The sequence below is a fragment of the Ochotona princeps genome, chromosome 26, assembly GCF_030435755.1.
Source record: "Ochotona princeps isolate mOchPri1 chromosome 26, mOchPri1.hap1, whole genome shotgun sequence".
In the NCBI taxonomy this organism is placed as follows: domain Eukaryota; kingdom Metazoa; phylum Chordata; class Mammalia; order Lagomorpha; family Ochotonidae; genus Ochotona; species Ochotona princeps.
In genome coordinates this window covers 2950305-3079167 of record NC_080857.1, presented here as the reverse complement: position 1 = coordinate 3079167, position 128863 = coordinate 2950305, and the positions used below count along the sequence as shown (strand labels likewise).

Below are 128863 nucleotides of genomic sequence, written 5' to 3'. Positions count from 1 at the left end.
CCTTAAGGCAGCCGTTGTGACAGGGAAGAACTGCCAATGTGGCTTTCTTCCAAGGGGCGTGAGGATGACCTCAGTCCTCAGCGGTCATAGAGCAGCAAGTCCTCCTGCACACAGGAGGAGGTGGGGCAGGCAGATGGGACGGGAGGCGTTTTTAAAAAACCTATTTATTTATTTTAAAATTAGGATGAGAGAGTGAGCGAGAAAGAGAGAGAGCTTTCTTCCACTGGCTCACCCTCCAAGCGGCAGCAATGAGCAGCCCTGGGCCAGGAAACCAGGAGTTTTTTCTGGGTCTCCCAAGTGGATGGCAGAATTGCAAACATCTGAGCTATCCTCTGCTGTTTTTCCAGGTCACAAGCAAGGAGCCAGGATGGAAGCAGAGCAGCCAGGAACCAATGCCCCTATGGGATGCTGGTGTCACAGCCGCACCTTTACCTGCAACGTCACCTCACTGGTCCCAAGTAGCTGACATTTTTGAGGGACACTCCAAAAGCGAGAGAGCAACAGAAGAAATAACTCACAAACCTCAGTCCGGACTCATGGGCTGATGGCTAGTCTGCCCGGGACAGAGCTCCGGGAGCCCAGGGAGATCTGCAAGCTGGCTACGCTTGTCACTGCAGGCGTTCTGCCATGCACGGCCCTAGGCAGCAGCCACAGGTTGAATCCTTGCTGCCTTCAGCTGTTAGAGGGTGGAGTTCACAGTCAGTGGAGTGGCTAAAATGTAAGAGAGAAAATACAGGTCCAAGGAAGTCAAAGGATGGATAAATGTCAAAAGGTGGTTATAAAAGCTGTCCAGAAGCTTAGCCATAAGCCCTGTCCTAATCCTTGGCCAGCCATTCCAGACTGTTCTGTGGCAGTGCAGACTCCAGGGAACCCAACTGAAAACACAACAGCCCAAAGCTGCAAAAACTGAACTTGGGAAAGAAAATGAGGTAGTTGGAGATGATGCGCTAGAAAATTAGCCAATGAGCCTTAGAAGAACATAACAGAATCCAGAGACACTGCAGTATCTTGTCCACAATGTCTAGTTTTCAACAAAAACCACTAGACACACAAATAAATGGGAAAACACAGTGGATACACAAGGCAGGGGGAGTCAGAGAAAGCAGACCCCAAACGGCACAGAGGCAGAGTTGTCCAACACAGACTTCCAGGAAGCTCCTACACATATTCATGAAAATGTGGTCCTAATGAGAGAGCAAAAAGGACATTTTAACAGAGAAAAGGGAAAGTTGAAATGGAAGGCTGAAGAATACTCTGCTATTGAAAGGTACAAACCATTGCCCGTTTGGAACATAGAATGAAAAGAGGCTGGAGATGGCAGAGAGGGAACTGCCACTGAACTTGAAGACAAATGGAGAGAAATTACCCAGAGAAGTCAGAGAGAAAAGATCAAAGAAAAAAAATGAACAGGAACTGTGGGGAAATATCAAGGATGTAGATGTAGTTGGAATTGAGAAAGAACAGTCAAGAACTGAAAAACACGTAAAATTCTCATTTGTTGTGAAAGTGTTCAGTTACAGGTCAAGAAGCTGGGAGCCTGTAAGCAGGTATAAACACGAAGATGACAGCTAGGCACCCATGGTCAAAGGACTAAAAATAAAGAGACATTCTTGAAAGAAACCAAGAAAATACGAGAACGTAAAGCAAAACCAAGAGCTGACTTCTCATCAGAGTGCACTGAAATCGCACACTCTCAGACATCAGGAAGAGCTTGTCCAGCAGGAAGCCTGCGGGCAGCAACAAGAGTCCTTCTGAAGTGTTGGAATGGAGCTCCTCAAAATGAGAGCACTCGCCCCCACTGCGCTCCTCCCGCATGGAGGACGGCACCGCACTGCGATGTGCACCTGCAGGGACAGAACAGAGAGCATCAGAAACCGCAGCCCAGGGAGCGGCATGAAGCCATGTGACCGTTGAAAGCAAAACCAACAATGCTGTTTGTCGGGTTCATCATCAATGTAAATGGGAAACATTTACAGAAATCGTTAAGGAAAATCACTGTGGCAAAGGTCTTCACTTTTACCTGAAGTTTTTCAAGATAGACATATATACGCTAAATATGGGGCTTTAGGATAAAAGTAGACTTGATGAATACGAGATGTCTTTTATAGTCTCTAGATAACTATTGAAACTAATGCCTATGTCTACAAGGAGAAAACCCAGAGAGGAATCCAAAGAAAAGACCCAGAAACGTCATTAACGCAGAAGAGAATCAGAAGACCAATAAAAAAAGAAAAAAGAGGCAATGTAAACAAAAATAACCAAACAACACACCTAGAGCCTAACAAACCAGGGTCAACAACAAGTGGGCCTGCCCCTGACACCAAGACAGGGTGTCAGAGCAGATAAGAGCGTAAAACACGGTACAGCTGTCCCCACGAGAGACACATCCAATCCGAGCAGATCGTGGGAAAGCAGAGTCAGACAGAAAGCACCAGAAAGGTGGAGCTGCTACTCCAATATTCGTAAAACAGCCTTCGGGAAAGCAGTATGATCCAGAGAAAAGAGAAGTTTCATAATGATGAAAGAATGAAAAAAGTAGGAAGAACATTAAAAATGATAGATTGGTGTGTACTTAACAAAAACTGCTGGAATTAGAGGCAGGAAGAGAGAACTCAACAGTCACAGTTGGGGATTTTAAGATTTGTTTTTTTTTTCGTTTGTTTTGGTTTTTTGTGTGTTTTTTTTTTTTTAAGCATTGACAGTACAAAGAGGGGGAAAATTCCATAAGGGTGTAGAAGCTCTAAGAACTTCCCACGCCTATTCACTATCTGATGGTTACTGCACAATTACCCAAAACCTGCAGGAGCTAAGCTCTGCCAATGGTGTGGACTGTTCTTCCAGGCAGTAAATCTTTTGACCAGATTGAAGCTACTTACGGAACTAAAGCAGTTATCACTAACATGTGAGGACCCTGGGTAATCTGGAGTATGGGGAATTGAACCTACACTTGCAAACCACTCACGGATCTAAGAAAACTGCAACCAAAATAGAAAATGTTTTAAAGTGAATGATTGGGGCCGGCACAGTGGCCTAGCAGCTAAAGGTCCTGACACTGGAATCCCATACGGGCGCCCGTTCTAATCCCGGCAGCTCCACTTCCCATCCAGCTCCCTGCTTGTGGTCTGGGAAGGCAGTCAAGGACGGCCCCCGTGTGGGAGACCTGGAGGAAGTTCCTGGCTCCTGGCTTCAGATCAGCACACCACCAGCCATTGCACTCACTTGGGGAGTGAATCATCGGACGGAAGATCTTCCTCTGTCTCTCCTCCTCTCTGTATATCTGACTTTGTAATAAAAATAGGTAAATCTTAAAAAAATAAAGCCAATGATGAAGAACACATGAAAACGTGAATCATGTGGAACAGTGCTGTTAAGAGGGACAGTTAGGGAAGAGAATCAAGACGGCAGAACAGGATAAAGACATGTTTAAACAGACAGAGAAACATGAGCCAGTGTGAAGCAGAGAGGGCGCATTCCAGGAAACAGGAGAGGACAGAAGGACAGCAGAGGGGCATCTGGAGACTGACAGACCCAGGAAAGCAGCCAACACAGCAGTGTGGTGTTGCGGTGACCGATACCCCAGCAGCACTCAGCAAGGGGAGATCTGCACTGCGGCCTGAACTCCACCAGCAACAAGGAGGGAAGGGGTGTTCACTGGGAGCTCAGGGCGCGAACCCAAAGAACTGCTGGTCTCTCTCCTACCTCACCGGAGAGCCCTCTTCCCATGACTCTGCCCTCGTCACCTCCTCTCAGCCTGGCTGCTTCCTGGTGGAGGTGGAGGAAGGACACAAACTCGGGAGGGCGAAAGCATTCAGTCTGCACGCACAGCACTCCACAAAACCAACCCAGGAATAGGCAGCCAGCAGCCCACCAGCTACCTGGGGAATTGCATTTCTAATTTTAAAACCTTTTACCAAAAAATCACGCACAGATAAAATGACTTCACTGGCGATTTCCATTAAACATTTTTAAAGTTATTCTTCTTGTCTCTCTTCTCTCTTTTTTTAGATTTTGTTTTATTTCTCTTGTAGGCAGAGTAAGTGACAGATAGATATTGGAGGCGGGGAGAGAATTTTTCAGTTTATTTATCGAGTACGCAGAGTGACAAAAAGGTTGAGAGAAACTGGAAGAGAGATCCTTCATCCACTGGTTCACTCCCCAAATAACCACAACAGCCATGGCTGAGCCAGGCCAAAGCCAGGAGCCCAGAACTCCACCCATGACTGCCATGTGGGCCATATTCTGTTGCTTTCCCAGACACATTTGCAGGGAACTGGATTGGAAGTGGATGGGCTGGGACTCTAACTGGCGTTCCTAAGGGATGCTGGCAAAGGCCTCACCCCCTGAACTGCAACGCCGGCCCTTCCCGTCCACACGGAAGCAACAGGCTCCGCCAGTCCTACGTGCTCTTAACCAAACTTCAGAGGTTTGCATGCCAAAGTCAGACAATTCCAATAGAAAAAAATCTAAATGGAGTTCCTAAAGAAACACGAAAAAATTCTGAATAAGTGTTAGCTAATCATAAAAATGAGGACATTTCATAACTGAACAGAAATGAAGCGCTGACTTCAGATTTGGAAAGAAACCAACGCAGTCGATCGTATCAAGAGAAGGCAGGTGACCTATTCGCCTTGATAACAACAGGAAAGGCAGTGGGAACAGATCAGCTCTGATTCCTGACTAAAGATCTGACACACCGGGGACAGAACTTCCCCATCCCTAGAAGACAACACAGTGTACGGGACAGAGACCGGATGCCTTCCCGCACCCCCCCCACCCCGAGAGCAGTGGGACAGGAATGCTGACCACACCCAGCTGCTCCACCCACGACAGAAATGTGTGTTGGAGGGGCACCCAGAAGCACGCTGAAGATGGTGCCCAGCTGGATCACCGCAGCCTGGAAACACCCCAGGAACAACACGGACGCATGAAGAGAGGAGGGGTGCAGCACAACAGATCAATGAGAGGAAACAGGCCATTGCCAAGTGCGGCTCATGACGCAGGTGTACACATACCTGCAGAGTGGACCAAGCTCAGAAACAAGTCCAGCTGGCCACCGCGACGGCAGCCCAGAGTTGACATACAAGAAAGAAAGCAACGACCAATGGAGCTGGGCAGGGTGTCTGCAGTCCCGATAACTTCCTGTTCATCGGCGAGTGAGGCTGCCCGCGAGCGGGTGGCCTTCCAGGAACCCCGTAAGTCACACTGAAAGGGCTGTGTAGTGTGTCTACTTATGCTATACTTCAGTTCTGTATACTGCTTGTAAGAAATGATACAGTTGCATTATAAAGACCGTGTAACTATTTTAATATGATAACTCTCCCCATACATACTAATTTGAAACCACTGGGAGAAAAAATAACCAAAAAATCCAATAATGTGATACTAAAGTTTAAAATAGTCTATTTAGAGCACAGTTAAGAGAGTGATAGCACAGACTTGAGCTAGAGGGATGCACAAATAGAACAATGTTAAGTTAATAGCTTCAAATGAAGCACCAAGATATTACAAGCTTGAAATTCCAAACTGAGCGAGTTTTGAGCAAAGGGAAAATTTTACATATCTAAGCACTAACAGGGGTTCATCATGTTTGCTACAAATTGTCTACAGATAGGGCTTTTTTTTTTTTTAAGATTTATTTATCTGGAAGGCAGAGTGACAGAGGGATCTTCATCAGCTTGACTTACTTCCTAAATGCCCACAAGAGCCGAGCCTGGACCCTTCAAAGCCAGGATCGTGGAACTTCACGCAGGTCTCCCACACAGACGGCAGGGGCCCAAGCACTTGAGCCATCCTGATGCTTAGCCGCACCTCAGCAGGGACCTGGCTCAGAAGCAGTGTCACCAGAACTGAAACTGCTGCTCCGACATGCCCGAGTCCCAGGCAGCGGCTCCACTCACTGTGCTATGGTGCTGGTCCCACACAGGCAGATGACGTTTGAGCAATAATAAAACCAGCTAAAAGTCGATCTGCATTCCATCAGTGCCATGAGTCGGCAGTTGTAAATGATGCCCGGGAGAAAATGCTCTCCCTAGACCAACATCTCTGCGCAAAGTTCCAAATAATTGCTGCTATCATAATTGTACTTTCTCTGGAAAAGATTTATTTGAAAAGCAGAGTTACAGCGAGAGGCGTTTTAATAATATGCATTTAAGCTTCAGATTAGCACATCTTCATTTTTACTTCTTGCTAAATAGCATATCCTACATGGGAGTTAACCCAAAGAATACCCAGTGAAAGGATTTGTAACCAACACACATGAATTCAGATACAGGTGTCCACCTGGAGACAAAGTTCCCAGGATCTGGAAACGACCATAGTGTGAAAACTGAGAAGAGTAGGACAGTTGTCTGGTAAGCAAAAATTATAGCTCTTAATGTATTTTACTGGAAGTTAATTGTTTTAATGCTGTAGTTTATTTTTAGTTAACTTCTAAAGTTCTAAGGTCTAATGACTGTTACTGAAAACTGCATTATATTTTGCTTTATTCAGAAGGGAAAGTCTTAAAAATGATCTTCTCCTATTGCCTAATTCAGAAAGGTATTGTAAGGATGAACCAGGATGATGAAAAGAAAGTTCACAGCATAGTGCCTTTTCCTGGCATGTGCTCAGTGCACGGTACCCTGTCTCACCAGCATCCATAAGCAAGGTGGTGTTTAACCTGGACAGTAAGAGCCGGTATCGAGGCTTGACCTCAGGTCCAGCTCCCAACTCCATTTCCTGTTCCTGCAGAGCCCAGAAGGCAGTGCGCACGGCTCAGATAACTGGATTCCTTCCATCAACATGGAAGCCCTAGGTTCTAATCCCAGCTTTGGCCTCAGCGTAGGCCTAGCTGTTGCAGGCATCTGAGTGAACCAGTGGATGAATCCTCTTTCTCTCTCTGCCCCCCATAGACAAACAAAATATATGTGTGTTTATTCATAAGCAATTGGCTCCCCACCCATCTTCCTTAAAATGCCTTTCCCTCTATTTCTAGAATTTGTCAGGCAAGTTGAGGCCCCAAGTTTCAACTATGTGCCAAGCTCTGTGCTCAAGGACAGAACTGTTACCTAGGATATCTCTCTCAAGACCCCATGAACTCTATTTTCATCCCACTTTGCAAAGTATAAACTACATTCTGAAAGTTTAAATTTTCTCACACTCATTCGGTTATTAAATAAGTCTATTTTTAAAAAATATGTGTTTATTTGAATGTCAGAGTTGCAGGGAAGGGAGAGAGAGAGAGAAAGAGATCTCCCATCTTTTTTCAAAAAATTGTATATTTACTTATTTCGGAAAAGTACATTTACGAAGAGGAGAGACAAAGAGGTCTTTTAGCCACTGGTTCACTTCCCAGATAGCCACAGTGTCTGGAGCTGAGCCACTGCTGGGATCCGGAAACTTCTTCCAGATCTCCTGCATGAGTCCAGGGTCCCAAGGCTTTGGGCCATCCTCTGCTGCTTCTCTCTGGCCACAAGCAGCCAGAACACATACCAGCGTCTATAGGAGATACCAACACTACAAGAAGGATTAGTCCATTGAGCATCACACCGGACCCCACCAGGCCAGGTTTTGTGCTATACCTTCTTACACAGCCTCATGATATTGAAGATCGGTGCTCAGTCTGACCTGGGTCAGTAAATGCCACTCTCCGTCTTCCCTTGTGACCTGGCCTGAGTTCACCTTCCTGGCCCGTCAGCTCATAAGCACTGTGAAGACGATTTCAACCCAAAGATTTGTAGTGACTTCCAGTGAAGTGATTGTCTACTGCTCCACATTGTTGCCTGAAACAGAAAACCCTGGGCTTCCATTTTCCTGTCTTAAAAATGTGCTTTTCTACCCGTTAATGGGTTAATGGGGAGGCAAATGAGCTAACAGTTTTGAAGATAAGCGGTTGTGAGAACCAGGGTTGAAATGCTTCCAAGAAGTAGTGGGACTGCACGCCCGGCTGCGATCCAGGGTTGCAAGTAACTTAGACTCCCAGCCCTGGTGGCCGCTCTTCTCTCACACCATCCACCTGACACTCAGCATTCAGTGTGCCAGGGAGCACAGGCTCCAGGGGCAGGTTAGAAGACGAGGAGTACCACAGGCAGAAGGGGTGCCATGAACAAATGCCACAGCAGGGCGCACTCAGAAGGCAGTGGGTCGCCCTAGGATGGGCCAGCCTGGACAGGAAATGCGGAGTGCTCGGCTGGTGCCTTGGCTGCCAGGCTAAGCAGTCACCTCTCCCTCCTTAGACAGTGCAGAGCTCTTGCAGGTGCGCAAGCATGAGACAGACACCATCGGGCACCGACACCTCACTCACTGGAAGCCCTTAACAAACGTCTGAGGAATGAATGAATGAATGAAGCCTACTGTCCTGGCCCCTTAAAGTGCAGGACTCTCGGACAGTCTGCTTTGAAGGACACATCTGGACAAAACATTGAATCATCATATTATTCTATAGAATCTTGTAATTATATAATTTAATTCTATTCTCTAGGTAATTGCAATCAAAGTGCCCAAGCATGCATTTGGTGATTTCCTGAGTCACTCACGCTGTTGCTGGCCACCTGCTGGCCCCTCCAGGTGTCCTCTCTGTCCTTGATAAGCTTCTCCAGATGCTCTATGCTTTTGCAAAGGCTACCAGCCACCCTGCAGGCCGGTCTTCCTGACACCTCCTGCTCAGCCCCACACAGCTTCCCCAACAGGATTGATGAGCTCATGATTCGCACAGAGTTTTCTGGTCGTAGTGGTTGGCCTACATGTGGCCCCAGGAGCCAAGTCAGCCAACTAGGTCCTTCCCTGCACTGGGTTTGGGCTGGAGCTGGTGACAAGCTATCTTCTCTGTCAAGTCACTGAGCAGCACACTTGGGATTCTGGTACTGTCAATGGCCACCAGTTCTTCCCCAGCCCATGGCACACATGGAAGCAGCATACCAAGAGGAACAGGCATAGAAAGAACAGAGGGAGGGAGGGAGAGAGAGAGAACATGCTGTCCAAGGCCCCAACCCAGGTGTTTTGAGAGCATTTCTGGCCGGCCCTGGAGGATACCTAGGACGTGAGCCGACCGTCAACTCTGTCCCCTTGAAGCCTGGTGCTGGAATTGCATGAGCTACCGCCAAAGGAGTAGTGGCTCCGTCACTGGGGGTGCTGCCCTGCATGTACCTGTTCATCCATTCATTTATTTTTCAAACAATTATAGATGAAACGCAGCACAGAATGTTGGCAGATGTCATTTCCACCTGCCCATTCCCCAGCCACCTGTGCTGCCGGGACCTCCAGGGGAACATGGTGCTGGGGGTTTGGGGGCTCTGGCCACCGAACAACCTGTGACATGGTGGGGGAGGGAAGTCTTGCTCTCCAAGTACCACAGGAGTATGTGAGGGGCTGCTCAGTTTTCCAGGCCGCAGCAACTCCAAGCCTCTCCTTCACAGTCACATGGGCGCACACACACACACACACATACACACCCCTGTATGTGCACACACCGGCATGGCAGAGGCCACTTGCCTCATGGAGATGGCGCTGCATCAGCGGTGAGAGACCAGTCCTCCCTAGGTCCACCTGGAATGAAGCACTGTGGTGACAGTGGGCACATCACCACGCCCCTGCCGACGGCCCTCACCTTGCCGGTGGATGCCAGCATCGGAGTGGCTCCATACATGCTGCAGCCACCTGGAGGGCGGATCCTAGAAGCTGAGTCCTTCCTTCCTGGGATGGCCTCTCCCAGACACCTCTGGCCCTGTCCACTCTGCCGGTTACTAGTGGGGACCACAGGGAACTCCACAACTACCCCACACCCCACTGTTGACCTCCTTGGAGACTGGGACAGTGTTTGATTGGTGCCCGATGCCCGCTCATTGCTGCTATTTGCAGGGGGTGGAGAACTGCTAGAGAAGGTAAGGAGATAGCTGGTGCCGCTGCACAGTGGAGCGCTGGGCAGCTCCTGCAAGCTGAGGGTCCAGCTCTGCTCTCCATGATGCCGGCAGTCCTAGGAGTGTGTGTGGCTGGGGGGGTGTAACAACACACAGAGTCCTGCTGGAGGAAGTGCGCATGCCAAGTGCAGGGCTGGGAGAGGCTCTGTAGCCTAGTGTGGTGCAGTGTACCAGGCACTGTCCTGGTTTCAGTAATGTCCACAGTCGTGCACAATGTCACCGCACGAGGAAGCTACTGGTGGATACACGGGACTTCCCTCTCTCCTTTTTTTTTTTTTGCAAATTCCTGGGAGTCTATAATTCTTTCAACTAAAATCTTTTAGAAAATAAGTATAGTAAATAAAAAGAAAAATTCTCCAACGCACAGGTGGTGCCTGTGACTGGGTTGTTTTCCCTCACGTCTTTGGAAACTCCAGTGGTATTTATTGCATTTACCAAGAAGCATGTGCGTTAGCACCGATTTGTGGCTAAATATTTTGATAACTGTTTCAGTAGAATGTATTTCCTTCATAAGATTCTAGTCTTACTGTGAGCAGTAGGGGCACATGACCCTGGACTCTCAGACACAGACAAGAGGAAGACAGGCCATGCACGAGCACCCCAGCCCAGGAGGCCAACCAAGGCCCGAGGGGTCCACAGCGACCAGCCCTCCAACTCTCTGATTCCCACTCTGTCTCAGCAGAAACGTAGCTCTTTCCAGAGAACAGGAGGGCCCCTCCCCTTTGCACTGGCCACCTCTGGGTGGATATTTACTCTACCAGGTGGAGTCCATCCCGGGTCCACGCTGGGGCCACACTGGTGGCCTTTCAGACAAAGAACAATGCCACATTGTGGCCCTGGCTTCAGATAAGAGGGAAACTTGGCCCAATGGCCCTCGGGCGAGGGCCACTGTCCTCTGAATATTAATGCGAGGAGGGCGCACCCTCACCCACACCCTCGCCACGTTCGCCGTTGTGGCCGTTGGGCAGAATGTGTGATTCCCTCCGTCTTCTAGGGGGTGGGCAAAGGCCAGTGCGCCGGGCACTTTTATTGTCAGCTTCCTCAGTAATCTTTAACCTCCACTGGCCAAAGGGCTGAAGCCCAGAAAGACAGAGCAAACATGGGCTGGGCACCAGACGAGAATGACTCAAGGGAGATGGCCCCCCACCCCGTCTCCACTGCCCCCTGCCGAGCCCTGCTCCCCCACTCCCCGACCAGACCTGGATGGGCCCTCGTAGACACAGACGGCACTCCAGAGGCGGACTTCACTGCGTCCACCATGCAGCCCAGCATGGACAAGTGCACTTGCCCGGCAGAATGCTACGACCCGAAGCCAAGCATGTCCAACTGCAAAGCCTATCCTTGCAGTCAGCGGCGTCCAGAGCCACTTCTGCAGGCGGGTGCTGGTCCTACACACGGTGTGGACATGAGACGGGGGGTCATGGCTCCTTGGGGATGACTAGGACCCTGGGCTCAGCCACCATGTGAGGGAGGCACACCTTGCTTCCCCTCAGGCTGCCGGCCACGTCCGGGGTGACTCTGTGTATCACTAACGCTCCACCTTTGCTAGCAGGCCAAAATGCAGAGGCCGTTTCAAGATGCATACGTTTCCAGTCGTCCCTGAGGATTTGGGCAGCTGCCTCACTCCCTCTGCCACCACTTGGAGTAAGAACAGATAGGAGAAAGCACCAGATACAACCCAACACGACTCCTGTGGGCAGGGGCGTGTGGGCGGGGTTGTAGCTGCAAAGAGAGAAGGATGTCACCAGTCGGACTCCACAAGCCGGGCAGCTCCGGGCATCTGCCGTGGTGGCAGGAGTCCCCACCCCACCCCACCCCCTCTCTGGCCAGCCACCCTGGGGCTGGGACCCCAGCCAAACCCTCACCAGCCCTGCTGATAAAGTTGCCTTCCGCGCCTGGGCAGGTCAGGGAAAGCCGCAGCAGTTGGGAGAAGGCTGCGGTCTCAGGGCTCTGCACCAGGGCGGGGTGTGGGCAGGGAGAGAGATAAGAGTGGACAATAAAAGATAGGCAGGAAGGGGCTGGCAAGGGGAGCACAACCTCTGGTGGTGCCATCTCCTCCGGACCCATAAAGGACACACACGCAGGCAGTGGCGACAGAGCTTATCTTGCCCTCTGCATCGGTAAACGCTCATCCAGAGTCCACCACTACCCACGGAAATGACAGCTGTGCTGGCTGCACAATAGAACCACACCACGGGGCCGTGCAGCCTGGGACAGGCGGGGACAAGGCCTAGGGGCCGGCAGGCTGGAAGGCCGCAGGAGCTGGAGGTTTTCCTGGGAAAGGTAGCTCCTTCCAAGCCAGGGCAGCCTCCGTCCTGGCACGGGGCTAGGAGGAGCACACTGGTGGGCAGTAATGGTCCAGGCCTGTGCAGGCTGCCTGGGGTCATTCTTTTCAACATAAAACATCACAGGGATGGGGAATGACAGGTGCCCTGGACCACTCTTGTAAACAACATGACAGCAGCCCCCGAGACAGTAGGTGTGTTCCATGTGGGAGCTGCTGTGTTTGTGCTTGCAGTCTTTGCAGCAAGCCTGCGAGCTGTGTCATTGCCATCTGAGGTCCCCTGAGAAGGTTTCTTGCAAGCCCCCAGCCTCCAAAGGCCATGTGACCTATGCCCTGCCTCCTGCTGCGCTCAGAGATCCATCATGGCCCTTTTGACAAGGCCAAGGCCCGGCCGTCCCATGGGCTGCTCTCGGCCAGGGGCCAAGCACCACGGGGCCTCCCCTCTGCCTCAGACCCTCTCTCCAGGGGCTTCAGAAAGATGCGGGGATGGCAGAGGCTCTTCCAGAGGCCTTGAAGCCATCTGGGGCATTCTCTGCCACTTCCACCACATGGCACGATACCTCCTCTGTCCTGCCCATGTCCCCGAGGCCAACCACACTCATGGCCTGGACAAGCCGGGCTTTCTGCCTTCTGAGCCCTGGACTGAATAGGAAGCCCAGACTGCAGACAGGCAAGCCAAGGTCAACAGCTGTCCTTTTCGCCCCTTCCTTGTCTTGGGAGGGTGTCAGAGGTGGCTATATTCTCCCATGACCCAAGGCTGCAACCTCCTCCAGCTGGGATTCCAAGCTTCATGCTGCCAGGACCCCTGGCTACAGCAGCACCTATCAGTACCTCTTAGCTGGCCCACACTTCTGGCTAAAGTCCTGAGCTGCACTCCCCGGCTGCATGGGACTGTAATAACGGCAAGACCCTGGTGCACTCCTGAGGACCGGTCCAGAGATGGGAGACAACCAGCTCATTCCAGCCCTCTACTTCCTTCCAGGCAACAGCAGGCATTCCTGGGCTACTGTGCCAGGAGTGGGTACAGTACCGTGCCAGGGTGTTCTGTGGGCAAGGGAACAAGAGAATGGGCAAGCCCTGGCAGAGAGGAAGCCCCAGCAAAAGGCTCCGGGGTCTCCGTGCTCCTGCTGCCTCCCCACCCAGGACAGCTGGCCGGAGGAGAGGGGACGCTGGCCAGCAGCCAGAGGCCACAGCATGAGCTGCCGCCAGAGCCAGCTGCTGGACCGGACGAGGCTGAACAAAGGCGGCTCTCCCCTACCAGGCAGCTGTGCCACAGGGCAGGGCCTGCCCTCACACACACCCCATGGGAGTCACGGACAGCACCTGCCACCCATGGGACATCCAGTCCCTGGTGAGATCTGAGTGTAAGACTGGGACTTCACTGGCTCTGGGTTTGCCAGCAAAACCAGGGGGGAAAGGTGCTGTGAGAGATGGGGGCAGATATGGGGGGAGGCAAAGCTGTTGAGTTAGGGCCCACCCCACCCCTGTTGGGACACCCTGACACTCCACCACTGCTGGGACACCCCACCACTGCTGGGACACCCTGATGCCCCACCACTGCTGGGACACCCCACCACTGCTGGGACCCCCCGACACCCCACCACTGACTGCTGGGACACCCCGATGCCCCACCACTGCTGGGACACCCCATCACTGCTGGGACCCCCCGACACCCCACCACTGACTGCTGGGACCCCCCGACACCCCACCGCTGACTGCTGGGACACCCCAATGCCCCACCACTGCTGGGACACCCCACCACTGATGGGACACCTCGACGCCCCACCACTGCAGCCGCAGAAGATTGGGACCCCAGGTTTAGACAGCCATGCTGAAGGAAGAGTGTCCCACCCTAACACCAGGGCTGGGAAAAAAGGCGGGGCCAACCCTCCACCTGCCTGGCACTGCCTCCCCTGCTGTTGTACATGTTTCTGGTTTCCTGTCTTGTGTTGATTGCAGTTCAGGACTGGAGGAGTCTGCTTTGCCTCTCGGCACCACTGGGACAGGACACACTCACAGCATGGTCAGCCCCACTGCTGACAGCACACTCCCTAGCAAGAGAGGGCGAAAGGGTCCCTGGGCCCAGTACAATGACTCAATTGGCTAATTCTCGCCTTCCAAGCACCAGGATCCCGTATGGGCCTGGGGTTCATGTCCCAGCTGCTCCACTTCCCACCCAGCTCCCTGTTTATGGCCTGGGAAAGCAGTCAGGGATAGCTCAAAGCCTTGGGACCCTGCACCCATGTGGGAGACCTGGAAGAAGCTCCTGGCTCCTGACTTTGGATCAGCTCAGCTCCAGCCATTGCAGTCACTTGGGGAGTGAATCAGCAAATGAAAGATCTTGCTCTCTGTCTCTCCTTCTCTCTGTAAATCTGCTTCTACAATAAAAATAAATCATTTTTTAAAGACTAAGGACCCGGAGTGCACAGTGCTTCTGTGCCTGCCTCCCACTCCTGAACGTGCAGCGTACTCTGACATGTGCCCTCTCAGTCCAGCCTCTCCTAGGCCTCCCCTGGCGTCCATCTGTACCTGCCTCCTCCTACAAGTCATAAACCCCACTCTATCCCAACTGTCCCAGACGAATGCCCAGAGCTAGGGACTCAGCATCTGGGACAATTGGGAAACACAGCACCTGGGACGTGTCTCCCCTCTAAAGGATATGGGTCTCTGGGGCCACTCCAGCTCACACAGGGAGCATTCCGGGGGCCACATGACTCTGCATGTATAAGCCTGTGTAACTGTGGATGACTTGAGGGGTTGCAGTTTGTAAGGAAAACGTCGGCTGCGTTTTGTGGATTCAGGAAGGGGTCAGTTGCATCTGTGCACTCACCACAAGGGGGCACCACGTGGATTGGCACACCCTGAACCCTGGTCTACGTGCGGGGCCTTAGTGCTCCCTGGCACCCAGGGCTGTGTTTGCAGAGAGCAGATGGGCAGTTCAAGGCACAAGGGTGGGTGTGCAGACCTCCGGGGTGTGTGGGGGGGGAGTGCGGCTCAAGCACAGTAGTCCCTCTCAGCTGAGTTGAATGAAGAAGGCAGAGGGTCCAAGAGGGTCAGTCCCAGGAGGGTTCGAGGCTTCCTGGAGCTCACAGCAAGGGTCAAAACCGCTATGGGTGTGGCCTGCTGAGCTGTGCACAGTGGGCCTGGGCAGGAGTGCCCTTCCCCCAGGCCTGGGGGGCCTGATGACCGCAGAGCTCAAGGCCCGCCCAGACGGCCGACCGCACAGGCGGGGCTGCCAAGGGCAGGGCCCTGGGAGAGGAGGTGAGAAAATGACCGTGGGCTGAGCTTTGGCTGGCCTCTCACCTCCACTCACCCATGTGGCTTCTGTGTCCACTTCCTCCTGGCCTTCCTCTGTCGCGATCCCAGGAATGGGCTCCACAGAGGGAGTGGGGACAGGGACAGGCTTGCACTGGCCACACATGTCACATGGTCTAGGGGACATGCTTCCTGTGCGTGGTCCTCCTCCTCGGGTACCCCTCTCAGAGGGCTGGAGGGGTGGGGAGACTAGGGCACTGCTCTGCCCTGGCAGGGTTCACCAGGAGGTCGTGCAACATGGCTCCAGGCACCTACTCTGGGCATGTCTCCTGCCCTGAGTGCTCGGGCCTGCCCCTCTTCTCAGTCACCATGGATGTTAGAATCACCCAGCCCTGCCAACAAATCCTAGGCGTCCACCTGCCAGCCTCGCCCACTCACAGAGTATCAGCAGGGGGCTGGACAAAACCTGCTGCCAAAACCTGGGCATGGGGCTGGCTGCCTGGGAGGAGACCAGCCTGTGCCCATATGCACCTGAGAGCTGTGGATAGACCAGGCCACCATGTTCAGCCCCTGCGGCCTGGGGACCAGGCCAGGAGCTGCAAAGTCCCTACTCCTGCAGGGCTCACTGCAGACAGGGAGACTCAACAGGCTGGACACCCCAGGAGACTACAAATTGAGAGTCACGGGTCCAGAGAACTCCCTCCCACCCCACCACGGCAGGTCCAGGTGTCAGCATCGGCCACTTGAAGGGGCCTGCCACACTGGGTCTCCCAGAAACACCAGACAAACATCTGGTGTCTCGAGGCCCAGCTGAGAGCCGCACCCTGGCACCCTGGGGCTCCAGCATCAGCCACACCGCCCTCCAGCAGCGTTGTCCCCATCTCGCCTGGCTGAGTCGGCAGCACTAACACAACATAGGAATGATGGGTGAGGTCGCCATGCGAGCCGCACACTTCCCGTTGGTTTACCCTTCTCTGAAGCCATCCAAGCTGCCCACCATGGATCCCAGCTGCCTCTCCAGCTCCCCTCAGCTGCAGAGGGATGGACAGCCTACCAGCCTTGCCTCGGTCTCTAAGCAGATCGCCTCCATCAGACTCCGCAGTGAGGGCTGGAGCCTGCAGCTCCTCCCCTGAGCTGCTCTTCCTGTCCGTTCCACCCTCCTGGACCACAAGGGCTTCTTTTGCTTGGTGTCCCTACTAGCCCAGGTCATGTCCCAACATGAGGCTCATGGCTCCTGGCCCCTGACATATGTCCTGGGAGGCTCTGGCTCACTCCTCTCAAGGAGTCTGCGTGACGCCTGAGATCTCTCAAGGCCACGGCTTGGCAGGCTGATCAACCGCCTGCAGTGCAGGCGTCCCATGTGGGTAAGTCGTGTTCTAGCTGTTCTGCTTCTGACCCAGCTAATGGCCTGGGGACGCAGCAGAGGCTTGCCCCTAACCTTGGGCCCTTACACCCACATGGACTGAGCTCCACCAGCCACTCTATACCTTCTGCCAGTCCAATCTCATTCACTCTCCTGCCCACTGCATGCCAGCTGCTGGCCCCAGGGCCTGGAACTGGACATGGCCGAGTGTCTCCCTACCCTCCTATGCTGGGGACCCTGCACCCCCTCCCTCCCTGCGGTCCAGCCTGTCATGTCTCTCATCCCACGCCCCACACTGTGAATACCAGGGGCAGAGGCCAAGGCAAAATGAAATGAACTCAAAGTGATGGGACTACAATGAGCCCCTGAGGAGACCCTGATCCAATATGACCGTGCTCCTAGAAAAGGGAACATTTGCATGAAGCCTACAGGGTGACAGGGTGACGGAGCGACGCCACCACAGGCTCCACCTCACCCACCTGCTACAAGATGCTCTACCCTGCCCACGGGGACATCAGAATCAGGTTCCTACCATGAGCCATACTGCATAGGCTTCTCCCACTAAGAAACCACCCACAGCTCCCACAGCCTGTGGGAAGAGCCACCTCCTAAGTGACCATGCGTGCCCTGGGGCTCACTGCTTCTGCTCACTGGAGTCCCTGGCCTCTCCTGGGTGACCGTCCACAGGCTACCCCACACCCCGGGTCAGAAGGAATGTCTACCACAGAATGGTCAGATGTTGCAGGAGGCTCGGAGCTGCGACCCTCTCCACCCAGCCACCCCACACCTAGGCTCCGCCCAGCTCGTCCGTGGGCACGTGGGAGACCGAGAGGCTTGGATGGCACAAACCACTCACCTTTGGAGTCACACAGAGGACTAAAACAGGACAGGTGCCTGCCTCCCACACGGGGTAGACAGTTTTCACAGTTCCCACAGCATTCTGGCTCCAAGACTGGCTGCTGCTCCAGCACTCAGACGCGACCACGATAGGTGCTCTCCAGCGGGTCCACGGTGCCGCCAGCTGCCCGCAGGATGCCTGCCCTGCTTCTGAGCGGAGCCCACACACATGCACACAGATACAACACACACAACACACGTGCGTGTACTTACAATATACACATAACACATGCACAGTCACACATACACAACACACATACACATACATACACAGATACAACATATACACATCAAATGACGTGCACATATACAACATATGCGTGTAACACAGGGATACAAAATAGACATACAAGACACACAGATACACACATATGCACAGGCTGGTCTTGTCTGCCTCCCGGACATCCCCGCCCCAGCACGCAGTGGGAGCACAGAACGGTTTGACCTCTGCGGCTCAGGAGTGCTAAGCTCTGGAAAGCACTGATTGTTCAAGGACAAATGAGGGGGTGCTTCCCAAAAAACCCTGCACATCACAGCGTCTTCAAAAAGTGTGCGGAAAACGAGGGCTTCACGGGAGGCGAGGGTGAGATTTTCCCAGAGCTACAAGTGGTTGGAGCAGGCTGGGCCCCGGGGCAGGGTGGGGCTGGCGCTTGCCCAAGGCTTGCCTGGGAGCCCAGACGAGGAACCTCCCTCGTTCCTCCAACAGTTTGCTTTCTGGGCAACCTTTAGCAGCTCCGAGTTCCAGGCTCGGAGGAGAGCTCAGGGTGTCGCGCTGACATTTCCACTGCTCCAAGCTGCTCGGCAGCTCCGTGTTTTATTTCTACGCCGCGGGGAAGAGGGTGGGATCTGGCCAGCGCAGAGCCCAGGAACAGGTCTGGCCTTTTCTGAGGGAACATTTGAAAGGTTCTTGGCAGGACCCCGAACGTATACCAGAGGGGGCTGCCGGGCCCACTGGAAAAGCTCCAGGGAGAAGGAAAAGAAATCCAGAAACCCGGAGAACTGTCTGAGCTTCCGAGCTGAGGAAAGCTCCGACTGGCAGATGCCGCTCACCATGGTCTCGGGAAGCAGGGTTATGACCTCGCGCCATCCGTCGCTTCAGACACCGCGGGGTTCAGCCTCAGGACCCCTGACCAAGTCCTGCCCCCTTCCCAGCTAAGTGAGGCTGGTAGGCTGGCAGAGCACATCCGAGCCCCCGTCCTGTCTCTGCCCAGGTGTGAAAATGGCAGCCAGACTCCCCTAGACTCAAGAGGCTGTCGTCATGATCCCTGGCAGAGATGACAGAGGGAGAACCTCAATCCCCCAGGCTCCACCAGGAACAGAACCGCCCACCTCGGGCCCTCAGTGGCCAAGAACAGCCCGGCCACCTTCGTGCAGCCGCTGGATCTGGGGGCGTCCTACAAGTACAGCCCAGCCTGCCCCAAAACTCACTGTGCCCCTTGCAATGCACCCTCATGGCATGTGTCCACAGCCAGGAACTGCCATGCTGGGAGAATCTCAGGGGGACAGGAGGGAGGAAGAAGACGGAGGACGCACCAGAGTGTCACGTGGGGACAAAGGAGAGATTTCACGTTCTTGAGTGTATGTAGGGCTATGGAGAAGGGTGCTTGCTGTGAAGGCTGAGACACCACAGGGGACCTGGAGTTCAAGCCCAGCTTCTCCTCCATCCAGCTTCCTACTACCAAGCACCTGGGAAGAACAGCTCAAGTCCTTGGGTATCTGCCATCCACGTAGGAGACCCAGACGGAGTTGCAGGCACCTGAGTTCAGCTGGACTCAGACAGGGTTCTGGGACTGCAGCCTGGCTCAAGCCCGACGGTGCTGGCATGTGGTTGATCTCTGCCTGTGTTTCTGTGCCTGACTTCCAAACCCTGGTGATCCTCAGAGAAGGGGAGAGGAGGCTCAGGTGCAGGGACGGCCACAGACCAGCAGACCCTGCTTACGCTGTCACAGTGTGTTGTCATCCAAGCCACCTCAAATACTTAGCAGGGTGCCTAGCACGCAGTGAAACCCATGTCCCCTAGTCCCATTTAGGACCAGGATGTGTGTTCACTGTGGCCAAATTGCCATGCCGACATATCTGTGGTGATAACCATGTATGGGCTTTTTCTTTTTCCTTATGTAACCCACTGGTGTGATTTCCTATGCTAACAGATTTCCCTTAACTGGTCTGACATTCCTGGAACAAAGTCCACCAGACTTGGATGAATCATTAATGTGCTATTGAATTTGACTTGCATTTTATTTAGAATTTTTGCATCTGTGTTCCTTAAGTGAAATGAGCCCATCACTTTGCCTTGGGGTTGACTTTCACAGTCTTTTGCTGATAAGCTTGATGGGGGGGGGGGGCGGGGGGGGCTTCTAAGACATCGAGCCAGGGTGTTTATTAGCTGTTATTTTTAGGTGGCAGGCACAAAGTGAGACTGTCTCGCTAGCCCACTCTCCAAACGCCCACCCCGGGTGAGTTGAGCCGAAGTGGGAGCTGTGACCTCGGGCCAGGTCTCCTGAGCTGGGGGTAGAGGGGGGAAGGATCCCAACCCTTTGGGTCCTTGGCGCAGCCAGCAGAGCCGGCAACGTGGGCACGGCGAAGGTCAGGGGTCAGGCACTGACACAGGGAGACCAGTGATGGTGGGACAAGTCTCTCCTCCAGCCCATTACCCCTATATATACTCTTTCCCCCCCAGCCCATTAGGGCGCCACTAAGGCGCCAATGAGTCTGATTAGACCAGGTGCTATAGCCACAGGCCCAATTCCTGAGTGCTCCGCTTAACGAGTGTTAATTAGCTCATTAGCCCACAACAGGTCCTCCCCACCCTGCTTCTTGGAGTCCCCAGCCAGCAGGGACGCTGGTGTCAGGTGCAGAGGTGAACAGTCCCAGGCCCACTCTCACGGCATTCCTACTGCGGGGCAGATTCACATCTCTACTGACACACTCGTCCCGGTAACACTGAAAGTCATTTCTTTCCAAAATCAACGACTTCACAACACCTGTGCTCACCTTCTGCTCCCGACTCCAGCTTCCGGCCAAGCGGATCCTCCCTGGGAGGAAGGGTGGGGGGGTGGGTCCAGGAACTGGGGTCCTGCCACCCACCTCGGAGACCCAGACTGAGCACCAGCCTCCCAGCCCGCCCAGGCCCAGCTGCTGCAGATATTTGAGGAGTGAACCAGCAGATGGATGGGTTAGTTCTCCCTTGGCTTTTCAAGAAAAAAGAACTCACGTGAATACTTCTTCAAACCTGTCTTGCCTGCCATGCTCGTTTGAAAGAATTTTTATCAAAATGTCAACATGTTCTACAATCATGTCTTCTCTGGACATTCGGTGCTTTCCAGGATTCTGGGCTGTCGCTCATTCCCTGGGAGGATAAAGCACCAAGGAATTAGCATATATTACTCGTTCCACAAACCATCTCTCTGTAGCCCCCTCCCCACTGCAGTGATGTTAATATTTAGTTTTTCATCTCATTAGAGTTAGCAGATCAATTCAAGTTTAGTTTTTCACATTTAGGTGTCCACACTGCTTTCTACTGCTTTGGGTTTCACTCTATCCTTTTCGTTGTTGTTTATTGGGGTTGATTTTTTTTCCTTTCTCTCCAATTCATCAGGTTGCATGCTGAAACCATACATGTCCTCGCTTGTTTTTTTATAAATGGTGCATTTAGCACAATGAGCCTGCCTTGGGGATCCCTGCACTCTTGTAAAGTGACTTTATTTCCACTACCTTGCAAGTGTTTTGTAGACCATGGTTCATTCCTTTATGTTCCAACAGCAAGGACTTTTTCGGGGGGAAAAATTGTCACTTATGTTGCACTTTTGTTTTGATCAGAAAATCTGATGTGTAGAACGCATGGCTTTTCAGCAAGAGCAGCATTGGACGGGGCAGCATCCCCTGCAGGGTGCAGGGTGCAGGGGACAGCAGTGCTCACGCATGTGTGCAAGGCCAGGTGCTTGTTGATCACAGGGTGGCAACCCCTCCACTGGCTACGGACTTCTCACTGCTTGCAAATGAGCCCTCTGTCTCTGTCCATCCTTGTGCACCTGAGTGTGTGTGCGCATGTGGGGCACACGTGGGCCCTCCGTGTCTGTCCACATATGCACTTGTGTGTGTGTGTGCGCATGTGGGGCACACGTGGGCCGTCTGTCTCTGTCCACATATGCACCTGTGTGTGTGTGTGTGTGCATGTAGGGCACACGTGGGCCCTCTGTCTCTGTCCACATATGCACCTGTGTGTGTGTGTGCATGTAGGGCACACGTGGGCCCTCTGTCTCTGTCCACATATGCACCTGTGTGTGTGTGCGCATGTGGGGCACACGTGGGCCCTCCGTCTCTGTCCACATATGCACCTGTGTGTGTGTGCGCATGTGGGGCACACGTGGGCCCTCCGTCTCTGTCCACATATGCACCTGTGTGTGTGTGCGCATGTGGGGCACACGTGGGCCCTCCGTCTCTGTCCACATATGCACCTGTGTGTGTGTGCGCATGTGGGGCACACGTGGGCCCTCTGTCTCTGTCCGTGCATGTGCTGTTCCCTCTCCACAGGCTGTCCTTGTCTCCCGACATGGCTCCCTTGCCATCACCCCGTTCCACCACCCGCTCATCAATCAGAGAGAACCAGTCACTCCACCAGCAGTCAACTTTAGGTCCCTGCTTCACCAAAGTTCATCTCCACAAAGCCTCCCACAGCTTGCTACTTCCTCTACACTTCCTGGCACTTTTGCCGTCTTGCTCTGAAATACTTGCTCCTGGGGAAAGAAAATTATATTAAATAGCGTATTCCCAAGGACTGATACATTTTCCAAATTTCAGCTTAATGTGCAGGATCTGCCCAGTGCAAGTTGCTGTGGGAGAAAAAGCACCTTGATGAACACGGAAAAGCCTGGGTACGTGCTTGCTGGGTGGTTGAGGAGAACAAACTAGCGGGGAGCCCTACGCGGCAGGGCCACCGCAGCCCTAGGGTTCAGTTCTGCCTCCCGTGGAGCGAGGAGACCGCGGTGGCCTCCAGACGCCGAACGGGGCTGCGGTGACTGAGCGGGGAGCTAGGTGATGCAGCCCTGTGTGTAGGGATTTATCCAGGGGTGTCCCCACTCGGTGCCCGATGTCCCTGCCACAGGAGATCCCAGCCTGGAATGTTCTACACGACGACGTAACCATCTCCCCTCTTACAGAAAGCAGAAGGCACTCACGCATCATGACTATTGTCTGCTGTTCTTAAGCAAGGTACACGAGGATCTGGGCGTCCCCTCATGGACGAGACACGTACTTGTCTGCAAACACCCTCGGTATCCCTCTCGCCTTCCTGACGCATAGACTAGGACCATGTCCAACCACACATGGCTGAAACTCAGCGACTGGCAGAATGCAACCTAAACGCAAGGTGCTGAAACAGCCCTAGAGAAGGTCAACCGGCAGCAGACGACTCCAGGTGGCTCCTGAAGCGGGAAGGCGTGGCGACAGCTCACCGGGCAGCCTTGGGTTTCTGCAGGGGGACTTGTTTCTGGGGCATCATAGCACCCAAGGGATACGCCCCCAAACTCTGTGGCTGTCCCCGGCATCCACCTGCTGGGTTCCGTGCTTACCCTGGGGCCGCCATAGAGACTGCCGGCCGCCAGGGGGCGGGGCTGGGTCGTACACACTGGGCCCCGGGGCCGACCGAGTTCCCGCACTGGAGAATTGGGGGAGCAGGCTGCAAGGCAAGGCAGGGGCCCCCAGGGCCCCGTGTGCTCGCCGCTGAGAAAGTGGGACCTGCGCTCCTCTCCCGCCGCGAACTCCTCGGCCGAGGACCAGCTGCAGGCCACCAGGAGGTACCCGCTGGTCCCCCGACATGCGAGGACACCTGCTACCACCTCGGACCCACGCAGGGGACTACGAGGCCGTGCGCATGTGCACAGGCGCGCACGTACCTCACCTGTTGCCCACAGGGTGTGAGGCCAGCGGGCCGGGGACCCCAGAGAGTGTGGAGGGGGCCCCAGTCTGCCTGGCCAGAGAGAGAATGGGAGACGAGCCTCGCCATGGAGGGGCCCACCCAGGAATCACAGAAACAAGAACATGCGACCGTGGTCACATCTTTGCTTCCGGCCCGGGTCCCGCCCCTCTCTCTGGGGGCCCAGGTCCAGGGCAGGGCACGCACATGCCTGAGGAGCAAGGAGCCTTCCAGGTTGGATCTAGGTGGAAAATGTGCCTACTCTGCCTCCTGCACCTGGCGCTGGCCAGGTTTTAGTTCATCAGAAGGAGTGTCCAGATAGACTAGCTTCCGTCCCCCTGATGTTGGGGGATCTCAGCGTCTCCTTACCCTGATGGGAAATCGATCCCAGGCGGTGACTCCAAGAAACATCTGGACACTGGTAAGTGCGAGGGGGCTCCTGCGCCAGCCAAGTCCAGTGCCTGCCCTGGACAGGGTGATCCTGCAGCCTGCCACAGCCCAGTGGCACAGCCTGCCCCATGGTCATGCCTACTAAGTTATCGCATGTGTGCTGGGTCCCGCAGGAGGCGGCTTGACTTCGGCTCATTCGTGTACCCACCTTGTGCTGGACTTGTAGATGGGGAGGAAGCGAATCCTGGGCTGTCCATCCTCGGGGTCTGGACCACCCCGTGGAAGCAGGGAGAGCTCTGCTGCGACCACTGTCCTCCAGGGCTTCACAACGCATGTGGAAGATCTTCCTCTCTCTGTCTCTCCTCTCTGAAAATCTGACTTTTCAATTAAAAATGAATAAATAAATAGATAAATCTTTTTTTTTAAGTCAGGCTGGCCAGCTGGCCCCTCACTCCTCGCCAGGATGTGGCACACCTGCAGCATCCCACTCGAGGTGGAGCAGCGAGCAGTCTGCAGGCTGGGCTGGGCAGCACCGACAGCACAGGGAAGGTTCTAGAGAAGCCGCCCAAAGCTCTGAGATGCAGAGAGGGCATTCCTAACCCCTGCCTGGGTGCTCATAGCAAAGCCAGAGGCACGTGGGGAGCGAGTAACCCTCCAGAGCCTGGCAGAACTGGGGAGACTAGCCTGATCCCCGTGGAGCCCCCGCTTCTGTCTACGACAAAGCAAGGGCCCTAGGCAGCATGATGGTTCAGACTGAGCCGGAAACGAGGCTCCTGGTGGTGGCAACTGGGCTGGGGCTGGGAGAGGAACACGACGGAGGCGGAAGACAGCAGGGCACCTCCAGCGGTCTCTCCAAGCAGAGTCCAAATGGTTTCAGGGGATGAATCCACTCATAAGGGAGATCACAAGGACGCGTGCAGGCTGTGTGGCCGCGAAGCCACGTGGCTGGTGGACACCTTCAAGGAGACTAGAAAATTCAGAGCCAGCAGGCTCATGGCGTGGGGCAAGTTGAGAAGGTGGCTGTGAGGAGCCTGCTGGGGAAGCAGTGCTGGTCCAGGAAATGGTTTTGCAGACGGAGCTGGCATCTGCCAACCACAGTTGCACTGGAGCAGGGCCGTGGCAGTGCCACCAGGCGTGTCACCATTTGTACTACACAGAGTTGATTTCCAACACCTGGCAATGCAGGGGCATTAGGACCAACAGGAATGATTCCTTAACATCCATCTATCAGGGGCTGCCAGCCCCAAGACCAGATGATCCTGGGGTACATTTCATTCTTTATCCCACAGACAAGAGGAGCCGGTAAAAGGCCAGGTGAACAGGAACTGTCAGGCAGGGAACACAGCACTGCTCATTGCCCGTTACCGGGGAACGCTGGCAGACACCCACCTGCACAAGTCCGCTAGTAGGACAAGAGCTCCATCAGTGACAACTTGCACCGTTTGCAGCACAAGACCCCAGGCTGGGCCTCAGGAGTCTGCAGACCTGGCCACGTGAGCACTCCACACTTCCTGGGGTCACCGGAGACCCAGAAGTCCACAGTCAAGACAGGCCAGGGGCAGGGCCAGAGCCAGGTCTGCTGGGGCAGCCGCCCCAGCCGGTGTTATCTGCACCATCACCTGGGGCCTGGGTGAGAAGGGATGGGCATGCACACTGCCACGTGGGACCCTTCTCAGCCCTGGCTTCACCCTCAATGCTGCAGCACCTGGGCTCTCCAGGGCCCAGTCAGTTCTCTCAGGCTGGATGCCCATGCATGGCTGTTTTTCCACAAGCAGCACTGTCTGCCTGAGCTGCACAGACACTAGTAGCCAGGGGGCTGCATTTGTCACCAGGGTCTGCCGTGAAGTCCTGTGAAAATGAGACCACCCAGCCTGGCAGGCCTGGCTACACACTAACTTCATCACACCCCCAGGTGGGCACCCGGGAGCACAGACTCCCCCACTCCCTCAGCCCCCTCTTGAAAGCGACCCAGTTCAAGGTCAGAGCCCCCTGCAGCCTCCTCTGCTCCCCACCACGGGGGCTGTAGCAGCCGCGGACACTGTTGTGGGGCAGGTGTGGGTATCCCGCAAGGGATGGACAGCTGTGGACCACACTGCCCACGCGAGATGCAGGCAGCCATGGGGTCACAGCCAGGCAGCCAGAAGCCAGGACGTGCAAAGGATGGCTCTCAAGGCAGGAAGGGCACCTCTGCTCCAGGAAAGGGGCACTGTGGGAAAGCAGGAAGGAACAGGGAAAGGGTGCCTATGGGGAGGGAAACGAGGGGCTCCCGAGACAGGTCGGGTTCCAGAGAGTCCCACCTCAGAGCAAGGCTCCAGGTCGGGCCCAGGGGACCCTTGTGCCCTTTCTGCCCTGCTAGCCAGGCTGGTACTCCATGGGCACAAGGACTGTGCCCCCCCCCCCACCCAGCACAGGGCTGGGCACATGGAGGAACCAGAGAAGGCACACACAGCAGTGGGGAGTGTAATGGGCAGACAGAGGCAGGTGGCGGGGGAGCGGCCAAGCTGCCTGCTCCTCTGAACCCCACGGTCCCCGAGTCCCTAGTGCCCAGGCCCAGTAAGGGAGCCAGCAGCCCAGCAGCAGCCCGACTGCCGGGAGCGGTGACTCAGCGGCCATCTGTTGTTTAACGAGATGATGACAAGCCAACGGCGTGTTCTCCCCCTTCTCTTTAATATGGCCAATCGAAAAATGTGACTTTTCTTGATCCATATTTTAATGATTGAGTCGCTCGCTCTTATCTAATTCTGCAGTAAATAAAGCTGTGATTTGCCCAGGAATCCCTACAGGGGGTTCTTTGGCATTGGTTTTGGGGAGGTTGGGGTCCTTGTTTTGGGGAGAGAGGCACTCTGCTAGGGGAAGGGGTCTGTGGCAGGAACGTCTCTCAAACTGCGAAGAAATGGGGGAGTTCAGCCCACGTCAGAGATCAGGCCACTGGGGACCACTGGCCCTGAGAGGTGGACCCCTATGGGTGCTACAGCTGACCCTGTGTGCTGGACAGGGCCTCTCCCCACCCCTCAAGCCCCCAGCTCTCTGTCTGTAGCAGGCAGCGAGCCTGGGCTGACCCTGATGGGCAGGGCTTCAGGCAACAGCCCCTCAGTCTCCTGGCATTGTATGTAACTGGGCCCTGTGACCCTCCAGGCAGAAAGGGGATGTTCACACACCCTGTGTGACTCACCTCAGGGAAGTCCCTGAAGCCACTGGTGCAGTACCACCTGCCCCTCAGTGCCCTGGGAGCTAACACCCCTACTGGGTGTCCAGCCCACAGCCTGGGAGCAGGAACCAGCAGGTGGAACCTGGCTCTGCTGAGAGATGGAAATGCATACAGTGGCTCCAACTGAGAGAGAGGCCCAGGCTCTGACTTCATTAGACCCCAAACCAGGGGATCGCTGGCAGGAGCCTCAAGCTCTGGAGGCCACGTGGAGACTTGACAAGGACACGGCTCTGGGATTGCACAGAGCAGGGGCTGAGCCTGGCTGTGAGCAGTCTGGGTGCAGGACAGCCACTCTGACACTCGGTTTCCCCATATGCCCCACAGGACTGGTGAGCCCATTGCGGGGGAGATGGGCGGAGCCAGCGTGGAGAGGCTAGGCCTGCAGGTGTCCGCTCACGAGGGAACACCTCCACCCTGGTGCCGAGGGCTGAGTCCCTGCTCCCCCACAGCCCATGTGGACAGAGGGCCCACTTCAGAGGAGGGGAGACAGATCTGGCCACGTGCTCTGCCTCCGTCCAAAAGCCACGCTCACGTGACCATCGACAGCGGATTGATGAAATCAAGCACAGATGGCCGCTTTGTTGTTGTTCTTTGAACTGACAGCTGCTGGTATAAAAATAAATTAAATTAAATTTCACATAAGTCAGATTTTTTTTGTATTTTTTTCTAAATGATCTAAGTTTTTCTGTGTTGTTGTCGTTAAATTGTTTTCTTTCTTTCGAACATACGGAGGCAGAGAAAACGCCAGGGCAGTGGAAACAAGAGCTACGAGGCGGCTGCTCCCAAGCCACCCCAGGATTCAGAGAAACAGCCCTCCCTCCCCAGCAGCCCCCTGCCAGGTTCAGCCCTCAGCCTGGCTGTCTTCCCAGCTCAGGGCCAGACTGTCCTGGGTTCAAGTCCAGACTTAGCCACTGGGCAACCATGTTACCATGGTCAGGCATTTTGATTTTCAAGTGCTGTATACGTTTCCTTCCCTCCTGTCCCAGGCCGCACCTGCTCCTACGCGACCCGCTTGTGGCCGCAATACTCAGATCCGCAGGTGGGCACCTGGCCAGGAGGGCCACACAGAGCCCTTCCCTGGGATCTTCCCAGCCAGGAAGAGGAGAGAGAGGGAGACGGGAAAGGAGCAAGTGAGAGCGAGACAGGGAATGGGAGCTGTGCTTGTGTCTCACCACTGGAAAATGGCTGGCGGGGAGACAGCAGGGCTGGCCACGAGCAGGGGTAGGGGTCCGTGATGGGGAGAGAGCCCTCTAGCCCGTCAGTTCCCACTTCACTGCTTCCCATCTCCCTGCCCCATCGTCTGTCTTCCCACCAGCAGCTCTTCCACTTAGCGACTCCAGGACTGACTGCTGTGGAGACAGGAGGGCACAGAGAGCCGGGGGTTCTGAGCAGGCACAGCCTCAGCCTGAGAGTGGTGGGCTTGGGGCTGGCCTTGTAGCGGAGTGGACAACACCCCTGCCTGCAGCCTCGGTGTCCACTACGAGAGCTGGTTCCTGTCCTGGTGTCCCTGCTAACTCACCTGGGAGAGCAGTGGGACCAGCTCAAATACCTTGGCTTCTTCATGCAGATAGGAGACCCTGATGAGCTGGCGGCTCCCAGCTTTGGCCTGGTCCACCCCCAGTCATCGTGACCACCTAGGCAGTGAGCCAGCTGGTGGAAGCTCTCACTATTTCTATGACTCTCTCAAATAAATTATGAATAAATCTTAAAAATAAAAACCGGTGAGCTCTCCAAAAATGAAGAGACCAGTCCTGAAATGCTGCCTCGAGAAAGTGGTCAGAACCAAGACAGGGTGAGCGGGGTGGTCCTGGACATCCAGGGGAGAGGGGCTTCTGGGCAGAAAGTGGAGGGTGAGGGGGAAAAGGGATGGACAGAGACCTCGAAGCCATGGGGGCATACAGATCCATCTGCAGGGTGTGGCGGGGACAAGAGCCACCCTCATGCCCCTCTTGGCTCCCAAGCCGGGCAGACAACCTAGTAACTGGCCTGAGGACACTTTCCCACCCGAGCTCCAGTGTCCTGTGGCCAGTTAGCACATCCAAGCAGCCAGGCTGATAAGCTGGAGTTGGCACAGGGGATACCATCTGCCTGGAATCCCTGGGGCCCGTGACAGGAAAGCCCGGGATGGGGGGAGCACAGACTTCAATTTCATTTCATCCATTTGTATTTCATTGTATTTACCTTTCAGTGAAACTGTGACAGCAAGCTACCAAAGTGGCATCACTCCTTCAAATTCTGGGCCTCGGTCCTGTCATCTGTAAAATGGGCCTACAAATACCTACCTCACAGGGATGAAATTATACAACTGTAATGAGCAGAAATGATGGAGTTCTGTCAACTGAAAACCACCAAAGGGATGCAAAGGACTCCCTCCCACTCATTTCCTTCAATCTGTCAAGTCCCAGTGAAGTGCAGAACTGGGGGTTCAGCAACAAGAAAGAACCTCCACCATCATGGAGCCTAGGACACAGCAGGAAAAACCATGGCTGAAGACACAGTCACCCAGACACACGTCAGGATAGGTGGGACAGAGAAGGAAAGGGGTCAGTGAGTGGGATGAGGCAACTGCATGTGGCTGTGAGCGTGGGCGTGGTCAGGTGAGTACAGGTGCACAGGTGTAGCTAAGCAGTGGGCGTGGTCCTCTGAGACATCATTATGCAGTCTTAACTAGCTCCATGACATCAGCTCGTCTACAGCTCTGAAATTCAGAGTGGTTAGGTCCCCATTTCGGCGGCTTCTGGCGCTGCCCAGGATGTGGTCACCCTGACAGAAGACCTGGCTCCTATCTGAAGCTAAGTCAGCATTCGGCAGGAGCCGCCCCTCATAGCTTCCCCATGGAGAGCAAGGGAGTGGAGTCCCAGGTGTACTTTCAGTCCGGCAAGCAGAGAATGTGGAAGTTGGGGACACAGGCTGAGAGGGCGGAACTCTAGGCTCTGGTCTCAGCCTTGCTAGGCCGCAGCAGGCCCGATGTTAGCAGCACACTGCCCTTCTCCTGACCCTAGCTACTCAGTCTGTAAACCATGCAAGTTGGCCCAGGTGAACTTTTGGGTCCGTAATAACTGTGGCCTTTGTTTCTAGAAAATTCAAAGATGACAGCAACACAGCTAGCAACTGCCAGTCCAGGGAGGTCATTGTCAGATGGGCTTTTGGCATATGTGTCCATCCCCATCCGGGCCTGAGGTTAAGGGGATGCACTGTGCCCACCACGGATCACTCCAAACCATCCCACTGGCAGGCTGACTACACCATGGGCAGGCTCTCCAGGCTCGCTCACATGGCTGCAGACCCGTGAGGGAGCCCAGAGCCTGGAACCCCTACGTTCAACTTGCAGTATCTCCCAGTCCTGCCCGTCTGTCACGTGCAGGAGATGCTCTTGGGGAGAGAAGGCACCTGCTCAGGTCGCTGTACACAGAATGCACAGGTTTCTGCGGCTCCCAGCAGCTTCCTCAGTGACCTGACAGGCCTGTGGACAAGACAGAAAGGCTTGCCCTAAGTGGGCAGTGGCAGCAGCTGTGATTTCCCATCCTCCGAGCTTATATCCTTGCCTGGAGGTGGGGGGTGATGACTGAGGGGGATGTGGAGGAACAGCTCCGGGTGGGCAACGCGGTTCAGAAGTCCTCTCCAGGAGAGTGTGTGGTCTGCCGTCAAGGCCAGCGTGGAGTCATGCACCCAGGCCTCCCCACACGGGCCCGGCCTCAGCTCTGAGTCCTTGGCCCTGTGTGCCCCGGAGTCTGGTAGTCGCCCGTCCCAGGCGCAGCCAGAGCAGAGGAGCTTCAGCGAATTCAAGGCGAGCATGTGTGTTTGTCTTCTGCCCATCTGTGGCAGTTTCTCGAAGCACCAGCTCTTGGAGCGGGGGCTGGGGGGGACAAGGCAGAAGTAGACTGCTTCTTGGAGAAGCTGGAAAATCGTAATGAGAAAATGAGCCTTAATAAGGCAAACACAAGGCTGCCGCAGCTTTTTTCTTGCTCTCTCGCCACAAACAGGCGGTGACTTCACGTCTGGAAGTCTTTGCTCTCCTGTGGCACAGCCAACTGGGAAAGGGCTGGAGCAAATGTCTCCATGGTCCCTGGACGCTGTCCCTGGCCACTGGGAGGAGATGGTCCTCCATAAGGGGTAGGAATGAGAATGTCACCACGGCTCCTTGTCCTCACCGCCCACACTCGTCACTCATTGGATGGGCTGGGTGATGCTGCAGTAACAAGCTAGGCTGTACATGGCTTTGGGATCCCACACTGTACTTAGCCCGGGCTCCACAGATGTGGCGTAACCAGAGTCCAGGACCACCATCCCAGGGGCAGGACAGGTTGGAGAAGGGGACCCCTTCCTCACTGGCTCTGACCTAGAAGGGAGCTACGTGTCAACTGAGCAGCCGGAAGGTGAGCTACAGGCCCAGGGACCAGGTCAGTGGCTCCACTTGTGTGTGCCCCAACACCAAATGGAGATGGTAGCTGGGAGTGGCACCAACCCACTTTACAGATGGGAAGACTGAATCTCCTACTAGCTAGTTCACTCCTTGGTGGACCCATTCAGCATCAATGGTTTGTACATTTGCTCCACAATAAATATGTCTTCACCTCTTGAATTCCTGAAGTTCATTCAACAATCGGCCAGCCTTCTTGCTTGAGGGCTGGCACTGTGCTAGACCCCAGAACAGTATAGAGAGAACAGAGTTCCTATGCTTACAAAGCTCATGGTCCAGGGAGACAAACAGAAACGCAACAAAGGAGAGCATCATGAAGATGATGGCAGCCAGAAAGGACACTCGTGGCTCTGAGTGAGCACACGCAGCACAGAGGGGCCTTCTCCAGCCTTAGCTCTCAGCACCCAACTCCAAGGCCAGAGCGGCAGCCCAGAGCGGGGGCAAGGGCAGAGCTGTGGGCCAAACAGCAGGTGGACTGCTGGAGGCCCGGGCTGGGCAAGGTGTGGCTCTGTCCCTAGCAGGTTGCCTATTGTTTCCAGGCCCACTTGGATGAGCTACTTCCTGTGTCCTGAGTTGAGTGGGCCAGACAGTTGCTGCTGGACCACCTCATGTCCTCGGCGAGTTGTTTCTGGCTAGTCCCTGCCTCGCTTGTAGGGAAAGGACAGCCTGCCGGCATGGGGCTTCAGGGACACGATGGCCCGGAAGAGCAGGGTGGAGAGGAAGGGCAGCACCGTGGAGGTGGCCAGGCCAAGCTGCACAGAGGCCCGGGCCTGGCTGTGGGCAGCAGGCGGCTCTCTGCCAAGGCGCCACAAGGTCCTGGGAAGTGGACTGCTCCGCAGCCCTGCTGGGGCTAAGCAGGTCCCCTCCAGCTGGGAAGAGGCCAGAGCAGAGAGACAGCTGGGCTGACGGCACAGCCTCCGCTAAGGGGAACTGTAGCTTCTCCAGCCAGCGCCTCCATCGACAAACGGCAGGAATCTGTGTAATTTAGGGGGTCTGAGCCTGCACAGCGAGGCCCTCACCCACTCACAGTTGGGCAGACACAAGCAAATGGAAAAGCACCCTGAGGTGGCCCGCCGGGCTGCTGTGCCATGGGAAGCTGAGCATCGGCCCAGGGCTGCCCCTCCTGGGGCTCCAGGTGAGACACAGGGGTAGGAGGGTTTGTGACTTGTCCCAGAAAGGAGGGACTCTAGAGAGGGGCTGAGGGGTGCCTCTGTTTGGGGAGTGAACCAGCAAATGGAGGCTTTCTCTCTTGCCTTCTACAACTCTTTCAGGCAGCTAAATAAGCAATTAGATCTCTCTCTCTTTTTAAGGAAATGAGAATAACTGGACCATTCCCTAGGGCACCCTGAGGGCCTCCTGGCCTGTTGACATTGGGAAGAGCGCCCAGAGCCCTGTTGGGGAATCAGCTGGCCCAATCGACGCCCATCACAGAGCCTGGTGGGGCACAACGCGAGGAGGCTTGGCCTCCACTGCCCAGGGGCACTTAGTGCAGGCTGCAGACACTGCTGCTGGTCATACTGGAGGGACACTCCTGGCATGCGGCAGGTACACACCCGGGCACAGCGGAGCCTCCAGCCTCAGCATGAACAGGGCTACGGCTGAGAAACGTGGATTTAGAGCAAGGGAGACAATCCAACCCGACTCCCATCTGCAGGGAGGATAGCCAGGAGACTACAGCGCGAGGGAGGAGCCCACTCCGTGAGAGCTGTGCCTGGCCTGGGGGGTGGGCCTCTGTGCTCCTGAGGGGCAGGGCAGGGGACACGTAAGAGGGTGGGGTCTCCGTGTCAATCCGCTCAGGATGGCTGAGTGGCGGTGTCAGTTTGAAGAACTTTGTGGTCTGTGTGTGTGCCTTTAAGGACAATCTTGTACCTTTAATACAAAGTATGGCACCTGCCAATGCTCTGCCAGGTGCTCACTTCCTACATTCTGCTTCTTAGATGAGTTTTGCAGAAGGGTGAAGCCTTCAGGCTTCCGGAAGATTCCAGAACCAGCCCTATGGTTCTACCACTGTCAAACTCAAGGTTCCAGGGGGCGGGGGAAGGAATCTTGACCCAGTGACCCAGGAATCTCAGCTCCTTGACCTTTGCCCTTGAGATTCTTACCCAAGAGTCCAGGAGGGGCACACTCAAGGACAATGGCTCCCCCAGCTATGTCTGATTTAGAGACCCAGTTCACTTAGACTGCATGGAGTCCAAGTGCACCTGTGGAAATGAGGCTTAGTCCTGGGGGTCAGCTCCACACGGGGATGGGGGGAGGGAGTCTCAGCTGAGGGGCCTCTCCGGCCCTGCACACTGAGCCTGCCCCACCTGCAGGGGCTCCTCAACGCTGGGCTCCTGGCGCCCATGGGGGCACAGCTGGGCTGCCGTGTCCAGGAGTCTGGCTGGAAAGCAGCTTGCACTCAATAATGCATCTTCCAGATGAGGACACAGGGCAGGCAGTGCGGGCAGCCCACACACGGCTGCTGGGTCATGCTGGGCTGGCACATCTGCACAGCAAGAGACGCAGGCAGCCTCCCAGGGTCCCGCAGCTGCCTCGACCCTCGGGGGCCCTTTGCAGAACAGCCCAGCCAGCCTGCTCCTCTGCCCGGCAGCTTGACTATTCTATGGGCTTGAATAATGCACACCACCCACACTGCTGCAAACCGACTGGAACTACTGGGGGGCTGCAGGGTTGGGGGGATCCATTTGTCTCCCACCTCCGTGCCCACTCTGAAAGACAGAAGGCTCCCAGGGGCCAGGGAAGAGGCCTGACATGTCTGTCCTTCTCTCTGATCTGCCACAGCTGCCTGTGAGATGTGCAGGTCCCACAACTGGAGAGGGGAACGTGGATGAGCCAGGCAAATTCAGGCTCCGATCCTAGCCTCCGCACAACCCGTTCAGCCCTGCTGAGCCCTGAGCTGGAGTACGACCGGAGAACGGGCAAGGGAAGAAAGGGGACATGTTGGGGATTCTAGCCTCCACTCATCTTCCTCTCCCCTCTCCTCATCCTCACCCTCAGCCATCACACCCCAGGCAGAAGATCAAGAGCCACCCAGTTGGCTGCCTCAGCAAGTCCATAGCTCACCCGCTGTGGGCGCCATGAGCCAGCTGCTGGCTCGGGGAGACAGTGGGAACACCAAGTCTCAGGAGGTCAAAACGCAAACCCAGAGGCCCTGAGCCCTCCCCGCAGCCCCTCTGACAGGCGTTTGTTTTCTGCTTTTTAAATTTATTTTCATCTTATCCGGGAGACAGAGATTTTTCCACCCACAGCTTTACTCCGTAAAACCTGCAGAAGCCAAGGCTGGACCAGGCTGAGGCCAGAAGCTGGAAACTCCCCTGGGTCTTGCGCATGGGTGGCAGGGGTCCAAGGACTTGAGCCATCGCCTGCTGCCCTCCTCCACCTCCAGGGTGCACATTAGCAGGAAGCTGGGATCAACAGCAGAGACGGTACCTAAACCCAAGCACTAACACATGGGGCAACAGCATCCCAAGCAGTGGTTTAACCATGATACTAAATATCCACACAAATCCTGTGGTTTTTAAATCTAAGAGAGAGAAAGAGAGAGAAACAGTAGTACCTGTTCATTGTAACAGCTCAAACAAAAAAGGCAGAGTTGGGAACCCTAGTGTCCTCTCCGAGCCCAGCACCCTCAGGTGAACACACGCAGGAGTTCTCCATCGCCCCGTTTTCTGCACGCCTGTGGCAGTCAGCCGCTGTACTGCCCACTCATCCACAGCTGCTGTCACCAGGAACTGAGGATAGAAGCCTAGCAAAAACTCACCATTCTTCAGACAGAAGTACCAGCTCCTGGCGTGGGCAAGGTCACACCACTCAGCAGGTGTTCGGGATGGGTCTATCCTAGCCTCTCTCTGTGCTCCTAGAAGATGCTCAGCTGTGGGAGCAGAGCTCCAGTCTGCACACAGCATTCTCCGTGTGTGTGTGAGAGAGTGTGCATGTGTTTGTCTGCAAATTGTCATTTTAAAGAGATCACCTGTCACAGTGGACTAGGTGTCCAGCCTACTCCGGGATGTCATGTTAGTTAATTCCATCTGCAGCACCCCTACTTCTGAGTTACAGGGGCAAAGACTTAAACGTATGACTGCAGAGGAGACACAATCAAATCCATGATGCTACAGCTTTCCTTTTTGCACTCCAGCACTGGGCATACGTGTCTCTCCACCTAAACTATTTTTAAAAACAACCAGAATGCTAGACTGTTCTATTGAGATATATAAAGTCCTATGCTATACACTTGGCCCATAGAAAGAATACAGTGTGATGACTTGTGTATGTGTGATGGCTTCTATGTGGTGTGAGTGGCTTGAAGAGCCCACGTGTTAGAAGGGAGGCTTCTGGGGTGAGTGTTGGAAGGAGGCCTGTGGGCAGTCTTAGGGCCGGCATTGTGGCAGACGAAGTTCAGTCACCACCTGGAACACCAACATCCCATATGGGTGCTGGTTTGGGTCCTGGCTGTTCTCTCTCTCTCTCTCTTTAGATTTATTTATTTTTATTTTTATTGAAAAGGCAGATCAGAGAGAAGGACAGACAGAGAGAAAAATCTTCCATCCACTGATTCACCGACTGCAACAGTTGGAGCCGAGCGGATCCAAAGCCAGGAGCCAGGAGCTTCTTCCAGGTCTCCCATGCAGGTGCAGGATCCCAAGGCTTTGGGCCGTCCTTGACTGCTTTCCCAGGCCACAAGCAGGGAGCTGGACAGGAAGTCGCACTGCTGGGATTTGAACAGATGTGAGAAGTTGTCGATCATCATGTATCTTTAGTATTTCTGTGCTACTCCCTATGTCTTCTCTTTCTGTGAGCCCACTGCACACGGGTTGGTACCCTCGCTGACATCCAGCATGTGTCTGAGGTTCTTCCAATGGCATTATTGATGTCAGTTTCTCTTCCTTCAAGACGTTTGTTGCTTTTCTGGAGTTCAAGTCTACTGTTGAGGTCCTCTAGTGAATTTTTAATATAATTGTTCTCACTTTAACATTTATGGCTACTCCGTTTAGAATTTGTGCTTTCTAGATAGCACAAGGTCAGGTGTAACTACTTCCTTCCAGATGAGAGCAGGTGGCACGCCCAAGCCCTTGTACACTGTTCTCCCTTTCCTTCCTCTCTCCCCCTCTGTCACTCAGCTTTTTTTTTTTTTAAGATTTATTCATTTTATTACAGCCAGATATACACAGAGGAGGAGAGACAGAGAGGAAGATCTTCCGTCCGATGATTCACTCCCCAAGTGAGCCGCAACGGGCCGATGATTCACTCCCCAAGTGAGCCGCAACGGGCTGATGCACGCCGATCCGAAGCCGGGAACCAGGAACTTCCTCTGGGTCTCCCACATGGGTGCAGTGTCCCAATGCATTGGGCCGTCCTCGACTGCTTTCCCAGGCCACAAGCAGGGAGCTGGATGGGAAGTGAGCTGCCGGGATTAGAACCAGCGCCCATATGGGATCCCGGGGCCTTCAAGGCGAGGACTTTAGCCGCTAGGCCACGCCGCCGGGCCCCACTCAGCTTTTTTAATGCATTTTTTTAAAGTCATCTTGACCTTTGACTTTTATTAATACCTGCACTATGGATCTCCTAGTGAAATTTTCCTTTCCGTCCAGGAACATCGTTATCTCTTTCCAGCATTCAAAATGTGGCTTAATTTCTCTGGGGAACGTGATGGATTTCCCTTTACTTCCAACATAAGGAAAAGCTAGTTTGTTTTCTTTATTTATCCAGTATCCAGCCACCCTGGCTTTTAGTTACTGTTGAATCACTTGAATTTGTTGGCTACGATTACATCATCCGGGGGAATAAAGACAACTTCTCCCTTTACTCTGCATTCACGTTGTGTTTACGTCTTTTCTGATCCCATTAGGGGGGCACGGTGCCAAACGACGAAGGTGGTGATGGCCATCCCTCTCGTCGTCCTAATTTTGAAGTCCGTTGCTTTGGAATTCCTGTTGGCTGCAAAGCTTGGGTATTTAAGCAGTTATCTGATATTCCAGTCTTAGATGAGGATGGTAAGTGAATCTAAATCATAAGCCCCTTGCTGGATTGCTAGTCTTAAAGATGTTACTCGGACCTCTGATTCCTCATGTGTATAACAAGAAAAGTGACGCTACAGAACACGGGGCCTTATTGCGATGACCAATCACTCCTGTCCTTACGTGCCCAGAGCATGTGACACGCGTGAAGAAATAGCATTGTTGTGTTCTAATCATCAGAGTATCTTCGGATGAACACTAAAGTTGGAACTGGCCTTATGGCACCACAGCTTAATCCACTACCTGTGACATCAACTCCCCACATGAGCGCAAGTTTGAGTCCCAGCTACTCTACTTCCAATCCAGCTTCGGTACCTGGGAGAACAGTGGAAGCTGGCTCAAGTGCATCAGAGATCAAGATGGAATTCTAGGCTTCTGGCTTTGGCCTGGCTTGGCTCCAGACAATGCAGTTATCTGGGGGAGTGAACCAGCAGATTATAGATTTTTCTCTAAATTTTGCTTTGCAAATAAATCATTAAAAAATTGAGCTCTATGTGCGATTAATTTCATTGGTCCTTAAAACAGGCCAACTCAGTTATACCCAGGGGCCAGGGGCTTGTCCTTTCTATATTCTGAATACTGTGTGCCATCCCTGGATGTCCGCTTGCTACACATGTTGTAAACCTGTTCTCGTAGCTGCCCCTTCTCTGCTGGCCTGCGCCTTCCTCATGCAGACTTGCAAGCCCTCAGCTAGCCTCGTGAACTCGTTTCCAGCAGATCTTGCTTGAAGTGCAAGGTCATATATGTGCTTTTCTGTTTTCTTCTGCTCCTCTCGCAGCTTGAAAACAACATTGCTAGCTTTGCTATTAATCCTTGTTAACAGTGTGATGGGGCAAAATGTATTTAATTTTTCCCAGGTAGTAAATTGCTGCAGCATTTACTTTCCCGTGACTGAAATAGCACTGTTATTCACATACAGAATCACAGTGTATGCGTGAGCCTGGGTGTGGGTTTTTTATCTTGTGTATTTTCGTTCCAAGGGTCTATTTATCTATTCATGTGCTAATATCACATTATCTTTGCTAAAATTATTCTCTAATATGTTTGACATCTTGTCGGGCAAAATCCCCTCCTTGTTTTCTTGTTTCAAGCTGTCTTGGCCATTCTTGAACGTCTCCTCGCGCATCCATCCGAGGACCAGAAGCAGCTTGTCACATCCTGTTAGAATCTCCATCAGAGCTGGGTGGGACGCGCAGATCTACGGGAGGTCGGAGACGGAGCAGAGGAGGGACCCTCTGTCTGTGACGTGATGCAGTGACTGCTCGCTGAGTCACAACTCAGCTCACCCAGGAAGGCCACAGCTCACCCGGGAAGGCCACAGCCACACCAGGAAGGACACAGCTCACCCGGGAAGGCCACAGCCACATTAGCCAGGGGGCCACAGCCACACCAGGAAGGTCACAGCTCACCTGGGAAGGCCACAGCCACTCTAGCCAGGGGGCCACAGCTGCCTCTGACCTGGGGACCCAGTGCTGAGGGCATGGGGCAGTATGCCTGTCCCTGTTTGGAGTCTAGGGTCTTGTGTTGCATGTTGGGCCTGTGGGGCCTCAGTCCCACCCACTCCTGGGTGCTGGCTCACCCTGGGCGTACTTTAGCTGTGCTTTAAAGAGAACCAGCACCGTGACACAGCACGTTAAGCTACAAGACACTTCTGATCAGGCTCCCTGCTGATGCTCCTGGGAAGGGAATAAAAGATGCCCCAGGCGCACATGCCCCTGTCACCCACATGGGAGACCCAGATAGGATTCCAAGTGCCTGGCTTCAGCCTAGCCCAGCCCTGGCCATTGCAACAATTTGAAGAGTGAATCAGTGGATGGATGAGCTCTCTCCCCCTGCCTCTACATTTCAAGTAAATCAACAAATCCTTTTTTAAAAGATTTATTTATTATCATCTGAAAGTCAGATACACAGAGAGGAGACAGAGAGGAAGATCTTCCATCCGATGATTCACTCCCCAAGTGGCTGCCATGGCTGGAGCTTAGTTAATCCAAAGTCAGGAGCCAGAAGTTTCTTCCAGGTCTCCCACATGGGTGCAGGATCCCAAGGCTTTGGGCCGTCCTCAACTGCTTTCCCAGGCCACAAGCAGGGAGCTGGATGGGAAGCAGGGCTGCTGGGATTAGAACGGCGCCCATACGGGATCCCAGCACGAGCAAGGAGACAATTTTAGGCACTAGGCTACCAAGCCGGCCCCTTTTCTTTTCTTTCTTCTTTTCTGTTTTTTGTTTTGTTTTGTGTTTTTAGGTACAGAAGAACAAGGGGGAGGCCCAGCGCTGCTGTCACTCATTCACCTCTGTCCCCAGGGGAACTGGTCAGCTCCACGGCATTGCTTCCACTCCAGACTGTTCTGTCTCTTGTTGCTCACCTGAGATACTAATACAAGCATCAAACTCTACTGCAGCAGGTGCACAGATGAGAGCCAAGCCCTACTCCTGTCTCACGGTCTTACCCCTCCACCAGCCCAGACCCCTAACCCACACCACACCCTTGCTACTCCACAGTGCCTGTGCCCAGGGCAGCCTCCTGTCTCCTAGTGCTCTGGGTGGGGGTGGCACCAGAGGACACAGTGGGGTACATACCCAGGAGACCCTCAAGGGAGGAAAGAGAGGCTAACAGCCACCATGGGTTTGTAAAAGCCCCTGACTTCAAGGCAGGAGTCCAACCGTCCATCTGGTGCCCAGCACACACCTGGCACACAGGGGACAGACACCGCCAACAAGCAACTCTAGCCACAGCCAGTTGAGTGTCTGCCCTGGGTAGCCACGATCCCTGGAGCAGCTGCTGGGCCCCATTCTCCAGGTGAAGACATTGAGACACTAACAGCTGAACTCCCTGGCACCGGCAGCCAGGCTGCAGCACGGGCAGTCCTGTTCCTCTGTTGCCTTCCTGAGGACACACCAACAAAAGCTCACCAGCCAGGGGACTCCTTGCTGCAGCGTGCCCTAGGTCCTGTTCTCTTCTGCCGCTGGCACCTGCCGGCCATCAAGGTGCCACACCACAGAGCAGGCTCTGGGTAGTGCCCAGAACCCTGCTTTAGCCAAGACGACTGTCTCCTTGAAACACACACACACGCACACTCAGGAAGTCCCCGGGAACATGTGAAGGCCCTGCCAGGAGTGCAACCGTTTGATGTTAATTAAAGCCAAAGGTGACAGCTCCCAGGAAGAGCCTTAAGTTCCTTCTCTCGGCTGAATGACCTTTCAGCAACACTTGTTCTGCCCTCCACGTGGTCGTGACTGTGAGGATCTGGCACTGCCTGCTCCTTCTGGGCCCTGGCGAGGGAGGGCGGAGCCTCACACCTGGCCACACCCAGAGTGAGTCCCTCTTGTGCCCGCAGCCCTCCCTGGCACCTGGCTGACTCACTCAGCTCCCACTGCTGCTGCCCGGGCAGTGGGGAGAGCAGATAAACTGCAGCCACTGGGTCCCCCACGCTGGGTGATCCCCAGGGCTTCCTAGTGCGCAAACCCTGTGGTCACCACTCCAAGGGGTGGACAGCCAAGAGGTTCTCCTGTTGCCAGCCACGCTTCCTGCTCTTCCCTCTTTTCTGGCTTGGCTACACCCTGCCCAGCACCTCTGGTCCCTCACCCACAGCAGAGATGGCCCTTGAGCCCATACTCCCTTCACCACTGATCCTCATCCTGGCTGGCCTCACGCACCAGTGTGCACCTCCAGGCCCTGGCTATGGACCTGAGGGCTGGACCACACCAGCAGCAGGATGCAGGACCCCAGCCTCCCCCACCTGGAATTACGACTGCTCCAATAGTGCTTTCTAAGGGAGCTAGGTTACCATGAGCCTTCAGGAAGCTCAGAATCCCCCTTCCCACCAACCAGCTGAGGCTAGGACCCTCTGCACTGTCCTGACCCGGGCCCTTGGTCCTGCCACGCCAGTGTAACTGGTCCACAGGCTGGTTCAGACTTCATACAGGCTCCTACCATCAGCTCTAGATTCTGCCCTGCCCTTCACACCTGGCCCTCCAGCTGCACCTGCAAGTGCTCCTACCCATCAGCCCAAACTCTGCTGGGCCTCTTAGTGCCATCTTGAATGGAAGTGGATCAAAAGGAAGCTCTTATCAGCTTCCTGTCCCCACACCCGCCGCGAGATGCAAGGTGAGCCCTCACCTCCCTTGCAGCCACATGGCCACAGGAAGTCACCACAACTAGGAAGCATAGATCGTGCAAGTCGAGCAAGTTAGCATTGGACATCCTTCCACAAGGTGAATAGCTGGTGGGGAAAGCAAAATCAAAAACGCATACTTGGTGGTGAGGGAGGGGATAATGCAGCATGGCGGTGCAAAGTGTGGCGGTGACAAAGTCTCACATGTGCGTTCACAAACACGTATTTATCCCAACACTCACACACATGCACTCTCTTCCATGTATTCACCCACACGCATCTTATCCCCATGTGCACACTCGTGTTCACAATGCACTCACACACATGCACACTTGCAGGTGCACATCCCCACACACCAGCACTGACCTCAGCTCCCTCATGAGCCAACCAGAATCCACAACCGAGTCCTCAAGGAAGGGGGGCTCGGCCCAGGGCTTATCCCTACGCATGCCTGGAAAATGAGTCCCACGTTTCCTCTTGCTGCCTACACTGGCAGCCTTCTCAGAGGGTCTACAGCCAGCATGGATGTGGGGTCAAGCTTGGGGTGCAATGAGAGACCATTCCCCGGGCAGGTGGCAGCACGTGGGGTGGGGGAGAAAAGAGGAGGACAGGTAGGTGTGGGGGGCATAGATAGGGGCAGGGACTGTCTCCTGCAAAGCCCAAGGCACACAGCAGCAGGCTGGCCCGGCCTCTTCTCTCCTGGAGCTGCAATGGCAGCCTGTGTTGCTATTGGCTGGGGTTTACCAGTTGACTGAAACACCCTGTCCCCTTTCTTTTGTGTGGTCTACCAGTTTCTCAGTGTTTCATCTGAAAAACAAAAAAGCAACACTTGGACCCTTATGCGCTGCTCCAGATTGGTCTGCAGTTCTTGCTGTACTCGGAAAAAAGAAACTGAAGGCCCCCTGGCAGCCTCATCCCAGCACACAGATGCTAGTCTGGGGTTCCATTGCCCCAGCTGGGATGTAAACTCTGCCACCCAGCAGGTAGGACCCCAGGGCACAGGGATTCACCCCCAGGCTGGCTTTCATTGGGTGTATGAGCTGAGTTAGGCTTGAGGAAAAGCTATCAGAGAACAACAGCGAGTGTCCACAGTGCTCCTGGGCATGCTGCCATGGCCGTCACACAGCAAGCAAGCTGGGACAGGAATGCCACCAGGTTGCCCCTATGGCTGTCCTTTGTCCCTTCCAGGGTCCCCCAGGGCTTTAGCTGTCAGGTGTTCAAGTTCTCCAAGACATTCCTCCATCTCCGTCTCCCTCTGGGAGAACCCTGGCCTCCATTGCTGGCTAGTATCCCCCATGCCTGGCAGTTAGGGTTTTGGTTGGGACTGGGGCTGTGCATTCTTGGCCAGAGGCAGTGCGGAGCCTTGGGAACCCAGAATAGGCTCTACATCACTGAGGCTCCGGCCCTGGGGTGATGCTGACCGTGGCCGCCTGGTTAGAGGCTTGTCCACTGGCACCGGAGCTAAGCAGGGACTGCCCTGGCGGTGATCCGCACGCAGCCCAGGGAGACACTGAGGCTGTGCACATCCCATCTCTTCTCTTGCTCTGCTGTTTCCGCTCCTCCACCCTCTGTCTTTGGCCTCCATCACTGCATCCTGCCTGCACAAGCCTTGCTGTGCTGCTTCCCTGTGGTGGGTCCATGTCTCCACCACAAGGAAAAGCTGCCACCTCTGCTGGTTCACTGGTGACTGGACCGACTCAGGGGTCGTTAGAATTCCCGGGGCCTCATAACCCACACAATCACTTTGCGGTGTCACCAGGAGTCCCACAGCACTCTGCAGTTTTACTGCTTTGTCTTTAGAAACAACAACATGAGAGAGAGAGAGAGAGAGAGAGAAAGAGAGAGAGAGAGAGAGATTTTCCACCCACTGGCTTACTCCCTTAAATGGCCACAACAGCTGGGGCTGGGCCAGATTAAAGCCAGGAACCTGGAGCTCCTAGGTGGGTGCAGGGACTCGAGTCCTTGGGCCAGCACTGCTGACTTCCCAGCATGAAGCTGCATCTGGAGCAAAGCAGCCAGGACTCGAACAAGTACCCATAGGGAACGCTGCACCACAGCACCAGCGCCCACCAGCTGTGGTGGGGAGACAGTGGTTGCAAACAGCACATGGGTGTGCAGTGAGCTCACTGCCCCAGGCTGTCATGGCTCCAGGCCCACCAGCTCCCAAGCCCCACAGCACTCAACCGCACATCATCAACACCACCGGATGACATTACCCTGCCCATCCCTCACTGCCTTCACTCAGCTCCACCCTGCTTCTAGCTGCACTCATTGGTTTTCCTAACCAGTGGGCAGTGCCTGGAACAGGGTATAGAGGGAGAGGCGGCAGACCCCAGTAGGACCATCCAAGGTCGAGGTCTGCTTCTGCCACATGTTACTCCCCAGCTAGAATGAGTGTGCTAGGACTTGATGTAGGTCTGCAGGCTCCAGGGACTCCTGGGCCTGCAGGTCTTGCTCTGTGCTGTCCACTCTCCCTTTCTGGGTGTTCTCCAAAGTAGGCGGCACTAGGAGCACACACCAGCATGACTAGCTGCTGACGGCCGTTCTGTAAACCATTCTGGCCACCCAACGGCAGGTGGAACTTGAGTGAAGTGATTTGTCCTTCCTACCCTCCAAGTACCCACCCCGGCTGCTTCCATCAGCGCATGTTCTAGTGGACCACAACATTGCTGGAATCATTGGGAATGTGGCTGTATAGTCGCTGTTCTAAAGTGCTATGTTGTAAGGACTGGTTTAGGGGAGGCAGCTCTTGGCTGAGCCCAACAGCTTGCTTAACCTTGGGTCTTTTGCTGGTATCTGGCAGGTAACTACTCCAAGCCGGGGTAGTGAGGACACGTAGCTGGGCTGGACACGACCCTGACGCTAACAGGGCTCAATGCTGAATGGGCCCAGCAAGGCTGCATCCAGGTCAGAGGAACTATGGCTGGGGAAGACCCCTACGCGCAGGGGGCAGAGGGTACGGACAGAAGAGGTGTTTGTTCATGTCTGCTAAGCCCATAGCAGCTAGGGCTGGGCCAAGATTCATGCAGCGAATTCCATCTGGGTCTCCTTGGTGGGTGGCAGGGACACAACGAATTGAATCTGTCACTGGCCACCTCCCAGGGTGCACATGAACAGGAAGGCAGAAGCAGGAGTGGGGCTGGGACTCGAACATAGGCTCTGACGTAGAATGTGGATGCCACTGCCTTGGGGCAGCGTGGCCTGTGGCACGTGTCTGGCACAGCAGCATCACAGCCCGAGGGCACCCAAGACCCCAGAAGCCACCTCTCATCTAAGGCCTCTCGTGAACCCTTGGGGCAGTGGGCTGCAAGGCCTCTTGCTTCAGGTCTCCCTGGGGAGCATCCAAGCTGGCCTGTCATTCCAGCTTGCACAAGCAGGCAGCTGGGTGCAGCCACATGGGAGCTCCCATCATGGTTCCAGGCAAGGAGCACAGGTTGTTTATTTTTACCCAGTGTTGAAAGCGAGGTTTGGTTTTCCTCATTGAGATGAGCGAGACACAAGACCTTCCTTTATCATATCCTGTGTAGGTACCTGATAGTGGGAGCACCTGCAATTACCCAGGCTGGGGGTTGCTTGTGGGTTGGGTGTCTTTCTTTTCCTTCCTTTATTTTGTTGATCTTTACATAGTTCATTAGGGCGCAAAGGGTTAAGGACGAGAGAAAGTGGGTAGACCCTTGCTTTCACATTCTCTTTCCCTTCCTGTATCTGGGGGAAGGGGAGAAATAGGAGGAAAAGCCACATCCAGCCTCCCACCCATCCCAGGTCCCGATTTGGGGCAGGCTCCGAGGGCTCCGCTCAAGAGTTTTGATAGAACAGCAGTTCTGAATTGCTGCTGATCTTGCCACTCCAAGCACAACGAAATCTCTCCAGAACCCACTGGCTGACATAATCCACCTTAGAGTCTCCATTTGCTCAGATTTTCACTGCCAACTCTTCATTGGGGTAATTGATCAATTTGTTCTGCCCTCCATCCTCTGTTATGGTACCAGGTGTCCTTTGCAGGTTCTAATGTACCATTATATCCTCCATGGCCCGCTAGCCATGCTGTCCACTGTTTCGTCTAAGGCACTGTGAGGAGGCCCAGCTCTGAAACAAGCATTCCACGGTTAGACCATGGACTCTGCAATTTTCTCCATGGCTGAAGTCCTGAGTCCAGTGGTTCAGTCGGGGATCCCCATAGAAACCTCATCTGAGGTGATCCCAGACCCGATTCTTGTGTGTGCTTGCTGATACAGGGTCCAGCACAGTCTGTCACCCGAATCAGCTTACATGTACACTGGTGGTTGCAATTGCTGGGTCAGTTCTGTCTCCAGCCCTGTCCTCTACAAAACCAAAGGGTGATGGAGGCCAGCCCAGTCCCACCTACCACACACTTGGCCACGTAAACCAGTGGGAGCTGCAGCCTAGTAGGAGTGACCTACAATAACCACCACCAGGCCAGCCGCCTGCCCTGGTTCCTGTGCTTGCCAATATGTACAGCAGTCTGTCCCACATATCATTTAGCTCTCGTACATGTCAATGGGCACTGAAGCCCAGTTCAACCCAACCAGGCCCACTATCCAGCTCACTAGCCACTCTGTCTAGCCATGTCTGCCCGAGTTCTGGTTCTCATGCTCACCAGTCGGAGTGGCAACCCAAAAAGGAGGTGCCCACTGTTTCCCTAGTGGGCCCACTCCCATATCTTGCACTCTCCAGGTGGTTCTGCAGTTTAACTTGAGAGAATTTGCTCCCTGTGCCAGCATCTGGCAAAGCGGATTGGTGTCTAAAACCACCAATGGAGGAAACGGAGTGTGCAGACCAGCACCAAGGCAAAGGAGATCATTTCACCCTCCAGACTTCATTGTCATGTCCCAGGTTACCCACAGTTGGTCTACCCAGATCCCCTCTCGGAAACTGCAAACCACTCGTTTGGAAGATGCTTGAATATTAGCAAACCATGCAGTGTTTCGGAAGGCCCCCCGCCTCCAGTCACAGTGCCAGAGCCGCATAGGCTGTTCTGTCTGCCCAGCTTTGCATTCTCCTGCATACTGGCAGGTGGGGAAACATTTTGGCTCATAACCCACGTGTGCTTTGTTACCAGTTTGCAGAAGTGACTTATTTTTGAAATGTGCAGATTCACTGGTTGAAGCCAGGAGTGGATAGAATTGAGTGACTGGAATGCTGAGATGGCTTAAAGAGCCCAGGTACTTACACTCTCCTGCTAACAGCACACACGATTAGGGCTTCATTTTTCTATTTCCTCACCTTGTAATCAGATACACAGCAATTCTATTCTTCCAGGGTCAGCTGTTTTAGAATCCTCGTGACAGCAGACCGACATCCTTGTACCCATCTAATAACTATTTATCATCCTCTGTCTTCCCATTTTCAAAAGGAGTAAGTTAAATACTCCAGAACTTGGAAAAATTGAAATTTGACCTTTATTAACTGGGTTAATTGTCAAAATCTCTGCTTGTAAAAAAAAATTAATGACCAAAAAGTGTAACTTCTTGAGTTTCAAAGAGTAGGTTAATATCCAGGGAAGTATCAACTTTGACCTTTCTGACACACGTCATAAGTAACATCTCTTCTACTAAATTGCTACCTGCGAGCAATTATCAAGTCTGTCCTGGACCCAATCACAATTTAATTGCTCAGAAACTCTGGCTTCTCTAGAGATGGCCGGGAGACTGGTGTGCTACCCACTGGAGTCACTGCGAGTCTGGTCAGGCAGTTCCCCTTGCTGCCTTGGGCTGTTGGAAGTCAGAACGCCTCTGGACGAAGACCCAGCTGTCCAGGCCCCGGGCACCCTGGGAGGCACAGCACAGCTGCTCAAGGCTCGGACAGGAGGTGGGTCCTCTCCCCTCCTGTTCATGCTCAGCTGGGGCTCAGCTAAGGGCTTCAGCGTCGCAGGAAACCCGCTTTCAGACCACTAGGGCACTGTCCTGGGTTCTCGTCACCTCATCCACCCTCAGTGACAATGAAGCCAAAGCTTGCAGCAGCCACTCAGAGCCTGACTCTTCCCAAAATAGTGTCGCAAAGGCAGCTTTGCAGAACAGCAGCCTCGTCAGACCCAGCAGAGAGCTGCACTGGCGGTTGTAGCACCTGCTGCTGGCAGGAAACCACGTTGCGACACGAGCAAGAGTGTCCTGGGCTTGATCTAGGGAGACGCCCAGCTCCGTAGGGCAGAACCGGGCTTGGAATTCTGACTTCCCTTCACCCTGATCCGGCATTCCCATGACACTACCCCATCTGAACATCCAGGAAGGACCACGGGCACATGGCTGTGATTATACCACAGACTGGACGGTATAAGTGACTGCTGAAGTCACGGTATAAGTGACTGCTGAAGAGCCAGAGCAGAGCATTTTGATAAAGGCCAATGGCCAAAAGAAAAGCATCATTTTCATTTCTATAGGACAGAGCAGTAGCTGCTCCTCTGCGTGCACCTGCAAAGGTCCCCTAGACCCCTACCCAGGCGCTGAATGGCAGGGGCTGCGTCCTCTGCTGCTGGAGTCGGGGGTCATTTGCACCTGCATTCAGGGAAGGGTGTCTTCCGAATTTGCTCAAAAACTTTTAAAGCCCTGACAGACTCAAAAGGCGTTGGTCAGATGGCTGTGTATACAGGGGTGCTGGGAGCTAGTCTGCATACATTAGATGTTTCCCATGAGTGGTGCCTACTGCAGACATGGCATGGGGCAAGGTGACATTGCATGTTGCCTTGAGTGGCTGGTGGATGTGTCACAGGCTGCACAACACCTACTCACTTGGGACATGGTGGCTTCTCACTGGGAGCTCTTTGGTAACCATAGGAACCATCCCTGAACACCTACTATGTCCCTGCCACTTAGCTAGATTCACACCCGCTCCTCTGAGCAGCCTTTTCAGGTCAGAAAACCAAGGCTCATATCATGTCTCAAGAAGCTTGCTTGGAGCCGTGGAAGGTGGTGATGACCAGCGGGCACTGCAGGTGGATTCCGAGGCCCAGTTTCTGGATAAGCAGTTTTTCTTCTCTGATTTAAAAGCTTGCTTAGAGGTGACAATGCAAGCAGGGTGAGAATCTACTGGGGATGGGGGTCCTTTCCAGACAAGCAACTTCCGTGTATGTCAAACACGCAAGGAAGACGGACATGGCTACAGGAAGGGTGAGTGTAGTGCCGAGAGGCAGTCCCAGGGGGATGGGGGGGGGGAGAGCCTAACCACCTCCTACAGAACCATATATGACACAAGGACGATGCTTGCGGCTGGTCACAGTGTGACCCATCTGCGCTGGGCCACTCCTGAGGGGCCAGGGCCCAGCCAGCAGTGGGGAGGGTAAGGAGAGCTTGGCATCGAGCAGCCCGTGTCTGCCAGTCCCCAGGCTGGCTTCCAGCTTGCTAAGATAGCTCGGGCAGCATCCCCATACTGGACCAGGAGATGAGGTCCCAGCGTGGACCCAGAAAGCCACATTCATTCTGCCCCGAGTTGGCCTGCCTCTTCTGCTGCAGGAAGGAAAGGATGAGACTGAGAAAGATTCACGGACAGTATATATATGTGCACTGTGTACGTTTATGATGTGGTCCTCGCAGAGTGCCCGAGTGAGTGAAACTGTGTCATGGTGACAGAGTCCCTGAGCAGAACCCAGCCTGCTGCGCACTGTCCTGTTTCCAGGGGCAACAGCACCTGTGTGGTGAGCTGGGGACCCCATCTGTCCTCCTGAAGCAGCTCTTGGCAATGCCACACCTCCCACGCCACCCACACAATGTCCGGGGTCAGGCTCCAGGGGCTCCTCCTGGAGGTCTCATCGTCGGTCCTGGACATGTCTGACCCTTCCTTGCCTACTCACTGCTGTCAGCCAGGTCCCACATGCACACTGGTGACTGATGAGCCTCCCAAGCTGTCTCCACCGCCATTGTTTAAGTGCCCCAGCCTTCGGGTCCAACCCCAGGGGTCATGGTTCCCCCCCCCCTGCCAGTGCCTACTCAAGGGCCAAGAGTGTGCTGTGCCTCTGGGAAGGGACCCAGGCTGGCAAACAAGCAAGCAAAACGTCCTGTGAAGATTCTGCTCCCAGCTGGCACAGGCTCCGTCTCAGGGGATGCTCTTGAATTCTCTGGGGTAAGGATCACTGGGTCCCCCAAAGGAGGATGCAAGGTGGAGCAGGGAAGCTGGGCTGTGGCCAGGACCAGCCCCCCCCCACCCCATGTGTGCTTGGATCCCCCAGGCTATGCCTCCAATGACCCACCTGCCTGTCCTGGTCCAGGGCGGCGACTGCCAGCCCTGTCATGGCAGCTGTTAACAGAGCGCCCTGCACACCGCCCTATCTGCCGCCCCTGGCTGTGCCAGTGCAGAGACTGCAGTAGGTCCAACCCCGCTTCACCGACAGGTCTTCAAATACACGCAGACAGGCAGAGCATGTTCGCTCTGGCTTCCTCTCCCAGCCCAGCCTCCCCGGATGAGCAGGGCGCCTTCATCTAAATAACAAATTCGCCAGTGCATTTAAATACAATTCGGGTTACTCAAATTCAATTTACACAGGGAATTTCAGGAATACATTAGGTGAGGTGCTGCTGATTAAAACAGTAGGGTGACCCTTAACGAGGTTATGTTGGATTTGACTCCATCCCCGCCTCAGAGTGACATTTTAAAAAAAGGGAACCAAATCCCTGGGTCAGGGTCTCAGTTACACCCTAGTAAATGCATTTGTTTTGCCAGGGCAATAACTGGGGGAACAGAGCAATCCACCCCCTCCCCCAGAACGCTGCTCAGCGCCCCCCCGTGGTCACAGCCACACTTGATGCTTGCTGTTCTCCCAACTCACACCCCAAACCAGTCGCCATGCAGCGCCCCCCCGTGGTCACAGCCACACTTGATGCTTGCTGTTCTCCCAACTCACACCCCAAACCAGTCGCCATGCACTGTGACTCGGTATTGCCTTTGTTTCCCAAGTGGATTCATTTGCTTGGAGGGCAGAGCCACAGGGACAGGAGGCAGACAGAGCTGGCACACTCCTCAGGTGGCTACAACAGCAGGGAACCTGGGTCCCCAGGCCACACTCGACTGCCTTCCCACGTGCTTCCGCAGGGAGCTAGACCAGAACTGACAAGTGGCAGGGGACACTGGTGGCAGTCTGACCACAGTGCCACAAGGCCAGCCACCCATGTCCCTAACAGCTGTGGACACTGCAGCCCTGGGGGAAGTCGTAGGTACTTCCCATTAATGATGAAAACAAGACCCACAAAATGAACTCTCATTTTAAGCGAACATGTCATTTCACACAACGCTATGTGATGGGGACATGTGTGTTTTTAGTGTCCTGCAGACAGACAAATAGGAAAGTGCACTTTCTGTGAGGCTGGCCTGACTTCTCAGGGGCTGGGGGACTACCCATCGATTGCCAGGCTGCAAGAAAACCTAGGGCAGAGGCGGGTGCAGGCTGGTGCGCCCTGACCATCTGCAGCTCCTGGCCAGACGCAGGAGCGGAAGGGAACTTTCCTGTGACTGGGCAGAGAGGCCTATTTTTACCGCAGATGACAAGGGGGGTTTTCAGTGCGCACTTCCTCATCGGGTTCCGAGGACACTGAGGATGTGCCAGGCCCACCATGAGGCACTTCTCCCCCAGGTCAGGACAGGGAGCCTCACTCACACAGGGCTTGCTCACTGCTGCAAGGACACCTCCTAACAGCTTCCTGCTGCAGTCTCCCCAGACAGGCACTGTAGGTGGAGAACAACCGACCACACAGACGGGGGCTTCCAAGACACCTGCTGGAGGCCACATGCCCAGCTCCGCCTGCCGGGCGGGCCTTCTTGGAGCTTCCAGGGACTAACTGGAAAACTCTCCCTCAACACCTTTATGTTCGAACTGCATAAATGCTTTCAAAAAAAATATTCTTACAAAGAGCTTTAAAAAATTTTACTGCAGTAAGAAAATACACCTGTGGGCCAGTCTGTCACAAAGTTCTGGTCTCAGCCCCTCTGCTGCCTTACCTTTCCAGGCGAGTCTTGGGTGGAGCTGACATGAGAGATGGCACATGCCAACATGGACACCTGTTCCCGACCTCCCACAGGCATCAGACCAATGGCAGAGCTGAGGGAGCGCTCGCTCAGGAGAGCCAGTAGCCTTTTCAGTAGGTTGTACAGTCAGCAGTCAAAATATCAGGATGAGGGGACAACATGTGGCAAAGGGAGATGGGCAATCGGTCAGAAAACTGGTGGCATCCCAGCCCCACTCCACCCCAGAGCACGGCCCCCGCATTCTGGTGGCTCTGAGAGCATCCCAGCCCCACTCCACCCCAGAGCACGGCCCCCGCATTCTGGTGGCTCTGAGAGCATCCCAGCCCCACTCCACCCCAGAGCACGGCCCCCGCATTCTGGTGGCTCTGAGAGCATCCCAGCCCCACTCCACCCCGGAGCACGGCCCCCGCATTCTGGTGGCTCTGAGAGCATCCCAGCCCCACTCCACCCGGAGCACGGCCCCCGCATTCTGGTGGCTCTGAGAGCATCCCAGCCCCACTCCACCCCGGAGCACGGCCCCCGCATTCTGGTGGCTCTGAGAGCATCCCAGCCCCACTCCACCCCGGAGCACGGCCCCCGCATTCTGGTGGCTCTGAGAGCATCCCAGCCCCACTCCACCCGGAGCACGGCCCCCGCATTCTGGTGGCTCTGAGAGCATCCCAGCCCCACTCCACCCCGGAGCACGGCCCCCGCATTCTGGCCACACACCTAGAGGTTCTTTTCCCTGCAGGCCTGCCACCCTGTGCCCTGCCTAGCAGCCGTCATGGTAGCCAGTGGCAGGCAGCACTCTGGTCTATCTTGGCCTCCCAGGACCAGGGCCTGACACTGCCTGGGAGGAGGGGGACTGTTTGCACAGGAGCTCAACTCAGCAGGCCTGCCCGACTCCAAAGAAGAGGAACAGACAAAGCTGTTAATCATCTTCTTCTTTTAATAACGGTTTTTACTCAAAATTGTAGCTCTGAAAATCTCTACCGTGTGTGAAAACCAAGAGAACCAGGAGCCGCCTCACTCTCGGTGCCCTCCCTGTGCAGATTCCAGGAGCAAGGACACAGCACAGCAAATAAAAACACAGGGGAAACACATCTTGAGAAATCTCTAGACACCTTTGTGGTGTATATAGATTTATATTATTAGGATTATCACCAACAGTTAAAACTAGTAAAATAAAGGTTGCCGCTTCACCTCTTCTTTTGGTACTGGGGTGTTCTGGGGTGTTCATTTTTTTTAAGGAGGGGAAAAAAAAAGGTTATGCCCAGACCAGCATTTCACGCCCTCAGCCCCACGCCGGGCAGTGCAGTGTCTCGTTGCGCCCCACGTGCGCCCCCGGGCTTGCGGGCGGCACAGCTGAGGAGCCAGACTCTTCCCCAGGAAGAAAATACGCTGGCCCCGCGGGCCGCCAGCCCCCAAGGCACTCGCCCCGGCCCCGCTGTTCGAGAACGGCTGTGCTCTGCCTAGAAGCAAGATGGCAACCTCAATCAGAACGGGAAGCTAGATTTTTAAAATAACTTAAAAAATCTTTTTCTTTTTTATATAAAGCAGCAAAAACATATTTTCCTCTGTGCAGAAAGAAAAATGCTGACAAGGAAACACAGCGACGGAAACGGGCGACGACCCGCCGCTCCCAGTCCCTCCGGCGCCGCTCACGGCTGGCGCTCACGGCTGGCGCTCGGCCACCCGGCCGCCCGGGGAAGGCTCTCGGGCGCCCTCGGCCGCTCTCGGACTCCGCTCCGGCCTCGGGCTGCCCCGCTCGGCCGGGCTCCCGCTGGAGACGGAGTTCTCGCCGTTGACAAGCCCGTTCTCGGCAGCCCGGGCTTTGCTCAAGGCCTCTTGCACCACGGCCTCCCCGTCGAGGTTCCTCAGGACCAGGGGCAGACTCGAGTCCCCGAGGCCGCTCTCCTCGTACCTGGGCAGCGGCGCCTGCGCCTCCAGCTGCTTGCGGTAGTACTCGCGGCTGGTGGCTGCGCTCCTCACCGCTTTCTCCAAAATCTCCTTCTCGCCGAGGCGCAGCTTGACGGCCATGGTCGCACGGACAGAAAGGTCCTGCTTCTTCAACACAGCCTTGTCTCCCTGGCAAACAACAAGAGCATGCTCACTAACAGAGCCACAGGGGCCGGACGCACACCCACTGCAGCCGGGCGGCAGGGAGCAGGGTGGGAGGCAGCTTGGGGTGCCGGAGGGAGCAGGGGAACAAGCCTTATGGTTCAGCAGGTGAAGGCACCACCGACAGTGCTGACATCCACATGGGCGCCAGTCTGAGTCCTGGCTGCTGCTCCACTTTCCATCCAGCTTCCTGCTAATGGCCCAACTGCCTCAGCCCCTGCCACCCACATAAAGATGTGGAAGAAGCTTCCAGCTGGGGGCTTTGGCCTGGCACCATGCTGGCTATCACAGCATTTGAAGAATGAACCAGTGGGTGGAAGAGTCCCCTGTTTCTCCTCCCTCCCTTCCTCCAACTTGGTCTTTCAAATGAAGAAATATTAAAAAAAAAAAAAAAACCTAAAAGAGTGCTTTGTTCTTGCTAAAACAGAGGTTGAATTAAATGGTGTGAACATGTTTGACAGAGAATTTTACCTATTTTTTTTAACTGTCACATTAAAAAAGAGGGGGGCAGTGTTGTGGCCTAACAAGTTGAGCCACAGCCTGAGAAGTCAGCATGCCATATGAGCGCTAATTCAAGCCCCATCTGCTCCACTTTAGCCTAGCCCCCTGCTAATGCACCTAGGAAAGCAGTGGACAATGGCTCAAAGTCCTTGGGCCCCGGAACCCACATGAGAGACGCGGATGAAGCTCCGGGTCCATGGGTTTGGTCTGGACAGCGGCAGCTGTTTGAGCCATTTGGGAGGAAGCCAGCAGAGAGGTGGTCTTTCTGTCCTGTCTGTGTATCTTTGTAACTCTGCCTTCCGAATAAATCCCTCATTTCTCTGTTTGCACATCTGACAGACAGGAAGATGGTTTTCATACGCTGCTTCCCCCTCAGATGCCGCAGTCAGGAGACAGGTGCTCTGAGGTGGCACGTGTGCGCCCCAGCTGCTGGGGAAGCAGCCTCCCGCTCCGTCCTGGCGCAAAGGGGCCCGGCCACTCTCAGGGGAGTGAGAAGCAAGTACCCCAAACCAGCAGCTGCCAGTAAACTCAGAACACACAAGCGCAAGCTTAGGGTTGAGGCGTCACATGAATTAGAAATTTTGGAAGCACGCTAAGTAATTTTAAAGATTTGCATCCTAACTAGCAAAGCCTCATCACAATTTTTTTGGTAAGTACAGTGTGTTAAACAGCAAAGTGTTAACACTGAGAAACTCTCAAATACACAGTGATTTGAACTCAAGTACAGCAGTCCACATGCAGGGAACACTCCTGTGTTGAACATTTGCCAAGCCAGCACAGCCTGAACCCTCACTTGCTGAGCCTAATTACCTCGATTGTGGTTTTATATGTTTTCAACAGAAGGGAGGCTCTGTCTTCGAGAAATGTCCACAGTTTGACCTCATTGTCCCAGCTGACAGGGAACTCGGAGTTGCCCAAGGTGAAGATCCTGTCGATGGCACTGTCCCCCAGCAAGTGCCCCTTCAGCTCCTCTGCAAGAAACCCAGGGGCAGCCAGTCAGGAGGGGCATGGCACACCTGCTCGCCTCCTCCCCCCACACAGCCTTCCAACAGCAGCTTCCCTGTGCCTGACACCTCAGCCAGCAGTTCGGCCGTGCCCAAATGCCCAGCACTGGGTATTTTTTGCTCTGGGTTGGAGCAAAGAAGCTCGGTGTCCTTTACGGGGGACGCTGGCCAGCTGCTGCAGGAGGGCCCTGGAAGCCCACGGTGACCCTGGTCTCACAGACTGTCCACAACCTTTTGCCGGCCAAGAGCTCAGTCATGCAGAGGGTCCAAAGGCATCTCTGACACCAGGGACAGTAACATGGCGGTCAAAGCAGCCCAGGGACTCTCCTGCTGCAAAATGGCACTAGCACTTATTGATGCTGATTCAAACCCAAAGAACAGGGCAACGGCCTGCCAACATCCTAACAAAAGGAGAGCGTATAGCCCACTTGTAAACTACAGATCAACACATCACCTCCAACCACACCTGAGAAGAGGCAACACCCCCATGTGGGCCACACTGGCCTCCTGAGCACCACAGCCCTCAGCGTCACCCACCTCCAGACAGCATCCTTGAGGCACACTGCCCCACAGCTTCCAGGCCACAGCACAGTGCTGTGACAGACCAACCTCTAGTGCCATAGTGGTGGTGGTCATTGAAAGAACACCCAGCCGTCTTGTCTATGCAGAATCAGGACCCAAACGGACTGGAGCAGTTTGGACTTTGTTTTGAAGGGATTGGAAGTTCAACAATTTATTAAGTTGTATTTGCTGGTCGAAGGTCAAGTCAACATTAAGGAGCTTCAACTTATGACTTTCCAGTAAAATGGTGACGAAACAAGGGGCTTCCAAAGTGCCAGCAGCCGCCCCACCGCGGGGGCCGCCATAAGGCCACTGCAAACCCCCAGGGACCGTGCCCGCGTCCTGCCTTCACCAGCTCTTTGCTTCCCTGCGCAAGGCCAACGGCCACAGAACCTCTCCTCCGCTCTTTCCAACAGTGAAACTGGAGATGCAACCCATGGGACAGGGACGAGAGCGGTGAGCCACAGGCTTCTGCAGCAGGGTTCCTTCTGCTCGCAGCCCTATCCCGGCCCGACCCTCAGTGGCTTCCTGAGCTTGTCTACACCACCAGGATGACACAGCTTCCTGGAGGGTGGTCCATGCACTGGCCCACGTTCGACTTCCTCCCTCGGTCAGCATCATGGTCAGCCTCAGTCATACTCGTCCTGCCTGTCCTCCTCCACCTAACCTCAGTCACCCAGCAGTATCTCCCCCGGACCTGGGCCAACAGGGATCCCCTGCGCAGACGATGCTGTCTGCCAGCCAGCAGGCCAGGAGACCACGGCTGACACAGATGCTGCTGTTAACAGCACCCAGTTCTATACCTGCTCACCTACCACTCCCTGAGTGACTTTGGTCCAAGTCGTCTGCCTCTCTGAACCCATTTACATCAGGAGATCAGGAACATCCTGTCACACAAGGCTGACAAGTCCATGCCGTACTTGACACCCCGGCAGCGCACTGCGGCGCCCCCTTCCGCACACTCCTGTATACGCAAGAAAGGCCCACAGCCGACGTTCAGCTCCCAGCAGAGTCCTGCCAGCGTGCCACCCCAGGCACTCAGGAAGCAGTGACCACAGCGCATGAGCTAAGCCCTGCAGCCACAGCCTGCTGGCCTCCTTGGGCTGGGCGGGAACTAAGCCTCTCCCAGCTGTGGCACAGACAGCAAGCCCTGAGTTTACACAGCACCTCCTGTGGGACGCAGACATGAAGCAACCAGAGACACGTTCAACTGCTCTGCCCCAGTTGGCCAGGCCCTCCCCTTCCAGCTTGGCCAGTGCCTGACACGCACTGGTCAGCTCAGTCCATCCCTCACTCCCACCGACTCACCTGTTCCACACAGGATTACACACACACACCCTCCCCACGCACTCACACCATTCAAACAAAACTCAGAACCACAGAACTGGAAGAGGTACATATTTAGGATCAAATTTAGAATTAAAACAGAAACACAGCCACAACAGGACAAGTGTCAATATAAGAAATCCAAATACCCTGCTTTAGCAACTACACCAGTAGATGCTTAATGCATACACAGAACTCTTTCGGGGACCGAAATAAGACGCCATGACGAAGAACAGCTCTTCACGCTAACTGGACGCCTGACCCCAAATATCCTGTGGTGAAATCGATCACTCTCCCTTTTGCCTAAGATGCTTTAGTTTTCAACAACTATCTCTTTGAATCCGTATGCTTTGTTTAGAAGCCACTGAACTCAGAAAAAAGATGAGCATCATTTTACCTTCGGTCATGCAGAACACTCGGAGAAAAGCCAGAAGCTGGGCGGAGATGGGAGGCTCCGAGAAATGCAACGCGAACACACTGGACCTGCGGGGAGCAGGAAGCAGCATCAGTGACCGCTGGTCGCACAGCAAGGCCCTTCACGCAGTCTGTGAGCAGCGTCCCAGCTCCGCCCCTGCCCCAGGAAAGTGGAGTTTTGCAGCCCAGGTGCTGGGCGAGGACTCTGCCAGCTCCGTCTATCTCTAGCAGCCACACCTCAGGGCACACACCACAACACACCCTCGGCTCTTCAAAAGCATGAACAATAATTTATGCAGCATACACACTTTCATCGTTAATCAAATATTGACAAGTTCAATAAAAAAGGTCTGGATAATCTATTTTCATTAGGAGGGTTCCTCCATTCCCTGGAGAACTCATTAATTATAATTCTGGTCTTCTTCATCATTTTACATCTTAAATGCAAGGAAATCTCCAAGAATTTCACTGGAAATTCCTGAATTCATTGAGAATCATGACTTCATTAGAGAAACTAATGGTGGCAAAGAATAAAGTGAAACAAATTGGTCAAGGGCAGGAACCCTTTCAAGGCGAGAGCCACCAACAGTAGCCAAGTGCATATTTAATTAATGAGCACTATAGGCCATCAGCGTACCCAAACGCTCCAGCAACACAACAGCGTTATCCGAAAGCGCCGGACCCTGGCCACACACTCCGTGCCAGAGCATGCAGCAGCCAAGTGCCATCCACATGTCAGGGAAGTCCCAAGCACCGCAGCTGCTCCCAGCACCAGCAGTGCGAGTTGAGCGTGTTGTTGTACGTACGTCGGGATGCCAGCGCGAGCCAGGACTTGGGCCTTCATGGCGTAGAGCCTGTCGCCTTTACTCACGCCAAGCTTTATTTTCACTCTGTCGTGTGAATTATTGTCAAAGAAAAAACCACTGTGGATCACAAACTCTGCATTTGACCGCGTGCCATAAAAAATGTAAATCTGAGATACAGTAAAGAAAAAATAAAGGGACATAAAACAAACTTAGCATCAAGGTAAAGCTCCCCCACCCAAGGCCACTCGGCAGGGCCAGCACGGGACAGCCCAACAGCCTGCCATCTGACACAGCCTGCAGGTAAGGGTGACAGGGGTCACCACCGCCCAGCAGATGGTCCCAGGCCCCATCACCCTCTCTCCCTCCAAGGGACAGCCAGGCTGCCACTTTAAGATGCAGTTAGCATGCAGCAGGCTCTGTCTCCGGACTAGAGGAGGAGCAAGTGTTCAGGGCGCAGACGCTAAGGAGCCCCTGGGCATCCTGTGGCTTCTGTGTGCCATGCAGGACAGGCTATGAATTCCCTCTCAATGGCACCAGACCTCTTCCTTCTTAGGTTGGCATTCTCACTGTTTCCCCCAGCATGGTGATGGGCTGCCGGGTGTGGGACTGAGCCAGGAGGTAATCTCTAAGTCCCTGAGAAGCTCAACCCTGCCCCCACCCACATTATCACATTGAATATCACAGGTCAAAGTGAAAGTGCATGACAGCATATGGCCCCGAGTTCAACTTCTTCTTTTTTTTTTTGCACTTAAATACTACCTCTTCACAAAGAATGCTTTAAATGACAGAAAAGGAAACAAAAGCAACCGAGTTTATGAAGCTAAAAAAAAAAAACACAAAAAAAACCCAAAAAACTGTCTGCTCTAAGACAGTTTTCTTTCGGTTAACAATGCCAGAATTGGGCCCGGCGGCATGGCTAGCAGCTAAGGTCCTCGCCTTGAACATGCCGGGATTCCATATGGGCGCCAGTTCTAATCACGGCAGCCCCACTTCCCATCCAGCTCCCTGCTGTGGCCTGGGAAAGCAGTGGAGGACGGCTCAAAGCCTTGAGATCCTGCACCCATGTGGGAGACCTGGCGGAAGAAGTTCCTGACTCTGGCTCCGGATTGGCGCAGACCGGCCGTTGCGCTCACTTGGGGAGTGAACCATCGGAAGGAAGATCTTCCTCTCTGTCTCTCCTTCTCTGTGTATATCTGCTTTTCCAATAAAAATAAAATAAATCTTTAAAAAAAAAATAAAAAAAACAATGCCAGAACTACCAGGCCACTTCACACTCTAAGATCTTGTCTCTTTGTGGACCCAAGCTCTGCCCCAAACACACTACACCAAGGGCAGCCTCAGGGTTGGCAATGTGCTTCGGAAAGCCCCGTCCCAGCCCACTGCGCAGGCGCTGCTCAGGACCTACCTGCTCTCCGGCTCGGAAATCCTGCAGCGCCACACACTCACAGCGGTCATCCTCCAGGTTGTAGCCCGTGGTGATCTGCCGGGGGAGCACAGGACAGTAGCAGTAAGGCGGACGCATCCACACAACACCCACCTTACGAAAGGTAGAGACGCTCCATGGGCCACGCCCGCAGGCTCAGGAAAGCTCTGCAGGAAATCCGTCACACCCAAGACTCTCACGGAAAATTACCTGCCCGAAACACAGGGAGCACCAATGCATGGCTGACCACATGCTGGTCCCCTTCTGTATGGCCACTGTCCCCACCATGCCTACGGCAGGTGGCCCCCAGGCCAAGCCCGACCTTCCCCCTCAGACTGCTGATTCGGGATGTAGGCTCTACCCTTACCTAATGCCCATCATTGATAAATCACAGGGGTTTCCACCAGAGATTCAATCAGGGCAGAAGAAATAAGATTCATTTTTAGAATTTGTTTTCATGGTAGCTGATAGGCAGCCACTGACAGAAGAAAAAATTGAGATCTTCCGCCTGCTGGTTCACTCCCCAAAAGAGCTAAAACACCCAGAGCTGGGCCCAGTTGAAGCCCTGAGGCCCAGAACTCACTCCCAGTCTCTGTGTCAAGTGGCAGGGGTCCGACTACTTAAACTATCCCTGCTACCACCCAGGGTCTGCAGCAGCAAGAAGTCAGATGGAAGGTGAACTGGTGCTGTGGCACAGCACGCCAAGCCACCAGCTGCAGTCCCTTAACCAATGTGCCAGATGCCCACTCCTGAAATTAAGTGCACATGTTACTCTGAAACTAGAGAAATTCAAACTTTCAGGTAAGTCAAGGCCAAATTCATTTCCTTTTTTCCTACTGAGAGGTATGACATAAGCGTCTCTAAGTCCACCACAAAGAAAGAGAAATCCTCCAACTCTACCCAGAGTCGGCACCTCCCGCTACGCCCTCCAGTCCTAGTTGCCCTCACCAGCCTAACACTGCGTCACCTGTGGCGCCCCCTGCCCGTCATTCACAGAACCCTCAAAACCCGTGTCCTGGGCTTGGCACGCAGGGCTTTGGCACCGCTGCAGCTGCTACTTGCTAACACACTGGCACTACTGCAACCCAAAGGTGACTTGAGTCTGGGGAACAGGTTTAGGACAAAAGGCTGTGTACTCATCCTGAAGCCCAGCGACCGGAGACCAGCACTGTGGTATAGTGGGCCATGCCTCCACATGTGGTGCGGGCATCCCACTTGTGCGCTGGTTTGAAACCCACCCGCTCCACTGCTCCAGCTCCATTAACGTGCCTGGGAAAGCAGTGGAGGTGGCCAGAACATTCGACAGCCCGCTGTGGTTATTTGAGGAGTAAACCAGTGGATGGAAGACCTCTCTCCCTCCCTCTGTCCCTTTCAAACAAATAAATCTTTTTTTAAAAACAAAAACCTCAACGTGCCCAGAACAAGTGGCTTGTTAAACACATGCCTAGAAGTCCTTCAAACTTCTCCGCAAAGCCCGATGAGAAACAGCAGAACAACATGTGCACTTGATTCAGATTAAAATCAGTTCCATGAACTTTCTGACAGCACCGATTCAGTGCCCAAAAGCTGACCTTGAACACCACCTGCTGACCAGGTCCCAGGGAGCTGCCACAGTGCAGACGCTGCAGGCCTGGAGCAGTACTTCGTGAGGGGCGAGGAGCGCAGGAACCAGCCAGATGTCAGCGCTAGGGGACCCTCCCTGCTCCGCCAGGACACCAAGGTCTGGAGGGCTCAGTGCACGACCCCCTGCCCAGCATTTCCTCGGGGGCGGCCAGGGTTGTGGTGGAGCGAATAGCCACGGCCTGTATCGCCAGCATCCCGCATGGACACTAGTTACTGTCCCAGCTGCTCTGTTTGATCCAGTTCCTCGCTAAGGGCCTGAAGGACATATCCAGCTCCTGGCTGCTGGCCTGGCCCAGTGCTGGCCACTAACCACGTGAGTGAACCAGTAGAAGGAAGATCTCTCTCTTTAACTCTTTCAAAGAAGCAAATAAATAAATCTTAAAAAAAAAAAAAAAAAAAAAGCTTATAGCTTCCTCCAGGTGTTATCAACCAGGCGTCTTGAACAAGGAGTGCATCCCGGAGCAGTCTCGTGGGGCTGGCCAGCACTGGGCCCAGGCTCCAGGGCACTGCTGGTCACCATCCTTCCTTCTCCCGTTCACCCAGGCCCAGCCCAATGACCCCCTCAGTGCCAGTCCCAGGGAAGGCATTGGGAAAGATTAAAGTGAGAAGCCAAAAGTAGTACAGGCAGCGGGGGCCTGCCAGCTGGCGACAGCCTCCAGTGTGGGGGCCCCGTCACCCATAGGGCGACTCTGCTGAGTTCCTGCTTAGCTTACGTGCTGAGAATACAGGAGACCAGCAGGGTAGATGCTCCCCCAACAGAAAGAGGAAAATTATAACGCACGGTTTTAGTTTATTTTTTTCTGGCCTTTTTTCCCCAGACATGAGTGTTTGTTTCATGTTATTTTATTCACTGAGGAAATATCATGCATTTGGGATAGGAATAAAATGGACAAACAATGCCCCCTCTGCCCCCTCCAGGGACCTCCCACTCTCACCGTGGCAACACACAGTGTAGACAAGCTGCAGGGAGCAGCCGGCCCGGCCTGGGCAGGAAGCAGGGGCTCACTGGAGGGGAGGGATTTCCTGTGTCTCAGACACGAGAACCCCTCCCTGCCCAGTCATCTGGGAAGTACCACCAGCAAGGCCACACGCCCCACAGGCAAGGATTACTGAGGTAACTGCATGGACAGCATGCCCTGCCCGCTGCCCAGGAGGGGGCTGTTTGGGGGTGTGCCACGGCCTCCAGCAGGAAGCCTGCTGAGCTCCTCCAGGCAGCAGGCTCTCTCCTGCTGCTTCTGGGTGGAATTTCTGCTGGTGGCACGGCTCTCCCATCCCTCCTCCCACCAGCAGGTTTTTGGGACACTGTCATCAGCAGTGTTGCTGGGCTACAGTTCCTGCCTCCTCTCTTGGCTGACAGTGAGAACAGGCTCGGCAGGGCAGAGGCAGACACAAAAGGCAGGCTGCCCCGGAGGAGCCAGGCTCCCCAAGCAGAGTGCCCGAGCCCACACGTGGCTTGCAGGTCCACAGGGTCAGGCGCCAGGGGACACCGAACATTCATGGGAACTGTGTTGTTATGGAAAAGCTGTGCAGATTTCAAAGATCCGGGTCCTCCACAAATGTCATTTTTTGACTCTATGTCCCACACTCTCCTGGTTAGTCTCCCATGAAACCTGTGGCGTCGGAAGTGGCCAGCACCTCAGACGCTCTCTGCTCCGCTCAGCAGGGCAGGGACCTCGTGGGGGGGGGGGTCAGGAAAAGCAGCGTGGGCTGCCCTAGGCTCACCACGGCTACTTTGAGGCACTTTTTGTCCTGTACAGGGGGAAATCTTTACAGCTTTATTCCCTTCCCTTGCAGGCAGCACGAGACAAGCAGTGCCTGCAAGCCCAGGGCTCGGCAGCAGGTGCGGGGGGCCCTGCTGCTGGGGACATGGGGGTGCGGTGTCCTTCAGCTTTCCTACAAGCAAGCACGCTTTGTTTAAATGTTAACAACAACAAAGCAGTGTAATGACCAATCAGGAGGGAACCACTGATGGAATCCACACCAGGAAAAAGAAAAATGTTGACAGAAAAGTGATCTGAAAATGTTCTTTTAATCTCAGGCTTATTATCAACTTATAATTTCTCTGAAGGAAAAAAGTAACAAAGGATGTAAAATTATACTTGTTAACGAAAACAAATGATAAAACATGCTACTATTAAAATTATTAATTAAATCAAGCATATTGGGCCCGGCGGCGTGGCCTAGCGGCTAAAGTCCTCACCTTGAAAGCCCTGGGATCCCATATGGGCGCCGGTTCTAATCCCGGCAGCTCCACTTCCCATCCAGCTCTCTGCTTGTGGCCTGGGAAAAGCAGTTGAGGACGGCCCAATGCATTGGGACCCTGCACCCGCGTGGGAGACCCGGAAGAGGTTCCTGGTTCCCGGCTTCGGATTGGCGCGTACCGGCCCGTTGTGGCTCACTTGGGGAGTGAAACATCGGATGGAAGATCTTCCTCTCTGTCTCTCCTCCTCTCTGTATATCCGGCTTTCCAATAATAATAAAATCTTTAAAAAAAAAAAATCAAGCATATCTAAATGAAGGTGGAAATGTAATTAGAAAAGTAGAACTATTCTTTTCTTGCTACAATTTAAATACTCTTAACATTCAAGAACATACTTGTTGCAAACCTTCCCAAATTAGCACAGAATGTTCTATCTTAAGTATCTGGCGTTGGGTAAATGTGTTGTTCTGGCCACCTCGTGAAATCAGATGTAAAATAATCCCGTCCAGTATTTTTTTATATTCTGTTTATAACGCTACTAATAATGACAACAACAAAAACTGACACTGTAAAAGGAGAACAAAAACCCACCAAACCACTGCACGCTGGTCCCTGTTGAAACATCTGAAGCCTCAAGGAGCACCCTGTCCCAAGGCCACTCTGTGCGGCTGCGCCGAGCCCAGGCCATCCGGGGGACGGAACCCTGCCAGAGCTGCAGTGACAGTAGCAGTGCACCATGCTGCTCACAACCCCCACACAGCACTCCTGTGTCTGCTGATGCCACTGACTGGCAGACGCCAGGGCCAAGGGGTAACTGCAGACAGAGACACACACACCAGGCTCAGGCCAATGCCAGCCACAGCAGGTCAGCCAGCACAGCAGGTGCCCGGTGGAAGGCACAGGAGTGAAAACAGCAAGTCGGCAAAGAAAAGGAAAAGGGGTCAATAAATCCAAATGCTGGCTTGGCCTCTGCTGCAGTAAGATAAGAGCACGGACGTGTGCACTAGAACTACAGCTCAGCAAACACATGGAGTGTAAGATGAGCTCCCAGCACAGCGTCCACACAGGGCACGGCCACCGGGCCTCCCCCGTGGGAGGCGCTGGCTCCCCAAGCGACGCCCAGCAGGAGGACAGCCCGACAGGCAGCTGCCACGTCTGGAGAGAGGAGACGCTTACCAGGCCATTGGTGTGGTTGCACATGTCCCAAAGCGGAATCAGAGCCAGGGTCACACGCGAGCCGTCCTCTGTGGGAATCTGGTTTTGTCGTGTCATAACAGAAGAGACTGCCCACCTACAACCGTGACAGAAACAGTTGACTCATAAGCCCTGCATGGAGTAAGAACAGAGCTGGGATCTGCGCAGCCGACGGCTCACAGAATCGCCAAGTTGTCCTCAAGTGTCAAAGGCCGACCACTTTGATCACCAGGGACAGCTCGACCCAGGTTCTCAGCATGCCAAGCCAGGGAGGAGAGAGTACCCGGCAGCACCTCTTTTCCTCTTCTTCCCAGGCCAACACCCGCCCACTCCGCCCACCTTCCCACCTGCCCTCACCAACACCAACTTCACGCCACTTCAAGCTTCGATGGAAAGCAAATGATCTAATTCCTTTCCGATCAGAAATTCTCGAAGAATCATACAAAATGCGGGATGTGATTTTTTTAAATTGCACTATAAAGTGGATTAAGTCTTTTTGTCCAATAGGAACAGATTCCCATTTCACAGAAACCCAATCCGCTGGGAAGGACCAAGTAGCCGAGGCCCACTGGGTGCCAAGGTCTCCGGCAGTGCACCTCGAGGAAGCCCTGCTGACAGCAGGCTGCAGGCATGCCCAGGGCTGCCAAGACACAGCTGCCTCGGAGGCCACCTCCATTTGCATGCTGTAAGTGGTCCCAGCAGGTGCTGAGTCCCACACACCCACCTGTAGTCCTCGTAGGTGAAGGAGTCCTTCAAGGGCAGCTTGCTGGCTTGAGGATGGGTCTGGGAATCACAGGTTTTAGCAAGCAGAGGCGGGAAGAGAAAAGGAGGAAAGACAAATCAGTCCGCAGAATTTCATTACTCAGCCGCCTGAGCGATCCTAACAAGAGCCAAATGAGGCAGGCGGCGCCCAGCCGCGTGCGCGGGATCATCGGGCTATTAGGCTCCCATACATCACTGTCAGGTTAATTTGTTGTGCCCAGCAGCCACCATAAATCTGCTCCTTCCTATTTTGACTCCAGAACCCACAGATACCATGCAAAACAAGATTTAAGGTGGGACATCAACCCAAGCAGAAGCTCCCAGGCCCTCAGTTGGGCATGTCCTGGAGCAATCACACACTAGAATCCACCGAAAGGTCCTTCCTTAAGCCCCAACTTCAGTCACTAATGGGCAGCAACGTGCCCTGTGTGAGCGAATCACACGCCTGGGCAATGCTACTGGCTCCATGAGACCCGCAAGACACAACAGTGAGAGCAAGTGGACAAATAAGCACTTGGTAGAAGCGTCTGGAACTGCATACTACTGAGAAAAATTCAGACATTTCATATTCTGCCCTCACAACTGCCCCCCCCAAGACTTCTTCAGCATGTAAAAACTTTGTCTCAATTAGGAAGCTCAAAGCTGCTGTAACAGCGGAGGCTGCCGAGCCTGGGTGTCAATGACAGTGTCACAGGCGGCCCGCTGTGGATGCAGCAAGCCATGTGCAGGGCAGTTTACCAACGCTCACTGTACCGCACTCACTGCCCCGCACGCAGACAGTAGGGGATCAGGGGGATCAGGTGAAAGGGGCTCAAACCGTAAGTCAATTAGGAAACAAAAGCTGTGAGCAGTGCGCAGTTTTAGGCAAATTCTACAGCACAAAGGCCAGGCGGGGTGTGGGCGCCCGGGGGTCTGCAGCCCCTCCGTGCTCAGCCCAGTTCTAACCCTTTGGAAGAAAAGTCAAAACAGACAGTATGTTCACATAACATTCCACACATATGCCTTTGATACCAAAAGTGAAATCAGACAGTTTGAGTCAACACACAAAACGACACACAGTGTGGAAAGCCGGGAACGCCTGGCGGGAGGCGGGCCGGTGCGGCCGAGGGCAGCCAGCACGGCAGGGCTGCGCCCGGGCATTGGTAGGCAGGCAAACAAAAGCTTTGTTCCATTCCAACGCACTCGGTTTCTCCTGAAGCAAGCAGCAGGCAGGACTCCTCTCTCCACAGTTAAACACTGTGAGGAGGATTCTTCCACCAAAGTCCCCTCCACTGACAATGAAACCAAGACCAACTGGGAACTTTCCACACCCGTCCCTCTAAACCCTAGCAGGCAGCAAAGTGATTCTGTTGTTCTGAAATATTTTAATTCACCAAAACTATGGAATATACCATGCTATTTGAAAGGCAGTAAATCCCCATGCTCAATCCCACAACCACTTGGTATCAACCATGGACGCCCACCCCAAAGTCTGACTTACTAGAAAAACAGAAAAGATGACAATGCTGGGGCTCAAGATGTCACATCTCAGCACAGCCCGGGAAGACCCTCCCAACGCTGGGACCTGCTGAAACCATCGGCCAAGAGCTCCAGAAACCTACCCACGCACAGGACCCCCTCGGGGCCCAGGAGACAGGCCAGGACCTCGCCCTCCTGTCCACATACATGTCTTACCCAATTCGGAAGTTCTCATTCCTGACCAAGTCCTGATTAGATCAATTAAAAAAAAAAACGAATAAAAAAAAGGAGCATAAGAACAAGATTCATTTTGAGGACTGTCCGAGTTGTCTGGTTATAAGACATTTGCAGAACCTGTTAGAAATGGCTGTCCTTGTTTGGAAAACCAGGGTGTGCCCACCGTGTCTACTGCACACAGCTCGCCCACAGAAGGCCACCCGACAGGGGCAGCCCACACTAGGCTCTGTAAGGCAAGCCAGGCCCACCAGCAGGGCTCTCACTACCGTGGCACTGGCGCCACCTGCTGGCCGCGGGCAGAGTTAGTCATTTCCCAGAGTAAAGCCTCCATTAGCAGCTCCGTGCAAACCCAAATCAGGTTTATCACAAACCAGCTACTGTTTCCATTTTCATGTACAGAAAATCTACATATCAAGATCACTGTTGTAATTGTTTTACAATTACCTTTTAAAGACTTATTGTTTTTGAAAAGTAGAGTGACACAGAAAAACAGATCTGTCTGTTGGTTCCAGACTCACAGCGTCCCACTGTTCAGGGCTGTGACAGGCTGTAGCCAGGAGCCTAAAATTCCATCCAGAAACCCAAAGGCCTGCGCCATCATCCATGGCTCTGCTAAGCCACGACTTGAGCCAGAACTCAAACTGACGTGGGCTGACGGCCTCAAAATACTCAAATAACAAAAAGAATTTGTATGTGAAAGAGTTACTTTTGAAACTAAATGCTTTTACTTACTCCAAAAGAATGAAAAAGGGCAAGACAGCAACTTCTCATTGAAGCTCAGAATAGAATTGTTTTCAAAAACAAAAACAAACAAAAAAACAAACCACCAAGCCTTTTTCCTGCTGGACAAATCAAAGCTCACGGAGCATGTTCCGGGGACCACCACTGTGGTATGTGGGTTAAGCTGCCACCTGCACGCTGGCGTCCTCCATCAGGAGCAGCTGCAGCCCCACTGCTCCTGATCCCGCTCCCTGCTAACGCACCCGGAAAAGCAGTGGAAGATGGACACATGCTTGGGCACCCATGGGGGAGACCAGTCTCTCTCTCTTTCACCCCTCCCTCTCTGTATCTCCACCTTTGAAATTAAAAAAATGAATCTTAAAAAAAAAAAAAAAGACCCAACTTTCAAAAACTCAACTGTTTTGCCGTTCCCTGGAGTAAAGTCCTTAAGCTGAGACCACCAAGAGGACAGCTGGGCCTGCCTAGTGCACCTGACAGAGCACACACCTGGAGAGGTTTCGCTCACCTGACAGCCCTTCCTAGGGGAACCCTGTGCTCGGGCCAACGTTGCAGCATAGCAGGGAAAGTCGCCATCTGTCATGGCCGCATCCTCTGTGGGGGGGTCAGCTCATGTCCCCACAGCTCCACCAGCAATCAGTGCCCTGTCAACACGCCTGGGAAAAGCAGTGAAAGTGGCCCAAGTGTTCAGGCCCCAGTGCCCACACGGGAGGCCCAGGAGCAGCTCCTGGCTCCGACCCCGACCAGTATTGTCACAGCCAACCAGCAGAGGGAACCAGCACATGGAAGGGCTCTTTGTCACTTCCTCTATTTCAAAATAAATAAATAAACCATTTTAAAATCATAAAATGCAAAAGTGAAATCAGAAAATTAATTCTTGCACAACCAACCCATCTTGGCTATGCTGGTTTCTGACCGCAGATGTGAAGTCCCCCAGCAGCCTCCAACCCGCCCCAGGCCACGCAGGCCTCTCGGTGAGGTGAGCAGAGCGCGGCTCCTGCACTCCGCGCCACCCACGCGCACAGCTCTGCACCTGGCCAAAGGCTTGAAGTGGCCGCTCTTCTCACCTCCTGTAACATAGTAAGGATTTCAAGCTGGAGAACTAAATGGCTGCAGTGGCTCCCAAGCAGAGGCGAAATGCAACAGGTGTGCATTTAAGAGCGGGCACTGGTTGGCCTGGGCAAGCACCCAACCCACTCCCCTGCCAGCAGGACGAGGCACGCCACAGCACCTCATACAGAATCATCACCAGGTTTGGGAAAGATTAATAACTAAAACTGTTTGTTTGGCTTCAATGAAAAGGAGCACTATTGCTAAATATGTAAGTATGACATTTTGAAGAATTGGCCATAGTGCATGGTCTGGGAGCTACGCTTAAGGAAATTAAAAACCAAGAGTCAGCAGATTTGATCCTTATTAAAGTTCTGTCTTGAACTATCACTCACATGGAACAAAAATAAACCAAGAAGAAATTTAAATAAAACCTACGGATTATAAGTGTTTGAAGATGAAAAACTGAACAATATTCTGGCTCTAAAAAATTGATTTAGCATGCAGCTTCTCTTTATAGTCCCTTGATAAAAATGAAATCTCCCTAACAAACACTTAATAAAACCTGTCAATATCTGTGGAAAGAAAAATGACACAAACGCATTAAGTATTAAATACCCTTGGAAAAAGTCACATATTCCATGAATTTTTGATGTACTATCTTGACATTAATGTAAAACCTTGATATTTATAATTGACAGATATTTAATAAAGTATAAAAGAAGATGACTGCAGCGTGGCATGCAAATTTTCCAGGTTGATCAGGAAGGAGAGACACAGAGAGCACTTCAACTAAATAAACAGCTAATACGCGCTACACGAGTCGGCGGCAGTCTAATTTTAAGCTCACAAAGCAAACCTTTGTAAAGAACCAAAACACAGAGAATTCATTACTACCTGAAACTCAGAAACATCCAGCACACGAACAGCTTTAAAACATTAACAGCTCTACACAGGAATAAAACACATTCGAGCTAATTTTTCACATTTAAAAACAATACACATTTACAAAATAAAGGTAAGCGCTTTCATAAGTTGGAGGATATTTCAAGATGTTCGAGAAAAACAAAATTAAAGAGAAATTCATTTGTGTGTAAAAAGATTCTGAAATTCACGCACACGAGGGTCTTGCAAGCGCTGGCAGAGCCATGCAACGCAGGGACGACGCATGCCGAGCAGGACTCTTCTGCAGCAAGGTTCTCTTTTATTTCCATTTCCCAGGAACTTTCTTGAATTATCCTCTCACATGGAGAAGCAACTACTAACACAATCCTCCAAAAGAAACACTCTGCTCCAAGGAAGGCCTCACATAGTCCCCCAGGGAACAGCTCAGGGCATGAGCAGGCCCTCCCAGACCAGAGCTCCTTCCAGAAGAACACTGGCCTTTCCCCAGGCTACCCTGGGACACCCGATCAACACCTTTCAGAGCCGCCTTGAGATACTCCACAAGCGAACCTCACACAGCTCACAGAATCCGGATGCCACATCCCCAAGAGTTCATACCCCATCTTCATGCATGATCAAGGACTGATTTCAAATATGTAGCCAGAACTAAATACAAGCTTCAAGTTGCACCTGGCTTTTTCTAAGCTACGGCTGGATTGTACTGTGCTTCCCTTCTTAGGAACACACAAAAACAGAGAGTTGGGGAGGAAAGGGGAGGGGGAGTCTACGTCCCAGTGACAGAGCCATCCCGTAGATTCCCCTGGGCACGCACTCAGCCACAGGGCCTCCGGGCCACATCAGGGTGCCTTGGAAGGTCTGCGTTCCAGGGCGAGGCCCTGAGAATCCTGGGCAAGACAGCCCGTGGCACCCTTCCGAGCCTGCCCTGGGCTCCACTGCCTTCCCGGATGGTGCATTCTCTGCAAACTGGGAGGAAGAGTGGCAGCAGACAGCTTTCCTGACACAGCCTGAAGGATGAGTGGCCCCACGCCCCACCCAGCAAGTACTCCTCAACACAGGGAGGGATGACCCTGGAAGGAAAAAGGGTCCTCTCCCCCCACCCCCGAAGAAACAGAAGAACTTGGAGTGGAAAGCAGGCTTGGCCCCCTCCACAGGGAAACGCCCAAGGAACCCTGGCAGGCTCCCTGAATGAAGGTGGATGGCAAGCTGCAGACAGGCAGCTGGGTGAAGCAGGCTCAGTCAGCCCTCTGCCCGCCCTTTGTTTCCAGAGAGTTCTGCACAGGCTAACAAGCAGCACAACAGCTAGCGGCTCCAGGGTTCAGTTGTGACGGGTGTAAATCAGCATTAAAGCCTGCCTCACCAGCTTACTACGAGGAGAAAACTCAATTGCTACGAACTTTATTTTTAAACACAGATTGTATCCAATCCTTTGCAGAATTTTTCATCATAAAGTTCTTTGAATTCTCTCAATATGACCAAATAAAAATTCAACTATATCAATAGACATTAAACTAGGACTTTCTGTTCATTTAAATAACTTTTCAATAGCAAAGGTTTTTTCCCTACTATTAGAATAAGAAGATGAGATTAGTGGAAAAATAACATTGTTCAACAAATTTCCGGAATTGCTTTAAGATGGAGGCGTTGCCTTCTTCTCCCACTGGCTGACCTGAATCTCCTACCTACAGGAGTTTTGGATTTAACTGAACCTGTCACGCTAACAGTGAGTTTATTAGTTACCACCTATATATCCTGAAGACAGAGAAGGTGTTATCAGCCAAAGTCAGTCACAGTCAACCAGCATTTTGATCATCAACAAAGTTGAATAGCAGAGATGTATTCATCCACAAATCCTCCCCCTGGGCATCCGGGACTGGCAGAGGAAGAGTCAGGACCCTGTCTGAACCAGACGTCATTAAACCCTGCCCGCTGCGCTCCCACACTCCCCCGACGGCATTTGTCTTTGGAGAAGTCAGTCCAGGAACCTGGAGGTCGCTGCCTCCTCAGATGCCCAAGTTGTGCTCAAAAAGGGGTCAAGCTAGCAACGGTCACCCTAAACATCTCAAGTGCTAAGGGCCTTCGGGACTCCAAGCCGCTCCCAGCTCCAGGACAAGGTCCTCCCTGCGGCCGATGCCTGCTACGAAGGTTCTCCTCCTTGGGGCTCTTCCATCTGATGACCGAAGAAACCAGAACCAAGAAGGATGGTAGAAGCAGCGATGATTTTCCAAAAACACATTCGCATCAAACAGCAGGTTACAAGTACTTCACTTCCTGGTTTCTCACTCCACTGGTTGGTTCTTCACTTGAGCCGGTTCAGGTTTCAGGTTGTGATGTTTAAGTCAGTCAAGCCTGGAGCTGCCCCTTGGAGGAGGGCATTATAACAGCCACCACCATGCCAAGCTCCCCTCACGGGGACAGACACACAAGACCGCATTCTGTCCCCAGAGGGAGAGAGACAGTAGGAGCCACTGACAATGGGCACGGAGCAGGCACAGTGTGCAAGGCATGCTAAACAACCTCACAGGCACGTCATCCAACAGCCAGGACCCTCCTCAGCCCCACTGCACTGACAAGGAAACAGGAGGGCACAGAAGGCAACAGCAGCCCGAGTCACCCGTTAACACAGAGAAGCAAGAGCCCTCTGGGGCTTACTCAAAGCTGCCCAACTTATCCCTAAGGAAAGCCTTGTAAGGTCTGACATGGTACACACTCTCGCTAACTCAATGCTACTTGCATTTAGAATCCACCAAGAGACCCTGCGGAAGCCACTGTGAGCACAGAGACCAACAGCGTGGGCACAAGCACCACCCACTTCCCTGTTTCCCAACCTAGCATGTGCAGCCCTGCTCCACCCAGGAAGCAGCTCCACCCCCCGCCCCTGGCCTGCAGGCCACAGCACACGCAAAGAACTCTGCTCCAGAAAATGTCCTCAAATGGCTGCCAGACACCTGCAGCTGTGTACTCCAAATGTGGAGGCCGCAGAGGAAAACCACTTGCTGGTATTTTCTTACCTAGAATTACATCACAGAACTGGCAGCCCAATCACAGTTCACATTCCACTATCTGGATTCCCATCATCTCATGATATACCCTAATGATTCTAGAATGCCCCACACCTTTCAATAATTAACCAGCATATCTCCAAGGCCAGCACTGGCACTATCTTTTGGGCAACTTTCAATTCTCCTGGTGGTTACACTGCCAGGGAAATGAACTTTGGTTCCTTTGAGGCTAAAGGAAACAGAAGTAGCTGGTGAGAAATGAACCCTGGGAGTGCATTGCAGACCTGAGAGCCTGAGGGCTGGGCTGCTGGGGTTCTGGTGTGACGCACACATCCCACTTTTCGGGAGGCAGCCACACTTGGATGAGTTCTGGGACAGCCTCCTTCTCAGGGCCTCCATACAGCTCCACACGCCCCACGTGCTGCCTGCTGCAAGTGTACTCTGGCAAATCCCACGGATAACCTGCTCTAGGGAAAAGATGCTGGCTGGGACATCCCCTGCTGCTGGTCACCTGCATGCAGGGGGCACAGAGCTGGCAGCACAGCCCAGAGCCTGTCCCATCTGCAAGTCTCCGTGCACAGCGCCAGGAGGTTTACAACACCACTGCAGCAAGCACAGTGTCTGGTTATTCACACACCATTTTTCCTTTGCTCCTGCTTCAAGAATGTTCAACAGGCACCCAGCAAGGAGGAAGGCTGCTTCTCTGGGGCAGCCTGGGCAGAGCATGATGAAATTATCTGCTGGCAAGGGATGCCCGGGCTTCTGAACAAGGCGCAACGACCCTGTGTTATATGAAGTCACTGATAAGGAGCTATTGTTCTGGGCACCGGCACGGTGCTGCAGCATGTCAAGCCACTACCTGCGAGGCCAGTGTCCCATCTCCGTGCCTGTTCACGTCCCAGCTGCCTTACTTCTAATCCAGCTCCCTGCTAACAACGTGCTTGGGAACAGAGCCAAAGACGACTCAAGGAGCTGGGCTCCTGGCTTCAGCCTGGCCCAGGCCTGGCTGCTGTGACTTTTCAGGAAGTCAAGCAGCAGGAGGACAGCAGCTTCGCTCACTCAGCCTCATTCAGCCTTTCAAATAAATAATCTTTTTTTTTTTTAAAGAGCTATAGTCTGAAAAAACCTAAAAAACATTTTGTTGCACGTGAAAAGGGAAATATAGATTAGATAAACAAAACAAGAATCCTACTGATAGAGGCCTCCATGCGAAGTGTGTGAACTCACCCCTAGGGCAATCACTCCTGAGCACGTTACTTGACAGAACACCCCTGCAGGAAGCCAAGACGCTCACTTGAACAGCTGAACCTGATTTAAAATGCCCATGCCTTTGGGTTAAGTTGTGTGTGTGTGTGTGTGTGTATGTACTTTTTTTTTTTCATTTGATTAAAATTCTTCTAGATTCATTTTAGATTGATTAGAAAAAAAATCCTCTTCTCATTTCATTAAGAATTCAGAACAGGCAGCCTAGCTCCCCAAGCACTGCTGCACACCATACGTGGGCACGCACACACATGCAGGCACACATGCACACCACACATGTGCAGACACATGTGCACACCACACGTGGGCACGCACACACATGCAGACACGTGCACAAGGGCAGGAGGGAGTCAACCAGCGCTGCTTACTCTCCCATTAGCACTTACATGCTTTTGAAAGACTAGGAGGCTAAACTCCTGTCAAGCACTGCTGAAGCTAGACTCTGCCTTGAAACCGCACAAGCCTGAGATGGAGAAGATGGCACTCGTGTGCCAGGCTTGCCTGGTTTCTGTCTCACAAACGGGAAAACCCAAGTCTGCCTCTTACCCCATACCAGTTACACTTTGCCTCATACTTCTGTAACTAAATACTTTACTGATCAATAGTTATGAAATAACATCTAACATTCTAAGAGAAAACGTTTTGCTCAACAGTTTCTGGAAACAAACTCCCAGTGAAATATACCATTTAAACAGAGCTTACCTTCTAAGTAACCCCTAAAAACTAGATAATTGTTAAATTGTTCACCAACAACAGAGAGCAACACATCCACTATATTGGCTTAAACTTCTGAAAAGATTTCAAAACTAGGCTTTGAAAATCAGACCCATCCCCGCTCCTAAGCCCAGGCCCTGAAAGTTGGGCACCACTCACACTGGATTGGCAGTGCCACAGGAGCCTGGCGAGGCACACAAACAGGGTGCTGTGAGAAAGGCCACTGCGGCTAGTGAATAGGAGATCCGAGCGGCACACAGGCGTAGGGTGGCGAAGGGACGGAGCAGGTGGAGCCTAGGCGGCAGTGCAGAGTGCTCCCGACTAGGGCCGGGACAGAGACAGGAGAAGAGAGGAGCAGGCCGTGACAGGGCAGTGTGCAGCCTTGGGGAAAGCCAGGAGATGCAGACGAGGAAGGGGAAGACACTCCTGCCGCACAGGGCAGCAGTGAGGCAGCTAGCGTGGGGCCTGGGCTGCAGACACGAGCCTGGGAAAACGGGAATCAACAAGCACTGAGCTTCTGCCCAGAGCTGCATGCATGATGCCCCAGGGCCCAGAACAGCAACTGGGGCATCTGGGTGCCTGGTTCACCTGGGCGCCCGTGTCCAAGCGCACACATGAGTGCCACAGAGAGTGCCCCACGAAGACAGGAAGGGTTGGGGACCACAACCACCCAGAAATAACTTCTGCACGGATGGCCAACTGCTGTACTGGCATAAGAAGTAACTCTACCAGCTTAGTGAACTACACAACAAAACCCAGTGCTGGCAAGCAGGGGGCAGGAGCCTCGGTGCCCAGTGTAGCAAGGAGCAGAGCAAGGCAGGCCAGCAGGTGCCGCCAAGAGCTGCTGACTCGCAAGCCTGGAGTGTGCGCACCAGCCCCATGCCCAGCCAGCCTCTGGGCAAGGGTGGCCTCAGCAGAGCACTCCCAGCAAGCAGCAGACAGGCGGTCCACATCAGCCACTGCTCATCTTCAGCTCCCACGGCACTGGTCTGTCCACGGCAGGTGCAAAGGAGGGCCTTGGTGGGCACATATGCGTGCCACACATCACACGCCCTCAGCCTCAGGGCTGGTGAGCAGCAGCCTAGCCACTTCTTCCGCACCAAGACACTGCAGAGTTTAGTTAGCCTCAAATTACTCGAGCTGTGGAAGATGGTGTCGAGGAGAAACCTCTTCCGAAACACTTAATGAATCTTCTGTAAAAGGAAAAAATCTGTTTTCCCATCTGTACTTCCAGACACATATAACAGAGTGACATTTTCCAACATAGGTTTTTCTACATCATTAGCTTTGTCAATTAAGACTTTATGCTTAGCAAAATGACCATTATTTTTGCTATTCACCCTTTAATTTCTCAAAAGAATTTGTAAAAATCCATAAGGAATCAAACTGTGTCTCTGAACAACCCTGATGGCAGTAATTTCCCTCTTCCTATAAACCTCAGGACCTCTAGTGACCTTCGAACTTCTAACCTAAGCAGTATACAGCATGCCACCGGCACTCCATTTCACACCACACCAGGCACGGCACTCATTCACTGACTAGCTCAAGCATGTAGGGTACGTCCCTTCTGAGTGATGTGGAGAAAGAGGGCAAGACAGAGCTGGCTTTGGTTTCCCGCGTGGCAGATCACAGAGGAACTCCAGCCAAGTAGGGGAGGTGGGCAGAAAGGCCAGACTGGATGTGATCGGCCCAGCAGGGGGCGCCCTGAGCCCTCCAGCCGGCTGCCCACACAGGTGCTGGGAAACCAGCCTCCCCATTCAGCACTCCATTTCCCAGAGGCGTAGCTGGAGGATGAGACACATTCAGCCCCCACACACCCTGTGTGTTCATTGATCAATGCATAAATCCTCTAACTCTTCAACATGCTTCATCCTTAACTTAACGACAAAAAGAGATGGTCTGTGAAAGATAGGAGACCAGCTCCTGTGCTCAGGAGTGCCAGTGGATGGACGCTTTGCCTCCATTTAACATTCTCTCCCTGGCATACATGGGCTGGCCCAACACGCTGACCCCTATCCTGGACCGCAGGCAGAAGCAGACCAGGACACGTGATTCTGACTCAGCACACTTCCTAGCCACACTTTTTTAGAAGTCTATGTTAACTTGCCCAAGTGTGGTTGGTCTGCAAATCAACCTCTTTGACAAGCAAAGCTGAACATTCCAAATTCTTTACAGCATTACTTAATGGTGCCCACAGTGCCAACAAGGAAAACACACTCTCGCCTTAGGAACAGCTAGATGACTCCTCTATTTGCTCCCCACTCAATGACTTGGAGGGAAAATAAAGCACTCACCCCAAGTATCATCACAACCCTCTCCTCCAGGATCAGGACTGTGCGCAGCAGCGTAGACCATGCACTATTTGCAGTGCCAGCACCCATCATGGGCATGGTTCCGGTCACAGCTGCTCTCTTCCCATCAAGTTCCCTGAGAATATTCCTGGGGAAGCAGTAGAGGACGGCCCAAGTCCTCTCCATGGGAGATTTGGCCTGCACCAGCCCTGGTTCCTGCAGCCTTTTAGAGAATGAACCTTTTGAGATGCAATTAAAGTGGGATTAAAGGGGCTCGCACTGTGGTGGGTACACTGCCACCTGTCACTCCAGCACCCCACAGGAGCCCTAGTCCAAGTCTCAGCTGCTCTACTTCCAGGTCAGCTCCTCACTAATGCATCTGGAAAAGCTGGAAAGATGAAAGGTGAGTCTGACCTGCACATGAAAGATGAGCCCCTGCCTCTCACATGGGACCCTGGGTACAACTCCAGGTGCTAGCTTCTGCTTGGCTTAGCGCCAGCCATTACTGCCATTTGAGAAGTGAATCAACAGATGGAAGATCTGTCTGCCTGCAAACTCTGCTTTTCAAAAAAATAAATCTAGCAAACATAATTTAGTATATCTATGATAAAACAATAGCATTTTTGTGATGTCACCTCTTTTACTATTTGCTATTATATGAAAAGAGTTCTGAGCGACCAAAACTTTCTTAAAGTTGGACATCCGAGGCCCGGTGCAATGGCTCAACTAGCTAATCTTCCCCCTTCAAGAGCTAGGATCCCATACGGGCACTGTTTCATGTCTTGAATGGTCCACTTCCCATCCAGCTCCCTGCTTGTGGCCTGGGAAAGCAGTGGAGGATGGCTTGAAGCCTTGGGCCCTGTACTCATGGGAGATTCGAAGAAGCCTCGCTCCTGGCTTCAGATCAGCTCAGCTCCAGCTGTTGTGGTCATTTGGGGAGTGAATCAGCAGATGGAAGATCCTTCTCTCTGTCTCTTCTTCCCCCTGTAAATCTGCCTTTGTAATAAGAATAAGTAAACCTTTAAAAACTGTTTAACACTTGTTCTCTTTCCTAATTAGTTACTTGTTCTCCAGAATATCACAACAATGTCACTTTTGTTATGTTTTAAATAGATGTATTAATCTATTTGGAAGGTAGAATTACATGGTACCAGACCAAGACCAGCCTCTGCCAACCGCCACCAAGGAAGCAGGCCTGTCTGACAGAACACTGCTGCCAGCCTTGGCTGGCCTGGAGGCCGGTCTTTCCAGCCACACCAGCACAGGCAGACACACCTCAGGAGGCTCTGGCAGGGTCCAGCAAGACAGACCTCGGTCCTGGCCTAGAGGAACCGAGATCAATGTGATCTGAGCCTCTAAGAAGCGAAGACTTAGAGAAATTTGGAACACATGGGAGCCTGCGTTTGCTGTGAAGATCCCCGGCCAGGCCTCGGCAGAGGACCTCAGCCCCGCAGGGCACGCTACCCGATGCATGCTCACCAGGGGCTGCTGTGCCTCTGGAGGGAATGGCCTTTCAGCCTTTCAGGAGAGAGGAGCTGAACACGTGTGCAGGAAGGCAAGAAGCTGTACCGGGCGCAGGGGTGGCAGAACCAGCCTGTGAGCACTCCAGCAGCGGAGCGTGTGGCGAGAACAAAGCAGGGACACAGGGCAGGCAGAATACTGGGACTCTGATTCAGAGCTACGGGCACATATCGGAGGCAGTGGCAGCTGCTCAGTGTTTGCTCATTAGTGAGGGGCACGATTCTTGTTCCTTCTATCCCCATTCTTGCAGCCACCTGGGAACTGCATAGCATGGCATGTCACTTTTGACACTCCCAAGTTCTACTCCATGAACAAGGACACCCTCTGGGGAAACTGATGGGAGCCACCTGCACACTGGCCAACACAGACCCAGGGCCAGCAGAGAACCCAGCCCGACTCTTCACAGTCACCTATGAAGCAGGCAATCGTAAGGCCTACCTTCAAGCTGAGGACTTTATTTTGATAACTTCAAGTCCACACCCCTATTTTCCTCCTCAGAAACAGATGAAAGCTGTGAAGCATGAACGAAGCACCCAGACGTCCTGGAGCAGCTCCAGTGTGAGCACACACTCTCCACAGGCCAGCAGCAGGGCACCCCAGAAACACTGTCCTAGAAACTCCCCAGGGCACTTCAGGCTCACCTGAGCTGAAGCCAGACGCTGGGAACCATGCCGGCTGCCACCAAGGTCGGCTCTCTAACAAGCCCCTGACCCCCAGGGAGAGGGCCCCCACAGGTGTGTGGTGGTGGAGGGAGGCTGGGGGCACCTCACGTCCTCAACAGGGTTTGAGCCCCATCTGTCCAGATCTGCCCATGGGAGGCTCTAGGTTACTGAAACACTGTCAAATGAAGTAAAATCAAACTTCTGTTTTCCTTCAGCTAGTTGATACTGTCTCATATTTCCCACTGTCTGCATGTACATCTAGTAATTACAAAAATAAAGGTTGGGGGGCAAACTCAGCAAGGTCCTGACACTAACGTCCGAGGCCTGGCTGGTCGTTCTCCCTCAGGCTGCCCAAGAAGCCTCGGACCTGACCTGCAGGCAGGAATCTTCCTTCAGTGGCTGGACCGGAAGTCCAAACATCAGGATAGGAACTGCAGAAACAAAACTGAAGACAAGTTGTTTTTAGTGCTCTGGGGGCTCCAAACAGCCCATTAAAGAACTGAGTGAAATGGGGCAAACAGCTCCTTGGTGATCAACCTGCGAACACGCTGAGCAGCGCAGGGCCCCTAGCACCTGCACACACGCCCCAGCTGCCCCCATCCGTCCTACCACACAGTGCTGGTGGCCCAAACCCACCTGTGGGAGTGCTTGGACTTCACTATCACCTGCAGCAGCCTAACATTCACTGCATGCCTGCTTGGTTCTGGGCACATGACCAGCCTAGTATCCCCTATACATGAGTACACACAAACCCACAGCAACCCGTGAAGACACGCCCTATGCTCATATCGACCTGTGAAGACCCCGGCCACTGCGACGACTAAGGGAGTCTGAATCCCTTCACCTTACCTCCACTAGCTACAATTATCTCTACACAAATGTAACACATCTAGCACTCAGCAAGAAAATTTTAAGGACCCAGTGCAAAAGCCCAGTGGCTAAAGTCCTTGTCAGGATTCCATATGGACGCCAGTTTGTGTCCCAGCTGCTCTACTTCCCATCCAGCTCCCTGCCTGTGGCCTGGGAAAGCAGTCTAGGACAGCCCAAAGCCTTGGGACCCTGCACCTGTGTGGGAGACCCGGAAGAAGCTCCTGGTTCCTGGTTTTGGATCAACTCAGCTCTGGCCATTGCGGCCACATGTGGAGTTAAACAGTGGATGGAAGATATTTGTCTCTCTTTCTCTCTATAAATCTCATTTTCCAATAACAATAAATAAACCTCTGAGAAAAAAAAAATTTTTTGAGAAAGCAGAAAAGTTTCCACAAAATGAATGTCCTGCCATTTTGTGCAGGTTTACACTTCACAAAGCACTGTGATGTCATCTATCTCCCGGATGCTATGCTGACATTACCAGCACCTGCGTCCCAGAAGGGACACTGAGCAGTGTGACCTGCCCTCTCTCAGGTTATTCAGAGATGGAGCTGCCACACAAACCCAGGAGTCTGAGTCCAAATCTCCACGTGTTCAGCACACACCCTTTGCACACACAAGGCTCAGTGTGGCAGAGGCCAGCAGTGCCCGGGGGTCCAGCGTGGCCTGCCAGGGAGATGAAGCATGCCCTGGTGTCCCACCTAACCAGGGCTGGTTTCCCGCTCTCACTGTGGCCACTCTGCTGTCACGTACACCTAAGAAGTACACAATGAACCTCCACAAGGTCCTCAACACACAAGCATCTTTACGTTTCCTTTCAGGTAACAGCCACCAACACCAACAACTCCACCTTCGAAAGGCTTTCTCCTCCCCTAACTAGCCTACAGAGCCACTTCACTAATACTTGTATGTTTAAGTGGTCAGTTGCACAAAGACCTGATAGTGGCACGTACAACCAGCCTAAAATGGAAACAACAAAGAAGCAATTCCCCTTCATCTGACCAACAACTGACTGGTCACACGTGCCTTCCGTGCAAAGAACCACATAACAGGCCCGACAAAAAACAACAGAATGCCACAGAGCCAATCTGCCTTTTGAGTCTTCCATGTAAGAGAAAAAGTTAGGACTTAGGTTTTCATTGAGGCTCTAAAGTGGAAGTTCAAAACAAAAACAACAAAAAAGCCTCTATTAGATTGGAGGGGGGGGGGGGTTATCTTCTGCAAAAGCCAGTCCATTTACATTCATGCTTCCAACTTGCTTTGGGAACCACCAAATAACAAGACCATACTCCACCTGCTCATATATCCCGTGTAAAGCTCCTGATAATTAATGTACTGGGTTTTGTTCTCAATAAAAGGCTACTGGCACAGATGTAGAATGACCAAGATTTCTGTTGTATTCTCATCACATCCACAAGGATTAAGGAGAGGTGGGTCATCACTCAAACTGGGAAAGGCAACACCATGCAGCTTCTAGAAGACACACAGCAATGTCTGCACAGGCATGTCAGGCTGCCACAGACCCAGAGGTGGTCACTTCAGTGCAGAAGTTAACCTGCTTCGATACACATGTACTTCGCAGCAAGTTAAACATCGATTTTAGGAGTTGTAAGTTAACGGAAAACTTACCAATCCATCCATTCTGGCTACAGCAGGTAACTAAATATTTCCTTTTACAATTTATTCTAAGACTTGACAAAGCAGTCAAAAGCCCATGCACTGTCGCTCTGAAACCATTCATCAAGCAGGGTGTATTTTTATCTTCTATTATTTGCCAAGTGCATTGTTTGAACAGGCTCTATGTAAAATCTTATAAAACTAGTCTATAAGGTTTAATGTTTGAAAGCTATAATTGGCTTTCACTGACCTTACATTATAGCTATATTTTTACGCAGTAAACTCTTAAATCACCTCTCTCCTGCCTCTGAAGTTCACTTAATGACCCTTGCCTGCAGTTTATTCTTCCACTGTGGCAAGCTGTTGTTCAAACACCTCACTGTCACTTAGCTTTGCCCATTTGTCTTATTTCGCCAACAAGCTTGTGAACTACGGACTAAAGAGGAAATACTACTGAAGCGTGTGTCTCCAGCCCTGCAGGTGCCTGGCACGCAATAGTTCTTCAACAGCTGACTGAAAGGGGAAGAGTCACCCCTTGGCACTCACCGCCACCACTCCCAGTCCCAGACTCACCGCTTCAGCACTGCGAGGGGGAGTCACAGGCAGCTCCTCTTTACAAACCAACCTTTACTGCATTTACACTGGCAATACACTAACTAGAAACTCCTATCCCCTTCCATCCGTCACCTGGTCTCCTACTCCAGCAGGCCAACAGGGCAGGTTCTCGCCTCTGCTCTATCTGTGGACACTGAGGCCAGACAGCGCGAATGACTGGTCACGGTCTGAAGCCGATTTGCTGGCGGGGAGGAGGATCCAGCCTGCCTACCATGCCCCTGCATTCAGCACATCAAGCAGCTCTCAGAATCAAGATGGCCTTAGCCAACCCTTCACTCTCTTCTGCAGCTCAGAATCATCCAGAAATAACCCACCCGCCTCCCTCACCTACAGATCCACCCACAACAGAAGCCCCGGGTAGCCAGGACAGGGCCACGGCTGGGCGTGGAAGCCATGAGAGGCCTTGGTGCAGCCGTGCTCACAGAGTGCCTCTACGCTAGCGCAGGTGAGGGTCCACCTGACATGAAGAATGATCCCCCTCAAATACAGAAGAAAAAAAGGGAGGCCAGCTTAGAACAACTTCTGCATGCAAGTATGCCCTAACCCACTGTCAGGGCACAGTTTGTAAGAGTTTGTAAGGTCAGTGAAAGGTCATTTGTTGGTTAGTTTTTTTTTTTTTTTAAGACTTATTTATTGGGAAGTCAGATATATAGAGGAGGAGAGACAGAGAGGAAGATCTTCCATCCACTGGTTCACTCCCCAAGTGGTCGCAATGGCCGGAGCTGAGCGATCTGCAATCAGGAGCTTCTTCCAGGTCTAGCACGGGGGCAGGATCCCAAGCCTTTCCCATCTCAGGCAAGATCCCGTCCTCCACTGCTTTCCCAGGCCACAAGCAGGGAGCTGGATGGGAAATGGAGCTGCTGAGACACAAACTGGCGCCCATATGGGACCTTGGCATTTGCAGAGCGAGGACTTTGGTCATTAGTCTACCACACTGGGCCATGTTATGTTTTTAAATCTAGAAGTCAAAGACAGACAGACTCATGCCTATAATAGGAAGGGCTGGGAACTCAATCCGGGCCTCCCTCATGAGCAGCAGGGACCCAGACAGTTATGCCACCACTGCTGTCACCAGGGTCTACATCCCAGGCAGCTGGAGGCAGAATCCAGTCCAGGCACTGTGCTGAGGGCCCTAACATCTTAACCACCGAAGCCAAACGCCTGTTCCAGTGGGGCTTTTGCACTGAGCAGCCTCTGCAGGAAGGAAACGCCTTCCCATACACTCAAAGGAGATCCAGCGCTGTGCTGAGAAGTGCTGAGGCCACAAGCCCCAGCGGGAGACATTCTCAGCCGCACGTGGGAGCCACTTCCTCACTGGGCATTCAATGAGCACTCCCCACCACCAGCATGGAGCTAAGGTCCTGAACAGCATGGGCAAAGCCCTGCCCGTGTGGCACTTCCATTCCTGGAAATTGTAGAATATCTCTCTGCAACTCATGTTGAAACAGAATCTGATTGGCTGAGCAGGAGTTATGTAGCGAACCTTCAAGGCAGGAACGACTAGCTCCCATGGCTACACATGGAGAGGGGATGGCCCAGAATGAAACATAAGCCTTAGTCCCAGCCTATCACCACCTTCAGGAACTGCAGTCCTGAAACAGACGGGCAGACAGGCCTCCATCTCCTCCCTGGAGCCGAGGACTGCAGGGGCTCCGTGGCCTTCACGACAACCCCGGCGGCAGTTCTGTTTCCTTCCTCTTGTCTGTCCACTTCTCCACCCTCACTTGCTCTACTCCCTATGCCACCAGACTCCAGCCATGTCCAGTGGCCATGCTATGCCCTTTAGCCTCCACCAAGGTCAACTCCAGGCCTTCTTCAGGAGCTGCTGAGCAGCCCCACCCTGCGAAGCCCAAGCCTTGCTGCCCCTTCATCTCCCCTCTCTGCCTCTGCTCACCATTCTCTTCCATGCAGCACCTGATCTGCAGCCAGCAGAGCTTTAGCCTCGGGCCACAGCAGCCACCCCCATGCCTCTCGGCGGAATGCAGCAGCCGCTGACGAGGAAGCCCCAGAGCAGAGGGGAATAAGGGGAAATGGGAGGCTGACTCTCAGCTCCGTAATACACTCTTCCTCTAAGTCCTCCACGTACCTGGGCCGACACCGCAACACCCCAAGCCAGCACTCAGCACCGGGAAGAAGTGGAACCCTTCCTCTGTCACTGCAATGCCACATCCAGATAATCAAGCCTTCACTTCCAGGTGCCAGCACCTGCACCTCCCGGGTCCCTTAGGGGAGTCCATTCGCTGATCAACAGAAAACCAACCAGGGTTTCTGGTTGCAGAAACCATAGCCACTTAATTCACTTAAGGCCACATAACGGCAGGGACTCCAAAGCTGGTAGTGGCAGTTCCGATGCCATACCAAAACCAGTTTACCAATTCTCAATGACCTCACAGCACTGGGGCCTGCAGGCGGGGTGACGACACTAGCCTGGCTTAAAGATGTTAAAACTCATCAGGGCCAGTCTTGAAATCCCTGCATCACACCAGGTCAAGCTGATGGTTCTACCTCTAAACAGGTGATTGGGAAGTCACTGCGGCCAAGCCTGTGCCGCATCCTGGGAGCTCTGGGGAGCAGCTCCTGCAGGGTGCCCAGGACCACACCACGGCAGGACTCCAGCTGCTCCTCTCTGCACATCCCTGCTGCACGCCCTGCTCGTCCTCAGCCCTAGCCCGCCGCTGACACTTCCCTGACCAGTCTCACCTCCCAACGCACACCTGGCCCAGAGGCTTCTCCTGCAGATTTCTGAAGGCAGAAGACAGAGTTTTCTGGAAACGCAAGTTCAACGCATCTGTGCAAATGCACACCCTGTGCTATCGCATGTGGTTCTGCCAAAGTAAACAGCACAGCCTAAAACGGGAGAAACGACTGCTTGGGCAGAGCCACACAGCCAAGCAATGCCAAGAAGCAACGGGGCAGCCCCTCTGCTTCTCAGCTGCCCTCTTTCTGGAACAGCTGTGGCCAAGCAGGAGACACAGCCTGAGTGGGAAGGGGGCTCAGCACCGCCTGGCCCCAGGCGGAGGCTTCAGAGGTGAAGCAGTGCATGCTTGCCCTGAAGTCAAAGAGCAGTCGGTGCACAAGTCAATCTCTCCATCTCCAACCTTCCCGTACCTGTGCGAGCAAGTTAAGGGCGACAGAAACCCCTACACTAAGGGACCTATGAAAAAGGGGGAGAGGATCAGCACCATGGTGAAGTCCACACAACATCCACCTGCACCACCAGCATCTCATATGGGCACCAATCCGTGTCCTGGCAGCTCTCTTCCCATCCAGCTGCCTGCTTCTGGCCTGGGAAAGCAGAGGATGGCTCAAGTCCTTGGGTCCCTGCCTTTGTGGGAGATCCAGAAGAAGTTCCTGGCTTCAAACCAAGTCAGCTGCAGCCATTATGGCTATCTGGGGGGCAAACCAGTGAAGAAGACCTCTCCGACTCTCCTTCTCTGTGTTCAGCTCTTTTCATATAAATATCAAATAAACTAGAAAGGAAGGAAGAAGGAAGACAGTGGCAATTACGCTCACGACTCCATTCTGTGAAACCCTGGACATCTGCACTGACGTCAAGTCCATCACATCTGCTCTCAACTACAGAGAAACACGAGTGTGTCCTTAAGAGAGCCCTTCCCGCCAGGACGAGCTGGCCCCCGTCAGCAGCACCTGCCCCGGTGGCTGGGCATCAAAGGGCCACGCACAAGGAAAAGCACCTGGACTACCACTCAGCCTGGTCAGGCCAAGCCGCTCAAGCAATCTGCTTCCCGACCACATAACCACCTCTTCTGATCCGGCTTGAAGTCGAATCCTACTTTTCCAGTGATTTCTGAACAACACTGGCTACCTACTCCATGAGTCCCGACCTGGAGCTGAGCTTTCTGAGCCCTCACCTCCCGGCAGCATTTGCACAGGATTATGAAAACCCTGCAACAGTGTCAGACACCTACTTCAACTTGACGCTGATAAAAATTTTGCCGCCAACTAGGATTTTCAAGCACACAAGCCTTTTCCCACACGCAGCCCAGCCCACTTCTAAACTTAGCTTCTGGACATTCTTCTCTGGTTAGGCCTCAGTGTAACATTTCACCAGCACGGCTTGCACACTGTCAAAATCCCTAGTGCTGGAGGAGTCCGGTTACACACCACAGTCTGTGTGGCACCAAACAGATACAACGCACACTCAGCACCTTGAGGTGAATGTGATGAGAAAACTGGGGGAGTCTGCAGGGACCCCAAGGCCCAAGGCCTAGCACACAGAGGTGGGCTTGACTTTAAGCGAACTGTAAAGCACAGTAAAGATATGCAGTAACCTGTACTAACAAGTGCCACCAAGGAAGGGGCTGGCCAGGGAAGCACAGCGGAAGAGGGAGGGCACCAAGGAATTATTCTGTTAACATAAGACAGAGAGAAGTTAAAAGGCAGAGCAGAGGAATCTCCCTGGATTCATGGCAATTACTGGAAGCAAGTCCTAGAGCGCTCAGGACAGAAGCACTAAACTTCTAGCCAGCTGCAGCCAAACACACTACGGGCACATGCCCTCTGCCAGGGATGGAGCATAAGACCCCGAGCCGCAGGGACACAGGCCGACTCACCTACACTGTACCCAGAACCACGGCCAGTGTCCACGAAGACACGGGTTAGTGTAAGCCCTTGGAACACAGTGTTTGGGGAAAACCGCAACTTAAGCACACAGCTGGGGTTGTAAAAACAGACACTGCCCTGTTCCAAGTGCTCTGTGACCAGGGCAGGCTCCCTGTCAATGCCCTGGAAAAACAAGCGGAAAATGGCCCAAGTGGCTAGTCACCAGCCACCCTCATGGAAGACCAGAAAGAAGCTCCTGGCCCAGCTCTGGCCACTGCAGCCATCTGGGAAGTGAACTAGTAGATGCAAGATCTCTAACTGTGCCTTTCAAATAAATTAGTTTTTATTTAAAAAGCAGGAGGAAGAGACCTGCTTTGGTACTGAAGAGAGAAAATATGATATTCTAATAAAACAACAGCAGTACACTGATTACATCTGTGGTTACCATGATGTATTAAAAATCTTTCAACAGTGACAACATTCTAAAATGAGCAAATTAGTCAGTCCTAAAAATCTAAAGAGTGATTTTTTTTTTAAAGCAACTTTTGTTCAAATCCATTTCTCTTGGTCATGAACTCGAATGTGGATCCTCTGCACTCCCGAGCCCTTGCCTGCCAGCAGTCAGTGGTGGGCCTCCTTCTCAGCTGCCCAACATGCCGAATGCCAACAGCATGGATCCCCTGGCGTCACTGGGGAGGGAGCTTTCTACAGAAGCCCGTGGCTACGCACTTCTAACTGGTAACAATCCATTTGCCTTTTGCTACCATTGGTGACTGTCCCTTTTCCTCTTCTACAAAAAGAAGCTTGGCAGGGCTGGTGGGTGCCAAGATAAGGCCATACAGGCAAGGTCAGCATAGACAGAGGCTGAGGTACTCCTGCTGGGGCACTAAAGACCCCATGCTCCAAGAAGAGCTATTTTCCTACAAATCTGATCCGATAGGAAGTTTTGTTAACCCGATTTCAAAACCACAGCCAATGTCGACATTTGCACATATTTCTAAACTGAAGAACCCAAGTCCTAAAGCTCAAGACGCAGAAGCAATCCCAAGCTGTGAGGCCACCCTGTGCTGCAGACCCAGCCTTTCTGGCTGTCACCCCTGGTCCTTGGAGAAAGAGGAAAAGCACTCAGGTGAGGCACTGCAAGAGGAGAAGCAATATAAAACACAAGGAGACAAAAGACCCAGACACAAGGGGAGCACTTCTACGATGGGTACTGTGGCAGTGGGCCAGGTTCTGTGCCAAGCACCACACCTACATCCCTTCCTCTACCCCCACATTCCAGGCTGTGCCACCCTGCCCAAAAGCCTCCCAAAAAAAGCTTCCAACTAGAAATGAAAGACAGGGCAGCCAAAATGCCAAGTGGTGCCACAAGAATCAATTCTTGGAAGGCGGCCAAAGCCTACCCCTCAACAGCTATCCTGCGCTCTACCATCCAAAGGAGGCTGGATTCCTAACAAACAGCCCCAATACTGGCCTGAAGTTGTCCCTTAATAAAAGAAGGCATGTTAAATGACAGTAAGCAAAAACATGCCCTAGAATTTCACATTCTGAGCCATGCATGGCAAGCGGCTCGGCAGAGCCAGAGAAGGTAAGACTAGAAGCAGGACATGGTGACCCAGCAGGTGATGTGATTCACAGCAGCCCAGCCATCAGCCACCAGCCAGCGAAAGGAGGGGACTGTGACTTTGAGAATCGTGGAGGCATGTAGGGTGGTGCGGTCACTAGAGACCTACAGGGGTTGGGAATTCCCACGTGGGGCTGGCACCCATGCCCCAGGAGTTCAGCAGCAGCCCCACTCCAGTGTAACCATATCAAACATTTCCAAATATTGCCACCACAGAAAATGGCTCCTGATATGGCCAGACACATCATGCTGCTCCTCCACCTGATACACTGCTGACAAGCCAATGTCCAGTTTTATTTATAAAATGATAGTTTTTTGCTCCAATATTCAGACCGACATAAAAATGCGAAACAGTATCTGCTGACCTGGTCATTTCACCTGGTGCACACAAGGTGAGTAGCTCACCTGGCTTGGAACCAGCTTTTCAGATTCTGGAAGATGGCAGATTCCCTGGGTGAGCATCCCTAAGGTCCCCTCTGACGCCCGGATTTGGGGCTGGAATGCTACACTCAGACCTTGTTTCATATTTATCAGTGCTGAATTTTTTCAATTAAAATAGAATACTGTGTGGCACAGTGGGTTGAGACACCACCTATAGTACCAACAACCTGTACGGACATAGCACGGAGTCCCAACTGCCCCACTTTTGATCCAGCTCCCTGTTCATGACCTGGGAAAGCACTGCAAGATGAACCAAGTACTTGGGACCCTGCCATCCACATGGGAGAACACAAAGAAGTCCCTGGCTTCTAACTTCAGCCTGGCCCAACCCTGGCCATTGCAGCCATTTGGCAAGTGAACCAGCAGATGGAAGACCTACCCATTTACCTTTTTTTCTCTAACTCTGCCTTTCAAATAAATAAAATAGATCTTCTTTTAAAAAAACACTCACCTTTAAATAATTAGATTAAAATTGATATTTTCAAGAGTGTGACTATCTATTTACTAAAAAGATATTTGCTGGGCCCGGCGCCATGGCCTAGCTGCTAAAGTCCTTGCCTTGAACGCGCCAGGAACCCATATGGGTGCCGGTTCTAATCCCAGCAGCCCCACTTCCCATCCAGCTCCCTGCTTGTGGCCTGGGAAAACAGTCAAGGATGGCCAAAGCCTTGGGTTCCTGCACCCGCATCGGAGACCCAGAAAGAAGTTCCTGGCTCCTGGCTTCGGATAGGCGCAGCACTGGCCGTTGTGCTCACTTAGGGAGCGAATCATCAGACGGAAGATCTTCCTCTCTGGCTCTCCTCCTCTCTGTATATCTGACTTTGCAATAAAAATAAATAAATCTTTAAAAAAAAAAAAAAAGATAATTGCCTTTGTTACATGCTAATACACTGCTTTCACTCAATGGAAAATATTCACGGACAAACTTGTGGGTTTGGGTTCTACAAGCACTCTCCACTCAGCAGGTGGGGGCAGAGGGTCAGTCTCCATCACTTCTTTCCAGGAAAGCCCACTTTCTGCACCTCCACGACCCGAGTGCTGCAGGAACTACTTACTGCACAAGCACTGCAGTGGGCAGACCAGGCCAGAGACCTGTCCCTACCCTGACACCAGAAAGTCCTCCTCTCACAGTAGGCCACAACCTTTGACAAGCAGCAACAGACTTGAGAAACAGAGTAGCAGAAATGTCCAACCATAGGAAGCCGCGAAGACAGACCTACTAAAGTTGGATTCACTGTCAATCACCGAAAATGAAGAGCTGAGAACTGAGAAGCAACACACAAGCCTCAGGTCCCAAAGAGCCACACACAGTTGTGCCTGCGGGAGTGCAGGTGCACACGCCACAGAAGGCTGTGTCCTGATCCGGCTCCATCAGAGCGGCCTCGCAAACCTGGAAAACACGGAGCGATGTCCACCTGTACAATTATTACTGAGGCTGGAGCTTAAGAAACACACAGACCTCCACCTCAAGACAACTAGAATCACCACTCTGTTTTTAACCTACTGGAGTTAGCTGATGGTGGCAGAGTAACAGAATGCAAAAATTCTTGTGTAGTGAGCACAATGTAAAGTTAAAATAATACAAGGAAAACAGTACTATCTACAAAAAAGATATTACTACTCCTTGCAAATTAAACCTAACAAGGACAGGAAAACTCAGAACAACCAAGTCAAGCCTAATTCCGGTGGCCGAAGGAGAAAGGACCAAGCTGTTCACTTCTACCCTTGCCATGCCAGCAGGCACAGCAGCCAGGGGCTGACTCCAGAGGAGGCAGAGACAGCGCTCAGCCCTGCAGGGGATGGGGCACCAGCCCTGGCCTTGAACTGCTTCCAACTGGAAACAAAAGCCGGGCATGCAGAACTGCCAAAATCCCAACAGTGCAATCGTGTGAAATCAGGTGTCATTTAAATGCTTGTGCCTTACAGAGATTTTTATGCAACCAATTAAAACTAACGCAGTATGTGGCACATTTTAAAAAACAAACAAAATCAGATGACAATGAACTAAACTACCTGTCTTTGACTACTAACATACAGGAGAAATTCCAACACAAACTTTCATTTTCTTGGAAAATTTATACACAGAGCACCTTTGAGTACTAACTACCCGTTATGGCTTTCGTAATTTCATTGTAATCTCTTGCTTGTAAAAAACCTCCATGACTGTAAGAACTCAGGAGCAGCTGCTGCTTGTGTGAACACCACAGCCAAGTTCAGGCATGCATCTGTATTTCCGTAGTCCCACTGTAAAATGGAAACAGTGAAGTGCAACAGATGTTTGAGTATCCTATGCAGGATGCTCTGGAAGGCTGGCGTGGTCACTTCCCCTGTCTTTGCCTCTCCGAACCACCATGCCTTGTGAAGGAGGGCTCACCTGGATAACCTTGTAGAAGTAGGCATACTGCCGTGCTGTGTTCTTATACTGGCTGAAGACATCATGGATTGCTTGTGTTGACTGCAGGTGGCGAACCTCATCCTCATCGAAGTAGAGCGGTGTGTCATACTCACTGGGGAGGGTCTGGATATAGGGCTGCCAGAAGGAGCTGGGGTTGGCTCGCTCACACAGCAGGTGGAAGGCCAGGGCAATATTTCCCATGGCTTGAAGAATTCGGTCTTGAGAATACAGGGGCCCTGAATTAACCCAGAAATGAACAGCTAAGTCCCACAAACTTCCTTAAGAAAGCACTCATTCAAAATACATGGTAAAATTGAGAAAATTTAGAACCTTTTAAGTCTTGTGCATTTTTGTCATCAGCTAAAAAATCAGACCTGATAAATATTTCACAAGTTAGGAAAACAATCAAATAAGGTCCTGAAGCACCACAAAATGGAATTTACAACCACGAGTTTGGGCATCTGTGCTTTGCCTGGAACAAGCAGACAGGAGTTCTCCTCACCCAGAACAGAGCTTTTGGCAGATTCAACAGTCATTAGTAATTTCCGTGGAACCCATAAAAATAATTCTTCTGCCTAGAGGATAAGAAATAAGAAAACAGAATTGTCAAAACATATTACCAACTTCAATTTAACTTTATCTGTGGTCAGAAACTCAACCACATGTGAAATACAATTTCAGCGTGAACAACAGTGATTCATTTGTGCATGTTTCCCAACAGAAGGATCCATGTGAGCACTCATCGAGCAGTAGCACAGTGTCAAATGCTGCTGCAGACTGAGAAGGCAAATAACCCAAGGAAGCCTTTGCAACTTTACATTGAAGCAAATGCAGTACTTGGAGCAACCCAAAGCTATCAGTGTGATTGCTCCAAGCACTCTAGAAGCCGCAGCAACGTTCTTCCTCCTGGGTTCCAAAGCCCAGCCCCACCACCAAAGCACAAGTTCCCAAAACTTTCCCCCAAAGGACAATCTCATTTTTGGCAACAGGGTACCCCTCATCCTGGTGTGTATTTGTCCACAGCTCTGCACCCTGTGAGGACACAGCAGGAGGGTGCCCTCACCAGCCAGGCCACATCAAACCTTGTGGCCTCTATAGCTCTAAGAAATGCAGGTTGATTATGCCAAAAATAAACACATCGGTACCCAAGAGCACGCAGAACAGCCCATGGCAAGACACGCTGAGCTCACACACACTGATGACGCCTCTGGTCAGACGCAAGAGGATGACATGCAATAGTATGACCTCACCATGGTCTACAAGCAAAACTGTCTGCACGTCTTGTCCCTTATACGGACTATAGGCACAATGAAGGAACTGCTCCTGTGGCTGGCTGGCTGCTTGGCTGGCTTTCCTGCTTGGAAGCCTGGCATACTAAACAAGGACCCATCCACACAGCAGACGCCTGACAGACCAGGAACAGTGCACATGGTCAGTGTCCCCAGGAAAGGCCAAAGGGAGGTGAGGACAAATGTCCAAGTGTCCCCCCTTCCATCCCAGCCCTAAGCCATGACGGGGCACAAGAGGTGGCTGCCTGAAACACTGCCTGCTGAATCCCAGGAGCACACAGACCCCCCTCCCCCCACCGAAACATGAGAGGGTGCAGGCAGCAGGGCAGGAGGGTTCAAGTGAGCCACCAGTTCCCACCAAGGGAAGGGCCGGGTCAGCTCATCTCCCAAGCTCAGCAGACAGTTCAGGCAAGGCCAGGAGTGGGGCCCACGGCTGCCTTTGTCAGAAGCACAGCAGCAAAGCAAACCACTCCTCGTTTGGCCGATGCCAGTCTCTCTTCTTTCTCACTGCCTCTGGGGAACCGTTTCAGTGGCTGATTCGTTCAGCTACTCTGCTGTTCACGGCAGATGCTGACAGGCACCCTCAGCCCTGCCCACCCTCCGCTACACCTGCCAACACCTGTGCACTCTCCCTCCAAGTCCAAGACCACCACTGGCTTTTCTTCAACTAACTCTCAAAACCCGGTAAGCTTCCCTCTACAGACTCCTAACAGAGGTTCTGTGTGCGAACTGTCCTGTCCAAGGCACTGGCCAGCAGCAGCGAGCTCAGGCGGACAAGCCAGTAGGGAGCATGGGGGACACAGCCAGGACCGAGGCCCCTCCAGGCCCAGGGGGAAGACCTGAGTTTCCAACACGCTCCCCGCTTGCCCACGCAATGTCCTCACGTGGACACCACAGGCACTCACCTTGATATCTCTTGTTGCTCTCAAACCAAAGCCCTCTTCTTTGAAATGAACTGTCTCAAAGCCCTCCACAGATGCTCCATTTTCAGAGGCCCATTTCATTAACTCAGGGAAGTAATCTTCTCTTTTCCCATCAAAAGTAACGGACAGACCTGTAACAGCCCACGTTTCAGGAAACAAAGGCGGTTTTTAGGACATAGATCATGGACAGCCCCTCAGAAGACCACAGCAAACACACCAAATCCCTGATGGGGCAAACAAGTATTTGACAATGCCACAAAAATGGAACATAAGATCTGACTGGGATGCGATGGCAAACCAGGAAGAGACTTCCTCACTGCCACCATGGGGCAACAAGTCACAGTGCACCGCTTCGGCCCTCCGAAGGCCAACAGGCCACTCCAACTCACACCTGCTTCCACAAACCCCCATGAGGATGACAGCCAGCAGCTCCTGTCTGTGCACACCTGTGCGGGTTCTCAGGAGCCACAGCACCCCGTACAGCGAGTGCAGTCAGGTTCACGCACAGACATAGCAAGGCACCATGTGGCAGTATTCATCACTCAGGCAGAATGACACACACTGTGATGTCAGTGACAGCTTAGCAAACATCTACTCCAAACAGAAATCCAGAGCACACAAAATACTCCAGGTGACGTATATGGTGACAGAGGATTAGCTTGGTGCACAGGGGAGTCTGAGGCAAGCTCGCTAAGGAACACGCTCACAGGTGTGTGCACGGTGCAGAGGACCACCGCTGAGAGCTAACCCAGGACAACCCTCCCTGACTCCCTCGGCGACAAGAAAGGAGAACGCCTGCTCATCATTTTCAGGGCACACTTCTTACATTTCCCCCTCTGCCTTCCCCTGTGGCTCTGCACAACAACATCTACACCAATGAGCCAATGACTAAATGCACCCCAAAACACAGGTTCAGACTCTGCAGCCCCATCTCTCAGGGAACCATGAAAGCCAGAGCCCACCAGAAGCACCTGGCAGCGACACCACCCAGCCAACAGACACGTGCTGATCACGCGTGGTTCTCAAGCTCAGAAGGAAATACAGTATGAAAAGCAAATTTAAATACTCACGAGGGCTGTGTCCCTTCAGTTCCCAGAGGCACACATTTCCCTCTCTGAGGCAGGTAAAGGCATCCCTGGAGTAAGGGGATTCCGGCAGTGCCCAGCCCGATGACTTCCCCACCTGTAAGCCACTCCCACAGCCACCTTGCAGAGTGGCACACACGACACTGTTCCTCCCTACACTCAGAACCCTTCCCACTTATGACAAGTTTCCTCACGACATCCCGAAAACAAGATTCTCACTCCGGTGATATTTACCTTTTTGCTTTTTCCGTATTTTCTCCACCAGGGCCCGGATCTGCACGTACTCTTCCCATTCCCTCCCAGGGCTGGGAGCAGGGCTGCTGCACTCTGGAATCAAGAGTCAGGGCTTACTCCTGCTGCTCCTGCGACCCAGCCGCACAGCCCACACAGGGTGCTGCAGCTGCCGCGGGCCCTCGCTCCCCGACACGCCGGTGGCAGGCAGCGCACAGGTCTGTACACTTCCCAGCACACAAACCCCAAGGAGCCCGAAACATGTCTCTTATGACCATGCCCTGCACCCAAACGAGAGTGCTCAGCTGGCATCTAACTGAACCTTGCTGCTCAGAACACAATTATAAACAGGGAAATTTAAAAAGCTAAGTTAAAATACAAAATATTTCCCCAAAACTCTTATGGACTGTTTAAAAAAAAAAAAAAAAAAAAAAAACATCACAGGTCCATCTCCTTTCTGGTTACTCTCATTAACAATGGCTCTCTAAGGGGACCAGCGAAGCTGGACACGGGAGAATTAGTCAACAAACACCTCCCGCGCCCTGCATGAGTGCTATATTAAGTGCTCTGGGGGAGTAACGAAAACAAGGTACCAGCACTACTGCCAAAGAGGCATTTCTGAAGGCTGCACCCAGGAGACCCTGCAGCTGGCCGCCCTGGCCTTGGTCAACACTCACAGCCATGTCAAATGGCCCCTTTCCAGGCGCCAGCAAAGTCTCCAGGCCCCTCACCCTCAAAAGACATTAACTAATCAGGTGTTGACTGACAACTACCACAGCTAACCAAATGGACTCTGCCCTTCCTCCAACAAGTACCCAGTGTTGAAGACATGAGCCAGGGCCAGCACTGTGGCACAGAAGGTTACACCACCACAAACCTCTGCCCCTATCACAGTGCCCCTTGTGAGACTCACTCTGCAGCAGCTCGCTGGTCAGGTTCAAGATCTCCTTGGGTGACGCAGCTGCTGTCGCACCAGTGCCTGATTTCTGAGTTTTCACTCGACTCTTCTTTCCCATTTTCTGACTGCAAAGAAGGGGATGGGGAGAAAGGAAGAAAAACCACATTACTAAGGACCAAAAACCAGCAAGAAAACAAAGTCCACAGTGTCCTGGTCTTCAGACGTTCACGGATCTCACAGCCTCATGTTTCCTTCCAGAAAAAGCAATGTCAGGTTAGCATCTGGAGGCAAACAGGGGAAATCTGCTTTGTAGTCTCTGCAATAAAAGTGCATTCCTCTTCACCTGCACAAGTTTACTCGTCACAAAGAATGCACCGGTCATAGTTACTGAGTATCTGCTCCACGACACCACGGAGAGAAGGCACGTATACATTATACATACATACCAACCACTCTGCTTTAAAAGAGTGGCAGGTTGAGCCACCACTTGTAATACCGGCACCCCATACTAGACTGCCAGTTTAAGTCCTGGCTGCTCCACTCCAGTTCCATTTCCTGCTACTGAGTCTGGGTAGACCACAAATGATGGCTCAAGTACCCAGGTCCCAGTCACTCACAGGGGTACCCAGAGGCCTGGCCCAGTCACCCACAGAGGTACCCAGAGGCCTGGCCCAGCCCTGGCTATAGCAGCCATTTGGGGAATTAACTAGTGCTGGGAAGATCTCTGCTTCTTCCTCTTATGTTGCTTTACCTTTTAATAAATAAATCTTTAAATATATAATCACTTATTAAAAAAAAAAGTACCTTTCCAGTAATAGTAACTATAAACCCTAAGAGACAGATTAGACTGTCTAGACAAATGTTTAAGACATTCATAGCTCAAAGATGTGTCGTTAGGGAGGGCCCAGTGCGGTAGTCTAGTGGCTAAAGTCCTTGTCTTTCATGTGCTGAGATCCCATATGGGCCCTAGTGGAACCAGGCCATGTCCCAGAGGCCCTGCCTCCCATCCATCTTCCTGCCTGTGGCCTGGGAAAGCAGCTGATGATGCTCCAAAGCCTGGGAACACTGCACCCATGTGAGAGACCTGGAAGAAGCTCCTGGCTTCAGATTGGCTCAGCTCTGGCCACTGCAACCACCTGGAAGTGACTCAGTGGATAAAAGATCTTTCTGTCTCTCCTCCTCTCTGTATATCTAACTTTCCAGTAACCAAGAAAAAAAAAACTAGTAAATCCTTTAAAAAAAAAAAGTGCTAGGGAATTTGTCTAATTTTCTTCCAAAACCCAAGACCTTTGTCCCAGTGCCCCATCCAGGCATCCTGCACATGAGATCTGAGTAGGTTCTCCCCCGAGCAGGACACACCAGTGGCCTCTACGTCAGGATCTCCATGAGATAAAGGCTGTGGGCGGGAAGGGAGGTTCCAAGGCACTGCAGGGAGAAGGCAGGCCCTGAGCAAGCTGCTGCCTGGCAGTCTGCATTTGCTGTCTGAAACGGCAGCCAGGACGGGGGCGGAGGGACGGCCACGAAGCTCCTGGAGCGACCAACAAGCCACCCAGGGATGCCTCCCGGGAGCCCCTGCCAGCAGGTCCTCCCCTTCATCCTAGGGGCAAACCTAAAAGCGCCATCTTGGCCCATCTGTGCTACTAAAGGACCACTATTGTGGCAAGAGGACTGAGATGCAACTTCTGCCCCATCCTTCCACAGTCCCTCAAAAGGTCCATAGGAACACAGAACGAAAAAGTTAATCATTGTAAAAATGTTTAAAATCCATTGCAAGGGAGCCTCAAAAGTTCACTGAAAATGTATATTATTAAAAAAAAAAGACACATGGATCTCATTTTTTTACACAAAAATGAGACTATCTTAATTCTATTTTCCCATAAAATTTCTGATGCTCCCTCATAGATCACTAATCCTCCTGCGACTGAATCCATGCAAATATGAGCACCTGCTATAACTCAAAAAGTAGCACTTTTTCCTAAGAAGTGGTCATCTGCCCTACAGTATCTAAAGTTTAAACAGTAATATGCACTTAAGTCTCTAATAAATCTAAAAACAGTGTCAGTCACTGAAATAAAACTGCACCAAACATGTAGAACTCCTGCAGCAATGAAATGAATTATTTTGCAACCAAAAGGGGGGGGGGGTGGGGGTAAGAGGAGCCACAGCTGATGATCCTTTCCTGCACTTAGACGGCCTTCTTACAGCAGAAAGGGGCCCCCGCAGCCCACTCACAGACAGCCAGAACAGCAGAAACAGGCCCCCGCAGCCCACTTGCAGCAAGCCAGAACAGCAGAAACGGGCCCCCACACAGCCCACTCACAGAGCCAGAAGGGGCAGAGCCTGCACCAGCTCTACATTCTTCCCTGCATTTCAGGCCTTCTCACATCTACTGAGGCCATCCCTCAGGAGGACCACTGCACTTAACCCGAAAATAACGAAGGCCAACAAAAGTCTGATGATAAGAATTTTAATCACACTTCCAAATACAGCAGATTGGCTAGCCTGGCAGCAAGAACTGCAGAGACACACCGTCACACACTGGAAGGGACCTGCCACTGTGTGGGCCGCAAAGGCTTAAGAGCTCCAAGACACAGCTCCAAGGTACACTCCCTTCTCTCCGCAGGCCGGGGCCATAGCACAGCACTCAAGGCACACCAAGGCCTGCATCCACTATCCGAGTGCAAACTGAGGCCCGGATGCTGTTTCTGACCCAGCTTCCTGCTAAGGGGCCTGGGAGAACAACAGATGACCCAAGTGCTTGGGTCCTGTCATCCATGTGGGTGCACAGCCTCCCCTTCAACACTCCACAACGTACAAGGAACCATTATTTTGATGTCAACATGAGTTAGCTTTGCCTGTTATTGAACTTCATTTCAACAGAACTGTAGGGCTACATACGTGGCTTCTGCTCCTAGGACAACACATGACTTGCCTGGCTACACCTGTTGCGTTTCATATCCTTCCCCCAATACCAGGAGAATGCTGCTACCCCCTTCTTCTCTTAGGAAAATTTTTCACTGATTTTGAGGTCCTGCAAAATTCCCCAACTGCCTCTGGGAAATTCTAAGCTTTCCCATGCAGTCCTCACTGCCAGGCAGTTCAGTAAGGGTTACATTCAAGGTTATGAGCAGATGCTAAGGCTGGTTTATCTCGGCATTTAGTCTTCTGGAATTCTCTTTAGCCTGTTTTTCTCCCACAGGGAGAGAGACCCTAAGGGAGAGAATACAGCTAGCCTAAGACTAGGCAAAGGATCTTCAACTTAAGAAAGGGGCAGTGGTGGCTTCTGTCACAAGCATCCCATATGGGCACCAGCTTTGTGTCCCAGCTGCTCCACTTTCAATCCAGCTCCCTGTTTATACCGTGTGAAAGCAGTGAAGAATGGATCAGGTTCTTGGGCCCCTGCATCCACGCGGGAGACCCAGAAGCTGCTCCTGGCTTTGGACTGGCCCAGCTCTGGCCATAGCAGACAGTTAGCAAATGAGCCAGTGAATGGAAAATCTGTCTCTCCCCCTCTGTGTAACTCTACCTATCAAATAAAACAAAATAAATCTTAAAAAAAAAGTAAGTAGGGGCTGTCTGTCCTTGTCCATGGTCTTCCAGACCACTCCATCACCTGCCCCACCCAGGGCCTGCCCCTGCACGCTGAACGAGCTCTTCCCTCTGCCTTCAGAACTGCATCCCTGGAGTACTGGACTTCCCCTGCACCAGGCAAGTTGAGCTGCCAGTGTTTGCAAGACCCCTGGGCTTCTGCACTGTGGAACGTTGTCCCCTAGCCAAAGCACCTTGAAAGGAAGCCCTTTACCTTCCTGCCTTTTTTTTTTCTTTTTTAGATTCATTTTGTTGTTATTGCAAAGTCAGACATACAGAGAGGAAGATCTGTCCGATGATTCACTCCCCTTCCCCAAGTGACCGAAGGCAGGATCCAGGAATTTCTTCCTCTGGGTTGCCCACATGGGTGTAGGGTCCCAAGGCTTTGGGCCATCCTCGACTGCTTTCCCAGGCCACAAGCAGGGAGCTGGATGGGAGCGGGGCTGCCGGGATTAGAACCGGCGCCCATATGGGATCCCGGCGCATGCAAGGCAAGGACTTTAGCCACTAGGCCACCAAGCCTTTACCTTCCTGCCTTCACCCCCACAAACCACCAGGCTGCCTGTAAGTCTGCCAACCCTCACACCACCCCTCACCCATACAATCTTTGCTGCACTGCTTTGGCCTGGATGCCCCTACCCTTTCACCCTTGGGCTGGCAGAACGCTGCAGTTCACCCACTGTCTCATGGAGGACAGAAAGCACAACTCCCATTTCTGGACCACCAGCACGGTCAAGCGCACTGCCGCAGACACTGCAGAGGGGCACACTGGGCCGAGCGCACAAAGCTTTGTGCGTCACTGCAGTGTAGCTAACTCTGACCTTTCTCTCGCCAGTGATTACAAAAGTCATCAAAAGGTGACAGCCAGTCAATATTTAACTACTTGTACTGACAGGTTACAAAAAAACCTAAGTAAAAATATAAATTTACAGAGAGTTGAGGGTCAGGGGTTAGGATTAAGCTTATGCAATATCACACTTACAACAGTCTCCTCTGGGAATTCAGTTGGTAGACAGAAAAAAACTTAGACTATCAAACAAGAGAGATCCTGAGAAGTACACTGACAACTGCAAGTGGTTTTGGTCTCAGAGGAAGTAACAAAGCAGGGGTTAGCCCATTACTTACACACAGGAAGCCCCGCCTCCAGCTTGCTGCTCATGCAGACACGGGCAGGCAGCACCTACAGTTCTCCACCACCACACAAGAGACTTAAAACTTCCTGCTTGGGCCCAGCCCGGCTGCCACAGCTTCACCATTTGGAGAGCAAGCCAGTGGAGGGGAGCTCTCTGTCTCCAGCAAATGAAGCCACTCATTCTCTCTCCGTCTTGCTCTCAAATAACCAACTTTAAAAATGGAAAAATTTGGAACTGACACAGTAGCCTAGTGGCTAAATCCTCACCTTGCAACCACAGGGATCCCATACTAGCACCATTTCGTGTGCTGGCTGCTCCATTTGCCTTCCAGTTTCCTGCCTGAAGCCTGGGAAAGCAGCAGAGGACAGCCAAAAGAGTCTGGGAACTCTGCACCATTGTGGGAGACCTGAAAGAAGCTCCTGGCTCCTGGCTTCGGATTGGCTTGGCTTGGCTCGGCTCTGGCCACTGCGGCCACTTGGGGAACAAACCAGCAGATAAAGGATCTTTGTCTCTCCTCCCCTCTGTGAATCTGCCCTTTCAAAAAAAAATAAATCTTACAAAAATGGAAAAACCTAAACTGAAAGGATACACACAACACACATACATATACATTCACATATATTGCATTTTTTCCTGGAGTTCCCCTGAAAATACTGCGTTCAACTAAGTACAACTAGAATAAGCATTTCTGCCGACACTATCTGGCAACTGACATTGCAGCATCTGTTTCTCACGGTCTGCACAGCTGCATGACTGAGAGGCAGGACGGCCACGTGCCCTTCCCGCCTCTCGGGCTTCCAGCTGTCCCACGCCTGCCCAAGCCAGCAAGCACGCCCTTCCCAGGCCTTTAGGATCAGGTTACCACGTTCAGACACAAATGGCAGAATGGTGGGTTAGGAGAGCACTCCCCAGGTGAGACACACCCCGCTCTGCAATGTCTGCTCTTCCACAGGCAAACACACGCAGCAGGCTCCTCGGCCACAGCCCGCCACTCACACCGCCACTCACACCGCCACTGCCGCGCTGCCTCCCATCCTGACACCCTCAACTCCAAAGCACCAAGAAGTAAAGCCAGCAGGCAAGGGAGGACAGGCGGAATTTGTCTCAATTTAGTAGCCACTTAAGTACCAGCATAAACAGACTCTAAGGTGCATATTAAGCACATACAGTAAGTACATTTTCAACTTTGACACAAATAATTTTGGAACATATATTTCAGTCAAATATATTCGGTCAAATATATTTTGGTCAAATATATGCTATCAAACTTCAAATTAAAAAAATAAATAAATAAACAGAACCAAAGCAGTGGTTGCTTTCCACAGTGATTTTTACTGCTTTTCCAGTAACATAAATAATTACCTTAAAGATGCTTAAACCATTTCTGATTGACTTCTCAACACGTAACACTTATTGGCTTTAAGCTGTAAACATATTTAACACAAAGGCTCTCATTTAGAGGAAATCTACTCCATAGGAAAAGCTTTTGTAAAGCAAAAAATCATGAAGAATAACTTCCTGTTACATCTTTCCAAAATAAAAAAGCATCAAACGTGAAAGAACAGATGGGACCTGACCAGAAACTGCCTCTCAGCAGCCCACGCCCAGCACAGGACCTGAAAGTCCACTGGGCACAGCACCTCCTGGTGCTCCAAGTGCACCCTGCATGGCACTTTCGGGCCTCAGAGTGCATGCTCTGCAACCCATCGCCCCATCCAAGCAAGCAGCAAACGGGCGGCCGTGTGGCAGCCCGGAGGACGGAGGCCCCCAGCTAAGCGGCAGAGGCAGATCCAGGGCCTGCTGGCCACCACGGCTCCTGTTCACCTGCACGGCCGAGTCTCCACTTCGTGAGCCAGCCCAGGGCCAAAGGGTCCAAAGGGTCAGCTGACAGCGCGCCAGCCTCCCAAAGGCTTCTGTTCTCCAGGGACAGGCAATCGTGGCAGCCCGCCACTGCAGTACACCAGGCTCCGAGTGCAGCTTGTACAGGGCCAACACCGCCCCTTGGCCGAGCCTCCCTGGCACACAAGCCTGGGCTAACCCTCCTAGCACTACCCTAGCTTTCCACAAGCTCAAGCGGCTTCTTGCTTTCACTGGCTCCAGGTTTATTTCTATTTTTTTTAAACATAAACTTCATTACGTAAGACAAAAACTGTAAAGCAGTACAGTTCCTATATAACCCTCATAAACATTTTATATTGTCCAATTTGTGTAATTTATTAGCCACACCCAGCTCCCCCCTTGTTAATCCCCCCACCCCATGTGCGGCCCAAGCATCTAATACAGCCATTTTGTGTTCAGATGGAGGTCTGTTACAGGCTCATCTTGGTGGTCTGGTGGATCTGAGCTGCCAGGGTTTGCAGACTGAGGTTCACTGCGGCCAGAGAATACCTAGGCTCAGGGTCTCCGATTGTCAGAGAGAAGGCAGCTGAAGGCACACAGGACCTTCTATCTCATCCAACAAAACCCTGTTCATGGGCTAGAGAATTTCTACTCAGCCCCATCCTCATCTTCACTCAGAGAATTTTCTTGCCCAGGATTCAGCACCAAAGGTGATCCAATCAGGTTGCATGTGTACCAAGCACAAGATGACACACCCACAACTCTAGTCCCCAAGGCAGCAGCCGGTGGCACATCTGAAGCCCACAGAGGTGCCAAAGCCGAAGTCATAAGTGACCCCCCTTACCCCCACGGGGCTGCGCCTGGCCCAGCGAGACCCTGCAGCCTCACTGTTTAAACCCTCAGCCCAGCACACACCCCAGCCTTGACTCTAGCCCATGCAGGCAGGCGCAGCAATTGAGACCAGGGAGGTCCTAGGCCCAGTTTTCTGGCTCACTTGCCTAGCCCATCCCCTGCCTCCCTGCCCCTTGCTCTCCAGGACTGCCAGAGGATGCAGTGGTCTGGCTTGGAGAAGCCGGGGGCACTGGCCTTCTAGGTCCGCCCCCAGTCCCAGCTCTCCTTGTGTGCCAGCAGGTGCAGGGGTCCAGGCTTCTTTCTTTTATAACTAATCTGAGATGTGGCACAGCCTTTAAGATAAGATGGTAAACTACCAAAGCCCTTCATTACATAAACTAGTCTTCAACAAGATAGATGTGCTGCTCCATTAAGTGAATCAGCTGTTGAAACTGCTGTACCACTGGGGCAGCTCCCAACACCATCACCCTCACCACATCCCTGTGCCATTCACTAAGGATCAGGAACCACAGCGAGATGAGAGCTCTACTACTCCCCCATCGCAGACAGGAGCTGGGACCTGAATAGGTTCACCATTTATGCAAGATGCCACACGCCAGCACCAGGCTGGAGACAATCTTACTGATGTTCAATGGTATGTCATGGGCTAAACTCAAAACCAACCCCACTTGGAGGTCCCTAAAACTCCCAGGGTCACAGTAACAGCCAAGCAGACATCCAAGCCAACATCCCTTACAGGCAGATGTAAAGGGTTTCTTCCCCTGGCCCTTTAAAACGCAAGGAGAGGGCCCGGTGGCATGGCCTAGCAGCTAAAGTCCTCGCCTTGAACGCCCCGGGATCCCATATGGGCGCCGGTTCTTATCCCGGCAGCTCCACTTCCCATCCAGCTCCCTGCTTGTGGCCTGGGAAAGCAGTCGAGGACGGCCCAATGCATTGGGACACTGCACCCGCGTGGGAGACCGGGAAGAGGTTCCAGGTTCCCGGCTTCGGATCGGCGCGCACCGGCCCGTTGCGGCCACTTGGGGAGTGAATCATCGGACGGAAGATCTTCCTCTCTGTCTCTCCTCCTCTCTGTATATCTGACTGTAATAAAATGAATGAATCTTTAAAAAAAAAAAAAAAAACGCAAGGAGAGATTTTTGCTGGCTTCAAGTTAAATCTGAACAGGAGCAAAACTTCCACAGGAGCCCCTGCCCCAGCCAGCACGTCTACACCAGCCTCTTCCACAGGAGCCCCTGCCCCAGCCAGCACGTCTACACCAGCCTCTTCCACAGGAGCCCCTGCCCCAGCCAGCACGTCTACACCAGCCTCTTCCACAGGAGCCCCTGCCCCAGCCAGCACGTCTACACCAGCCTCTTCCATGCCGCACTCATGCAGCCAAAAAACTGCAAGAAGTTAGGAGACAATCATGCTCAACAATGCTGAGTCATCCTCATCAACAAATGAAAAACTTTGTTAGCCACAGTGAAAAAGCAACTTCAGGGAGTAATTTTCCACGATTTTTACTTTCTTAACAGTAACCCCGGCTTGAACTGTTAGCAGGAAACTCCGGACACTGGAGCACCTGCCCATGTTCCCAGCCCGAGGCTTTTAAGCCACTGAGTCCTAAGCAGAGTTTAAACTGTGCTGTGCTAATGGAGTCTGTTCCTTAAAAATCATGAAACAAGAACCAAAACTGCTGCCCACTTACTCAAAGTTCTATGCATGTACAATTTTTACTGTCAATTAAAAAATTTTAGAGTTCTGATCTCTGCATGCTCTGGGCAAGTTTTAGTCTTTCCTTTAAAAAAAAACGTGGGGGGGGAGGATTTACCTAATGAAAGATCATCCCTCCAGTGGTTCGCTACCCAAATGGAGGCAGGGCCACAGCACCAGGGACATCTCCAGCTGCTTTCCCAGGCTCTTCAGCAGGAGGCGAGACGGACGTGGAGCACTGGGACGCCAGCATCTCCTGTGGTGGCTCAACTCACTACAGTTTTTACTCTTTTTAAGAAACTTTGAAAACGTCTCGTTCTGCTCTGTCCCTCCACTCACCTCACAGCAGAGGCTGGAACTGTAAAAGGTTAAAACTTCACTTGAGCTCAACTGCCAGCATTATTCAGGTCCCCTTCAAAACCTGAATTTAAGTTAGACTTACCTCTCTTTGTCAGCCATTGGTTTTCCACTGGACTTACCTTAATAACTGGTTTACTTCTACTTAGGAAGGGTGAAGAGTGGGCCTGGAGCAGCTGCCCAGTGGGTAATAACTGGTTTACTTCTACTTAGGAAGGGTGAAGAGTGGGCCTGGAGCAGTTGCCCAGTGGGTAAAGTCCTCGCCTTGAACACGACGGGATCCCGTATTGGCAGCCAGTTTGTGTCTCGGCTGCTCCACTTCCCATGCAGCTCCCGCCTGTGCCCTGGGAAGCTGCCGAGGTCGGTCCAAAGCTGCCGTGGGAGACCCAGAAGAAGCTCCTGGCTCGGCACAGCTCCGGCCCTTGCGGCCACTTGGGAAGTGAAGCAGTGGATGGAAGATCTTCCTCTCTGTCTCTCCTCCTCTCTGTGTATCTGCCTTTCCAATAAAAATAAATAAATCTTTTTTAAAAAAAGTGTCCGGAGTTATTCAAATATCAGTCCAGATATTCCCCTGTTCACAGCCCTGTTCTCCACCAATCCTCTGTAACTTAGTAATCCTCTTCCCACCAATCCTCTGCAACTTCGTGGCGCCATACCTGCCTGCCCTACCCACCAATCCAATCCGCTGGAACCTTGTAGCACCATACCTGCCTGCCCTACCCACCAATCCAATCCGCTGGAACCTTGTAGCACCATACCTGCCTGCCCTACCCACCAATCCAATCCGCTGGAACCTTGTAGCACCATACCTGCCTGCCCTACCCACCAATCCGCTGGAACCTTGTAGCACCACACCTGTCTGCCTGCCCTACCCACCAAATCTCTGCGGCCCCTCCCCCTGGTCTCTGCCTACCATGGAATCTATCAAGCCCCAGTGGCCCGCCCATGGCCCTTACCACCCCAAGTTACCCAAATCCTGGCAATAAAAGGAGGATCCCACAAGTGTTCCCCTTTTTCTTATGCACACACGCACTCTCTCTCCCTCTTCCTTTGCAGCCCGCTCTGGTCTCTATGGCAGGAAACTCATTCTCTGCCTCCATTCCTATCCCCCTGCCCTCTTCCCTGCTGGATTAAAACCTGCGTGATTTGCAAAACTAACAGAAAGTATCTGAAATAAGAAAGTCAGTTGAGACGGTGCATATATGTATATATACACACACTATGTGTGTGTATATGTGTGTGTGTATGTATAGAAAGGCAGAGTAACACAAAGACGGATCTTCCATCTGCTGGTTCACTCCTCAAAGGGCAACCACTACCAAAGTTTGTCAAAGGGCAACCACAACCAAAGTTTGTCAAAGTTAACCAAAAGCCAGGAGCCCCTAACTCCATCCAGGTCTCCCCACGTTTGAGTCAACAACTGGAAGCTCGGTGGGCAGGGAACCAGCCGGGACACCAACCATCATTCTGACACTGCAATACCAGCATCACAACTGGAGGTTTAACTGTGCCTCAATGCCTGGCCCAGGAGGTGAATTATACATAACCACTGGGAATCATTTTTCTCCCAATTTCAGTTTACAACCTTCAATATCTGCTTGCACCTCTTGTTTTATGACTTGTTTACATCCTGTAGATTCTACTAAGCTTTTTCCCCATATGACTATTTCAAGACTAAAAACAGTGAAGTCTCAACTTCTTTGTAATAAACTTTGTGTATTAACACTTGGTGGAAAATTTACTTTTACCTTGAGAATAAAGGTGATGTAAATTATGCCTGCATATAAAAATCATTAACACCAAATTTATGAACAAAATAGGAACTACAATGCACAGAAATCCATTTGGCCAAGTACATGTGTAAATGCAACTCTCCAGTTCAACGGGAATCCTCAGTTACTATTCCTGATGAAATATCACCCAGAATGAACTGAGATCCAATAGAAAACATTTCTATCACTGTAACAAGAGAGAAAGGATGCAACAGTGAATAACACCATGCTTCACTGGTCAGAACACAAAAGAAACAAACGCCTAAACAGGAGCAAACTGAGAAAACTAAGGCACAGCAGGGAGAACCAAAGCATTGGGAGAGAGAACACCCCCCACCCCACCAACAGAAGCACCCTACGTAAAGGCAGGCGGGGACACAGAGCGCTCCAGAAGACAAACCTCCCGGAGAAAGGCACTGATCAAATTCAACCAGAAAAGATACAGTACCCACTGCTGGTTACATCCCTAAAAGCTACTTCAGATTAGTGACCAAAAAATAGAAACAATGTAAACATTTAAGAAGCTTGCAAAGCCTCCATCTCCCCAAGACACCTAGCCCAAAGGCACAACCCTGGCGGCAACAGGACTGGCACTCACTACCCGCAAACCCTCTGCTCTAACCTCCTCACACTTGTCTGGAAGTGAGAGGGTGCATTTTAAGAGGTGCTGGCAACCATTTATCAAGAGCTCCCAAAACAAAAGGGGTCTTGCGGTGGCTGACCTTGCGCATGGAAAACTAGCTACGAGGTCCCTCTCCGCTGGCTTCTAAAGCAAATGTTTAATCACCCTTTCAAGTGTGACCCAAATGTGCACGACATGGAAGGGAATTGCAACAGCAGGGCTTCTGACGGTCCCGCGGTGTTCTTGCCGAGGCGTGGAGAACAGAAACTCACTTCCCTGGCAGGCATCAACTCCAGGACTACGAGAGGGAGGACGGAGCCGAGAAAGGCTCAAAACCCGAGCAGTCCGGGGTGCCAAAAGGGTCATTCCGTCGCTGCTGGAGAAGCTGCTGGAGAACGTGGCCTTGCAAACAGCTCTCTTAGGCGAGAAAAACTCCTCAGCAAATCGCTGGAATGTCACCAAAACATCAATTACCAGCCGCCCCTGGGACTAATTTGGTGACGGAGGACTCCACGCATGGCAGCCCGCATAAACACAGCGTGGCAGGGCCCAGCAATCCTTGGCGCACACACGTCAACGGCGCACAGCAAAGCTGCTTCAATGTTGCTATAGGCCATTCACTTTAAAACAAAACAAAACAAACAAACGAAAAATATCTCCACCAAAGTTCCGTTTTCAAATACCGCTAGGGTCAATTCTGAAGGCGGAGGAGAGAGCTCTGGGGCACCAGATAAAATCCACTGCCCAGCGGCCGCCTCGAGTTCGAGCGAACGAGTCCACCCGTGGGTGCCCAGGGCCAAGCTCACCCACGGCGGTGCCTAGAGGCATAAGCCACGCGCCAGCACACTTCGGAAGTCACCCCCTCGCTGGGGACGAGGCAGGGGCCGCGCCTGACCACGGCTGCGGCCAAGGGGCTGCGGCGGGGCGAGGCCCGCGCCCTCGGCCGCTCCGTTCCGCCGCTGGGAGCAAGAGCTGAGAACCGGGACGGCCTTCTCGGGCCCCGGGCGGGGGGCGGTATCTGCCCCCGGAGTCGGGGGTCGGGGCGCGTGGGAAACGGTGACCTATTTTCCAGACGGTCCCCCTGTCCACACGGCCAAGGGGCCCGGAGGCTTCCCGGGGCCCCGAGCGTTGGGCCGGGAGACACCGAACCACCCAGCCCGGCCTGGGCCGGCAGGAAACCAGAGCGCGCCGCCGCCCGCACAGCCCGGGGGTCGGGGCGCCGCTGCACCTGCCGCCGAGCTCGGGGAACCGGGGCGCGCCCGGCCCGCGGAGCTCTGGTCAGAAGCCCAGAGGCGCCCTCCGGCCCCGCTCGCGACCCCGGCGTCCTCGGGCCCACCGAGCCCGGGGCCCGCGCGGGCCGGAGCTGGGCAAGGGGCACCGGACGGGAAGCCAGACCGCCTCGCAGCGCTCGGGGGCGGAGGACGCCAGCGGACTCCCCCGCCCGCACACGAGGAGACACCACCGTCAGCACTCACCTGCCGCCTTTCCCCTTCCGTGCAGCGGGGATACCACACCGAGGCTGGGCCCGCACCGTCCGCCTCAACCAACCCCCCGGGCGGCGGCGGCGGCGGCGGCCGGACGAGAGGGGCGGGACGGCGGCCTGAGACGGCCCCGCCACCGCGGCCCAACCCGGCTCCGCCCGCCCCCGGGCCCCGCCCCCGGGCCCGCCCCCGGGCCGGCGCCGCTGCCGCTCATTGGCCCGCGTCTCGCACGCCTGGGCGCGGCACCGCCCCGCCTCCCGGCCCACAGCTCCGCCCGGGGTCCTCCAGGGCCATGGGGCTGGTGGCTCCCGAGGGCCAGAGCGGCCGGATCAGCCGCCACCAGCCCCGCGGCCGCCATTGGCTGGACTTGACCCACGCCACAGCTCTGATTGGACAACTGGCACCCCGGACCCCGCCTTCCCGTCCGCGTTCCGTTAGCACGTTCGGTTGCTCCCGAATTCCCTTTCGCCGCGAGGGGCGTGGCCAGCGGCCTGGGCGCTTTGGCTGGCCCCTCCCCCTGCACGCAGCTGCCACTCACCTCAGGCGTGGAGGAGGAGGGCGCACCGCGGCTCCTTCCTGCTCCGAGTCCTAATTTCTTCTGATTGGCTGACAGGCACCTCCCGTCGCTCACCTATCGTCACAAGACGCAGCGCGATGACGTACGGCCCACGGCATTGCGCATTCAAGATGGCCGCCAGCGGCAAGGAGAGACGTAGCTAAGAGGCCTGCCTGAGGCGAGAGGTAAGGTACCCACCGACCGCCGCTGCCCCTGGCGGCTCCCGCGGGCCCGGGGCGCCTGCCCCCACTTGCTGGTGGAGTCCCTCGTGCCGTGCACGCTGGCGTCCGTGGGCGCCGGGTGAGGGGCCGGCGCGGGCTTCCTGGCAGGTGGGAACCGGGGCCGGCCGCGCAGGCGCAGACGCCACGTCCGCGCTGGGCAGGTGGCTCGCAGCCCGCACCCCGGGCCGGTCGGGCAGGCGGGGATGCCGAGGGAATGGCACAGGCGCGTCCGAACACCTTCGTCTGGGGAAGGTGGGTCGGCTTGTGGTTACGGAAGTTGTTCTTTGGTCCGTTCCTGAGAAATGGGCCGTAGGTCCAGCGCTTTTCTCTGTGGACTGTTCCGTGCTCCAGTAACGCTTCCTGTACTTGAATTGCCAGTTAAACGGAGCTTCCCCTAAATTCCCTGAGGTTAGGAACGACTTAGAACGCTCACTTTAGGGTGGCATTTGGCAAACTGTCCTCGTAAGAGTGGGTGGACGATGGGAGTGCTGGTGTCGGTATCGTGTTTTTGCCTGTAAATATCATAAGCCAGGGTTATTTCATTTTTTTCAGTGTTTACCTTTAGTGTCTGATTTTTAGAGTCCCCCTCCCCGTTTTCTATCATTTTGATTGCAACGAAGCACTGTTAAAGCATGTTAGTTGATTCTTGCATTAAGTCATATTTCCTACGTGTTGCGTTTTCTACCATAAGCGATGAAGAATCATTTGCATCATTAATAAGGTTGTTAAGTTTTAAGTACTCTTTCTTTGACGTTAAATGTCATAAAGAAAAAAGAATAATTGTTCCCGGTTTTGGACTATGGAATGAGCTAGCTTGGTGGTTTGAGAGATTGGAACCAGGGCGTATGCTGAATGAGAGAAAGATGAAAGCTGGGTGAGGACAAAGAAGTTCTAGGTAGTTACAGAGATTATAAAGCCATCATATGGGGCTGACTCCTAACTCCTGTTTGAGCGCAGTTGAAGTTAGGGAGCACGGAAAAAAATGTAAACACATTGTTCACAGGCTGGAAGGAATGCTAACTAGAGTGATGATTTACCGAAAAATATTAACAATAATAACACAAATGTCTGGGACAGCTTGAGTTTTCTCAGTGGTGCCTCTTGGTGCTGGAATTTATTGACTTTTAAGATTCTGATTAAGTGGACGGGAGTTGTAAATATGTTGGAAAGGAGAGCTGGCCCCTCAAACCCGTGGCACCTCAGGAAACAGTCATGTGATGTGAGGCACTTTCCTCTGTTGGACTCAGCTAGATGTGGAGGAGAGATTGCTGGACAGAAGTGAGCCCACAGAGGCTTCTGTCACAGTGGACTTGATAAATGCATTTGGGCGAGGTATCCATTCCTAGTACCCAACCCATAGCATGTGCATGGGTTAATGTCTTCCTGAAAGAACACCAGATTTACAAGGTGGGGGGGACCCTCACATCTCCACAGAAGTCATGAGTGTTTCCCATGTGGAAGAACTGACCTGACAACAAATGCTTCTCGGTTCTCAGGCTGCTTTGCGGAGGTGAGCTGGTTTCTATTGCGGGAAAGCGGTGCCTGGATCTGCAGACAGGCTGCACCTACCTTGGTTGGCTGTGTGGATCACGCAGGGTGCTTCAGGCACAATCCAGCGGACATGCAGTGTTCTCCGCTCCGTCAGCTGCAGAGGTCTTACTAACAGGATTGTTTTCCCCATTTTGATTGCCAGTGTTTAGAGAAGGCTTGAAGCCCCTTCTGAGAAAATGCTTCCCTCCGCCCCCCATGGAGAATAGAAAGGAATGTAAAAACACTTGTGTTAGCAGAGCAGCCATTAGCTAAGGAGACCTTAAAAGGAGTCAGAGGGTTTTTAAAGGTGGATTTCACTCATCAGTGACTTGGTGCCATCTGTATAGCAGATGTAGGGAAGGAAGCGGACAGGCAAAGATCAGCAGATCAGTGCAATGATGAGGTGAGTCCTGCGCCTGCTACTCAGCAGTGATGTGGGGGCCCCTTTGTAACTAACATCCAGTTCTTGAGAGTGGCTGTTACTGCTCTCAGCAGTGAGGTAGGCTGCTTTGTAACTAGTATCTAGTTCTTTTTTTTTTTTTTTTTTTAAAGATTTTATTATCATTGGAAAGCCAGATATACACAGAGGAGGAGAGACAGAGAGGAAGATCTTCCATCCGATGATTCACTCCCCAAGTGAGCCGCAACGGGCCGATACACGCTGATCCGAAGCCGGGAACCAGGAACCTGTTCCAGGTCTCCCACGCGGGTGCAGGGTCCCAAAGCTTTGGGCCGTCCTCGACTGCTCTCCCAGGCCACAAGCAGAGAGCTGGATGGGAAGTGGAGCTGCCAGGATTAGAACCGGCGCCCATATGGGATCCCGGGGCGTTTAAGGCGAGGACTTTAGCCGCTAGGCCACGCCGCCGGGCCCAAGTATCTAGTTCTTGAGAGCAGCCCAATGAAGGTTAGGAGTTTGGTGATAAGAGAGGCAGAAGAATTGATTATGATTAGTGTCCCGCTATTGCTTCTCCCTGCACAGTGTTAAGTGCCTTGGCTCTTCCATTCTGGAAAGGGTGGTCGTCGTGATGCTGACACCCCGTGTCAGGATGCGCCCTTACAGGGAGATTGTCGGTTTGTGAAGCTCAGAAATCTTAGTAAGTTTGCACAGTAACCACAATCTTCTTATGAGAAGATTTGTAGCTTCACAGTCTAGTGAAAAAATTATTGAAAAAGAACAAGGAGTAGGATTATGAAAATGAAGCAAGGATTTTTCCAGGAACATGAATGATTTAGAGGAATGTTTCTGTTCTGTTTGGTTTGTTCATTGTCATGGATTGTTCACCACTCCTTGCTTATCAGTAGAGTTGGGCTGGGACACCAGGGACTTGAATGTGTTAAGTTATATCTATATCTGTGTCCAACTTTCACTTCTCAGAGAAAGAACTCCCCCCCCCCCCTTTTTGTGTGTGTTTGTTTGCTTGGAAATAGAGTTACAGAGAAAGAGGAAAAGAGACCTCTTCCATAGGCTCATCCAGCCCCAGATGGCCAGGGCTGAGCAGGCTGAAGCCTGGCACTCCAGGGAGTGGAGTAGCTAGGACACGAGCTGGAGCCCTTATGGGATGCACACGTCGCAGGTTTTCGTTTGTAACAGCAGCCTCAGGAGCTTCATTTCAAGGTTAACTATCTTACTGTACTTTTTTATCATCCCTGGCCCTTTCCCCCTCCGACTGGCACATTTGGCCTCTAATGAGGAACAAAACCTACCCTCTGTTGTTCGCAGTCTGACTTGCCTGCTGATCTATACAGCCTGTTCATTCCTTCCCTACCCCACTGATGTGAAAGCTTTGTGTGTGTAGTACAGATGTTTCTATGACGCCTAAGAATTATGTAGATAAGCCATTCATTTGGTGTATACAGGTCAATGGCCTTTTGTTGTTGTTTGTTTTGTTTGAAAAGCAGGCTAGAGCCATGGTATATAGCTTGTGAAGCCTTTGCCTGCTCTGCTGCCACCCCATATGGCCGCCAGTTTGAGTCCTTGCTGCTCCACTTGTAATGTTACACCTATATGGGCGACTGGAAGGATTCCAGGCTCCAGCCTTGGAACTGGCCAAGCCTCAGTGGTTGCAGTCATTTGAAGAATGAACCAACAGATAGAAGATATCTCTCTCTGTCTCTTCTCTCTGTAAATCTGCTTTTCACATAGAAATAAATCTTTAAAAAAAAAAAAGCAAGAAAGGAGCTCTGTGGCCTCTTGCAGAACCCTTCGCTGTCCTCCTTACCTGTGCCAGCAGTCTCTGGGTGAGACTGGCATTTTCTTGCCTGAATGAGAAACAGGAAAAAGATGAGAGCGAGGGCGGTGCTAGGGAGTTCCGCGCAGGGGTCTGCCCCTTCCCCCAGTAGTTAAACCCATATCTCATTCGTGTGTCTCACTTCAGCAATCTGTCCCCCATTTTGAAGGTTTTGCCAAGTGCCCAAGTAAAACCAAGTTAAAAGAGGGAGAATGTGATGGGGTGCTGTATCATTTTGGAGCAGAAGTCTTAAAAGTGGATTCCGACTGCCCCACTTCCCACCCAGCTCCCTGCCTGTGGCCTGGGAAAGCAGCAGAGATGGCCCAAAGCCTTGGGACCCTGCACCCCCATGGGAGACCCCCCAAAGAACTTCCTGACTCCTGGCTTCCAGACATTCCCTGCCCTTGCTGTGGAGGGCATTTGGGGAGTGAACCAGTGAATGGAAGCTCTCTGTCACTCCTTCTATCTCTGTAACTCTGCCTTTCAAATAAAAACAAATCTTTACGAAGAATTTACTTGCTATAGATTTACTGACTGTCCAGGTGCTGCTTGTGTTTGCCATAAGACCAGAAGAAATAACTTTATGGCCATCCGTGGCCACTGCAGTGGAAATACTCTCGCTAGCAGGACTCACGGTGTGGCTGAGCTTGGCTTTGGAGGTTAGCCTGAGCTGCGTGCTAACGGGTGCTGTTGTTGCTGTGGCAGGTTCGACCCCCCATCAGGTACAGTCCGTGATCACAGAAGCAGCTTAGTGTGGCACCCCTCCCAGCCTTGCTGCCTTTTCTCTTAGGAGTTGAACGTCTTCAGAGAGCCTCTTGGAAAGAGCAAGTATACGTCGATAAATGAAGGAGAATAAAGAAAATTCAAGCCCTTCAGTAACTTCAGCAAACCTGGACCACACAAAACCATGTTGGTACTGGGATAAGAAAGACTTGGCTCATACACCCTCCCAACTCGAAGGACTCGATCCAGCCACCGAGGCCCGGTACCGCCGAGAAGGGGCCCGGTTCATCTTTGACGTGGGCACGCGTCTGGGACTGTATCCTGATCTCCCTGCCATCTCTGCAGATGGCTCCCCCGCCCACCGAGAATAAGTAGTACACGCGCAGGTTTCCCTACCAGGCCACTCCTTAGATGACTTATTTCCAGTGTGTTTTCTGATTTCCCTGTCTCTTCATGGGTTTGTCCTTTAATATGTAGAATGTGCAGGTAACCACCCAGGAGAAAAACAGCCCCTTTAAGATCACATTGGCCCGGGCATTGTCCATGGCCTTTAAGAAGCAGCTTAGGACATGTTGAATGTCAGCACACTGGGGTTCAAGTCTTTGCCCTTCCCAGTTCCAGCTTTGTGCCACCACACGGCCTGGGTGGCAGCAGGTTGTGGCTCAAGTGCTTGGTTCCCTGACTCCCACCTTCAGCCTGGCCCAGACTGGCTATTGGCAGCATTTGGGGAACAAGCAGGTGGAAGAAAACTAACAATCTCTCTCTCCCTTTCCCTTCTTGTCACTCCCTCCCTCTTTCTCCCTCCCTTCCTCATCCGCTTTCCTGACCTCATACCCCCTCACTTTCTCTCCTGGACCCTCCCTCCTGCCCCAGCCTTTCAAATAGAAACAAAGAAGTAACTTTTAAAAATCACAGTTGGAGGCCAGCATTGCGTCATAGCTTTCTACATTGGTACCCCAAGTGAGAGTGAGTTTGAGTACCAAGTCCTAGCTGCTTCGGTTCCAGTCCACCTCTGTTAATGTCCCTGGGAAATTGATGGAAATGGCCGAAGAAGGCCGCTGCCACCCACATGAGACACCTTGTCTGTTCGCTGTAGCCTGTCCTGCTCCAGCTGATGTGAGTGTATGGGAGTAGGTGCAAATGGAAGATATCCCCTCGCTCGCTCTCTCTCTGCCTGCCTCTCAGATGGCATCTACAGATCACAGTGGTAGTGCTTCTGAGGGCTTATTCCAGCGAAGACTTTGCTGCTGACATTGCGTCCGCCTGCTTTGCTCTTGGTCATGCTTGCTTTACCCATCCTTGTGTTGTTGCTTCTCTTTATTGTTTTCTGCATTTAACTAAAGAAAAACTGTACGAGTTACAGCTAAAATCCTTAACCAGAAGAACAGACACTATGACACCCTGGCAACTGGAATAATTTATTTTCATCGCTTCTATATGTTTCATTCCTTCAAGCAATTCCCAAGATATGTAAGTGTTTACATTTTACTGTTAACCCTACCACATGTTATTGATTCCACAGCGTTTGGTGGGCTGATTGTGCCATTTGTATTATATTTTCCAGAAGTATTGCTTTTGGTATGATGTATTCTATATAAGTATATAAACAAAAATATGCTCAAACTTGGGTGTTTTTTCCAATTAATTGTGTTCTGATCTAGACAACATATTGTATTTTGTGTGAAAATTTACTTCCTTGTTAATTTTCCCAAAATAAATTTGGGATTGCAATTGCGATCCAGCAAAGAAAGCAAGGGGAAGCACACATTGTGTGTACCCTGCCACCAGTCACTGCCCAGTCACTCCTTGAACTGGGAGACCAGGGAGAGTGCTGAGAGGCGGTCCCAGGAGGAAGTTCAGCCTTGGGCGCCATGTAGAGGTGGGCTCAGGCAGCCGGCCAACGGAAACCAGCCCCAACCGGCAGGGGAAGCCAGGAGCCAGCCTGTCAGGGTGTTGCTGCCTGGTCTCAGAAGGCACCTGCCCTGTCCTGTGGGGAGCTAGCTCTCAGCTGGGCCTTTCGGGAGACTCATGCCTACCATTGAGGGGCTGACCCCGCAAAGGCCCGACTCGCCAAAGCATTTGGGGGGACACAAGTGTAGCAAAGAGGCAAGAAAGGTGGGAGGTGGACACGGGAGGGTTTGCAGATGTGCACTTCCTTGGGCGGCTCCTTTTCCCACATACAGCTTCTTGTTTCAGAGAGGTAGGTCTCGAATTTAAAGGAAAGCTCATTTCTGTGACTGCCCCTTTTTGGCATTTTCTGCAGAAAGTTATATGTTAAATTTATGAAGTCAGATTTGTGAGATGAGGAGGGTGTGTGTGCAGTCTGTCCCCTGTGGACCAGCACATGGGTGAAGGAGAAAGCACATGGTAGAACAGGAGGGCTGCTTGATCCTGTGGCCAAAACTGCATGGTCTTCGGCAACAAACAGCAAGGGCTTTTATCTCCCTCCAGGTGACCGGAGCGTGTTGTCTATTTTTGGCTGGAAAAGTAGAAGAAACGCCAAAAAAATGTAAAGATATCATCAAAACAGCACGGAGTTTATTAAATGATGTCCAGTTTGGTCAGTTTGGAGATGATCCAAAGGTAGGAACATCAAAGCACAGGTGCCTGGCTTTTTAAGAGGAGCGAGTGTAGCGCGGCCTGCTCTTGGCACTCCAGCTGTGCCAGCAGGGTGTCAGTGGCACTGGTGGGCCGGCATGCACATCCTCCCTTGCCCCCTTGCCCCCAGTGCCACCCCTCTCAGCATCCGCAGCAAGGGGTCCTGCTTCAGGCTGACTTCTGTGCCACCAGCGTGGGTAAAACATGATGCCTGGAACTGCTGGTGGTCAAAGTAGCCATTCTGTCCCCTTGCCAGACTGATGCCAGTGTGAGCAAATATTGCTAAATAGTTGTACACAAATTTTTGTTGCATTGTAAAAGTGCCACTGTGAGGGACCGTGGCATTTTCCCAATTCTGTGCCTGTGTAGCACCTACTGTTCATCCTTCATAGCACTGCAGTAGCTTGCTCTTTTTTTTTAAGACTTGTTAATCAACTAAGTAAGATGATTAAAAATTAATTTAAAAAATATATTTAGGAAGTAAAACAAAAAAAAAGACTTGTTCATTTTTATTTGAAAGGTAGGTTTTACAGAAAGAGAAGGAGAGATAGAGATCTTCCATCTGCTGATTCACTCTCCAAAAGGCAATAACAACCAAAGCTGAGCAGATCTGAAGCCAGGAGCCAAGAGCTGGGAGCTTCTTGTCTCCCACATGGGTCCAGGGGCCCAAGGCCTTGGGCTGTCCTCTGCTTTCCCAGGCCACATGAGAGAGGTCAGAAGTGGAGAGCCAGGCCACTAACATGGACTCGGTATGAATGTTAATGCCAGCTGCACCACCATGCCTGACACAAGACTCCATTTGATCAAGTTACCATTTGATGTTTAAGAAATAATTACTTCGGGCCCGGCAGCATGGCCTAGCGGCTAAAGTCCTCACCTTGAAAGCCCCGGGATCCCATATGGGTGCCGGTTCTAATCCTGGCAGCTCCACTTCCCATCCAGCTCCCTGCTTGTGGTCTGGGAAAGCAGTTGAGGACGGCCCAATGCATTGGGACACTGCACCCGCGTGGGAGACCCGGAAGAGGTTCCAGGTTCCCGGCTTCGGATCAGCGTGTATCGGCCCGTTGCGGCTCACTTGGGGAGTGAATCATCGGATGGAAGATCTTCCTCTCTGTCTCTCCTCCTCTGTGTATATCTGGCTGTAATAAAATGAATAAATCTTTAAAAAATAATAATAATAATTACTTCAATGACTCAGCTGTGAGCACCATGAGAGTAGGACTGTGCCTGATCTGTGCTGGATGGAGTGTCGCATGCATATCAGAGTATGAGCTATGACCAGCGCTTTTAAGGATCATCTTGCCCAGCTGTGAGGCAGTCTGCCCAAGACGCTTCTTTGAGGCCTGCCTGAGTCTGCAGGGGACCTGCGAGCACCTCCCCTTTGTTTTGGAAGACCATGTAGAAATTTCAAAGATTTCTTAAAGCAGTAAGGAAACTAGGTTAGGAAACCTTGGTCTCTAGTCTGCACCATGCTTGAGAGTGACAGCCTGCTAGCTGTGCATCTGCTTGCCCCTGGGCTCCTGCAGGCCCATTCTCCAATGGCAGGCAAGCTCCCCATGCTTCTCCCCCATGCTTCTCCCCCATGGTTGTCCAATGGCAGGCAAGCTCCCCATGCTTCTCCCCCATGGTTGTCCAATGGCGGGCAAGCTCCCCATGCTTCTCCCCCATGGTTGTCCAATGGCGGGCAAGCTCCCCATGCTTCTCCCCCATGGTTGTCCAATGGCAGGCAAGCTCCCCGTGGTTCTCCCCTGCAGACTGTCTTTCAGTGCTAGGTGGGACAGCCTTGCAGCTGATCTCAAGAGATCCCTGTTATGGAACATGAGCTAGTTAGTGTGATCAGAGAGAACACTGCATTTACAAAAGCAGCAATAAAATATCCAGAGACGACCCTTGTGAAAACTGGCAGGTTTCTTTGAAATTAAAGGATTGACAAGATACTAATAAATTTTTAATAGGAAGATGAAATGTAGTTAAATGTCTTCATTTTACTTGATTGTTCTGTGAATTTAGCAAGTTCCCAATCAATAGCAAAATAGTTATTTCTTTGGAATAATATTTAGTAAAATGATACCAAAGTTCAAACTGTGATAGAACAAGAATCCTACAAAAACAGAAAACTTTCTGGGGCCTGACATGATAGTCTAGTGGATAAATCCTCACCTTCCATGCCTAGGATCCCATATGGGCACCAATTTGTATCCCGGCTGCTCCACTTCCCATCTCTCCCTGCTTGTGGCCTGGGAAAGCAGTAGAGGATGACCCGAAAGCCCTGCTACCCTGTACCCACATGGGAGACCCAGAAGAAGCTCCTGGCTTCAGATCAGCTCGGCTCAGCTCCAACCATAGGCAACCAGTTGGACAGTGAAACAGTGGACGGAAGATCTTTTTCTCTGTATCTCCCTCTCTCTGTATATCTGCCTTTGCAATAAAATAAAATTAATCTTTAAAAAAAGAAAGAAAGAAAACTTTCTGAGGAGAGGGGAAGTGATGGAATAAACCATTCAGTCAAGTGTGTGCTCCCGTGCCCATGGGACCGCACACAGCACAGCTCAGAGTGACTTAGGTGCAGTGGTGGTGTGTTCCCATTCACACTCACACTCTCACCTGCTGCCTTCCTTGTTGAAGTCTCTTCATTGTTGAAGGTTTTCAATGAAATTCCTGAGGAATTGAAATTGTTTATGGGAATTTTGGAAGAACATTATCTATATAAAGTGGCAGTATGTTTTGTGAAGGGTGACTCACAAAGTAAAAAATACAAAGTAAAAAATTACTGGAAACAAAATTAATGCCTCTTCAAAATGTTACTAAGTTAACCCTCTAGTTACTCTTCCTATTTTGAGTTGTTTTTAGAATTTATCATTTTCCCTCTGCATTTTAACAGTCTGAGAAGGAGAGGAAAGAAAAAGATGAGAAAGCTTGCTAAAGTAGAACTGGCAGGGAGAGTGGGCACGCTGGCATTTTTCATGTAACTTGGAATCTGGGAGTGTGATTCCTGTCCCAGCGCTGATTACTCACTTTCAGGAAGAAGTGATGGTTCTGGAGAGAATCTTACTACAAACCATCAAGTTCGACCTGCAGGTGGAGCATCCGTACCAGTTCCTACTCAAGTATGCAAAACAGCTCAAAGGTAAGGGAGATGTTGTTAAAAGCACTTTTCATTCTGAAATCAAGTGTTTGCAATTTTGCATCTCCGAAGAAGAAGGAGTTCAGTGTATAAAGTCACGGGATGTAACTTGCCCAAACTACTCAGAATTATCATTGAATGATGTTTCCTGTCATCCAGTTGCCAAGTGATATGAGGCAGGAACATGAGTTAGGATGTTTTAAATAGATTACTGAGTCAGCCTTGGAGCCAGTCTCCCCGAGCGACGTGTCTGCATTGGCCATGTGTGAGCAGAGCAGGGTCTAGACCCACGTCATGCACTGATTTCTCCCAGGCCAGCGCTCTCTGCTACAGACTGAAATGTACTAAACTCACCAGAGCTTTTGGTTTGTTGTATTTTTGCTTTATGATTGTTTTAGGTGAGATGTCTGTTTTTTGAGTTGAAAAGCAGAGTGACAAAGAGAGAGGAAAATCTTGTATCTGCTGATTCACTCCCCTAATGGCCCCAACAACTAGGTGTGGGCCAGACTAAAGCCGGCAGTCAGACATGCCATCCTGGTCTTCCATCCTGGGTGCCCGGCAGTAGGCCACCTGCTGCCTTCCCAGCTGAATCTCAGGAAGCCGGGTCAGGAGCAGGGTAGTGGGCCCGGCACAACAGCTCAGTGGGTAAATCCTCAGTTTGCACGCAGGAGGATCCCACATGGGCTCCGGTTCATGTCCCAGCTGCTCCACTTCCCATCCAGCTCCCTGATTGTGACCTGGGAAAGCAGCTGACAATGGTCCAAGGCTTTGAGACCCTGCACCTGTGTGGGAGACCCGGAAGAAGCTCCTGGCTTCAGATCAGCTTAGCTCCGGCTATTGCAGCCACTTGCGGAGTAAACCAGTGAAGGGAAGATCTTTCTGTCTCTCCTCTCTGTAACTCTGCCTTTCCAATAAAAATAACATCTGTAAAAAAGAAGAGTCGCCAACCTTGGAACTGGCAACTAGTACGGGCTGCCGGCATCACATGCAGCAGTGTGACCCACTGTGTTCATGGCTGGCTCCACACCATAGTTTTTAAAATCTATTGCTTCTTGTGAATTCTTCCCTCCAAGACCAATTACCCTTTATTTTTTTCTCATTTGTAGGTGATAAAAACAAAATTCAGAAGTTGGTTCAGATGGCATGGACATTTGTGAATGACAGGTACTCATATTCAGTGTTGATTCAGTTGAAATAAGCAGAGGTTTTTAGGGTTCGTTAATCCTGAATTCCTCATTTATATCAGAGGAAGCTGACCTGCCCCTGTAGGAGGAACCAGCTGGTGGCCAGGCTGGCAACAGTGGTGGGTCACTTTTCCAGGAGGGTTTCTCCTTCCAGCCTCAGTGACACGGTGGTGAGAGAGAGAGAAAAAGAAAGAAAAGAAAACAAAACACTAGTTGTTCAGGAGCTTGGTGTGTGCTTGCTAAGGCCCCAGGATGTAGATGGGGTTGGAGGGAGCATGGGCGCAGGAGGCCTGGCGGTGTTGTTAGGTTGGGTTTGCTGCACCCCGAAGGCAGAGAAGTTGCCTTTGTATTAGGTTTGCACATGTTTGACCACCCCTAAGAATTGACTTGAAGAAACAGTTCAGTGGCTATTGTTTCAACAGATGTAAAGCATTGTCATTTGTATTGTATGACATAGATTTTTAATTTGTTGGAAGTGTTGTATTTTTTAAGAAATAGCCTAGTGCCTGTGTTTAAAATAACCTTGGTACCTTTAGAAGGCAGAAGACTTCTCTAGAATACGTGAGTTATGTGGGTGAAGAATAAACAAGGTAGCAGGTGATGGAGTCGCCACGTCTTGGTGATTTGGAGCATTCGTTGAGCTCGTGCAGCTCGGTTAATGTGCTTCTTGTTCTGCAGCCTCTGCACCACCCTGTCACTGCAGTGGGAGCCGGAGATCATAGCAGTCGCAGTCATGTACCTCGCAGGACGTCTGTGCAAATTTGAAATCCAGGAGTGGACTTCGAAGCCCATGTACCGGAGGTGGTGGGAGCAGTTTGTTCAGGACGTCCCTGTGGACGTTCTGGAAGGTGTGTGGAGGTGTCCTCCCTCAAGCGCAGCTCCGCGGCCGAGTCTCTAGAAGCATGTGAAAGCAGTGTTTTCAGGGGTTCTTGAAATGAAAATTTCTGATATCTCACTATGTCACAGCATATAATTCTGGCGAGCTAGAAATGTCCAGAATGTCGTAGACAGCAGTTTATCTGTCCTGTGTGGGGCCTGCCTTACTGTCTGGTCCTTGTGAGAGAATGGTAGCTGATTTTTTTCCTCTGTGAAATTTTCTTTGTAATATGAATCTGTGGTAAGTGTCATTGCTGTCTGTCACTTAGACATCTGCCACCAGATCCTGGACCTTTACTCCCAAGGGAAACAGCAGATGCCTCATCACACCCCGCATCAGCTACAGCAGCCCCCAGCTCTTCAACCCGCACCGCAAGTGCCGCAAGTACAACAGTCGCAACCGTCCCAGGGCTCCGAACCCCCGCAGCCCCCACAGAAGGAGGCCCAGCCATCAGCACCACCGCCACCGCCGCCACAGCAGCAGCCGCAGCCACCTCCGCAGCAGGCACAGCAGCCCAAGAAGCCGTCTCCACAGCCTAGTCCTCCGCGACAGGTGAAGCGAGCCGTGGTGAGTGAGCTTCCAGGTAGCCACTGTGAATCCTGAAATCCAAACCGCTCTTTGCGTCTCCCCTCAACAGTTTCCTGTTGCTGACTTCATGACAGTGGGAAGCCCGAACCTGCTGTGCTCGCAGGACAGGCGGCCTCTGTGGGTGGACCAGGAGCGCTGGTCTGCCGTCTCTGGCCTCTGACAGGCTTGGAGACCTGTCGTGCGTTTGACCCTGTGTGATCCCAGCTGCTGTCTCTTCAGTCAGTGCCCCTCGTTAGTGTCCAGTGGCACAGGGCACTGGTAAGCTTCTAGAAGGAGCATAGCCCCGTCCCTCACGGAGCAGCCAGCTGGCAGAGGAAGGCTCTGCCCTCACACAGCCCCAGTGTCAGCGTATGAGAAAGAGGCCGCTGTGCTGTGTGTGGTGACTGCGGGAGGAAGCCTGAAGTGTCGTGGACGGCTCCGTGGAAGCAAGCAGGAAGATGGCCTGTTAGGTCCAGGCCAGCAGCAGCGTTCCTGTCTTGTCCGCCGAATGCCCGGATCTGCATTAACAGTGTCTCTCTTTCTGTGACAGGTGGTTTCTCCCAAAGAAGAGAGCAAAGCAGCAGGTAACTGCCCAGTCTGAGCTGTGTTCTCATGTCATTGAGGATCCCACGTTTGGCCTGTCTGCCAGGGAGAGTGCCCAGTCTTGTGTGCTTAGCGCGTCACCATAGATTTTTAGAGATCGCTTTGATGAAGAGTACCAACACAGAGACCATGACTGGCAGTAGAAATGTCTAGTAATTCATATAAAAGTACATTTAGGCATGCAGGAGGCGTGTCACCACAGAAGTGTAGTTCCAGCTCAGGAGAGCTGGGAGTTTAGGCGTGAGTTCAGCTGTCATAGTAGACAAAGGAGTGGGCTGTCCGAGGGCCCATGCTGCACACGACAGCAGTGCCATACAGCGGGTGGCCTGTGCCCATCCCAGCTGGGCCGGGGGACAGGCCTGCTGGCACTGCCGTCGGCGTGTTTTGGGTATTTGGGAGTTTTGTGTTGTTTTTAACCTTTGTACAAGCAGTGGTTATTAGAAATAAACAAGAAGAATGAGCAAAATCTGAAAACTTCCAGAACAGAAACCTGTCAGTCTGCCCTGACTGTAGAGCTCTGAAGGCATGCTGTTCGCTTCCACTTTCTTGTTGCTCAGCTCTTGTCCGTTAAGCTGCAGTGAGAGCTTCAGGTTAGGATAGCTGAGGAGGGTTCCCACCCTGTCTGGGGAACGGTTGGGGCAGGGGCTTGTTTTCAGCTGCAAGTTGACCTGAGTGTGAGACACAAGAACAGACTGCTGCAGCCAAGGGGCGGAGTGCATCTCTGTCCTCCACCCTGACGCCATAGCGGATGCTGGTCCTGGTCAGCTCCCAAAGGCCCGACTCCGAAACAGGCTGGATCCCTCCCGCTGGGTGTATAGTTCTACACGTAGCCATCGTGGGAGCGCAGCCAGACACATCCCAGCCTGCACGGGAATGGGGGCGAGCTTGCAGGCAGGTCCCGGGACCAGAATAGGAGGGCTGCGAGGTCTGGCTATGCTGTGCAGTAAGAGTTCATGGTCGTAGAGGACGGCTCACCATGCCATGATGCCTTCGGCCCAAGTCCAGCCGAAGGTTTGCAAGTCTTTGTGAGGAAAGAGAATGTACAGTATCTCCTTGAAACAGCTTCATCTTGCTGGCACGTGCAAGTTTTTGATTCACCAGGTTAGGTAATGAGTGCACCAATAACATTAGTTTCAGTCGGTTACACTTTTTCGTGTAATATACTCTACACTTGTATGTTGCTGCCTGAGCAGTGCTAGCGTTTGCAGCTTCAACTTGTGTGGCTGTGACGGGAGCCGAGGCAGGTGCCATGGGGACAGGACTGGGTGAGAAGGTGGCATGTGGAGGGCGCACTGGCTGAAGGGCAGTAGGGATGGGGCTGGGCAGTGAGGGCCCTGATTTCAGAGGCAGGGTAGATTCCAGCAGCAGACATGCCACTTAGAAGGAATTGGTCTCGGTCCAGAGTAGAGATGCCTGGGCCTTGGAGTCTGCTTGTCTTTGAGACAAAGGACGCCAAAGTAAAGTGGTCCATGGTGACAGAGGAGCCTCCCGTCGGAGTGCCGCTCGGCCCAGGGCTGGTGAGCTCCAGAAGGACCACAGCACACGGGCTCTTCTCATGGGGTCTGCATGCCTGCCACCTTCTGAAATGGACAGTCTGGGCAACCCAGCCTTGTCCTTGTGGATCCTGGTGACGGCCCGCCCCGCTAGCAGCGCTAGGCACTGTGCAGACCTCTGCCACCCCAGGCAAGGTGCAACTTAGGCATGCTGTGTGCTGGAAAGCTTCCCATCCCACTGCGCATGGCAAGGTGGAGGGTTCTGCAGGAGCACCCGAGGGCTCAGGGCCTTTCCCATGTGCTCTGTGCCAGTGAGGAGTCAGAGCTAAAGCCAGGGAACTGGGGCTCCACCACAGCCCCCAGTGTGGCCGGGCCTTCGAGGCCTCCCAGGCTCGCGCGGAGCTGTGCTCCACTCCTCTTGGTTCCCAGGGAAAGCTCAGACTGCACGTGTTTATCCACATGAAGAAGTAGGAGTCGAGTCTTAATTCGCCTTTTCTTTGTTTTAGAACCACCACCACCTAAAATCCCCAAAATGGAGACCGCTCACCCGCCATTGCCTCCAGCCCACCCGCCTCCAGGTACGTGTGCTTATAAGCGCCAGGCCGGCAGGGAGAACAGTCAGCTGAGGAGTGTTTTCTCCTAGTCCAAGCAGGGTCACACTGGGTGGCCAACTTTGGGCATTCCCAGCAGGCCCGCAGGGGCACTGACAGGCAGGAGCCAGCTTCCACCCAACTCCGCCTTGGTGCAGGCCAGCCTCAAGCAGGTGGGAGAGATGGGTCCTCCTAGAGGGGGTGCCTGAGCCTGCTGTGAAACTGCAGACTGTGCCCTTGGCTGTTGCGCGTGGATGTGGCCCCTGGGGATGAGTGCCTGTGACTGGCGTGTGCCCCTGGCTGTTGCGCATGGCTGTGGCCCCTGGGGATGAGTGCCCGTGGCTGGCGTGTGTCCCAGCTGAGATTTTCTTGGCTTGTCAAGCAGTCCCAGCAGTCAGGGCACTTGAAGGCTGCAGAGGCCTTGTTCTCCGCTCTGGGCCAGATCACAGCGCCAACCAGGCCCTGCTTTCAAGATGCTTGTGGCACTCAGGGAGCAAGGGCAGCTAAGGCCGGCAGAGACACCCAGGAGAGCAGCCTGGGGAGGCCGCCTTAGGTCGGCTCCCCAGTCCCAGGGCCTGCAGAGGGGGGCCAGGGGCTGTGTTTGGAGGCCCCTGGAGCACAGCTGGTGTCTGCCTCTGATGATGCAGGACAGATGAGGTGAGCAGGTTGAACTCGGCACACAGGAGCCGCAGGTCTGTGAAGCAGGGGATGGGGTGGCCGGAGACGGGGTGTTAGAGGGTGAGGAAGGCAGGCACCTGTGGTGCTCAGCGGTCAGCTCGGCGGGGAAGGCTAGGGGCAGTGTGGCCAGAGCAGAGCGTTGCCATCGGCGTCCCGAACGTGGGAAAGCTGGAGGGACAAGGAGGGGGCACGTCACCATGCTTTTTGGTGAGCTTGTAAGTACCAGTGCAGCTGGCCCAGGAGTCCTTCGAGTTGGGCACACCCTGCCTTGGAGCACAGGGGCACCCGTCTCTGTTGCAGGCTTGGAGCTCTTTCCCTGGCGCTGTCGAGAGCAGCCAGGGGAGGAGAGCTGCTGTGTCCACGCCAGTCTTGCCATCCCTTGGCGTCCCTCTAAGCAGAGGTGGCGCGCCTGTTGAGCCTTCCTCTCACTTGACAGACACGGAGGGTCTGGCTCCCTGGAGTGGCCCTCTGGCACTGCCTGGGGGATCACAGTCCAGAGCGTGTGGGAACAGACTGCAGTGGAGGGAGCCCATGCCCGGTCACCTCGAGGGCCCTGGGCACCAGTGACCTCCACGTGGGGGCGTGCCATGCGTGTGCATGCGGGCCCTTGACACTGCAGGGACAGTTAAACTCACTTCTCTGAGAAATGGCATGAATGAGTGCACTGGAAATGTTGACTTGTCTGCAGTGGGGCTGGAGCAGGGGTGGGGCTGAGGCTGCCTGTGGCTAGTGTGGAGGCCTGAGGGGGACCTAGGGTTGTACCTAGGGTACAGGGCCAGTGTGACAAGTGGAGACAGCAGTCCATGGGACACTGGCCCACAGCAGTGCGGTCTTCCCAACCCCTCTGAACACTGTCCTGGGAGTCCAGCCACCCGTTGCTGCTTGGGCCTGAGAGCTGCTGGGAACTCCTGCCCAGGGCCCATCAAGGCGGACAGGTGCACGGCCCCTAGCCAGGCCTTGACCCATTTCTCTTCCACAGACCGGAAGCCACCTCTTGCCACTGCCTTAGGCGACGCTGAGACATCAGGCCCCGTGGATACCAGCGACCTCCCCAAAGTCCAGCTTCCTCCTCCAACCCACCCAGCCTCTGTGCACCAGCCACCACCACTGCCCCACCGGCCACCACCCCCGCCCCCCTCCAGCTACATGACCGGGATGTCCACCACCAGCTCCTACATGTCTGGGGAAGGCTACCAGAGCCTGCAGTCCATGATGAAGACCGAGGGCCCCTCCTACGGCGCCCTGCCCCCTGCCTATGGCCCACCTGCCCACCTGCCCTACCACCCACATGTCTACCCCCCCAACCCGCCCCCGCCTCCTGTGCCTCCTCCCCCAGCCTCCTTCCCCCCACCCGCCATTCCGCCCCCAACTCCTAGCTACCCACCACCTCCCCCCACGTACAACCCTAACTTCCCACCCCCACCCCCACGCCTGCCCCCAGCTCACGCAGTCCCACCTCACCCTCCTCCAGGCTTGGGCCTGCCACCAGCTAGCTACCCCCCACCCGCTGTCCCCCCTGGCGGGCAGCCACCTGTGCCCCCACCCATTCCCCCTCCAGGTATGCCACCCGTCGGGGGGCTAGGACGAGCAGCCTGGTTGAGATAACCTGATGCCTTTTTCTTTCTCTTTTTTTAACCTCAGTTTTTTCTAATCAACTTGAAGATTAGTCTAGTGGGTAGCAGCAGGGTCCCTTGTGGGATGCTAGGCAATTGAGTAAAGGAAGGACAGGCCCTGATGGAATAGGGGTGGTCCCCTTGAGAAGGGACTGCGGCTGGAGCACGGCCAGGACAGCGCCTGTCCTCGCGTGGCGCCCAAGTCTTGCCTGCACCGGCTGCGCTCTACGAGTGACAATGTTCACCAGCCACATTGGCTCAATAAATAGGTTCCGGATGGAGTGCATTTCCTTCTAGAACTCAGTGCCTGTTTTCTGGAAACTCGGTTCTCAGTCCAGTTCCATCTGCGGTCAGCACACTCTCCTGTTTATAGATGTAGGCATCCTGCCTGTGTGGCCGTTGGGGTTTTGCCTTGGGGGGGGTGGCATTTTTTTCCTCAAGAAAGGGGCACCATGTACTTGGAGAGTAATGTGTTTACATCCAATCGCAGATTCTTTGAGTGTGAACATTAACAAACTGTGAATTCCATCTCAGTTACAAACTCCTTTAGTTATCCAAATAAAATCTGTTCTGAAACTAGTGCTTTGTTGGCAGTGGAAGGTGGGGCTCCTGCTTTCCCCAGCCGGCCCAGCTGACAGGCCTTTGTGGAAGCAACCCTGGCCCCTGGGGTAGGATGGACAGTCTCCAGCCCACAACCCGGCGTCGCACCTGGAAGCATGAGCCCAGGGCTTGCTTGAGAAGCTGTGGGTTTCCTGCCTGGTGCGTGTGTGCACCCTCGGGCAGGACTCGGCCCCTCCCCAGCAGAAAGCAGCACGCAGCCAGCCGCGAGGCGAGCCAGGAGGCCTTTATTTCTCTAGCTCATCAAAGTAGACACTATCACAACCAGGCCCAGTACTCCATTACTAAAATAGTTCAGA

The 128863-nt window shown here is 52.8% G+C and overlaps 2 protein-coding genes across 3 annotated transcripts; one reads left to right on the top strand and one right to left on the bottom strand.

The window, feature by feature from the left end:
• Positions 1 to 53371: 53371 nt before the first annotated feature.
• Positions 53372 to 109529, bottom strand: SETD3 (SET domain containing 3, actin N3(tau)-histidine methyltransferase). The gene is made up of 13 exons (XM_004584534.3): positions 109356 to 109529; positions 96038 to 96147; positions 95128 to 95220; positions 93791 to 93939; positions 92099 to 92171; positions 91576 to 91832; positions 65595 to 65653; positions 64853 to 64967; positions 59836 to 59910; positions 58431 to 58597; positions 57608 to 57693; positions 55130 to 55290; positions 53372 to 53785 (listed from the first exon to the last, which is right to left on the bottom strand). Exons 2-13 carry the CDS (start codon positions 96138 to 96140, stop codon positions 53372 to 53374), a joined length of 1752 nt encoding a protein of 583 aa, XP_004584591.2. The 5' UTR covers positions 96141 to 96147; positions 109356 to 109529.
• Positions 109530 to 109982: 453 nt separating this feature from the next.
• Positions 109983 to 128057, top strand: CCNK (cyclin K). 2 transcript variants are annotated; one of them, XM_058655412.1, is made up of 11 exons: positions 109983 to 110102; positions 114687 to 114935; positions 116008 to 116089; positions 117071 to 117202; positions 120239 to 120344; positions 121448 to 121505; positions 122204 to 122373; positions 122671 to 122969; positions 123520 to 123553; positions 125572 to 125643; positions 127313 to 128057. In XM_058655412.1, the coding sequence occupies exons 2-11, from the start codon at positions 114739 to 114741 to the stop codon at positions 127936 to 127938; spliced, it is 1776 nt and encodes a 591-aa protein (XP_058511395.1). In that variant the 5' UTR covers positions 109983 to 110102; positions 114687 to 114738; the 3' UTR covers positions 127939 to 128057. The 2 variants fall into 2 exon arrangements, with proteins under 2 accessions (XP_058511395.1, XP_058511394.1); XM_058655411.1 differs by lacking the exon at positions 109983 to 110102 and adding an exon at positions 110256 to 110390.
• Positions 128058 to 128863: the final 806 nt, after the last annotated feature.

Excerpts from the sequence above, each read along its gene's own strand:
- SETD3 (XM_004584534.3), bottom strand. The coding sequence starts at position 96,140 with ATGGGAAAGAAGAGTCGAGTGAAAACTCAGAAATCAGGCACTGGTGCG. Across the intron at positions 93,940-95,127 it reads AATACGGAAAAAGCAAAAAG|GTCTGTCCGTTACTTTTGAT; the intron begins GTAAATATCACC and ends GGGCTGTTACAG. Across the intron at positions 92,172-93,790 it reads GAGCAACAAGAGATATCAAG|GCAGAAGAATTATTTTTATG; the intron begins GTGAGTGCCTGT and ends CTTATCCTCTAG.
- CCNK (XM_058655412.1), top strand. The coding sequence starts at position 114,739 with ATGAAGGAGAATAAAGAAAATTCAAGCCCTTCAGTAACTTCAGCAAAC. Across the intron at positions 116,090-117,070 it reads TCAAGCAATTCCCAAGATAT|GTGACCGGAGCGTGTTGTCT; the intron begins GTAAGTGTTTAC and ends ATCTCCCTCCAG. Across the intron at positions 120,345-121,447 it reads GTATGCAAAACAGCTCAAAG|GTGATAAAAACAAAATTCAG; the intron begins GTAAGGGAGATG and ends TCTCATTTGTAG.